Source organism: Equus przewalskii, chromosome 19 (assembly GCF_037783145.1).
Source record: "Equus przewalskii isolate Varuska chromosome 19, EquPr2, whole genome shotgun sequence".
Classification (NCBI taxonomy): Eukaryota; Metazoa; Chordata; class Mammalia; order Perissodactyla; family Equidae; genus Equus; species Equus przewalskii.
This window is the reverse complement of record NC_091849.1, coordinates 41840869-41971100: the sequence shown is the minus strand read 5'-3', so window position 1 is coordinate 41971100 and position 130232 is coordinate 41840869. Positions and strand designations below refer to the sequence as shown.

At 44.3% G+C, this 130232-nt stretch overlaps 3 long non-coding RNA genes and 1 pseudogene across 3 annotated transcripts; 1 reads left to right on the top strand and 3 right to left on the bottom strand.

Moving 5' to 3' along the window:
• Positions 1-24067: 24067 nt before the first annotated feature.
• LOC103559452 (small ribosomal subunit protein uS3-like) lies at positions 24068-25007 on the bottom strand (annotated as a pseudogene).
• Positions 25008-33181: 8174 nt separating this feature from the next.
• On the bottom strand, positions 33182-33916 carry LOC139077507 (uncharacterized). Its single transcript, XR_011530092.1, has 2 exons — positions 33772-33916; positions 33182-33304 (listed from the first exon to the last, which is right to left on the bottom strand). It is a non-coding gene; the product is annotated as an uncharacterized lncRNA (long non-coding RNA).
• A 3546-nt stretch (positions 33917-37462) lies between these two features.
• On the bottom strand, positions 37463-40771 carry LOC139077506 (uncharacterized). Its single transcript, XR_011530091.1, has 2 exons — positions 40701-40771; positions 37463-38517 (listed from the first exon to the last, which is right to left on the bottom strand). It is a non-coding gene; the product is annotated as an uncharacterized lncRNA (long non-coding RNA).
• Positions 40772-42435: 1664 nt separating this feature from the next.
• On the top strand, positions 42436-101459 carry LOC139077504 (uncharacterized). The gene is made up of 3 exons (XR_011530088.1): positions 42436-42827; positions 43253-43337; positions 101350-101459. It is a non-coding gene; the product is annotated as an uncharacterized lncRNA (long non-coding RNA).
• The last annotated feature ends 28773 nt before the right edge of the window (positions 101460-130232 follow it).

Below are 130232 nucleotides of genomic sequence, written 5' to 3'. Positions count from 1 at the left end.
GTGAGCATGTGTCGAATGAGTGTGCACAGCGCGGAGACTGTGAACCAGTCTCTCAACCCTTACCACACTCAACACAACACCGTGGGCACTAACACCTAAGAACCCTATCTGACGGTTGCAAATTATCTTTATTCCTTACTGCATCATTCAGTCTCCACTCATAATGGATTATGGGCTAACATCAGAAAGAATAAAGAATACTGTTAATAAAACATAATAAATTAATGAGAAGCATTAAAATTATAATTCTGTACTGATACATACTACAACATGGATGAACTTTGAAAACACGATATTAATGACAGAGGCCAGGCACAAAAGGCCACATATTGGATGATTCCATTGATATGAGATATTCAGAATAAGCAGAGGCATAGAGACAGAAAGCAGGTTAGGGCTTTCCCCCTGGGAGAGGGGGGAACAGAAAGTGACTGATTCATGGTTATGGGTTTCCTTTGGGGTGCGGGAAATGTTCTGGAACTAGACAGTGGGGATGGTTGCACAACATTGTGAATGCATCAGATTTCATTAATGGTAAATATATGTTATGCGTATTTTACCACAATCAAAAATTATAATTTTGAAATTTTTCCTTGAGAGAGTCTTTACCAGATATGTTAAGCTGTATTTATTTTATAATTTTAGTAACATGAATTCAAACATCAAAACATGTTTGATACTTTAAAATCTTTTTGAAAAGTGGGGAGGGAGAAGCAATTCATTTACTGGAAATAATGATTATCCGCACCCAAATTCCATTCCCAAATGTATTTGCAGAGAAGTATTTGCAAATGACAGTCTGAAATCTCTCTCATCTCTTCATTTGGAAACAAAATATAAAAATTGTGAAAATAAAACAGTTGATATTTTAAGTCAAAATGCAAATGTTCTAAACATTAGGCAATGAAAACAATTTTTGCCCATTTTAAGGCCGTAGCATATAATTTCTTTCAATCTATATTAAATATAGATTTTGTCCCTAAACTAAATGTAATAAACAATTCCACTTCAAAATGTATATCACAAGCCATGCTTTTTTATGTAATTATTTTAAAGTATGTGTCACATGTTACTAGGAAGCTAACTTTTGTCTTAATAACATGACTATTAATTAATTTTGTATTAAAATAATCTTTATTATACAATTTTAATACTATTTTATCAAAAATAAAATTTTACAAAAAATTTTAAAACATATGTCAATGAGCTAACATTTATAAATGCAATATTTTTAATATTTTTGTAGTGTTCAGAACGTCTGGCACAGACTAAGCATTATATGTGTTTGTTAAATAAACATAATGCAAAAGTTACAAAATGATTTTTTAAAATACTATGAATTTTATGAGATTATATATAAATTGACAAAGGAGACTTGCACAGTAAAAAAAAAAACTACATCTATATATACATATATAGGGAAAGGCAGATTTATGTAACGACTCCCCCATGGTTGGCTATTTGGGTTACTGTGAATGTCTTGCTTTTATAAGGATTACTATGATGAACATTTTTCAACCATAAAGATGGTTCTGTAGTTTGTTATTTTCTTGAGGTATAGTCACAGACTTAGGGTTATTGGTCCAAATGTTAGGATGACATGTACTATGTTTGTGTCATCATTGCTAATCTTATCTGTGTGGCGCTTAGCATAAGGAAAAATATAATGTTCCAACTCACACAGGTTCTTGTAGGAATCTTGTCTTTTTTGATCTTCATGACAACTCTGTAGAGTGGGAGGTATTATCATTCCTATTTTCTAGATGAATAAACTGAGACTTGAAGAGGTGAATCATTGTGACCTGATATCTAGGAGGGCACACTGAGTTTCAACTGCAGGGGCACCAAGCAAGAAAGACTGTCTTGTGTGGTAAATTTCCTTCTCTTGGCAGAAGGGGTGGGGATGGGGGCGGCGAGGAGGAGTCAACTTATTGTTGTATCTACAAGGAAGCTGGAGAGGGCTTATATCATGGCTTATTATATTATAACTGACAATCTTCCAGCTAAAGATTGGAAAAATGGAAAATGGGTTGGAGAGGGGATCAAGGGAGATGGGTAGGGTTACACGGTACATTAGTTTCCTACCGATGTTGTAGCAAATTATCACAAACTGGGTGGCTTGAAACAACAGAAATTTATTCTCTCACTGTTTTGGAGGCTGGAAGTCTGAAATCAAGATGTCGGCAGGGCCATGCTCCCTCTAAAGGCTCTGGGGGAGGAATCCTTCCTTGCCTCTTCCAGTTTCTGGTGGTGGCTGGCCATCTTTGGTATTCCTTGGCTTGTAGATACATCACTCTAATATTGGCCTCTGTTTTCACATGGGTTTCTCTTTATGTCTGTGTCTTCATATGCAAATTTCTCTCTTTTTATAAGGACACCAGTCATATTAGATTTTGGGCCCACTTTAATTCAGTATGGCCTTATCTTATCTTGACTACATCTGCAAAGACCATATTTCCAGATAAGGTCATATTCATAGGTTTGGGTGAACGTGAATTTGGGGGGGACACTATGCAATCCCGTGTACTTGGTGAGAGGAGGCTGGTAGTTCTGCTCCTCGCCACTTTGTCACTTTAACCATGCAATGGTTAGCAGAGAAATCTGCCCCCAAACAGTGAGGGGAGACCCTTGGACACAAGAGGCAAGGCAGCATCTTGGGAGGCTACCGATACCCGGAAGCAGAGAGCCTCCCACACTCAGAAGGCCAGATACAGGCCCATCCCCATCTTCCTCCCCAACAGCTGCTGGAAGCAGGCTTCAATAAACACCTCCCACAGTCAGCACAACAGAGAATCTCAAAGGAAAAGATGTACACAGAGCCAAGAATTACTAATGCATCATAAATAGAAGCACACAATGCAACACATGACTAATAGCCAAGACCCAGTTAATAGAACTCACAGAAGTCGATTTTAAGAGAGATATAATTAAAATCTTCACAGGGATAAGAGAGAGAACTGATCCATGAGACAAAAAGGAAGTTATGAAAAAGAACCAGGTAGACCTCTTGGAAAAGAAAAGCATTCAGAAGAAAGAGAAATGGTAGAATGAATACAGAAGAAGAGCTATATAGTGAGCTGGAAACAATAGCTGGGGGATTATCCCAGAATGTAGTACGTGAGGACAGAAAAAGTATGAAAGAAATGTTTAGAAACACAGAGAATAGAACCAGAGGCTCCCAAACCTATTTAAATATGTTCCAGAAGAAAATAAAAACCAGAAAAGATGAAAGGGAAAAAAATCTCAAAATATAATAAAAGAAAAATGTCCAGAGTTGAATAAAGACACACATCTTCAGGTTGTGAACTGAGTAGGATGGATAGCAAATGACTACACCTAAAAAGGAAGAAAGGAAGGAAAGAAGGAAGGAAGGGAAGAAGGGATGGAGGGAGGAAGGGAGAGAGGAAGGAAGAAATGACTACACCTAGATACACAGAGTGAAATTTCAGAACAATGGATATAAGGAGAATTCCTAAAAGCATGCAAAGATTTTTTTAAACATTCCTACAAAGACTGATATCAGAATTCTTAATGGAAATATGTTGGATCCAAGAAGACAACAGAATTATATCTTCAACTTTTGAGAGAAAAATGGTTACAAATCTAGAATTCATGGTGTAACAGAGCTATTACTCAAGTGTGAATGCAAAACAGATACATTTAGAGATATTTAAGGATTTAGAAAATTTACCGCCTACAAAGAATTAATAGAGGATGTACTTACCTAGAAAAATGAAAAAGAAAGTAATCCCAGAGAGATACATGAAGTGTCTTATTAAAGAAATCAGTGAAACATAGTAAAATCCATGTAAATTAGGGTAAACTCTAGGAGAAATAGCAGATACAAATTCCAAATTTTAAGAAGGATAAAATAGGACAAAGTTCAATCAATCTTAGACAAAAGGAAACAACAAAAACCCAGGATAAGTAGAAAAGGCAAAATAAGATGGGTGTTCAGATGTATCAATGTCACATTGAATGTGATTGGGTTAAGTTCATGGATGAAAAGAAAATCTCATATTAGATTTTTAAAAATCTAGCTATCATAAGAGACACATGTAAAATAAAATCACCTATGAAGGTTGAAAATAAAGTGATGGAAAAAGATATTCCAAGAAAAGATGAATAAAAGGAAATTATATGTGATTATACTTGAAAGCAAATAAAATAGAATTCAAGGAAGGCCTAGAAAATGGATCTACCTGGCAGTAGTGACACACCTGGTACCTAAATAGTGATGTGTAAACATCATTTCCCACTAAAAGGAATCAGGGTTCACTTGACAAAGAGCTGGTTCCAGGTCCGGGGCAGGAAATGTACCAGATGAGCCTGGAACAAGTTGTCAAATCATAGGCAAGAAAGCAAGACCACAGAGAGTGTCAAACCACTTAGGAACCGGCTCGAAGAGGCGCCTCCTGGCTGAACACGTGACACGTTTGCATTAACAAAAATTATAACTGCACTGGATTAAAACACTTCAAACATATTGAAGTTTATGAGTATGAGATAATTTTTTAAAATCCTTATTGGCTACTTTTTACAAGAAATGGGGGACAGAAAAACACGTTAAACAACACCGTAGGGCTATAATCGGTAAAATCCAGTCTAGGAAATTCTATAGGACAAACGGTTCAGTTCCTTCAATAAATAAATTCCAGGGAAAAAAGAAAGGGGGTGTGTGAGTGGGACCTATAGATTAAAAGAGACCTAAAAAACATACCATCCAATTGCATGTTTGGACCTTAATTGGAACTTGATACAAACACACTGTTAAAATATTTATGAGACGTGCAGGGAAATTTGAGCACTGACTGGATATTTAATGATATTACTGTGGTAATGTTTAAAAAAGAGTTCTTATACTTCAGAGATAGATGCAGAAATATTTATAGATGAAATACGACGTCAGGGATGTGCTTCGAAGTGATGATTGCTATGAGTTGGTCATTTTTGGCTATGAGTTAGTAATTGGGAGCTCATAATATTATTTTCTGTATTTTCATAAATTTTTAAAAAGTTAGGGAAAAAAGACACTAGGCCTAAGAAATTTTATGGGTGAGTACTACTAAACTTTCTAAACAGAGGTAATTTCTACGTTATATACATTATTCTAGTGTTGGAAAGACATCCAACTTGTTTCGTAAGACCAATAAAGCATCGATGCCGAAACTGAATAAGATCAACTTCACTTGGAACATAGATGAAAAATCCTATTTAAATTTCAGTAAGTCAAATACAACAGTATATCAAGGGAATCATCATGACAAAGGGAGGGTAATTACAGAAGTCTAAGAATCTAATTTTAACTTAGGAAGTTTATATAATTCACTATGTTTACAGATTAGAGCATCTGATTCTATCAATAAATGTTGAAAAATAATTGATAACATTTAACATCCATTAATGATTAAAAAAAACTCTAGGCAGCTGGCTACAGAAGGCAAAGGTCTTCTCTAGCCGTAGAAGGGAAAGGACCTACAGAAAACCTTCAACTATCATGATACTTAGAGGCAATTTTAGAGGTAATGCTATTAAATCAAGAACAAGACAAGGATGCCTGCTTTCACGCTACAATACAGCGTTAAACTGGGAGATGTAGTCAATGCCATAAAACGAGAAAAATGAATAAGAAATCTATAAATGAGGATGTTTTCATCTACAAATAACAGAAAATCTAATTTGAAATAGCTTATACAATAAATAAATTTTATCTCATATAATAAGAAATCCTGAGGTAGGAAGTCTCCAGAGTTGGTTAGTTCAGCGGTTCATTGACATCATTAAGGACCCAGGTTCTTTCTACTTTTAACTCTACCACACCTAGGTGGTCAGATTTGCAAGTCTCTCAAGCTTGCCCCTCTCCAGGCAACAAGATGGCTCCCATCCTACCAAGCATCCTACGTAAACCTGTGATGCAGAAGTGATGTTTGTCCCTGTTTGTCTCTTCAAAAGTGAGGAAATGTGGGGGCCGGCCCTGTGGCCAAGTGGTTGAGTTCCCACGCTCCTCTTCAGTGGCCCAGGGTTTTGCCAGTTGGGATCCTGGGTGCGGACATGGCACCGTTCATCAGGCCATGCTGGGGCGGCATCCCACATGGCACAACCAGAGGCACTCACAGCTAGAATATACAACTATGTACGGGGGGCTCTGAGGAGAAGAAGAAGGAGAAAAAAAGAGTGAGTAAATGTTTCCCAGAACCACTCCAGGATATTTCGTCACATCTCATTGGTCAGAACTAGGTCATATGTCCACCCCAGGTCTGTAGAACAGAGCTCCCAGTCTGCCCAGGATGGACATGTAGTAGGAAAAAGAAAGAAAACCTTAGTGGTTAGACCACTGAGATTGTGGTGTGTTTGTTACTGCCATATAAGCAAGCCTATCCTGCTTCAAGCAACAGAACCTAAAATTAATCCACATCTTTATCCTCCTGAACAATGAATCCAGTCTCTCCCCCTCCTACAGCAACGCTACCACACTCCTGCTTTCTCTCTGTAGTCAAAGTTTTATTAGTTTCTTATGAACACTTGCAATATTTCTTTACGCAGATACAAGCAAATAAGAATATATATATTTTACCCTCTTTTTTGCATAAAATGCAGAAAATTATATATTGCTATTCTGTACCTTCCTTTTGTTACTTAAAATAGATTCTGAAGATCTTGCCATATCAGTACATTAAAAGCTTCCTAATTTTTTTTACAGCTGTATTGTGTTCCATTGTGTGCATAAAGCAGAGTTTATTTAACCATTTCCTTGTTAATGGGCACTTGATTGGTTCTGATCTTTTTCTAGATAGTAGGTAATGATGCAATGATGAATTACCCTATACGTACATCATTTTGTCAGTGTGCAGAGAACATATAAAATCTCCAGAAGTGGAAATGTCAGGTCAAAGGGTAAATGCATTGTAAATTTGGAAACTCTTGCCAGTTGCCTTCTACTAGAGTTGTGTTTTTTTCACTCTCACAGGCAATGTATGAGATTACCTGATTCCCCATAGTCTTGCTGGCAGAAACCACTGTTCAAGTTTTGGGTTTTTCCTAATTTAATAGTTATCTCAGTTAAGTTTCAATTTGCATTTTTCTTGTTATGAGTTAAAGGAAGTTTACTTTCTTTTTATATGCATAAGGGTTATTTGTGTATCTTTTTCTGTGAACTTCGTGGTCATGTACTTTGCTCAGTTTCTTTAAAAGTAGCAATCTTTATTGTACTTTTAGTGTCGATTTATTGTAATTCTTTATGTATTTGGATAATTAGTGCTTTGTCTGTGATGTAAGTTGCAAATGTATTTTCCCAGTTTGTCATTTGTCTTTCAACACTGCTTATGGCATATTTTTCCATACACTTAAACATTTTTTTATATAGTCAAAATTACTAGTCTTTGGGTGTCTTCTGTATTTGAGTCATAAAGAAATTCACACATGTTTTCTTCTGTAGTTTTATAGTTTCATTTGTTAATATCAAGATTTTAAAGATATTTGCCTTTTTCCTGGTACCTGATGAGAGGTATCAATTCAATTTTATTTTTTCCAGTTGACTACCCAGTTGTCTCAATAATGTTTATTTAAAATTCCTCCTTGCCATTCTGATTTGACCCGCCACCTTTCCATACACTAAATTTTTGGATGTATTTGGCTCTATTTCTGTACTTTGTATTCTCCTCCTCTAGCCTGTCTGGTCAAGCGCCACTATCACACTGTTTTAACTAGGGAGTCATTTTAGTATCTATTGGGGATAACTCCACCACGTTGCTCTTCATTCTCAAAGTTCTTCTGGTTACTCTTACTTAATTACTTTTTTGAAGGAATTTAGAAACAGCTTATCTATTTCCTGGGAAAATCTATCAGTAATTTTATTAAGATCAGGTTGAATTTGTAAATTGACACAGAGAGGTCACACTTTTTGGCATGTTGAATTTTTCTACCAAAAAGCATGGTATGTATTTTCATTGTTCAATTCTTCTTTTGTGTCTCACAGAAGTGTTTTGAAATTTTCCTCATAAAGATGTATATTTCTTGTTTATTCCTAAGTATTTTATCTATTTGTTGTTGTTTTTGCTATTGCAGATGTGGTCTTCTTATCCATTGTATATTTAACTCGTATTTTTTTATATGAGAAAGTTATTTATATTATTAATTTTATACTCTGCAATTTACTGAATTCCTCTTAGTATTCATAGTAACTTTTCAGTCGATTCTCTTAAATATAAATCATATCATTTAAAAATAGTGACAATTTTACCATCTCTTTTACAATTCTTATACTTTCTCTTGCCTAATTGAATTTGTTACTATCTTCCGGACAATATTAAATAGCAGTGGTGAGAGGGCATCTTTGTCTTGTTTCTTACTCTAACATGAGTTCTTCCAGTGTTCTCCACTGACTTTGAGTCTAGTTTCTGGACTAATAAATCATGTCAGGGAAGTCAGAATCTATTTACATTTTGTGGGGTGTTTTTAAAATCAAGAATGGAGTTTTACTTTTTTCCAAATCCTTATTAGTATCAGTTGAGATGACCATGTAATTTTTCTCCTCAGAAATATTAATATAGATAGAATCCTAATATTGAATTGTCTTTTCACTCATGGAATAAACATCACTTGATTATTATTTTTAATGTACCCCTTGATTCTGCCTGGTAATATTTTATTGATGTTTTTACATTGATACTTACATGTGAGATTGGTCTGTAGTTTTCTTTCTTTGTGCAATCTTTGTCAGGTTTTAGTATTAATGTTATGTTTGCCCTGGAACCATTTAAAAATAAGTGATCTGAAATTGAGGTTTCTCAGAAAACGTGGGCCATGTAAATTTAGGCCACACAGCAGTGTGAAGGCTAGCTGTGGTTCTGTATTTTCAGAGGATATTTTTATTTTCCCACCCACCCCACCAAGATTGAAGCAGGTAAGTTTTCTTACTGTGCTTTTCTAGTGGGCTGAAATTTTCTAGCTTGTTTTTTGGTATTTCAGTTCTGTGCATGGGTCTCTTATCCATCTCTCCCACTTTGGAAGGACTTCCACGCTCTAGACCTTGTGAGGGCGTCAAAATGGAAACTCAAGGTCATAAAAGATGACTATTAGGCACCTGGCATTCTACCTGGATTTCTCCTTTCACTCATTTGGCCTAGGGAACTTTTTGTAACTTCCTTGCTAACTTATTTTTCAAAATTGAAACCAGATCTATTTGTCTAGCATTTTTACTTGTCTTGCAGTGAGAAGCTGTTCAGAGATCTGGTCTATTGTACTGCCGGAAGGAAGTAGACCTTAGGACTTGCCATATCAAACATCAAAATATTTTATAATACTACAGCAATTAAAATTGTGCAGTTTTGGCATAGAAACAGATAAATATATTAATGGGGCAGAATGGAGACTATAGAAATAAATCTGTCCATATATGAAAACTTAGTGTATAATATGTGTCATTTCAAATTCAAGAGAGTTGGAATAATTGGAGAGAAAAACAAAGCTACACTCCTACCATATACCATTCTCAAAATTAAATTCCAGATAGACTAAAGGGCTAAACTTTAAAAAAAAAAAAAAAACCCAAAGCTACGAAAGTATTAGATGAAAATACAGACAAATATATATAACTACTGAGAAAGAAAGATCCTCCAAATCAAACACACATAGATGCGTGCATGCACACACACACAATCATACAGGAAAATACAGGCAAATATTTATAACCCATGGAGTATGGAAAATTCTCTAAAGCAAGACATGCTCACACCCCAACACACAAAAGGCTTTACAGGTAAGATGGATAAATTTGATTACCTCAAAATAAAAACTTTATTCTTATAAAACACACCAAAACCAAAGTGAAAGAATAAACAAGAGGCTAGAAGACAAGATTTGTATTATATATAAGTAACAAAAAGTTAATATGGAAAAATGTTAGACAGCTAACAAGAGAAAAAAATCAATTCAGTAGAAAAATTGTCAAAGGCTATAAAGAGGCAAAACAAGGGGCCAATAAAGATATTAAAAACGATCTCCCTCTTACAATTAATCAGGACATGCAAATCTTAACAGCAATGAAATACTATGTCTTAACTGTGAGGTAGACAAGAATTTTATATTGATTATATCAAGTTCAGGCAAATATGTAGGAAAATAGATCTTATATACTCAGTTGTTGGGAATTTATATTGATATAATATTTTTGGAAGATAATCTAGTGATACCAAAATTTTAAAAATTCAAAACTGAATTGCCTTTTATGTAAGATGCTGCTTATACAGCATACGCTAGAAGAACATTTGCATATATGATCAAGAGGTCTCTAATAAGCAAAATTTTAAAACTAACTGTTCATCAATGGTGAAATGGTTAAATAATATATGGATTATACATGTACACAAGGAGACATGTACAATAATGTTTATCGCATCACTGTTTGTAATAGCAAATAGCCAAAAACAACCTAAATGAGAAGCATGGGAGAGTGGATAGATAAGATGTGGTCTAGGCATATGCTAGAGTACTCCGCAGCAGTTAAAAGGAATAAACAAACATAGTTATCAATGTGGATAAATCTCAAACATAATTTACACAATAAAAGCAAGTTGTAGAGACATACAACATGACACCATTTTTGTAAAAAAATTTTAAGCTTACAAAATAATGAGATATGTTATGTAAGAAAAATATGGCAGGTGAATTGGAAAGATACACATTAGCTATATAGGAGTAGATGCCTATAGTGAAGGAGGAAGAGGAGGTATAAATGCATAAAACCCCAAAATGGCCATAACTGAGGGGTATGAAAATCAAATTATGTCAGTCCATTTGTGCAACTGAGGTCAAACACAATTAGAAAAACAAAAAGCAAAAAAAATAAACAAAACTGTGCTGCAACCAGACCAGTACTTAGGTGAGAGTTAAAAGGGGGCAGAAAATAATTAAGTTGAGCTATATATATATATATATATATTTTTTTTTTTTTTGAGGAAGATTAGTCCTGAGCTAACTGCTGCCAATCCTCCTCTTTTTGCTGAGGAAGACTGGTCGTGAGCTAACATCCATGCCCATCTTCCTCTAGTTTATATGTGGGACGCCTACCACAGCATGGCTTGCCAAGCGGTGCCATGTCTGCACCCGGGATCTGAACCGGCGAACCCCAGGCCGCCGAAGTGGACCATGCGCACTTAACCATTGCGCCACCCGGCCGGCCACTGAGCTATATTTTTTTGACATGGAAAGATCTCTAAGACACATTGTTAAGTGAAAAAAAGCAAGTCAAGGAATCGTACATACAATGCTATGACATTTATGTAAAATAAAACCACAGAATAAAACTCTACTTACATCACACACACACGTATGCAAATGCATAGAGAAGGTTTTGGAAAAGATAACTATGAAAAAATACAGTGATGTGAGAAAATTTCCTACATTATGCACAAAAAGTTATAAATAGTACAGAATAAAAATAAAGGAGTATAGAAACTCCAAAAAAAAAACCAAAGAGCAGTAAGAAAGGGAATGTAACTCTAATGATCATTGCTTCTGCAATGAACAATATTTTCACAGTCACAAAAATGTAGAGTTTTCACTGATTTTTAGTTGTTCATAACCAACCTATAGATAAAGTGTAGAAGACGGTTATAACATAAATGTTACTAACTTTGATAATACAAAAGTCAAGTATGGATGACGGAAGGTGCAAAGTGAGGCGTAGAAGGGCTGAGTGGTCTGGTTGGGGAGCTAATATCTTAATTTTATAAACAGCATTAAAAGACGGTTGAGAAAATAAAAAATAAAGGTGCTAAAATGTTATTTATTGTTATAAAGGTAACCAATAGAAGAGCTGAAAGGGAAGGTGGAGGAGGTGTTGAAAAATGAGTTGATGTTTTCATCTATCATATGACAGATTAAATAGATAAAGTTTAATATTGATAAACCAAGAAATGGCAATGGAAGCATATCTTGGAATATGGAAGTATATCAGTTAGGATGTCTTTCTTCCAATAACAAAAATAAGGCTAATTCAATCTGGCTTGGATTATAAGGAAATGTGTTGGCTCTCATCACTAAACTGCCGGAGGTAGGGCAAGTTTAAAATGGATCCAATCCACTATCTCCAGCTATTTCCCTGTGCTTCTCTTGGCCTGGAACTTATTTATAGGTTGGTTTCATTCTCAGGTTGGTATCAAGATGGTTGGCATTCTAGGTCTTTCCACATTTCCAAGTCCTAGAAAAACTGATCTCCAGTCCCCAGAGGGAAAATAAAATTTGCCCTTTCCTTTTCTCATCTATGGGCCTTCTTACCTTTTTATATTCTGGCTGAAAATGAACCTATTTTCAGGAAGATTGATGGTGGGAACATCCATTCTTCATAGTAAGGAGAGATTTAGACCACTTCCATGGTAGAAAGTGAGCTGCTTGGAGGCAGGCCAGGAGAAGGGCCAGGCACTCGCCTGAGTTTGGGAAGTAGTTTCAAGTCGTTCTTGAGTGGTGAACCCTGTCAATTACCCCCAACCTCCAGTAGGTGTTATTGTCTCATTGCTCCTGGGGGAAATTGGGGAAGAGCTGGTGCACAGGCATGGGGCAAAGAGTTAGAAGGAAAAGTGAAACCTCTAATCCCAGGGCAGAGATGGTTAGCAATATCAGTCAGTGGAAGAGAATTGTGTATTAATGGTGAGCCACGAGGTGCGGACAGAAGAGGAGCTTCTCAAATACACTGAGGGATGTATGTGGTGATTTATAGCAAGTAGTCTGCTAGGGGCTTAAGTATAATTATTTTGGTATAAAAAGGATGAATGATCTAATTTAAATATGGGTTTCAAATAGATTGGATCTCAATCCAATTTCTCGATGCTCCTCTCTTTTCGGGAATATTTTCCCAGGAAAAATGTTCCTTTGTTCTACAGAAAAGTCATTTCCCTCTATGAATGAGTTTCCAGGACAGAATCTCTGACCTGGCCAGTGGAGGGAAGGCTCTCTATTTAAGACACGAATACATCCTTGTCCATTTAGCTATTGATTTTTTTTTTTTTTTTGAGGAAGATTAGCCCTGAGCTAACATCTGCTGCCAATCCTCCTCTTTTTGCTAGGAAGACTGGCCCTGAGCTAACATCCATGCCCATCTTCCTCTACTTTATATGTGGGACGCCTACAACAGCATGACGTGCCAAGCGGTGCCATGTCCACACCAGGGATCCTGACTGGCAAACCCCAGGCCGCCAAAGTGGAACGTGTGAACTTAACTGCTGCGTCACTGGGCCAGCCCCTGATTTGTTGCTGTTGTTGTTTTTTTTTTAAAAACTCTACCATTTGTGTGTCCTGTGTGTAGGTGTGCCTGTTCACGTTCAATTAAAAATGATAGCCAGTCAGAGATTGAACCTGTGGAATTCTTCCACGAGGTCTGCCATTTCACGATGCGTTATTGGGCTTCTAATATACGATTCCAGATATTGTCAATGTTCTTCTAGGGGAACTATCTTTCTAGGGCAGTTGTGGGGCTGTAAATGTGGATATTCTGGTCAAATATGAAAGGGAATTTTAAAATGCTGTGCAAGAATGTCTGGGAATGCAATGGATTTCCTGATTCCTGAAGACCTGTGTGAATGGAATGGACTAAAACTTGTCCTTGGTGGTTTAGCTGTTCATCTACTTGAAAGAAGAGCGCAGAATGAGATACTGTTCCAAGGTCCTTTTCTAGTTCTGAGTTTTCACGTATTTCAAATTTAAGAGCACAAATAAATTTTCAGCTTCCCATTTCATTTTTCCCCTAAGGTTCATAAGTTTGACATAGAGCATAGAAATGGTAAATGGAAAGAAAAAATATAAACTTGAATTTAAATTTGTTTTTCCTTAAAATGACAAAGCCTATGATTTGCCACATATTCTACACAACACAATGGAGGAACAGAATTCTTCCTCCATTTATTCCTAATAACTATTATATTTAGGAGAAAGGCACAGAGAAGACCGTTTCTTTCTAAATAAGATTTTATTCAAAGTTGGCAGACATTGATGGTCTAGGAAATAATAATGGGGCAATAATCATTTGTTCTCCATTGTGGTTTCCATGGAAGGACCTTGAAAAACATTTAGAAATGGTGACCTCAATAATCCTGGCCACATTTGTGTGGGAGAACTGGCACACATGTGTGACAATGTTATAGACAACCAAAGGGCTGCAAAGGAAAGTTAAATAGTTCGCCAAAGGTCAATTTACAGAGCCCAAGGAATAGTTAGATGATCATTTTCTTATATGTTATTCAGAGACAGTGGCTTAATATGTTTCTCTTCCAAGAGTATGGGAACTGTGTCTTAAGACTTTGGAACAAGCATTTTCTTTAAACTGTGATTTATTTTACTTTCTCAGATTATGAAAGTAGTACATGATCATTGTGGAAAATTTGGAAAATATAAGAGAGTAGGAAGATGGAAAAAAGTCACCATAACCCCATACTCTAAAAACAATATCCTTTCTTTCTTGAAACATCTGAATCACTTCTGATTCCTTGACTAAACTGTGACTGATAAATTGGATCACATGGTTCAAAATCAGCTGTACACTTCTTCCTGCTGGATGACTGGGGACCGCATCATAGGTCACAGATGCGGATTAAGGAAGGTCCGTATTAGAAGGTCAAGTAAGTGAAAGATGCTGTTACAGAGAATTATACAGGTATACAAAACGCCTTGTTTCTCTTTGCCTGAAAGGGAGCAAAATTAACCAGATGAAATTAAACCCACCCAAGACACCTTTCATACGGGCTCCTCTGGGTCATAGGGTAAACTTTCCTCATTCAACCTGTGACCTAATTAACAGCCTTCTTGTTTTTTCCATGATATTTCTTCCATTTCTTAAATAATGACTTCATCTGTAAGGATAAAAACTTTATGTAGTAGAAACAATATCAACTTTTGAAATTGGAACATACGATCAATGGGCATGATTTTAAAAAGCGCAATTCTATTATTAATGAAGATGAGAACTATTAGGGGTCTGAAGGAAAATATTTTCAAAGTTTAGCAAATAGCCATTTAGAATTTATCATGTACTGAATCAGGCACTGCTGGCAATACAATGATTAAAAAACTGATCTGCACTTAAGAAGCTGGACTTCTTATGAAGTGAACTTGACTGTATGAAACAACAATGGCTTAAACATAAAAGGGTTTATTCTTTTCCAGAAAAGAAGTCTAGAGGAAATGATCCAGGGATGAAATAGTGGTTCCACAAAGCCATTGGACACTGGGCTCCTTCTAGCTTTCTACTCCATTATCCCTGGCTGGTGGCTTCCATCCTGAAGGTCACCTCATGGTTCGAGATGGCTTTCTTAGCTCTAGCCATCCCCTCTTCATCTCAAGCAGTAGGAAGGTGAAAGGAGGAAAGGACAAAGGTTCGGCCTTTCACCTGGATCTATTCTCCTTAAGCAGTCTTCTTGTAAGTTCCACAAAACATTTCTCTTTATATCTCATTGATCAGAATTTAGTTACATGACCATACTTGGCCAAGGAGGCTGGAGAGGTTAATTTTGATGTGAGTTTATTGCCACCCGGAATAATTGAGCCTCTGTTACTAAAAAGCAGGGGAGAATGGATGTTGGGTGGCAAGTTACAAATGTCTACCTTAAGAAATCAACATCTACCTGGGAAAATAACAACCTGTAGGCTTGAAAAGACATTTAATGGTATATTGGGAGGGCCAAGCAATAGTAGTTGATATCTGGAGGAGGAAAAGAAGGTGTCAGGGCAGTCTAGGAAAGCGTGTTGGAAGGACTAGGATTTGAAGTCTCCTTTGAGGACAAGAAGGATTCAATAGGCACAAAAGACTGGGGAGGGCATCCCGGCAGGAGGCGCTGGCCTGAGCAGAAGCCTAGAAGCTGGACGATGCGGATCAGCCTTGGGCAGGAGCAACAGTGACCAGATGTTAAGCTAGGATATAATGGAGTCCTTGGCTGGAAGGGAAGGAATACTGACTGATTTTAAAAAATTACCCAAGGCTAAAGTTACAAGACCACTTTGCCAGGATAAAATGTGAATACTGAATTTGTTTCCCTATTACTGGAATTGACACTCCTATATTCTCTACACGGTTCGCAGCAGCAGAAATGATCACATTATTTACTCCAATGAGTTCTCCTAATTTTGGATTGTCCAAAATAGTGCAAAGAGTGTAACCAGTGAATATATGACAACAGTAATCAAAATAAATACGTGAGAAGCTCAAGACCAGAGTCCAAGGCTATTATTCATCAGATGGGGAGGGTGGTGGAGGGGAGAAAAAGCCTACAAATGGAAGGTTCTGGGCCCCTTTCCTAAATATTAATTGTTTATTTCACAATTCTTCTGCACTCTAAACAGACCTTAAACTGCCCCTTCTTAATATGTTCCCATAAAGGATTATAAACTAGAGAGGAGGTTGGTTTAAACAAAGTAATCAGAAAGTAAGCAATCTTCTTCTCTTTCTCTCTGGCTCGAAGCTTGTTTTGTCTGTTGGGGAACTTTTCTCTTCAGTGCACAGACCTCAAGGTCAAACAGAGGTCACTCTTCTGCTTTTTGAGGTATGGGTGCTTTCATCTTATTTGCTCATTTTTATTGCTGAGAAAAACCATCCATTTGCCCACATAACTGGGGCCTCCCCAACACAAAGACTTGAGGGTGGGCACTGGCAGGGGGGTTAATTCCATTCAATACAAAACATACAAGTTCAAATCTCATTAAATGTTGGACACTGCAGCAAGAATACAAACATTTCCAATTTAGAAAAGGAAGATAGAAATGTGACACAGAAGCATCCTAATCATTTAGTAGAATAAATCGTACCAACATGATACTAAAACTGTCAACTTGGTGGAAAAAAGGATAAAACTCCATTAATAATACAACAGCAATGCTTACTTTCTCACATGAGGAAAATTCCATTACAACCAATAGCCTGGGGCCTTCAAATTGCCTCTGTTCTAGACCAGTGGGATATTGTTATAAAGAACATATTGCTAGCAAGGATAGTTTGGATCTGAAGATGAAACTTAGAGGATGTCTTAGACAGAACCAGCGGAGATGGCATTGGTTGCATCCGGGGCCTCGTGTGAATAACCTCCTATTGTGCACATTTTAAAAGGTAGACCCTTCACATGGGCACACAGCTCGGTGAGCAGAATGCAGGTGGGAATTCAACTCCGCTGGCCCCCTCAGCCAGGGCACAACTGTACAACCTTTTGCAGAGGCCCTGGTCGCACAAGATTGTTCTTTTAAGGCCTATTTATAAGTTGACTCTGAAATATTTTTCCTTGAGTCTACCCTGGGAAAGGCCTTACTATATGCAGCCTTTTTAGTTATCAGGTCCTCTAGGATAGATTTTCCCATTTAAGGATTTGGATGAACGCTTTTCCCCCCCTTGTTTTGGATGCCCTTTTGATCCATCCCACAAGGGTCTTGGGAGCCCTGCCTTCCCAACAATGCCATGCTCGTGGTGCATCTGGCAAGGTGTGGTGGGCCAAGGTCTGCAGAGGCCTTGCCTCTATAGCCAGGATTCTCAAATGACATGTGATCTCCAAGGGGGCTGTCTTAACTTGAGTTCCCCTAAAAGTAGACCTTAAGACGAACATTGGGATATAAATAGCTGCTTTCAGAGGTGGGTTGGGGAATTGAGACAAGGTAAGTGGAAATCCCATCAATGAAGGGCACATCAAGGAGCAGGCTTCTGCTGGAGGCAGCTGGGGCCCAACCCCACCGGGGACCCTCTGAAAGACTGTAAAACACACCTCAGAATTGTTCTACCAAGGGTGAGGAAGCTGAGGTATTTATTCACCAATTCTGGACCTCACTGATGGCGATTGCTCCTGGGAGTGTGGGCTGACGTGGTCCTGGGGCCAGAGGAGGCTCAGAGGCAGCAGAATTTTTTTAGGATATGAAGCGGTTGGTGTGCAGAGGAATTTCCACCAAAGCTGGAGGTGGTCTGCCAGAGGGGCTGAGGGGTTGTCGATGGGACATCAACAACGTCTCCCTCAGAAGCCGTTACTCACACATCAGATCCTGATACCGTCCTGGTGGTTTGTGCCCGCTTTACCACCTTAGATGTGTTGGAGCAGGAAAAGCTTGAGAGCCATTTGTGCACTGAGTGTCCCTTAGACCCCACTCATGTTCTTAGAATATGGTTCTTTCTCCCCTTTTACTCTCTAAACCAGTGCCTTCTGATCTTCTGCAAGTAACTGAACACAGAGAAAGGATCCTCTTTGTACAGCATATTGATTTTCTCAGGGTTTGCTTTTAGGGGAATAGAAATTAAGAGGCCGCTCCTAGATGGAGATGCCAGTAAGAGTGAAGAGGTTCTGGCAACGTTCAGGTCAAAGGGAGTTTCTATCCCAGCTCTCAGCCTGTACCTGCAATCAGCGTTGGGTTGAAAAGTTCTGTGCCTGCATCCTCCTGCTCACTAAGTCCTGCTGATACTCCTTTATCCACTGGTTCTAACTTTTCCATGGTCAGGGACCTTTTTGAGAATCAAATGAGAACCATGGACTTGTTCCTTAGAATAATGTGCAAACACACACACAGAGATACATAATTTGCGTACAGTTTCAAGGGATCCACATAAGCCCTGAAGTTCATCTGGGGACATTCTAACACTTGAGCAATGTTACTGCTTGGGTGTGTCCATTTCCCTCCATTTCTACAGCCCAAATGCCTCAATTGGGTTTGCCCAGCTTTCTGATCCTGTCTTTGTCATAATACAGTGAAGTGATGAAGAGCCAGATAGCCAGGGATCATCCTAGCTATGCTACACAATGGCTGTGTGCCTTTAGGCAGATCTCTTAACCCCTCTGTGCATTGGTTTTCTCATCTGTACAATGAGGATCATAATAGTATCTACCTTAGAGCATTGTTGTCAGGGTCAGAGAGTAAATGTAAAACACTAGGAATCATGTCTGACACACAGCAAGTCCCGTGTGAGTGTAAGCTGTTGTTATGGTTGTCATTTGGATGGAGACCATTGCTTTGGAAGGTCCAGTGACTTAATCCAAAGAGTCTCAAGTTAATGTCAGTCAGCAAGGGCGGAAACCTTTCCCCTCTCAATTACCAACTGTGTCATCTTGGGGTAAGTGAGGTTTTTTCTTTTCACTCTCTTAGCCTAAATTTCCTTATCAAGAAATTATTAGTTCACTGGTTCTCAGTAAACATCCTGTAATGTCCTCATTTTAAATCAAAAATGAAATTCATAGGTAATATGATCATTCTACAGACAAAATTAAAAAATAATTGTGGTACCCAAATATAAAGGAGAAACAAAAGAAGAGCAGTTTGTCCTAGAACTATATCAAATGCATGGGCCTGACGATAACAGAAAAGAGAGTGAAGTCGTCAGATGCTTGCACGTATATATAGTGCATGTTGATGGTGACGCTGACGGTGGCAACTTCAACTGCAGACTGATACCAGCGTGTGGCTTGTATTGGTGACCTAAATACCATGATCGGTATTGCCGAGTGACAGATTTTTTTTTTTAAATCTGGCAAAGGGTGACTCAACCTTGGTAAAGTTTTGAACAAAACGAAGTTAGAATCTTCTCTCAGTTTAAGTAGTAGTTGATGTTCTTGGAAAAAATCAGTGTAAACCCACGACAAAACACTTTGATCATACGGAAAACAGAGTTCAAAGCCAGGCTGGATCATTAAGAACAGGCTTTTCACCCATATAAACGGCCAGCAGGACTTTGAAACGTTGTGTGGAGCAGTTGGAAATTCTTTCTTGAGTAAGACTGTCCCATATGTTGAAGGGCATAGAGCACCTCTGACCCCAGCCCACTGATGCCAGTAATGCAAATCCCCTAATCGCTGTGAGCCTGAAAAATCCCCCCAAATTTCCAAAACACACCCTGGGAGGGATGTACATCTCTCATTGACAATCACTGGGTTAACTAGTCTTTAATGAAAAAAGCCTGAAAAACTCAGGACCAGAAAAGTTTACTACAACCTCCCCTGTACCTCAGCCTCTCGCAGGGCTTAGGACTCCAGCTCTGGGGGAAGGGGACAGAGCTGATGTGGCAGTTGTCCAGGGCCAGCCCTGGAAAGGACCTTGTGGAAGGCAATGATCTCTCTACCTCCTCCCGTCTCTGCAAGGCTCTCCCACCTTCTCCTCCCTCTCAGGCCTTCTCCCTATCCAAACTCTCTTTCAGGAGCGGAAACAATATGAGATTTATATCTTGTGAATACGTGTTAATTTTATGTCTCTCAAATCCAAATGGCCTATGAGCATATAAGAAGATGCTCAACCTCGGGGCTGGCCCAGTTGCATGGTGGTTAAATTTGCATGCTCTGCTTCAGCAGCCTGGGGTTTGTGGGTTCGGACTCCAGCCGTGGACCTACATACCACTCATCAAGCCATGCTGTAGCGGCATCCCACACACAAAATAGAGGAAGATTGGCACAGATATTAGCTCAGCAACAATCTTCCTCAAGCAAAAAGAGGAAGATTGGCAACAGATGTTAGCTCAGGTCCAATCTTCCTCACCAAAAAGAAAAAAAAAGAAGAAGATGCTCAATCTCATTAGAAATTAAGGCAGTGAAAAATTTGTAACAAAGATGAGATACTATTTCATACTCAGCAAATTGGCAAAAATCTAAAAGTCCAATAACACCAAATGTTGGGAAAAAGGTGGAGAAAGTGGTACAACCACTCTGGGAGCAACTTGATTTTATCTATTAAGATTGGAAATGCTCATATTCCTACATCCCAGGAAATCTACTCTTAGATCTTTACCTTAGAGAAACACTATTTGGTTGCACCAGAAGATATGTATATTTGTGGTGGCATTACTTTTAATAGCGAAAAATTAAATTCACTGGAAACATTTAAATGTCATTAATAGAAGATCAGATTCATATGTCATCGAATATTCCTACAAGGGAATATTATGCAGCAATGACAGTGATGAAGCACAGCTTTGTGTCTGCACAATGATAAATCTTAAAACCAATACAGAAAAGCTAATTGCAGGGTATGTAGAGTGTGACACCATTTAAATAATTTAAAACCCTGCAAAACAGTGCCAGATATTGTTTATAGATACAAGAATATGTAGCAAAAGCATTAAACATGCACAAGAATGATGAACGCCAGCTTCCTGATCTCAGGTATTTCTGGAAAAGGAGAAAGGAGAATGAGCTCAGGAAGAGGATGCACAGAAAGTTCTCAGTTGTATCTGCAATGTTTTTGTTCTCTTAAAAAAATATCTGAAGGAAACGTGGCAAACTATAGAGAGGGCTGGATATACTAGGGGTTCATTTATCTTTTACATATTTCTATGAGCAATATACCATAATAAAAATAATTTAAAAAATCGATGCATCTCTCAGGGGTATTTGTATTCTTTGTGTGTGTGTGAGGAAGATTCACCTTGAGCTAACATCTGTGGCCAATCTTCCTCTTTTTCCCTGAGGAAGATTAGCCCTGAGCCAACATCTGTGCCGGTCTTCCTCTATTTTGTATGTGGGTCACCGCCATAGCATGGCTGACGAGTGGTGTAGGTCCATGCCCGGGATGTGAACATGTGAACCCAGGCCACTGAAACAGACTGCACCAAATTCAACCACTAGGCCATGGGACTGGCCCTGGTGCTTGTCTTCTTGATTTAACAAATTCTTCTAGGCAGCAGGTGCTGAGACAGAGAACTCAACAATGAACAAGATACAATCCCAGTTTTTAGACAGTGCTTCTCAGACTTTATTGTGCATCAGCATCGCTTGGACGGCTTCTTAAAACAGCCTGTTGGGCCACCCCCAGTGTTTCTGATTCAGTGGATCTAGGATGGGACCTGAGAAGATGCAGTTCTGAAAAGTTCCCAGGTGACACTGATGTTGCTGGTTTGGGAACCACACTTCTGCCTGTCATTCAATGCTGCTGTGGAAGGACAGTCTTTATTCCTGTGATAATGACGCCAAGAGCTGATGGGAGAACTATTTTCTGGATGGCCCGCTTCGCCAAGTCTCTACAAGCACACTTATGCTGCCTGCCCTGGGCCACAAGAAACCACATCATCTTCCTGGCTTCTCAAGAAACCTAACTCCATCATCTCACCCCTTCTTGTTTGTGGTTGTGTATATTTCAATTCATTCCATTAAAATTTTAGCTTCCTTGGGGTAAATATATATCCTGTTTGGTGTATACCCCATGCACGATGTTAACAATACTTATTCTTGAACGGTAGAACTTTGGGCAACTTAAAAGTCTTCTTTTTGCTTGTCTAGATTATCTAAATTTACATAATGAACATTTTCATTATGAACAAGTGTAATTATATAATAAAGACAAATTATGCTTTAAAGTAAAATAAACACATATCAAATCGTGTTAGGCTCTGTGATTGGGATGGCGATGCTAAGAAGTAAGATGCTAAGAAGTAATATGAATATGTATTCACCTTTAAGAGGTTTATGATTTCATGTGTAAGAGAGAATATACACTGGAAAAATATTTAGTAATAAGACAGGTATTCAGGAAACATTTACAAAGAACTAAATGTACAGTTGGAAAGAAATTTGGAAGGAAAAAATTCCTGGGCTGAGTGGCCCTAGAAGGGACACATGGGCCCAGCCTTGGGTGATAAACCAGCTTGGCATCTGCCAGAGCTCAGCCAGAGGGCCAGGGAGGATGCAAGTGTCTCTGCACATCCCCCGAGTACCTCCGTTACAGAGCACAGCAGGTGTGCAGTGAACACTGTTGACGAAGCGAAGTGAAGAACTGAACAATTATTGAATTCATATAGAAACTTCACTCAGGCACAAGTACACATTCAGCATAAGAGTGGTTCATATCGTCGCAGGCTGCAGCCACAAGACACATAAATAGAAACCAAAATTAATTTCACTGTGGGTTTACGACAAGTCAAGTATGGGAGAAAAGTCTGTCAGTTTCTTCTTCTACATGATTTCTGCACTGATGACCACATCCCCAAAGTGCATCTATGAGTTTGCAAAGAAAGACTCCTCTGGACTGGACACACCTCCACGTGGGTTCTCCACTTTTGTCCTTAAGATGGGACAGTTCTCTGTGGATTATCTGTCTTCTAGTTTCTCTGTTCAAAACCATACTTGCCCTGAAGGAGCATCTCTTCACTTCTTTATGTTTGATCATTAATATTTTTCTCTGTGTTAAAAATGCCTGGAGGCATCTACTCCTGGACAAGATAAAACAAGGACCAAATTCAGCCTTTTCCCTTAAAGAACCAAAACAGCAGATTAAAATGTATGAAAAAATGGGGACAGAGATTGGGAGGAGCACAGGGAGGGGCTCCACAGAGGAATTACTAAGCGGCACGTGGAAACTTCTGAGGGTGATGGATATATTCATTATCTCGATTGTGGTGATGCTCCCACAGATATATACATCTTGCAAGATTTCTCAGATTGTACACATTAAATATGAACAGTTTATTGTATGTCAATGACATCTCAATAAAACTGCTTTAAAAGTACTGGGGAGGGGGGGCTGGCCCCATGGCCGAGCGGTTAAGTTCGCGCGCTCCGCTGCAGGCGGTCCAGTGTTTCGTTGGTTCGAATCCTGGGCGCGGACATGACACTGCTCATTAAACCACGCTGAGGCAGCGTCCCACATGCCACAACTAGAAGGACCCACAACGAAGAATATACAACTATGTACCAGGGGGCTTTGGGGAGAAAAAGGAAAAAATAAAATCTTTAAAAAAAAATTAAAATAAAAAAAATAAAAGTACTGGGGAGGGGAAAAAAAAAACCAGCCTGGAAGCACATGAACCATTCAAAAAAATATTCCAATGCTATTAATCGAATAATTTCCCTTTTAGCAGATTTTTTAAATTACTGTTAAGCAGAGGTGAACATACAGTGAAAAGTACTTCTGTGTTATTTAACTGAATAATTTCCCCTCCTTTTATCAGATTTGTTATTGCTATTAAGTACAGGTAGATATTTTGTAAAGCTAATGAAGTTAAAGCTTCTGGATCCTCACTTACAGAGTTCTTTCCTAAATCTTGTACCTAATTTTCTATTTGTAATTAGATTTTCTTTTTTTTAAAGAGGCACCAAATTGTATAAAATTTGGGCTCCATGAAACCTGAATATGACTCTACTTTTTTTTTCTTTTTAAAAATTTTATTAAAAGACTTTATAGAGCAACATCCAGACTCCATATCCAGCTGCCCAGGAGACTCTGTTATGCTGTGGGTACCAGCTGGGGCATGGTGGGCAGCTCTAGCTTCCCACCCCTCGGTTCCATGATGGGGGTGGTGGGTAGCATCTTATCTTTGGGTCCACAATGCTCATGTGGTCAGGCAGGGGCTTCTTAGGGCCAATCTTACCACTTGGGGCCCAGGGCAGCATGATCTCCATTTTGATGCCCAACACACCCTGTCTGAGCAGCATATGGCACATGGTAGAGTCGACACAGTGATTAACAGGGTCTCCACTGTGGGTCATCAGGCCATCCACAAACTTCTTGGATTGAACTGTCTGTCTTCAGAGTTTTCCAGACACATGACTTGGCAGCCCTTGGCCCCGTTCTCCGTGATGAGTCTCAGCGCACCATAGCAGGCCTTCCGCACAGCAAGCTCCCCTGGGAGACTGTAACACAGAGACTCTGCAACACAGAGACTCTGCCTGGGCAATGGCACACAGAGCCCTTGTGGCCACCTGTTCAGCATAAAGCTCTACACTGCCCTCAGGGAAGTCAAATTTCTTCTGAACCACAGTGATCAATTCACAGACCCACGGCCCTTACCACCAAGAAAATTCTATGTCCTGGTGGCCAAGATAATGAGTTCTGTCCTGGTTGGTGTAAGCTGGACCTCACCTCCAGAGTAGCCATCTTTAGCCAGCTCCTGAGTGAGAAACATTCAGTTCACCTTTGAAAATGCCATCAGCAACAAGCTTTCCCTTCTTGGGAATTTGCACCGCCATCTTGCCACCTCGTGCCTCCAAAGGAAAGGCACAACGTTTCTGTTAAATGAGGTGAAAGAGTGTTATGTGAGCAAATGGTTCCCACTGCTATTGCAGACAGGGGAACACAGATACCCGAAGAACTTTAGGACTATGGTTGCCATGCTTCGACTTAGAGCATTATTCTCTCCTTGGATAAGCCTTTATGGACTTGGTAGAAGCAGCCGAGGAGCTGCGAATAATATTGAAGACTTCCTCTCTTTCTCATCAACTGCTCTATCTGGAGGGACCCAAGGGTGAAGGAGAAAAATGGCCCAATGAGTACAATTCATCTTTGGCAGCTTATGAAGGTTTGTTTCCTGCCTCCTTCAACGACAATCCAGAATTGAGCAAGCAATGTAAGAGAGGGGAGCTTTGCCTCAGGTGCTCTCTGTGAGTGAATGTCGGGAAATTTCAGTTCCAATGCCTCCAGAGAAGGAGTCTTGCAATGATCACGGGAATAGGATATTTTGCTACATTTGGGCCACCTTTCACACTGCTCCTGAGTAAAATATCCTTGTTCTTCCTCTCTGCCTACCAGATCCCACCAGTCCCTCAGTACAAGCTCGGTGCCTTCCTCCTGCAATTGCCTTCCCAGATCTATCCAGTCCAGAGTAAAATCTCCCTCCCTGAAACCCAGCACTGAAGATACGTACTGTTCTTGAAGCTATTAGGAGTTTGGACTCCGATGCCTATAACCATGCGATCCTGGGTAAGTGATAACCTTTCTGAGTCTAGAGTTCCCCAACAGTAATTCATTTTCCACACTAATATGTACTAATTTTATCATTTAAATGTGTTCTGATGGCCATAATAATTCCTACTTATGTCATGGAGTTGGTATGAGGCTTAACTAAGACAATAAATGTTAACATATTTTGTGAACTATAAAATGTTGTGCAAATATAAGGTGCCGGCAGAGGCAATATTCTAAATACTTAGTGACTGGTAGGCACTGGCCTTGACCTACCAGAGAGTCTTCAACCACAGAGCAGGAGCTGGGTCCATCCAGTAGTCGCCCTGAGGGGCCAGACATTAACTCTTTAGTTGCTAGACTAAAGGAAAGTTTGGGGTTTCCTGAAAGTGAAGCTGAGGTAATGGGGGCCTAGTGAAAAGTGACTCAGGAGGGTAGGGCCACAGCTATCAAAAATATTTTAATATTTTAACAAGTAATTTTTGTGTGTGTATATGAGGAAGATTGGTCCTGAGCTAACATCTGTTGCCAATCTCCCTCTTTTTGCTTGAGGAAGATTGTCACTGAGCTAACACCTGTGCCAATCTTCCTCTATTTTATGTGGGATGCTGCCACAGCACGGCTTGAGAAGTGGTGCTAGGTCCACGCCTGGGATCCAAATCTCCAAAGCCTGGGTCGCTGAAGCAGGCATGTAAACCTAACCACTATGCCACTGGGCCAGCCCCAATATTTTAACAAGTATTTTAACCTGCATATCAGTCCAATATATTATTGCTTTGAAAAGAGCAATACTCTTATTCATTTGCTAAAAAGCAATAGAGTTCAACATGAACCTTTATGTACATATGCAGTGTACGTTTTTTCAAAAAGTATGCCCAATCCTCTTTTATATTCCACTGGTTTGTAATGATATCACAAAAGTCAATTAAATCTGAAAAGTCTACTAACAAATCCCAGTTTTTGAGCCTTCCTGTTTTTACTCTTAGAAATGTCCAGGATACAATCCAAAATTAATCAGCATACAAAGAACCAGGAAAATCTTAACCTACAAGAGAAACGACAGTCAACAGACACCAACCCTGAGAAGACACAAATGTTGTAACTAGGAGACAAAGACTTTTAAACAGCTATTAGAACCATGCTCAAAGAAGTAAAGATGAGCATTCTTGAAACAAATGGAAAGACTGAAAGTCTCAGTAAAGAGATAGAAGATATAAAGAAGAACCAAATGGAAATTATAAAAATGAAAAATAGAATAAAATTAAAAATTCACTAGATGAACTCAGAAGCAGAATGGAGATGACAGAGGAAAGAGTCTATGAACTTGAAGATAGATCCATAGAAATGATTCAATCTTAACAATAGGGATAAAAAAAGAAAAAAATGAACAGAGCCTCAGGGATCTATGAAAGCATATCTAAAGGTCTAAGACTCATACAATCACATATTCAAATAATCCAAAAGAAATCAGGAAAGGGGAGAAAGAGGAAGGAAAACCAGAAAACAAATAGTAAAATGGTAAAAATAAGTCCAAATATACCAAAAATTGCATGAAAGGCAAACAGTCTAAACACATCAATTAAAAGATAGGGATTGTCAGAATTGTTTTTTTAAAAAAAGACCCCAAAATATGCTGTCTACAAGAGACTAAGTTTAGATATAATATCATAAGTAATTTATAAACAAAAGAATGTAAAAAGATAGACCATGCAAACACCAAGTAAAAGAAAGCTGGAATGGCTGTATTAATAGTAGGCAAAGTAGACTTTAAAGCAAGAAAAGTCAACAGGAATAAAGAGAAACAGTAATGATAAGTGAGTCAATTAATCAAGAAGACATAATAATCCTAAATGTATATGCGCCAAATCACTGACATTCAAGATAAGTGAAGCCAAACCTTACAGATAAATACACAATTATAGTTGGAGATATGAATATTCCTCTCTCATTAATAAATGAAACAACTAGACAGAAAAAGCAAGGATATAGAAGAGCTGAACAACACTATCGAATAACTGGATCTAATAGACATTTGTAAAGTATTCCACCCAATAACAGCAGAGTACATCTTCTTTTCAAATATGTATAGAACCTGCACCAAGACAGACCACACGCTGGGCAAACGTCAACAAATTTGAAAGAACTGAAATCATATAAAGTATGTTCTCTGACTATAGTGGAATTGAATCAGAAATCAGTAACAGAAAGATAACTGGTAAATCTTCATATCCTTGGAAATTAAACAACACATATCTAAATAATCTATGGGTGAAAGAGAAAGTCCCAAAGGATATTAGAAAATATATATTTTTTTTCTTAAAGATTGGCACCTGAGCTAACAACTGTTGCCAATCTTTTTTTTTTCTTTCTGCTTTTTCTCCCCAAATCCCCCAAGTACATAGCTGCATATTTTAGTTGTGGGTCCTTCTAGTTGTGGCACGTGGGATGTGCCTCAACGTGGCCTGATGAGTGGTGCTATGTCCGCGCCCAGGATCCGAACCAGTGAAATCCTGGGCCGCCGGAGAGGAGCGCGCGAACTTAACCACTCGGCCACAGGGCCGGGCCCTAGAAAATAGTTTTGACTGAACAAAAATGAAACACAACACAAAAACTGTGGGATGAGCAGTTCTTAAGGGGGAATTTATAGCATTACAAATTAGCTTATATTATAAAAGAAGCAAGTCCTCAAATCAACAGACTAAGCTTCCATATTAAGAAACTAAGAAGAGCAAAATAAACCCCATACAAGCAGAAGGAAGAAATAATAAAGAGCAGAAATCAATGACATTGAAAACAGAAAAACAATAGAGAAAATCAATGAAATCAAAAGCTAGTTCTCTGAGGGCCAGCCCGGTGGCATAGGGATTGGGTTTGAGCACTCTGCTTTGGCAGCCTGGGGTTCATGGGTTTGGATCTCAGGCACAGACCTACACAGAGCTCACCAAGTCATGCTGTGGCAGCATCCCACGTACGAAATAGAGGAAGACTGTTAGCTCAGGGACAACCTTCCTCAAGCAAAAATCAAAAGACTGGGACCAGGCCCGTGGCCGAGAGGTTTAGTTTGCGTGCTCTACTTCAGCGGCCCAGGGTTTCACCAGTTCGGATCCTGGGCATGGACATGGCACCACTCATCAAGCCATGCTGAGGCAGTGTCCCACATAGCACAACCAGAAGGACCTACAACTAGAATATACAACTATGTACTCGGGAGCTTTGGGGAGAAGAAGAAAAAGATTGACAACAGACGTTAGCTCAGGTGGCAATCTTTAAAAAAAAAAAGCGGGAGACTGGCAGCAGATGTTAGCTCAGAGTCAATCTTCCTCACAAAAGAAAAATAAGCAAGCTAGTTCTTTGAAAAGATCAACAAAATCAATAAACTCTAGCCATACTTTTTTCACAAGTATAAAAAGAGAAAAGACACAAATTACTAATATCAGCAACAGATGAGGGGTTATCATTATAGACCTTGCAGATATTAAAAGCATATACTCAGAACAACTCTATGCACATAAATTCAATAATTTAGATGAAATAGACCAATTCCTCAAAAGCCACAAACTTCCAAAACCGACCCAAGAGGAAATACGTAGCATTTATATTAAAGAGATTGAATCCATAGGTAAAAACCTTAAAAAAAAAAACCCAAAATACTCCAGGCCCAGAGATGATTTCATTGGTAAATTCTATCAAACTTTTAAAGAACAATATCACCAATTCTACACAATCTCTTCCAGAAAATATAAGAGAACACTTCCCAACTTATTTTATTAGGCTAGAAGTACTCTGACACCAAAACTACACAAAGAGAAGAAAATTACAGACCAATATCAGTCATGAACAGTACACAAAAATCCTCAATAAAAAAGAGTAATACTGCATGACCAAGTGGAGTTTATCCTAGAAATGCAAGGCTAGTTCCAAATTAAAAAAATCAATCTATGCAATCCACCATACTAAAAAACTAAAGAGGAAAAATGACCAGAACATATCAAATGATGCAGAAAAAGCATTTGAAAACATCCAGTATCCATTCATGATAAAAAAAAAAAAAACCCTCTGAGCAATCTAGAAATAGAAGGGAATTTCCTTAATTTAATAAAAGGCCTCCATAAGATACTGACAGCTAATATCATGCTTAATGGTGAAAGACTGAATGCTTTCCCCTAAGACTGAGAACAAAGCAAGGATGTCCCCTCTCATCACTCCTGTTCAATATAGCACTGGAAGTGCCAGTCAATGGAGTAAGGCAGAGAAAGAAAGCAAAAGGCATACAGATCAGAAACAAAGAAGATTGTGCCTATTTTCAGGTGATATGATTTTCTATATAGAAAGTCCCAAGGAATCTACAAAAAAGTCCTAAATTAATAAATGATTTTAGCACAACCACAGGATATAAGGTCAACTCACAAAAAATGCGTCCTGTTTCTATATACTTACAATAAACAATTTGGAAACCAAAATTAAAAAAAAAACAGTATCATTTACAATTTTCAAAAGAGAAATACTTAGGTATAAATCTAGGAAAACTTGTGCAGGATCTGTATGCTGATAAGTACAAACACTGAGGAAAGAAATCAAAGGACGTAAATAAATAGACATCCTGTGTTCAGGGGTTGGAAGATTCAATTTAGCTGAACATGTCAGTTTTCTCCAAATAAATCTACTGATTTAATGCAACTCCAATAGGATTTATGCAGATATACACAAGTTGATTCTAAAATTTATTTGGAAAGGCAAAGGGACTAGAATAGCCAAAAAAGGATAAAGTGGAAGGAATCAGTCTACTCCATTTCAAGTCTTATTATAAAGTGACAGTCATCAAGACAGGGTGGTATTGGTGGAGGGAGAGAGGCACAGATCGATGGATCAGAACAAAATGTCCAGCAATTGACTCACAAAATCTGGATTGTGGAGAAAGACACACAGGCAATTCAATGGAAAAAGGGTAGTCTTTGCAACATATGGTGTTGGGACAACAGAACATATACAAAAGTATCCCATGGGGCCAGCCCTGTGGCCGAGTGGTTAAGTTTGCACGCTCTGTTCTGGCGGCCCAGGGTTTCACTGGTTCAGATCCTGCGAGCGGACATGGCACCGCTCATCAGGCCACGCTGAGGTGGCGTCCCACATGCCACAACTAGAAGGACCCACAACTAAAATACACAACTAGGTACTGGGGGGACTTGGAGAGAAAAAGCAGGGGAAAAAAAAAAGAAGATTGACAACAGTTGTTAGTTCAGGTGCCAATCTTTAAAAAAAAAAAAGTATCCCATAAAAAAACTAAAAACAAAAAACCCCGACCTCAATCTATCACTTTAAATAGAAATTAACTAAAAAATGGATCAAAGATGTACAAGTTAAATTTAAAACTATAAAACTTTTAGAAGAAAATATAGTAGAAAAGTCCATGACTTGGGATTAGCGAAAGTTTCCTTAGACTTGACACCAAAAGCACATCCATAAAAGAAAAAACGAAAAATTTTTGCTTTGTGGAAGACACTAGAAGAATGAAGAGCTATAGACTGAGGGAAAATATTTCAATCCACATATCCAAAAAAGGACTTGTATCTAGAAAAATTCTCAAAACTCAATTGTAGGAAAACAAACAACCCAATAAAAAATGAGAAAAACATCTTGTTATAGTTTAATTCTTACAGTCCTTAAAACAAAAGTACCTAACATGATAGGAAAACAATGACCAATGCCTTTTGTTTGTTTGTTTCCAATGCCTTTTAAAAATATACTGCTTCCTGGATAATTTACATTATTGTAAATGGGAACAAAAGTAATTGGGCCTTAAAATTTAATTCTCTTTAATATTATGGGGAAAGTATAAGCTAAGCATTTTATTGACTTCAGTATAATTGAGGTGATCAGCTCTTCCAGCAAGCTCTCCTTGACCCTTAAGTCTGACTTCAGTTTTCCTCCACTCTGCTTTGCCAGGTTCCTGTGTGTATCTTTATCACAGCACATTCCTTATCTCACAGTATTAACCTGTCTCTCTTAAGGGTAGCTTTCACTTTATTCCTAAACCCTAGCATAGTAACTGTCACATAGTACCCATTCAGTGTGTTTGTTGAACAATTAAAGACCTGTAACAATAAATAAAAATCACTGATAAAATAATTAAATGACAACAAAAACCAATAAATCTGATGCTTTTAGAATGGTGCCTAACACACTAAGTACTCAATAAATGTTAGTTCATTCATTCAACAAATAGTGAGATATCTACTATGTGTGAGGCACTGTCATAGGTGATAGGACACTGTAAATTACAAGCATTTTAGGTTATAGCTGGTAGGGCAATGAATAGCACGGATCAAAATCCTTGCCCTCGTGGAAATTACATTTTAATAGGGGAAACAGATGGTAAAATCAATAGGTGAAATAATGTAGTTTGTTAGATGGTTAAAAAAAATTGAAAAGGTGAGGAGCAAAAGACATAATTGTCTGGACACTTCACCAAACTGGATATATAGGTGGAAAATAAGCACATAAAACGATGCTCAATGTCATTAGCCATTAGGAAAATGCAAATCAAAAACACAACGAGATACCACTCCGTACCTATCAGAATGGAGGAAAACAATAACAACAAAAGCCTGACAGTACCTCCTGATGGCGAGTTTGTGGATCAACTGGAACTCTCCTTCATTACTGATGGAATGTAAAGCGGCACTCAGGAAAGCAACGTGCATGCTTCTTATAAAGTTAAACACATACTTACCATATGACCCAGTGACCGCCCCCCCCAAGTATTTACCTTAGAGAAAGGGATCTTATGTTCACCTAAAAACTGCACGTGAATGTTTCTATCGGCTTTATTCGTAATCATTGCCAAACACTGAAGACAACTCAAATGTCCTTCAATGGGTGAACAGATAAACTGGGTACATTCGCACTATTTAGCATTAAAATACTATTTAGCAATACTCTTGCTAGCATAATATGAATACTATTTAGCAAGAAAAAGGAATAAACTATTACTACATGCGGCAACATGAATGTGTCTCAAAGGCATTATGTGGAGTGAAAGAAGCCAGTTTCAAAAGATTATATACTGTATGATTACATTTATATGACGTTCGGGAAAAAGGCAAAGTAAAAGAGTGATGGAGAACAGACCAGTGGTTGCCAGGGGTTAGGGAATGGGGGAAAGTGGGACTCTAACGGGACAGCACAGGGATTTTGGGGTGGGTAACAGAACTGTCTGCATCCGAGTGTGATGATGTTTACACATAGAACTAGACACACACACACACGTCAATTTTACTATATGTTAATTAAATAAAAAGAAAGAAAAGAAAACCTGCACCTGGGAGGGGCTCTGAATCCATCTGGAAGACACAGTTTGGCAAAACTCTGTGTTTCCCACTCAATTCCAAAGGAGAAAACAAATATTCTTAAGTCAAATAAATAAACAATAACAGCAAGAAAAAATAAACCAAAACACACCTTCTATACGCAGGCTCAGTCACACAATGTCAGAGTTGATCTACCAAGTAAATATTTTCCTACACAACTGTACAATCATGCTTCAAATTATTAGAGCAACAGGCTGAATTGAAAAAAATGAGGTAGGGGTGCTTTCTGACATGAAATTGTTACCATCCAGAGGTTTACTGTGTGGTTTTTTCTTCATTGACTTCGTTCCATTTTCTATTTCGGGCTGGATCTATCCGTAAGCACTCTGAGGCTATTTTTGTAAAAAAAAAAAAAAGTATGTATGTAAGAGTTTACCGTGGGTTACAAGTGATCTGTATTTTCTTTTTGCATCTTAGTGTTTTAAAAGAATTTCTCTAATGATCATGTATCATTTTTACAAACTAATAACTTAAATAAATTATAAAGACTGAAGTCAATTGCTAACGAGAATAACTTCCACATAGAAAGTTTTTTGGACTGTGTTTTATTTTGTAGGCAAGAATGGGCTGAATTACTCTAGGTATGAGATCAAATGATTCTAAATGAGTTTCTAAAAGGATTTCAAACAGTGGGTTCCCTTAAAAAGATCAAGTGTAAACAATTTGGCAGCTCCTCAAAAAGTTAAACAGAATTACCACATGACCCAGCAATTCCACTCCTACGTGTATACACTGAAGAACTGAAAACAGGTATTCAAACAAGTGCATGCACTCTCATGTTCATAGCAGCAGTACTCACAACAGCCAAAAGGTGGAAGCAACCCAAATGTCCACCAACTGATGAACGGAAAATGTCATACATCCATACAATGGAATATTATCCAGCCATAAAAAGGAATGAGGTCCTGACACATGCTACAGCATGGATGAACCTTGAAAACATGCTAAGAGAAAGAAGCCAGACAGAAAAGGTTACATATTGTATGACTCCACTTATATGAAATATCCAAAATAGGTAAATCTGAAGACAGAAGGCAGATCGGCGGTTGCCAGGGGCTAGGGGGAGGCAAGAGTGGAAAGTGACTGGTTAACGGGTATGGGGTTTCCCTTTGGGGTGATAAACCTGTTTTGGAACTAGATAGACGTGATGGTTATATGACATCGTGGATGTATTAAATGCCACGGAATTATGCACTTTAAAAAGATTAATTTTGTGTTCTGTGACTTTCACCTCAGTTTTTAAAAATGATGAAGTGTGTCCCTGCAATCTTCTTCACATTTGTAGCAAAATCTTTGTTTTTCAAGGAAAGTATAAAGGATAAGTTTAGTTTAGCTCATATGTGGATAGTTAGGAACTCTGAGTGGAACGCAAATTAATCAGCGATATGTACTTTTTTGAAAGAGATCTGAATAGTCTACAAATGTGCAGAGGAACTGGGTAGTCAGAATGGTTACAAATCAGCACAATGAACTCTTTGTAGGAGCTTTTCAATGCTCTTCATGTGTAAAAGGTATCTACAAATATTTAATTATGCCAAATTCCTCTGTCGGAATATATTCTATTCGGCTGCTATTGCTGGTGGCCCCTGCAATTCTTGGGCTGTTGTGCCTGTCAAAGGCATTTTTTGTTGTGACGTTGGCCTAAGGGTGAGCGGAGAAGTAAGGGTGAAGGAGGGTGGGGTGTTGTCTGCAAAATTTGATTTTGGTGCCTGGAATGTTTCTAAAAATCTTGAAATCTCAGGTTTCTCTCTTTGCTAATGATGACTCTTTCAAATGCCCAAGGCTCTTTTCTTGAGAAGTCTTAGATCGTCTTGTTTTTCCTTTGAAAGTATGTAAAGACCTGCACACGATGCATGCCAAATGACCATCTTTCAAAGATCATCACCAAGTCCCTTCCTAAAATTCACTGTGATATTTCCATCTTGTTTACTCTTACACGATCTTGAAAATTTCAGGTGAAAGTCCTCAGCTGGATATCCTCTGCCCTTTCCAGACTTACCTTTTACTAACTGTACCCTGTGCCCTGGCAGGCTGACCTCCATTGATTTCATCAACGGGCTCCCAGACCCTCTGGCTTCCTGTCGTGTCCAACCAACAGGAGGCACATACAGATCAGAGAGCAGGGGCAGAGAGAAGTGGGGGTATTTATCCACCTGCCGCCCTCTCTACAGGCTGTGGGTGGGCTGTGGCTGTGTTCTTCTACACAAGGCCACGGCATCTGTCCTGTGACCCTCCTACAGCTACAGCCACAGCCACAACTTCAGCGACAGCTCTCTCTCTGTTCCAGATATTTCTTTCTTGCCTTTCTGCCTTAGGGCTGGTAAAGGCTCCACAGTGTTTTCAGTCCTTTGGTACTGTGCTGTCCCTTGCTGGGCTTGCTTAACCCTGCACTCATGACTGGCTACATAATTTGTGGGGCCCAGTGCCAAATGAAAATGCAGGACCCTTTGTTCAAAAATTACTAAGAATTTAAAGATGGCCACCACAGCGCACTAAACTCAGTGGGGGACCCTTCAAAGTTCAGGGTTCTGTGCGACCATAGAGGTTGCACATCCATGAAGCCTGCCCTCCCCGCTCATCACTGTAAATAGTACTTATCTTAAATGCTCCTCAGTTACCTGTTGAGTGTGCCACCTGTTCCCTGACAGGTTTCTTTCTAATACAAGGTCTCATAGGTTCTCTCTCCCACTTAAAAAAAAGTGTGGCTTCATTAGGGGTTCTGGAAAAGTAGCCCTTTTCTGTACTTACATTTAAACACTGTGCAGTTGAAAGCTTTTAAATAGATTTGCATCCGCAGTGGGAAATTCACTTAATGTCTCTCTTCCTCGCCCTCACAGCTAATAAGGCCACTCATTTGGGAACCACCACGGGCCACCACAGCCCTTGAGCACCACCCGTCATGTACTAAGACCACAGCCGAAATGTGTGACTCGCAAGCAGGCCTTCTGGGCAGGTGCAGGAATTTTTAGCAGTTATTTCAAACGGTTAGTCCCTTTTTGTTTTTTGTACTGGATACAGACTCTACTAAATATCCTAGCTTTTCTTCTTTTTTGGAAGTATGACTTAAACTGAGAACCTTCTCATAACCTAGAACCCATTTTCTCTCTCTGGCTGGAAACTCGCCTGCGATAGCAATCTCTTAGTATTACTAAACAAACACCAGTTAGGCCTCCTGTCTTGAGTAAGGCCCTCTCTCTCAACACCATCCTTAACAGACGTGGGGGTTGAGGTGACAATCAACAAGTTATGCTGTCTTACTGGTTTTCATGTGGGAGTCCCATAAGCCCTTCTGAGCCATGATTTTTTGCTATCATTGCTTCGGTTGTTATAGGTTCAAGGAAGGCAAAGAAATAAGGGTTTGAGAAACACCCTACGACAACATTGTTTGATTGCGTTAACTTCCCATGGTCTCGTTTGCCCTTGACCACTGAGCCTTCTTCAACAACTGCATTTGTTACATCCACCACTCATTTCTAAAGGACACACTCTACTTGTTCTGTCTCATGGTCCCTTGATTTGGGCGGGTTGTCTCTCAGACTCTTCCCCCTGCAGCCGTGGATATAGCAGGAAGCAGAGGTCTTTTCTTTCCATGCTCCTCTCCTCCCATTTCTTAACGCCTCCAGTTTTTTCAGTTTTCAAGAAGCTCTCCTGAAGAGCCACCTCTAATATAAAGGGAAGTATTACATAGAAGGGTTCAATTCTTTGAAGAGTTACCAAATATATTGTCTCATCTTTCTGAAATGCAAATTTTCTCTCAAAGAGGACCAACTTTCATTTCAAAATGAGGTCATCCGGAAAAAGAATTCTCGCTGTTTGAATCCAGAGCACAGAAAAATTACTCCTAGAACAATACCCAAATGCTCACTGGGCCTACAAGATTTCATTTGGATATGAACTGGCTCCACGTCCATTTCCATTCAGCTACGTTCTGTTCGTGAGATAGGCAAACAACCAGTGACCCCAGAAACGATCCTTCTCATGAAAGCCACTATTAGACTTCCAGTCTAATTCCTTAGATTTCCAGTCTCTGGAAGGGGCCAGAGAGGTCTAACACCCTAACGACAAATGAGAAAGTGCAGAGCCATAGTTCTGGACTGGGTGACAGAATTGCTAAGCACATACATGAGAATTTCGCCCAGTGCATCTTCCTAATTCATGCAGCTTTGAAGTGGGTCTGCAGAGACACACATTTTCAGGGGGAATCGGCCCCCAATTTTAATTTGTCTCTGTCCCCCAGTCCTCCTGCCATTTACCTCCCTGTACATTGTCCTCTGTGTGGCTGAATGGGTCCTTAACAATTACCTGTCCACCTTGCTCTCTGAAGTGTTCATGTCTTCCTGGGCCCTTCCTGGCTTACCTGCCAGACACAGGTGTTGCCCTGGATGTCTCACAGTAACAAAATTGCCATTTTTGCATACTTACTATACGCCAGTACTGTATTTCAATAGTTAAAAAAAATTCATAATTATTGATAATTCATTGTAATTGAATAAGCCTGATAATTTTAAACTTTAATGCTTTAAAATATAATTATTTTACTTCTAAATTTATTTCAGACTTATTTGAAACATTTCAAACATTTAACAGAAGTAGGGAGAATAGTATAATGGACAGCTTCAACAAATATCCCTGCTTCACTAAGGTTGTTTTACTTATCTCCTGGTTTTTTGGGGTGGAGGGGCTGGAGTATTTGAAAATAAATCCTAGACATGCTTTCACTCAAAATTCTTCATTATGCATCTCTAATAGACAAGAACTTAAGAAAAAAAAACCCATAACCACAATGCCATCATCACATCTAACAAAACAAAATTAATAATTTCTTAACATTTATATCAAGTCCACATTTTCTTTCCTTGTCTCAGCAATGTCTTTTTAACAATTGGTTTATTCAGACCAGAGCCACACAAGATCTAAATATCGCATCTGGTTTAGTGGGCATTTTATTTATTTATTTATTTTTGAGGAAGATTAGCCCTGAGCTAACATCTGCTGCCAATACTCCTCTTTTTTTTTTTTTGCTAAGGAAGACCAGCCCTGAGCTAACATCTGTGCCCATCTTCCTCTACTTTATATGTGGGATGCCTCCCACAGCATGGCTTGCCAAGTGGTGCCATGTCTGCACCCAGGATCCGAACCAAAGAACCCCAGGCCACCGAAGCGGAACGTGCACACAACTGCTGCGCCACTGGGCTGGCCCCTACTGGGCATTTTAAAAGCTATTATTTACATGCATTTGACCTGCAGATTAAACCAATGAAGAATGTGTGGTCCTAGTTCACAGGTGGGTGAACAGGGGCTCAGAGAGTTTAAGAAACCTCCTTGAGGTCTCATTGCTGCTGGGGTCCAGACCCGGAATTTGAGTCAAGGTCCGCCTAAGTCCAAAGACTCCATTCTACTTCTCCATCAGGTCACCAGAATTTTTCCTGTGTTGCAGGGAGGCAAGAAGGCTAGTGGTTAAGAGAGAGGGTTTGGGCTCAGGTTGGCCTGGATGCAAATTGGAGCAAGTTATGTCATCTCTCTCATCCTCCACTTTTGTCTGCATCTGTAAAATAAGGATAATGATGATGGTTTGGGGCTGAATAGGATAGTGCATGTCTAGTCCTTGGCACAGTGCTTGGTCCATAGAAAGCACTCAATAAACCTTAGTGATTATTATCAGCGTGGAGGAGGAGAAATGACCACAAAGGATTTGTTTGCTGTTGACAGTAGCTCAGGAAACAGTGGTCCATCATCGTTAACACAATCTGTTTAGGATTGAGGCCGAAGCAGTGGGGAGGGTGGGGGTCGGGTTAGGAGTAAGGTGGTGCTTCTGCCTGGGTTGGAGAAGGGGGCCCTGGACATAAAGATTTAAACAGGCATCCAAGGGGTCCTCCCCAGGCCTCAGCTGGAAAACCAGTGGGTGGCAGACAGGCTTGGGGGGAGACTTCTCATTGTTTATTTGAATTTGGAACCACGCGGATGCATTAAACTTATTCCAAAATAATAAATTGCATTAAAAAACCTGTTTTGCGATGTGGGGTCCATGCTGAGAACGAGAAGACTGGGCTCTAAGGATAATAATAATCCCTTTGTATTTTTTTTCCAGTCCTGGGAGGGCTTCGGTCAGGCAAGGCGGGTTGCACACCAGGATTGGGACTATTTCAGCTGGACTCTGATTTCACAGATCCAAGGGAACATTTTAACCTCAGCTATCCTCCCTCTGACACTCGTTCTAAGAGACCAGAACCAGCCCTCACAGATCTGGGATTCTTCACCCTGGGGATTGTCTTTAAGCATATGCATTGTTGAGGGTGGAATCTATTGGCTAAATAAGGTCTTCCTATGTATCAGTGCTTTCCCAGTTTTTTATGCCATCTTGATAATTTTTGACACTTAAATCACTTAAGACTCTGGGGCTCTGATTTTCCAGAGTCCTTGGGAAAGGAGAAGGCACATAACCCCACTCACGAATAATCAAGAACTTGCCTAGACACTGTCCCAAGGACTTTACATATGCTAACTCATTTAAACCTCACAATAACACTACACTCCAGATACCCTGATTCAGACTTTACAGGCAAAGAAACTGAACCAAATGAGCTTAAGAAATTTGCCCAAGGTCAGAACCTGCAGACTAACCATTAGGCAACACTACCTCTCTCTTGGCAGAGTGCCAAGCGTGTGTGTGTGTGTGGGGGCTCTGAATGTGACACAAGCATCCTTGGCTGTGTAGCAGCCATACCTCGGGTCCCAAACCCCAAATCTTTCCTTTTCTGCAGCTTCTGGTTGAGGAGCAGGAAAGACCTGGGTGTGAATTTCCGCATTGACCTGGGCAATTTACTTTCTCCCTCTCAACCTCAGGTTCCTTATCTGCCCCAGGGAGGAGCTATGAAAGACCTCTCCTGGCACTACCTGTGTGGGTGTGCGCTGGGGTGGGAGGTGGAGAGGCTGAGGTTTCTGGGCGGTGGGCTGCTTTTCTCAGGTCTCTTGAGGAAACAGGGTTTTTGAGGTGCTGGCCCAGCCAACTCCATCCCAGGGGTTCAGGGCTCGAGTTGGCTATTCCTTCTCTGCCTGGAAAAGGGCCGCCACCGTGGCCAGCTCTGGCCGGCCACAGCCCGGCTGCCCAGAGGTCTAGGGTGGGTCTTTTTCCCCTGAGGGAGTTAGAGATGAGATGGTATCTCTAGGAAGGCTTCTTGGTGGTAGTGACAGTCGAGTCCTGAAGGCCTAGCAGGAGTTAGTAAGAAGAAGTGGAGGGGGGAGGATTAGCCCCCCCACGCCCCCGCTCCAGAACAAAGAAGCACCACCCGGCTTACAGCATAGGAGCAGCTGTGAGAGTGGAGAGGTCTGTAGAGGAGAACACGCGGGGGCTTCAGAGCTTGGCTTTATTCTAAGAGCAATTGGGAGGGGTTGTAAGGAGTGCAGTGAGGAGTTTTAGAAAGACTCCTCTAGCCGCTTGGGAAGAATGGGTCCGAGCTGGGCAGCAGCCTATCACGGAAGGCAGTCGGGTTGGAAGATGACCAGGGACTGAGGAAAGGGGGGGAGGACGGACCGAGCATCTGAGCCTTTCTCAGCCCCCGCGACACTGTGCGCTGTCCCTCGACTTTCTTTGCTTATGTGGAAGGCCTTGTAAAGGGCTCGGCACCGGCCAAACGCTCATTGAGCGAAATAGCTCAGAGTCCCCTCCTCTTTCGGGGGCTTTCTGGTCCAGGTGCCCCAGAATTGGGAGGGTTATGCGGGAGAACTTACCGCTGCTGAAGATGGAGAACCGTTACCCCTCAAAATACACAAAAACCTCGGCCGCTTTGGCAGCAGCCTCCTCCGCCCATGACCTCATGCCTTAAGCTCCCATATAGCCTTCCTCCGCCCTGTCCACACCCAGCGCCCGAGTGGGGGTGGGGTAGGGGACAGTGGCGGAGGTCTGGATAGCGAGAGCACCTTATTTATCCCCCGCGAGATTTGGAGGAAGGGGCGCAACCATTTCCCTGCACTGAAAAAAAGCATGGTTTAACTTTCCCTTGAGCAAAAAATACTCGCTGTCTTTTGCCTCGAAGCCGACTGGAGGTGGTCTATTTAGCCGAACCATCTTTGGTTCACGTTTCCTCGGACCAGGAAAGAAGCCAGGGCTCCCGGGCTGGACAGACGGGCGGCCGCGCCTTCGCAGGACCTGGGGCTGTCCTGCTCTCGACCCCTGGCGCCGCCGAGGTTTGAACCTTTGGCTCGCCTTTCAGCCCGCGCCCTGCCCCCTGCTCGCAGCTGCTCTCGGTTTGGGTGCAGCGGTTTCCCCCGCAGAGGAGGAGGAGGAGACAGCGCGAGGAGCGACTCCCGGCTCGGGTTTCCGCACCAATGCCGAGCAGCCCCGGGCGGCCCCCGGCGGCCGTCCCTCCTCCCCGGCACCACGTTCCACAGTCATGGCGCGCGAGGAGGGGCGAGCGAGCGCGCGCCGCGGCGGCACCCGCACCCGCGCCCCCTCCCCTCCCCTCCGCCGCCCGGCCCCGGCCCCTCTCCTAGGCAACCTCCCTCCCCGGCCTGCAGCGCCGCGGAGCTGGAGACCCCTCCCCAGAGAGCTGCATTTCCAGCGCCGTATGCAGTACCCCCTCCCCGCCCCCATCGGGGCGGAGGGATGGAGCGGCGCGCTTCGCGAACCTCCAGCTCCTTCCCCGGAGCCTCAGCCCCTCTTCCAGCCCCACCGAGGCCGGGGTGCAGTGAGGGGTAGGGGCAGACCGTCTCCCCACAGTCCATCTAAGCCTTTGGCATCTTTGCAATCCCTTAAAAAAAAAAAAAACAACCCAAACCCCAGTCGTTAGATTGCAAAGCGCCTTACAATAACCGGGACGGCTACGCAGGAAGCAATCCTGCACTGGTGCGGGTCTAAGGCGGCAGCTTCCCGGCCACGCCGCTTCTCCCGGGTCTCGATTTTCCGGCCCCGCCGGAGAATCTGCCACACCCCAGGGCTGACAGGTCCCGCGCGGGGCTGCAGCTGGGTCCGCGCCCCCCGGCCCATCCTTGTCCAGAGTCTCGCCAGCCTACAAAAGGTGCAACCTCACGCACATGCAGAAAACACAAATAAGGTCGGCAGCGCATCGCGGGGAAGACTGCGAACAATGCGCCGGGCTGCCTGCACCGCCAGAGCGCGGCGCCCGGGGTAACACGGGGCGCGGGCGGGGGCCGCGGCGGAGGACCGGCCGGCCGCGGCGCTGGACACCTTACTTCCTGCTTCCCCGCCAGACCCAGCTCTGCGGAGGGATATCTCTCCCCTCCTCTGTCCCTCTCTCTCCCTTCCCCCGCCCTCCCCCTCTTTTTGCTTCTGCTCCCCCCCACCACCCCGCCTTTCTCCTTTTGCAAGAAAATAATTTGACAGTCGATTTGCTGACAGGGGAGGAATTTGCATCCTGGATTAAAAAAAAAAAAGGCCGAGAGGAGCTTGGGAACGGTTGCTAGGGGTGGGTAATGGGTGAAAAAAGGGGGGCGCCGGGGAGCGGATAAGGAGGGCTAAGGGAGGGGGCGAGGGTGGGGAGCAATGCAAAAGGTAAGGCCAGGTTACCGCGGCTCGGCCCCGAGTGGGCTGCGGCCGGGGGAGGGGCGAGAGATACATATGTATTTCTGTCTCCCTAGCACACCCCCTTCCCTCTAAGCGATGGCTGAGAGGCGGTGCATGCAGATGGGGAGTAAGTTTCCTGAAGGGGAGGGTGGATGCACGCGCGCGGCCCCGCGCTGCAAATTTCCACCGGGGAGGGAGAGTGGCTGGATGCGGAGAGTTTGGAGTTGCTTGCGGCGGAGGGCAGGAAGGGGAGCAGGGCCGGGAAAGGGGGCTGGCGGGCGCTATATCTGGGAGTAAGTTTCCAGGATCAGGAGAGCCTGCACGCTTGCTCGCTAGTAAGTTTCTGGCCGGGGAGGGCGTGAGGGGAGGAGGAGAGGGAGGGGTGCATGTATATAGAAGGGGGGGAGGGGGGAGCAGATTTCCTGCGGGGAGGTTGAATGCATATGGAGAGTAGATTTCCTGGAGGGAGGGTGGAGGCGTAGACGGACCGAGTAAGTTTCTTGCTAGGGTGGTGGCGGAGGCGGTGGGTTGGTGCTTTGGAAACCCGGAGCTTCCTACCCGGCGTAGGGGAGCACGCTGTTGGGTGGAGGGGGCGGGGGGGCAAAGGGCCAGGTTCCCTGCTGGGGAGAGGGGCTAGCATCTGGGGAGTATGTTTCCTGGCGGAGCGATATTTGTTTACAGGCTGAGGGCAGTACTGTAAGTGAGTAGCGCTTCGAGAAGGCGGCTCTGACATAAATTAATATTGAAATTACTCCATCAGCTCTGCTCGCCCCCCATCTCACCCCCCAAGCGGAGACTGGTCTTCTTGTCGGATTGCCCATGCACTTGTTGCAGAAACAGCCAAGGTAGGCAAGAAGCTTATTAAGTTTCATTTTTAAAAAATTAGTTGGGGGATGCTCCGTGAGAAGACGGGGGAGGGGGAGGGAAAAAGTGGGGGAACAGAGAAGGAAAAGTCTCCCCCCACTTCTTGACTTTCAGTATGTTAGCAGGGCCTTCTCTCTGCTTCCCTTCCTTCTTCCCTCTCTGGGCTGCACAGCATCCCAGCAAAGGGGGAGGGGTGAGGTGGGCGCTATAATTGGCAGCGCCGGCTTGAAGGGTGGTGGTGGTGGGGCTTGCAATTGAAGGTTGTGATGTTATAAAGCCCTCATTCTTCCAGCCAAGAAACCGCAGGACCCCAGGGATGTGCCTTGTGGGGTTTTTGACATGATGCATATGTGTGTATATATGCGCCTGTGGGCTCTTTGGGGGTTGGGTAGTCCCCAGAAGTTAAAGTGGCCACCCAGATGGGAGAAATGTGTAAGGGGGTAAACCTGCCCCTTCATTCCCCAACTTCAGTTTGTGAGACTGGGGGGTTGCTGCTGGTGGTCTGAAGAAAGAGATATTTAAAAACAACACAAAACCACCCATTCACTGGCGGAGGCCTAGAACACCTGGCCAGCGCTGGGCTGGAGCATGTGCGCCTGCCATCCTTAGGTTAAAAGAAAATGATTTCTGGTTCCTCCGTGTGTCGTCGACTGGCCTGTTAGAGCCAGCTTCGTGGAAACTTCCCCATACTAGAGGCAGCTTTGGCAGGTGAACGTGTTGTAGCGGGTTGCAAACAGCATGGCCTGGGCTGTCTTGTGAAGTGCATGGAAGTGATGCTTAGGAATGACAGATCCGGGGATGGCTGAAGAGTCCCTTAAAAAATGTCTCCTGAAAGCCGGCTGGGTGCACTTTTGAGCAGGCCGTGGAGCAGAGCTTTAAGAAAGGAGTTTTAGTTGTCCCGGTTGGTACCCGCCTTCTGCATCATTTACTGTTTCAAGTCTGCATCATTTACTGTTTCAAGAAAGCACATGGAAAATGTGGTTTCGATGCCCCCTGGAAGGAGAAGAAGCATAAGTACTCAGTACTTAACTAGTTAACCAGCAGTCTTTGCTTCTCCTCGCCTCTTTCCCTGGTCCTCAGCCTACTGCTGGTTTCTGCAGATGAGTTGTAGGTCTTGGCTGTCAGGTATCTTGATTATGCTGGGAGCTTTAACTTTGCCAGGATAATTTTAGCATCAGGGATTCAAACCTAGACATGTTTAGTAGGGTCAGGGAGTAAACACTAGGTGTGTGGTTAACTAAAGTTGGTTAAGCTTTCTGCAATTCCGTAGACAGGCTCAATTCTAGCAGGGGAGAAAGAGGGTTTTAAAAAAAAAGATCTCACTACATGTGACTGATGGACAGTGCTTGTTTTCTTTCCTTCCTGTCATCAGATTTCCAGATTGAGAATTTGATATTTGGCAGCTTGAGAGTTGTTAGTTGGGAATTAAGTCTTATTGCCACTTATCAAATGTTCCTAAGTAGGCATTCGTTAAAAAATTAGCTATTTTTCTCCTGCTGAAAATCTGGGTCTGGTGGGTGTATATGCTGGGAGGGTAAACAAAATCTTTATGTGTGTTTATCCCAGGATAGTAGAATTATTTACAGGGCTACCCTTGAAGCCAGGAGGAGTCATTCAGGTTTTCTTCTTTTATTTATGAGATTTATTTTATTGTCTTGCTTTGGCCATTAATCAAGTCACAGTAGCTTTTTTTTCCCTCCTCTGCTGAGAATGTTCTTGTGGTAATAAAGGTTTGAAGGCCCATGAATCATAATTCATTCTTTTTAAAATATTGTGGTGATTGTCAGGATTTGATTGATAGGAATTGATACTGGGAGTGACACACCTCTTTGAGCCCCGCCCTTTTAGGCATGTCCATTTTCGCCAAAGGATTGTTTAGAAGCCAGCTTGATATCTCAAAAAAGTGCATTTCCCTTCTGCTTTATGGACATTAGAAGATTAATTTTGCAGGTTCTGTAGTAAACATGGGTCTTTTCACAGCTTGGTAAACAGGCTTCCACATAGCAGGCATGTGTTAATATCACATAGCATTTATGTGAGCTTACTGTGAAAACGGTTGTTGTATGAACTGTGTGGAAAATACTCAGTTTAGCCTCCTTTAACCGGCTTGGGCCTGTGGTTTTGTTAAAGTAGGAGTTTTAATTGTAAAAGAGAGACTGTTGTGTTTTTTGCTGCTTATATAATAAAATGTGTGGTCACAAAAACAAAGCTTATTTATAATGTTTTCTCTTCCATTGATGTGTGGGTTGGACATAATATCAAAAGCATCAGTTTTTTTGAAAGGATAAGGATTATCCAGGAAGTTGATTAATCAAAGTGTTAAAATTGTCTTGTGTTCAGTAGTTGGCTCAGTTTACAGCATTTGTAAAGTGAGAAAGAACTTTTAAGGTAGTTTGATTCTCAAGGCAGGGGGGAAAGTCACTGAAAAGAAAAGTGGAAAGAGTACCAGTTTCTAGCCATTTTGAGGCTTTTAAGTTTGAGTAGTTAAGTTTTTCTCTTAAAAACGCATGGTTTGATCCATGAGTTCTGTCTGTCTCTGAAATTCTGTGACTTGGTCTTGTGGAGAGAGGTCTCGAGAGAGGTCTCAAGAGATCTCGACAGTCTCTTCCTGGGCCAACGGCCAAATTGCTTCATGGACTTGGGCGAGTTGATTAACTTCTGTTTTTGTCTTCTCATGGAGAGGGTGGATTTGTACCTTGACATTCCAAAAATGACTCTTGAGTGGCTCAGTAATCCTGACCATCCAATGCAAGGAAATACTTATGAAAGTCTGCCACCATCTTGGAAAAAAAAAAAAATGCGGGACTGATTCTCAGTTATATGTGCTCATAGAGACTGAGGCATATAATTCCAGCCTCCAAAAAGAATTTCAGTTCATCTTGGAAGTTTCCCCTCCAGCCAGCTGGTTCACCTGTCTGATTATGCTTGGTCAAATCTAAGGTTAATTGAGCTGTTGTTCCCAGGCAGCCGGAGGAGGTCATCTTGGGGAGGAGTGGGATTCGAGAAAGCCCTGCGTGGCTTTACCCACTTTCTGTGGAGGATTCGCATGTGGGTAATTGGGATTTGGTGGTATATTTGTGATAGGGTTCATAATAATGCTGTTGTATTACTCTCACTTCCGGGCTGTCGTCTATTTCACCATGGGCATTTTTTGGGGAAAAGCTCTTGATGTTTTTATGGACCTTGAACATTGACACGAAGAGTAGGGATCCAGACAGGTGGCTCCAACCCCAGGCAGTACAAATGGGTGCTGATTGTCCTGCTCTAGGGCACTTGAATTCAGCTCTTTTATTTCTGACCTCATAAAACTGTGTGATTAGGGAGGATTAGAATCAGCTGGGATCTTGTGGATTAATAATATTTCTGAATTTACACGATGGAGGGGAACCAATGAAATAAAGGGGAAACTAAAACCTAGTGGATTGCTTTTGAAAGGAGAGAGAGATAAGAGCAGTTGGATTCCAGTTATCGGCGTGCATTTCGACAAGGGTACTGTGGCATTTTAAGGAATTATATAGACATGGTAACATGATTTTGATCCTGTGGTTCTCTTAATGAGTCTTTTCTCCTGGGTTAAAGAAAATACGCAACAAAAATCCCTGTGACATTTTCTAAGAATTTTTAAGTTCTCAGGGCAGCTGCTTGTAGGGTCTTGTGCTTAATTTGGGTTTGTTGAGACAACGGGTGATTTTTGCTTTTTCCTCATGGAAGACAACAAACTGGGGATGGGTGGGATATACTGAGCTGTTGGGCTCTTGTTTCAGCAACTGTAGAATATTTTTTTGATAGAGAGGAAGGGGACAAAGAACCTGTGTGCCTGAATGGCCGGGATAACTCTGGGCTCATAGAAGGTAACAGTTCTCTTCATACTGTACCTGGATCTGGTTTATTCATTCGTATATTCGGCAGTTACTTATTGAGCACCTACTGTTTGCTAGGCACTGTGTTAAGGCTCTGGGAATATGTTGATCATTAAAAGAGATATAATCATCTCCGTCTACCCCCTCCCCCCACCCCCGTAGCCTGCAGTCCAGAGAAGAGGCAGATGTGCAAAGAAATAAATATTGCAAAATGTCGTAAATGCTCTGATGAAACCGTGGGGAGTAGTGACCTAGACTTACTTAGAGAAAGTAGCCCAGAAAAGCGTCTCTGGGGATTGGGGATGGGGGAAACAGAGAGCACCAGGCAGAGGGGAGCCTCTGCGGAAGGACTGTGGCTTTGAGGAGAACTAAAAAGAGGTACAGTTGGACGCAGGGGAGGGGGCAAGGGCAGCATGAGGTGATCCTACAGGGCTCTGGGGCCTTCACAAGGTTTGAGTTTCGTCTGAAGTGTAGTGGGAAGCCAATGAAGGTTTGCAGTAGGAAGTGACGCTCCCTAACTCATGTTTAAAGGGGATTGCATTGGTGGAGAGGGGCACAAGTGGAATTGGGGAGCATAGTAAAGAGGCAGTTGGAGCAGGCCGGGGAGGGGGTCACAGGAGGTAAATGGAGGGGAGCAGGTGGGTGTGAGATGCGCATTAGAGGTAGAATGGGCAGGACTTGCTGATGGATTGGATTGGGTGGGGGGTGGGGAGGAGGAATCTAGGATTTCTGGCGTGAGTAGTTAGGTGGATGGGTGGTGCTATTTGCTGAGATGGTCAAGAAGGAGGGGAGCAGAATCAAGCTCTTTTAGTTTGGGCACCGCTGAGTTTGAGATACCTGTTAGACTCAGGGTGGAGACGTAAGCAGGCATTCTGGTGTAGCATCCAGCACCAGGGGAGTGGCCAGGCAAGAGAGAAAAAATGTGGGACCCATCAGCCGTGGGATGGTATTTAAATCCAGGAGACTGGATGAGATGCCTCAAGGAGCCTGTAGAGAGAGAAGAACAGGCAGTGTGTATGTGTTGGGGCGTGTGTATGTTAAATGTTTCATGAGGTTGATAAGGCCAGAAAAGTCACCGTTGGATTTGACAAAATGGAAGCCACTGGCGACGTTGCAAAGAAGAGTTTCAGTGGGGCAATGGATTGGGTAGGAGCAAGATTGGAGGAGGTTGGGAGGAGACTCGGAGGTGAGGAACTGGTAATATCATGTGTAGACAACTTTTTGGCAACATTTGACCATGAAAAGGGGTAGAGAAACAGAGTGGGAGCTGGAAGGACATGTGCGTGAGGGGAACGGTCTTCTGAGGGGTGTGGGTGGTACACGTGTGTGCTGATGGGGAAGACCAGCGGAGAGGGAATCAGTGATCAGGCCCAACGGATTGGTCAGCTGAGCAAAAGCCCTTGAGGAGGTCTGCGGGGAAGATCTGGCCTTGGCTGGGGCGGGGATACTTCCTCCATCACCAGTTAAGGTACAGGTGAGGAATCTGTGGCTGGGTGCTCTGTCTCTTCAGGCTGAGGCCACACTGTCCTCGGGAAGGGTTTTGGGCACAGGACTTGCCACCAACTAAAGACTGCAAGGGTTAAGACTGCATCAGAAAATTGTACTGCGTTTTTCTGAACATTTGACTGCATTAGAGAGCGGTACAGAGGAAAGAATGGATTCTTTTGCTTGGGGAGGAGAGTCTTCAGTTGAAGTAATTTGGGTCTCGCATTAGATTTATTTGAAAACTATGATTGGAAAAAGACGTGTGATTTGCAGCCCTGTTCAAAACTTGGTGGGCACTGCGTTCTATGTTTTGAGCAAGAAGCTACAAACAAACAAACAAAAAGGCAAAAGGCTGCCTCTCCTTTAGGCTACCTTTCACAAAAATATGCCATGGACTGCCAGCCTTGGTGGCTCCCAACCATGGAGTCTGTAGGGGTGGTCAGTGGGTGAGGAGACAGTAGAAGCCCTGGGTTGGGGTGCAGCTGTGTTGAATGGCCCTGGACCAGTCAGCCTCTGAGTCTGTCTTGGCATCTGTAAAAAGAGGATCATACCATCTGTTGCCTCTCCTCTTAGAGTTGTGAGGACGGGATCAGATAATGGACGGAAGGTGCTATGTGACTGTGAGAGGCATCGTGCACAGGCAGCAGCCAGGTGAATGGATCTTCAGCCGGATCTCCTTTTCAGATATAAAACCTGACAACCGATGAAACACTTCCCTTAATTTCCCAAAGCTTCTACTATAAAAACTCCATTCACCCTGTCCACTCCCACTCTTCTCCCTCCTTGTCGCCACTTTCTATTTGGGGTTTTCAAGTCCTCTGTGATCCCTTTAGTGAAACTGCTCTTAATATCGAAACTGCTCTTACTGTCGGGACGCTGGTGTCAGAAATGCCGCCTGTGAAATGCCAATCAATACAGGTTCAAACTCTGACTCCATATATAGAATCTGAGATCTGCCCACCCCAAAGGGCCAGACGAACTTGGTTTGTGAAGCTGGTGCAGGGCAACCTTGAACCTACCCAAGAAACCCGACTGTGGTTGATGGTGATAGCAGTGTTCATTTGCATTCAGCGTTTGTTTTGCAAATGAGGACTATTCTATAAAGCTGAGTCTACCAAAAACCAGTCCTTAGCCCTTAGTCTTACCATGTATGCTGGCAAGTCATTTCCACTTAAAAAAAAAATCTGGTGCTTTTCACTAGTTGGATCCCTGGCCTCTGCCTAAGAGGGTGAGGCTTTATTTATTTATTTGCAAATTCGTTTTTATGATGAAAAAACTTTAAACATACACAAAAGTAGACAGACTAGTATTAAGAACAGCCTTGTACCCGTCGGGTATCTTTAGCAGTTAGAAGATTTTGCACACGTGTGGAAAATGGGACTTGGACTTCTTGTATTTGTATAATAAATATGTGTTGTCAGTTTTGAGAGATCTGTGGAACTGGTATGGATTTGGTTTCATAGAGAGGGGAAACTAATCAACGAAGAATCAGAGAGAGGAAATGGAGACCATCATTGAAATAACCAGAGTTTACTTGGCATTTTATAGGTCTGAAGCCTCTTTTGTGTGTCTTAGTTATCTGTGTCTTGTCACAGCCTTAGGAGGTAGATGTTATTTTCAGCGTACAGCTGAGGAAAGTGAGTCTCAAGAATTAAAATTGAAAAAATATAAATAAGTGATTAACCCAGAATCACATGTCCAGCCAGCATCCAAAACCCTGGTTTAATGCCTGAATTTGAATGGTCTCCAAATTTTGTGTGCTCTCAAATAGATAATGCTGTACAGTGTTAAATAAGAATGTGGTATAGAATACATGCAAAGAATCATGGAAACAAAGAAGATCCTTTGGGACTTTTGGACTTAGAACTCCAATGACCTTAGTTGGAAATACTTAGATGATTTAAGCATGTTTTGGGCATTACATTTTTTAAAAACTTGAATCATTTGGCTCATTCTGGAGTATACAGCTTTCAGGCTGCCTTATAATTAAAGCCAAAACTTGATTTTAACCAGTTGAGTGGCTCTTCTCCATCAGCCTCCTACTCTCGGCCCTGTCCCTTCTGCGGGGCCCCCCAGTGGAGGAACCTGGACAACCCGTGGTCGTTTCTAGATAGTGTGGCCTTTGGTCTCTGGGCTCCTGCTTTGGACACACTGGGCCCTGAGCAGTTTGCTCCCCAGGAAAGCTTCCTGAGGGCCCCTAGGAGTCTTTGTCATACGGAGAGGCTGCCCTGAGGACCTCTCCTTGTCTTTGGGAAATTGCCTCCAATCTAACTTCTTTGAAAGATTTTTTAAAAAGGAAAAGAAAGATGGAGTTAATGTCCAAGGAGTTTTAATAGGAATGTCCTTTGAGTTCCCTCTGTTGTCATCACAAGGGGAGATACCAAAATCCCTTAAAATTCCACTCAAGGATACCAGTAATGAGGCTGATTCTCAAGTATTGGGGCTCGTTCACTTTTCTTTTTCAGTTGCGTGAACACACGTGAGCCGACGGGTTTTCATGGGGAGCCACAGTAGGTAAGGACTTGTAGAGACCTCTTTCCTTTTGAAGAGTTTGAATTTCTTTAGAAACGGGTATGGAATTCAAACAGTTTCACCGTGCAGACGCTCAGTCCTAAAGTCTTTCCTGAGGGCTCTGTGTGCCTGGTCGTGGGCTGTAGGGGGGCTGTGGGGTGGGCTGTAGAGGGGGGCACGTGGGCTCCTGCAGCCCTTGGCTCATAGGGTGCTGCTGTCATTCTTACCACTGGGGGTGTCTTTCCCTCCTTGTAGACTGCCCTGGGGAGGGCAGAACTGGGTCCTCACTCATTTTTGTACCCCCAGTGCCTAGCAAGAGGCCGGCACTAGTTGTGCAGTATGAGTGCTTACTTCTTGAAGAATCAGCTGCTTTTTTGTTTTTGTCTTGCCTCTGGTTTTCTCCCCATTGGTTCTTGTTGGAGGGAGCAATCCAGGCCTCTCTGGCACCAGGGTCAGTTCTTACAGCCGCTGAAGGAGACCAGACTAGAGAAATGTTTCCTTTCCCCTCGTCTGGTAGCCTTTAGCTGGGGTGGTTTAACTGAGCTCTCAAATGCAAATGTGGCCCCATCCCCCATCCCTTTTAATAAGTGACATTCTGTTAAATCAGTTCTTCAAGGCCTTATCTGTATTTCTGTCTGTGCTGGCTTAGTCAAAATAGGAAGGAGAGTGAATATTGGATTTCTTCCCCGCCCCCTCCTCCCTCCCCTTTGAGCAACTCTACGTAAGATTTCTGATAGGGGAGGGGTGGTGTGTCCTTGAAGAAGTAAATGCTGCGTGCAGAAAAAAATGTGGAGGGCTTTGACTTGTAGCGAATGCTGTTTTTCAGCAGCTGTGATTTTTCCATTTTTCTTTTTCTTTCTGTTTTGATTAGTGGCACTCATTGTGCTCCAGGGTTGGGATTGTGCTGGGGGAGGGCGCGAAGGGAGCAGCGTTAACTGGGAGAGCTGGAGTTGGGGAGGAGGAAGGAGAGAAGGGATTTATTGAAAATATATGTCTACTTCTGCTATGATAAAGCGGCAGGCGTGTAAAAATGCAAGGGGGAAATCATTATTGTGGTAATGTAGGCAGAACTCCGCATTCTCATTAACAGAGCTTAGGCCACGTGGAGGAGGGGGCGGCCGGGCTACTTTGCGAGTTGGGGTATTCAATAATAGCAGAAACCCAGGGGATTGTCTCCAGCCCCCCTTCTCGCCCCCTCCAGCTGCCTTCTCCTTTCTTTCTCTGATCAGTTTGTAACGTTTCAAAAGCTGCTTGTTGGATTCCATGGCCTCCATCCTCACCCCAAAATGCTGTAAGAACTGTTTCAGTTTTAAAGTTAGAGAGAATTAAAATAAATTTTCTCTCAGGGACTTGAGGAGATTTTCGGCAACACATGATGAGTCAGAGATTGGGTTATATCACTTGCGTCCCAGAGAGCGCCAAGAAGAGCTTGCTCTGGGCCTCGGGAATTTGCATATGCTGTGGGGTATCCTAATGAGGGTTCCAAATCACTTGGTAGTAGTAGCTGCTGTTTATGGAGAGCTTACTGTGTGCCTGGCCTCGTGCACGTGTTAGTCATTTCATCCTCACAGCAAATACATGAGGGAGGTGTGAGGCCCACTTGACACTCGAGGACACTGAGGCTGGGGGCATTTCAGCCCCTTGCTTAAGGACACACGGGTGCTAAGTTGCCAACCTGGTCTGCAGACCCAGGACTGACTCCAAAGACTGGCTCCTGATCATTAGGCTGTGCGGCCTTTAAAAACTGTCTAGTCACTTTCCCTGTACAGACCTCCAGATTCTAGGAACCTGGGCAAAATAGAACCACCGCAAGGCCTGCCGTTGACAGTGATGGGTAGACTGCTCAGGACGGTCATGAGAACCTTTCCTGAACCCCTGGACAGAGCTGTCATTCTAAGGAAGAGCAAGTTTAGGGGCTGGCATCTCTGTTAGAAGAGGTGAGTGTGCGCTCCCCATCCCCGCCAGGCTCTAGTGACTTTGCCGACAGCTTGTTCATCCAGCATTTACTGAGTGCCTCCCGTGTGCTAGGACTGTACCAGTGGCTGGAAGTGCCAGGACAAATAAGAGAGGGAGCTCAGAGTCTAATGGAGGACTGTTAGGAGGACGTGTAATATGATACATGGAGATACCTGCCTGCGAAAAGACATTTCAGAACATTTCAGAAGTAGTAAGGGGAGGGCAGCCAGGAGAGTCTTCAGAGAGAGGTGGCACATGGCTGGGGTTGTGCGGGTTTGGCAGGGGCTTACCAGGTAGACAAGCATGACATAGCATGGTGAGTATGGGAAGCCACGTAGAGTCTGGCCTTACAGAAACATCGCTTCAAGCCTCACCCGTCTAACTTCATTTTCCATCACCTTCAGTTCAGTGCTCTAGGACTGTGCTGTGCAATATGGTAGCCATTTACCACACATGGCTATTTCAATGTAAGTTAATTAAAAACTAAGTAAAATTAAAAATTCAGTTCCCCAGTTGTACTAGCCACATGTCAAGTGCTCAATAGCCACGTGTGGCTAGCGGCTGCCATACTGGAGAGCGTAGATACAGAATGTTTCCATTAGTGCAGAAAGTTCTGTTAGATAGCGCTGCTCACGAACTTTGCCCTGAGGTTTCTTCTGCGTGGGATGTTTCCTCCTCTGTCTCTCACCTGGCTCACTCCTACTTTCTCCAGAGGTTTTCCCCAAATACCCCAGGCTGGGCTTCCATCCCACTGTCTGTCTGGATTGCAACGATCCTTTTCTGTGTGTCTCCCCCACAGGACTTTCAGCTTCTTAAGGGCATGAGCTGGGTCTTGTTCATCCTTGTGCCATGTCTTGTTTATCATTGTGTCCCCAGCACCTAGCCGCGGTCTGGTACATAGGTGGTTCCGTTCTCAGTGACAGTTGCAGGTGATGAGGCTGGAGAGGTAAGCAGGCATTGGGCCAGGAGAACCTGGTGCCATCTCGTGAAGCTTGGCCTTGACCCTGTAGGCGGTGGGGAGTCACTGAAGGGTTTGGAATGAGGAAGGCTGTGTGGGAGAATCAGCCAAATCAGATTTATGTATTAGAAAGATCCCTCTGAGAGGTGTGGAGGACAGGCTGGATCAGGCCAAGAGATCAGATAGGAAAGAGTTGGAAACATCGGGGCAGGAGAGCTGAGGATCTGGACTCTTAGGCTGTGGCGGTGATGTTGAAAGAGTAGCATCACCAGCTTTCCAAGTCAGGGCCTCCTACCATTTCTCTGTCCATTTTGGAGACTCTTTTCAGATTCTTTCTTTTTTTTTTTTTTAAAGATTGGCACCTGAGCTAACAACTGTTACCAGTCTTCTTTTTTTTCCTTTTCTGCTTTTTCTCCCCAAATCCCCCAGTACATAGTTGTATATTTTTTAGTTGTGGGTCCTCCAGTTGTGGCATGTGGGACGCCGCCTCAACACAGCCTGACAAGCGGTGCCATGTCCGCACCCAGGATCCAAACCAGCGAAACCCCAGGCTGGTGACGCAGAGCGCGCGAACTTAACCACTCTGCCACCGGGCTGGCCCCTCTTTTCAGTTTCTAAGGAAAACTGAGGAAGAATTCCCTTTCACTTCAACCCCTTTCCTGGCTGAGGCCCCAGGCCACGCACTCTGTAACTCTCCTTTTCCCATCTCTACTTTGTTGGTGGCTGCCCTCTTTCCCCCTCCCCTCCCACCCTGTGCTCACCTGTTCGTTTCCCTTCAGCATACATCTTTGTCTATGTCATCCCATGTCTAAACCCTTATGGTCGAATCAGAAGCTCAGAACACGGGGGCTGGGCTTTCAGCCTTCTGTCTTCGTCAGCCTGTGCCAGATTCTTCTCTGAGGACACTTTTGGGGGCCTAAGTTTAAGAAGCTTGTAGAGAGTTTTGAAAAGGAGTTTGGGAAATAACTGAGCTCAATCTAGTCTCTGGGGTAGTTAGGAGAAGCCAGGAGAGTGGAATCTAGAGACGCTTAAGAGGAGTATTTTCTTTAGGAAGTTGAGGCACTGTGCTCTGGCCGTGGTGACCTCACACGGTGCACATGGGGCGATAGGATACATTTCAGAATATAACAGCTACCTACTAGGTGCAGACGCATGCCATCGCTTTACAATATATTTCCTCATTTCATCCTCAAACCCACCGTGTGGGGAAGGCATTATTATCTCGGTCTTACAGGTGAGGAAATGGAGGCACAGAGGGATGAAGAGGCTTGCTCAAGGTCTCAGGGCTGGTCAGTTGCAGAGCAGGGATTCAAACCCAGGACCCCAGACCTGGGGGACTAAAGGCAGCTGCTTTTCCCGCTTCCTTATCCTTTAGCCTCACCAGTCAGCGTGACCTGTGTTTTATTCAGAAATACGATTATAGTAAATGGTGGAAGGGGCATTACCCCGACCCTCTGGGGGTTTTCTTGGACAGCAGTCCAACTCACAGAGTCTCATTTTCTTTATTCTCACCACCTTTGCTTTACTGGCTGAAAAGGTTTATTTTGAGAGTCAAAAGAGATAAAAGATGCGGAAGTGGTTTGAGAAACATAAAGCCATAGTCTCTTTACTCTTGGACATAATTGTTTTCTGAAGGGTCGAAGCTGTATGAGGGTCGGGTGCCAGTGCTGTGTGTGGACTGTGGGCATGATGTGTGTGGGGGTCACACAGATCTCCATTGTTAACTTTCAGAAGTGCTTGGGCCTGAGCGTGCTCTTAGATCCACCCCGATTGGTCAACATGATTTGGGGGAACATTTGGTGTCTGGGCTGACCTTTAACTACAGCTGGCATGCCCTGCATGACCTTGGGAAAGTCAGTTCACCTTCCTAAACCTCCATTTCCTGGGATGGCCACATCTACTTGCGTGAGTCATTGGAAAGATTAATGGCAGAATATATGTAAAAATCAGCACCTTGTAAGCTAGATGGTGGCATGTATTTGTGGAATGGAAGTCGTGGACTCCGTAGTCTGTTGAGCGGACTCTTGGCCCGTCCCCTTTCATGGCCAGAATGTCATGGCTCAGATTTACACAGTGTTCTCCTGCTTTTAAGACCTGGAGAAGAGATGATTCAAAACTTCATTAGAGCTAAGACTTTTTCACTGAAATTGTATAAATGGCAAGTGAAAATTCATAAATCTTTCTTTTTGGGGAGGGAGACTACAAATAGTATGTGGTGACTACGGAAAATTTGAAAAATATTGATAGGTATAAGGGAGGAAATTAAAACTGCCTTTAATTTCTTCCTGTTAGCATTTAAATAATTTCCTTCCAGTATTTTTTCCAGGCAGTATCGTGTGGTGATTAAGGTTATAAACTCTGGAGTCGGACTGCCTGGGTTTGAAGCCAGGATCCTTCACTCACTAGAAATAACAACAGTGACCTGTGGTGCGGGGTGAGATGAAATGAGATAATTCACGTAAAACCTTTGGGGCTGTGCCTGGCAGATAGTAAATTCTCAATAAACATTAGCTATGATACTCTGCTTTACAATAGTGTTGGGGTTGTTTTGAATGTGCTGGAATATCTTGCTCATTAAATATTCTTTGGAAACTTTTTTTTAAGTAGTTGTTCAGTATCCTCTCCTATGGATTCTCTGTTCAGCAAATATTTGTGGAGTACCTACTGTATACAGGCACTGGGGCCCATCATTTATTTATCTGGTCCCTATTATTAGAAATTTATCTTCTTTATCATTTTTGACTATTACAAGTAATGCTTTGATGAACATCCTTGTACATAAATCTTTGATCACGGCTCAAATTATTTCCTTCGGATAACTTCCTGGAAAGGAGACTTGCTCTGTTAGAGAAGGCAGGTGCTTTTAAGGTTTTCAATACTACTTCCTAAATCTTCTTGACAAAAGTTTAAAGTTCATTTTCATTCTCACTACCAGCATCTGAGAGTACCCGCCTCACTTCATCAGCTCTAATATTATTGTTTTTCAAAAAATGTTTATTCTTTTGTAGCGTGGATTATCCTCTAAACAATATACATTACTTCTCTGGAGCTCAATTTCTCCTTGCTTCAAGGTAAAGTATAGATGTCTCTTGCATGATGACCGTTATTTGTTAATTCACTGAGCTCTTTGGATTTCTATTGTGGAAAGACTATGCAGATGACCTGAATTACCATCAAAAGTGATTATTTCTGCCGAGCTGCATTTCCTCATGCTATCTAGAGAAGACTTTGTGAGTGCTTCTCTCCCACCCAACACAAAGTGAGTGAGCAGTCATTCCATGCCCAGGGCACAGGATGTGTCAGATGTCTGGTCTGTATCGGCGGAGAAACAGCATCCTTCACTCATACGAGTAAATGTTGCTAATAATTGATGGCAGAACTTTAGGGTCTCTGTGTAGTTTTCTAGGAATTTGTTCTTTTGGAAGCTTTATAAGAAAAGGAAGGCTACTTTCACCTCTCAGAAGTATAAGAAAATACTATACTAGTTTTTTTTTTTTTTTTTTTTAAAGATTTTATTTTTTCCTTTTTCTCCCCAAAGCCCCCCGGTACATAGTTGTGTATTCTTCGTTGTGGCATGTGGGACGCTGCCTCAGCGCGGTCTGATGAGCAGTGCCATGTCCGCGCCCAGGATTTGAACCAACGAAACACTGGGCCGCCTGCAGCGGAGCGCGCGAACTTAACCACTCGGCCACGGGGCCAGCCCCAATACTATACTAGTTTTATGTGAAACTAAATGTTGAGAAAAAAGTTGTTCTACCAAAAATGCTGAGAAATAGAAAGAAAATGAAAACCAGTCATTGTTCCATCATCTAGATAGAACCTCTGTTTTAAAAAATGATGTGGTTCTTTCTAGTATTTTTTTTTTTTTTTGAGGAAGATTAGCCCTGAGCTAACATCTGCTGCCAATCCTCCTCTTTTTGCTGAGGAAGACTGGCCCTGAGCTAACGTCCGTGCCCATCTTCCTCTACTTTGTATGTGGGATGCCTACCACAGCATGGCTTGCCACACCGTGCCATGTCCACACCCGGGATCCGAACCAGCAAACCTCAGGCTGCTGAAGCGGAACGTGCGAACTTAACCACTGTGCCACCGGGCTGGCCCCTCTAGTATTTTTAAAATATCTATATCTTCGTGTAGTTGGACGCTTTCTGTGTGTGATTTTGTATTTTTTTTAGAGCTGACCCTAAATTAATACTTTAACCATTTCCTGGATGGTGGAAGCTACTTACAACACTTGGCTTCCTTTTCCCTCCTTTATGCTTTTTAGGGTCTTATTGTGATTTTTTTTTTCACTGAGAAAGATTTGCCCTGAGCTAACATGTGTTGCCAATCTTCCTCTCTTTATTTTATTTTTTTCCCCTCTCCAAAGCCCCAGTACATAGTCGTATCTTCTAGTTGTAAGTCCTTCTGGTTCTTCTCTGTGAGCTGCCACCACAGCCTGGCTGCTGACAGATGCGGTGTCTGTCGTGCTGTGGTTCCATGCCCGGGAACTGAACTCGGGCTCCTGAAGTGGAGCATAGCAAACGTTAACCAGAGGCCATCAGGGCCAGCTTGATTGTTGTGATTTTAATTGTCTCTCAATATATTAAAACTGATTTTAAATCTCTCTCAGTATATTAAATCCCATAAGACATTGTTCTAAAAAGTCAATAATAATTTAGATTAATCCACATATTTACTCGTTTTGGTGTTCTTCATTTCTTCTTGTATAGCCATGCTCATGTTCCTCTCTCAGATTAATTTCCTTCTGTCTGAAGAATCACCTTAGTTTGTGCGTGCGTGTGTGTGTGTGTGTGTGTGTCTGTGTGTAGTGGAGGGTGTCTGCTGATGTCACAATTCACTCAGATTTTTTTGTCTGAAAATGTCTTTTCACCTTCATATTTGGAGGATATTTTCACTGGGTATAGAATTCTAGCTTGTCTTTTTTTTTTTCTTATAGGGATACCATCTCATTGTCTTCTGGCTTCCTTTATTTCTGTTAAAAAGTCAACTGTCAGTTTTTTGTGCTTCTTTTGAAAGTAGCATATTGGCACAGATGTTAGCTCAGGTCAACCTTCCTCAAGCAAAAAAAAAAAAAAATGAGGAAGCTTGGCAACAGACGTCAGCTCAGCTCAGGGCCAATATTCCTCACTGAAAAAAAACATTCTTGAGCAATTCTCTTCAATACTGCGTTTGCCCCATTTTTCTCTCCTTTCCTTAGATTCCTGCACATATGTTAGACCCTTTCATGGTATCCTACATGCCCTGAAGCTCGTTTTTGTATTTTCTGGGCTTTAATATGAATATTTTTTCTACTGGCCTGTCTTCCAGTTTGCCAAACATCTCTTCTCCTGTTTCTTGTTTGCTGTCAGACACATCTAGTCAATTCTTAATTTGTTTCTATTGTTTGTAAACTTTTATTTATATGTTTCTATTATATATAAATAATATGCAGTAATATTTATATAATTAAAATATGAAAAATCTATATATTTATATATTTTTATTTTTAATAAATTTGTTTGTGTGTATGAGGGAGATTGGCCCTGAGCTAACATTCATTGCCAATCTTCCTCTTTTTGCTTGAAGAAGGTTGACCCTGAGCTAACCTCTGTGCCAATCCTCCTCTATTTTGTGTGTGAGATGCTGCCACAGCGTGGCTTGATGAGTGGTGCATAGGTCCACACCTGGGATCTGAACCTGTGAACCCTGGGCAGCTGAAGTGGAGTACACGAACTTAACCACTATGCCCTGGGGCCAGCCCCTGGATTGTTTTTAATGACGGTATTTTTTTCTTGATCTGGTCCTCTTTCCTGACATGCTTGGTCATTTTTGTTTGGATGCTGGGCATTTTAAATGGAAAATAGAGAGGCTCTGGATGTTGTTCACCTTGATCCAGGTAAGACTGGTCTATTTCTGATTTACCCTTACTTGTAGGATGGGTGTTTATGAGGATCCCTCCTCCTTGATAGAACCTGATCTCCAAGTTCGGTTTCCTGGCTGCTGTGAACCCAAAATCTCTGCTTAACTTTTTAGTCTTTTCACAGCTTCTTTCTGCTGGGATCCCCAGGGGTTAGCCCTGTCCACACGTGGCTTATGTCTCAGCAAATGCCTCAAGGGGAAATGGCTGTCGAACATTGGCCTCACTTATGTGTGGTTCATTTTCTCTGCAATTCTGGCCTTTCAGCTCCTGGAAATCTTCACAGCCCTGAATTCCAGTTTTTGTCTTCTCAGCTCAGGGAGAAAGCCTCTGCAAGCCTTAATTTGCTGCTTTCTGCTTTACCTCAATGCTCCTTTTACCAAATCAGTGAGTGTCCTGAGGGGAGACATTAGCTACTGATGTACACACCTCCCTGAGCTTCCCTTTCCTCTAGGAGCTTGGTCCCTCGAGTCCTAGCTGCCCTGTTGTTCTCCCATATCTGCAAACAGTTATTATTTATTTACCTACCTTTTATGGTTGTTGTATATAGGAAGTTTAGTTTAATAGCAGTTATGTCGTACCAGCTGGAAGTGAAGTCTAACTTTGTATCTAAATTTTAAGTATTTTCCATGTCTTTAAAATCCTCATTAGGTAATTTTTAATATCTGCACAAAACCCCTTCTTACGGCTTTTATAATCTACCCAGTCATTCTTCTGTTATCAGATACTTAGGTCATTTCCCATAATTTACTTTTATAAATAATGCTGCACTAAAATATCTTTGTGCCAAAGCATCTTATTACTATTTTAAAAGTGTGGAATAGGAATGATCAGAGTTGAAAATATCAACCACTAGTGATTGTTTTCATGCATATGCCATGTACAAAAATAAAACTATATTCCTTTTTTCTCTCAGATGGTTCATAAAGAAGCTTTCTTTTTAAAATAGTCTTTATCTTTCTTTAAAATTATTCATATAATGCTTACCATGTGCCGGAAAATTTTTTTCGTGCTTTATGATACAAATTTTAGTTCTCCTAAGAGCCCTAGGACTAATAGTGATCCTGGTTTTAAAGATGAGGAATCTGAGGCATGAGAGGGTAGATATCCTGCCCAAGGTCATACAGGTAACCTGGTCAAGGTCATGCACTCATCAGTGGCAGAGCTCAGCCATGCGTTCTGGCTCTAGAGCCCATGTTATTACCTACCACATTATACCACCTTGAGCGAATTTTAGCTTCTTCGAGGGCTTCCCCGGCCTTTTCTTAATTGGGCATGATTTGTTTCCTCTGCAGTGTGGTTGCTGGGGGATGAGTGTGAATGTGGGGACAGTTTGGGAAAGGAGGTGCCATGGACAGAAATTCCTGTTGGGGCTGGGCTATGTGATGGCGGCCCACTTCGTAGATTGACCAGGGAAGGTGGCCTGGTGGCTTGTAGTGAATCTGTTGGGATCCCTGGTGTGGAATTTCTGCTTCCATCTCAGGTGTGACTGGTGAGTGTTAGCTGGGCCACTGCCTTTGCAGTGTAAAAGGGTAAGCTTTCTCTCCCCTCTTCCTCCAGTTCCATTTAACATCAGGATGAAGAGTAGTTAGAGAGGTGTGAAGAGAGGACTCGCCCATTGCCCGTTGACTGGAGTCTCAGGCCAGCCCCGGGGCAGCAGGGATTGAAAAGATTAAGGGCTGGTGCTTTGGACCCAATAAACCACAGGGAGTGGAGGAAGAGTCAGGAACCTGCTGACCTTTGTCTGCCCCTCCTTGGAGCTTTCTGTACTTTTCGTTGGATATCTCCCTGTCCCTCTCTGTTTGTGGTCGTATTTTCCTGGTACCCCTTTTTCCCCCTCTTTCATCTTCCTACCCACCTTCCCTTTTGGGCCTGATACTGGTTTGCGGGAGAGGTAAGTGATTTTCTTAGGGTTGTTTGAGTTTATCGCTTGCAATGATTAGGGAGAGAGGGCGTTGCAGGAGAGAGGCTGTTGAGCCATATTTATTAAATGGTATCAAAGGAGGTCGCCAGGAAGAATGATGAGGTGGCAGAGAATTGGAGGGGAACCTGTCCACCCCCGCTCACAACCCTTTAGTGGTCCCCACCTCAGTCAGTGAATGCCGAAGTCCTTGCAGTGGTCTGGTGACACTGTGCCCCCTCCCCCACCTTGGGGGACTTTTGTGGCTCTCTTCTACTCACTCCGCTCTAGTCACACTGGCCTCCTGGCTATTCCCTGGACACACCTGGCATGTTCTTGCTCAGTGCCTTTGCACAGGCCGTGCTCTCTGCTTGGGTTGCTGTTCCAGAATCTAGATACCCATCTACGTTGCTCCCTGTCTCCTCCTCGAGTCTTTCCTCAGATGTCTCTTCCTCACTGAGGATTTCCTCACCTGTATTTAACACGACACCCTGCCTTCTACCTGAATTTCCCATCCCCTTTATCTGCTCTACTTTTTCTTTTTTTCTGAAACTCTTTAACCTTTTCACATTCCATATAGTTTACTTGTTCGTTATCTTTATTGCCTGCCTCCTCCCTCCTGGAATGGGAGCCCCAGGAAGCTGGGGATCTGTGCGTGTTTGTTCACGGCAGCATCGTAAGCACCAGGATCTTGCCAGGCCCATAGTAGGCACCCAGTAAATGTGTGTTGAATGCTGGGTTCTTGGGGACTCTGTAGGGCCCCCAGCTCAAGAGACTTTCATCACGTCTTAGGATCTGGAAAATCTCTGCCTGTAGGAATTTTTTTTAATTAAGATTTTTATCATTGTCATCCCCTTCCAGTTCGTTTAAGACTGTTATGAAACAAAACTCATTATGCTTCGAAATCTGACAGAGCTAAGGCCCTAGGGAAGGTGAGAGGAGGTGGCAACGGGTGCTTTCTTCCATCCCCCTCCTTGATGTTGTCATGTTGTTGATTCGCTTAGGACAGCCTGAAGCCTGTGGGTCGAGGTGAGCAGGGTTCCCAGACTCCCAGGGTCCATCTGAGCAGAGTCTGTTGTCAGCCAGAGAGGAGAACGCTCCCTTCCTGCAGTGAAGGGTTCCTCTAGCCCTCAGGACTCAGGATGGAAGGAAAAAGGAGCCCAGCTGGAGAGAGGAGAGGAGAGACAAGAGAGGAGAGAGAAGTGAGGTGTGTTTGGTATGGTTCAGCTGGGGGGATAATGTCGCAACGGAAATTAAGAGTGTGGTCCTCCATGGGAGTGACTTCTGGTTTTCACTTAAAATAATGAATGAATTTCATTCATTTGCCCAACAGTAGTTATGGAGTGCCCAGCGTGGTACAGACAAGCTTGAAGGGTCTGTGGGCCTGGACTGGAGTCAGATCTCCAGTCACTGCTCATTCTGCTGCAGGAAGGACACTACCAGGGGACCTTGGGTGTAACTCAGTGGCTCAGAGCCAGCGTGTTGAACTTCTCCTGGATCTGTGGGTTCCTGGGAAGTGGTAAGGCCTGCTGGGAATAATTAATGTGTGTGGAAAGGAGGGAGGAGGAGGCAGGGGTGGATGAGGAAGTGGCTTCGACTCCTCCCAGCATTCTTTTCAAAACATTTCTCTAAATGAATCCATACTCAGGCTTTTCAGAGTCAGACCAGACCTGTCCTCAGACTTCAGCGGGCCACGGGTTTGTTCCAGGCCCCAGAGCTTCAGCTCTGAATCTCCTTTTGACTTTTGGTTTTTCCATATACACAAAGGAAGAGAGCTTCGAGAGTAATATTCTCAGATCGTTCCAGGGACAGGCCAGTATAACAAAATTACTGATAGGCTGTTGACGGGCAGTGGTATGAGATGTGGGGACCTGATAAATGATGCCTGAGGAGAGCCTTGGCTCTCAGGACCTGGGGTTTCACCCCTTACCACTCCCTCCACCCCAATCTTGGCGTCTCATCTGCTAATAAAGTAGCAACACCAACTGATTTGAGTCTCACCTCCTTTCATTTCCTCTCTTCTGTCGTCTGGTACTGGGGCCATAATGAGCTTCAAAAAGCCACCAGCCAAATGATCAGCCTCTGAATAATCAAGTCTGCAGAACTAAAAATACGCAGTTGCGTTATAATGCAGATGTACTGATAAATTAAGGGGAAAATAATTGAGCCTACAGTTGTTTACTGAGGCATTGTCCGGACCAGAAGTTACATGAGAAATAAATGAAATGGTTTCACCGGAGTGGTTCTGGGCCTGTGGCTTAGTTGTTTAGAATATAAGGCCAGGGAGGCCAAAATCCTGCTTTGAGCCCCTCTTGGGGATTGTTACAGCCTCTTGACCTGTTACCCAGACTTGACTCCTACTTCTGGCCTCAGATGGCCTGCCAAGCCCTTACCTTCTCCCTCACGGCAGCTCCACTGTGTGCATGACTTGGTGGAATCTGTCTCCACTGTGGAAGAAGCTGCTCGAGGCACTTCCTGCTGAGGATGTCACGAGTCCCTTTTTTCAAAATATAAAGGAGAGCGTATTTCCCATTTGCTAGGCATCTGTTAGTATGTGTCCTGGATAAATTAGGTCTTTGTTCTTACATATTAGCTCAATTTGGGCTTATTTGAAATAATTAATTCAATAAATAGTGCATCCTTACTATATGCAGCTGCCAGGCTAAGCATTAGATGAGGGATTGGCAAACTTTCTCTGAAAGGCCAGAGAGTAAATATTTTCAGCTTCGTGGGCCATGTCTCTGTCCTAAGGACTCAGCTTTGCCACTGTAGCATAAAAGCAGTCCTTGACAGCTCGTAAATGGATGAGTGGCTGTGTTCCGATCAAACCTTATTTACAAAACCAGGCGGTGGGAGTTAGCAGCAGGCCACAGTTGCTGACCCCTGGTCTGACCCTTACAACCCCTTCATTAGAGATACAGTCATGAACAAAACAGACGTGATCATGACCCTCAGGGAGCTTTCATTCCTGCTGGGAATAATTCTTTGCTGCGGTTAGGAGTATTGCTTTGAAACCGTACGTGTTATAAATAGTTGACAAGTAGCTTTTGGGGGGCATTAGAAACCTAAGTAACTTTACTGAAGAAAGGTTCTGGTGGACACTGAGTTCTATTTATATTATTCACTGGTCTCTGGGCGTACTATGTGTACTTTATTTGGCACACAGACGCTATTTTTGAGTTTCTTTTTTTCACTTAACATAATCTCGCATGCATATTTCCATGCATTAGCCTGGGTTGTATAATTTTAGTGGCTACATAGTATTTCTTGCTGAGTTAAGGCATGTCATGTGCCAGTGGTGTGTTAGGTATTTGTGAGGTATTTGTTTCCAGTTGCAGTAAAAACCCTTTCAAAGTTGAAAAGGAGCTGGTTTCTGCAGAACCTCCACTGGTGGGAACTGTTGACTTGGCAGAACTCTGGGAGAGCCAGGCATGGGTGATGTCCTTGTGCCAACCTGCTGGATGACACCTAGCACCTTGCAGCCAGTGACCTACTAGATGAGTGTGTTGTCATGCACATGTTTAAATGACAGACAGCAGGGTGACCTCTTACTTGAGCACTGCTCCCCAAGTGCAGTGAAAGCTTTTGAGAGCTGTGGAGCAAAACTTGTCCGAGGAGCTTTGTAGGGGCAGGTGGGGAGGAAAAGCAGCTCCATGCAGAGAAGAGAGGACACTCAGGGGGCAGGGTTGGCTGCAGGTGTCTGGAAAGGGCACGGGTTCTGGGGCCAGACTGTCTTTGGTTTGATTCTGACTCTGGGTTTTCCCCTTCTGTGCTGTGACTGGGCACTTCCTTAGACTCTCTGAGCCTCAGTTTTCTTTGCTATAAAACGGGGCTGTCGTATCCATTCCACAGAGATGTTATGAGAATCCGGTGAATAATCCAGTAAGCATCTAACACAGGGCTTGGCCTATAATAAGCACGCTATGTAAATAATAGCTGTTACTGTTTGGTGTGAAGTGTGTGGCCCATGTTAGGCCCACAATTCACAACAGTAGTTGTCGTTTTACATTACTGTTAATGAGGAGGCACCACGAATTGCCCTGGACTGAGAGTGGACTTGGCTCTGTCCTCTGTGGACCCTTCCCTCCCTTCAGTACAAGTTTGGAGGTCCCTCACTGCTACACAACCAGCCTTGATAACTCGGTTCGGGAAGTCAGACCCTAGCTCGTGAGCCCAGGCTTTTAATAAAATCAGATCAGCGCCCGAAGACTGACTGCATAGTTCTCCTTTAATCCGCTGTTCGTGCACTCGTTCATTCAGTGCGCACACAGAGGCCCTACTTTGTGCCTGTGTAGAGTGTGCCGTGGTGAAGAAAACAGGCCTGGCCATGAGCTTTAATCAAATAATCCCACAAGTGTTTCATTACAGACCGTGATAAGAGCCGTGAAAGAAAAGTCCAGGGCGTTAGGTTGGAAGAAGATCTTTCTCTCTTTTTATGAGACAGTTTCATTAGTAATCAGGGAATGCAGATCACAATGAGATTCCATTTTATCCCCGTGTGATCATCAAACGTTAGGAAGCTGTGCAGCAGCAAGCGTTGGGGAGGACAGAGATCCCCGTGGCCTCTTATTCGCTGCTGGCAGGAGGATAAACTGATGTAGCCACTTTGGAAAACAGTGGTATTGTCTGTGCATATTGCGTGACCTGGCATTTCTACTCCTAGGTATGTAATAATCGTGAGAAACTCATTCACGTGGGCACCAGGAGATATGTCCTAAGAATGTTCCTAGTAGACTGTTGATAATAGCAAAAAAAACTGGAAACCCAAATGCTCGTCAGCTGGAGAATGGGTCAATGCACTGTGGTCACGGCAGCGACATGAATGAAGAGCTTCTGTATGCAACAGTATGAGTGAGTCTTAGTGGGTTGAATGGAAAGAAGCAAGACCCTCACTCTGCCATACAGCATGATACCTTTTGAATAAACTTTAAAGTCAACAAAAATTTTAAGTTTTTTAGGGATGCAAATATGTATAATAAGCATAATTGTTGGGTGATGGGTTCACGAAGTTTCCTTCTGTGAGAGAGACTCTCCTGAATGTGGTCTTGTGCTACGATCCCCAAGGGCAGTGAGAGAGATGGGAGCGAGCGGGAGCCAGCCTGCATTTTGAAGGCATAGTAGACCTTTCTTGGTTTTTGCTGTGGAAACATTTTTTTAAAACCCAGATTACAAAACGTTATCCATCAGAGGAAGGACAGTAGGTGCATGTGTGTGCATTTCATTTAATTTTTTTATTACCACGAACACCTTTTTTGATGACCACAAACGCAGATAGGACATGGGAAACTGTGGCTGAATCTGCTATCTGTCGCTTTCTGCGCACGCAAGATGGTACTGGGAGATCTCAGCTCTGAAGGGCCAGGTGTGAGATTCCTTGTCTCAGGGCTGCTTTCACCGTGAAGGGACAGATGTGGCTAGGCGATGAGGCTGTCTCGGTTTGGTTCCAGGTTTAGCAGGCAGATCTAGTTCAGAGATGAGTAAGAAAGGAGCGCTTTCTGGTTGTAGATTTAGGCTCAAATACGCATATTGAAACTCTTCCTCACTTTCACTCTTCTTGCTTGATGGGCCTTGAGGCATCCTACTCTCATTTGTGGAAGGACAGAGTAGGAGGTGGAGGGAATACCTTTGTATGAATGAACCATCTTCAGAAGGAGTTGGGGATGGACTGGAAGAAACCAAGATGAGTTCCTTTGGGGATGAATAGAGCATCTGGCAGGAAGGTTCCAAAAGATGCTCATGTCAGGCTGCAAGACCTGAGGCTGCATAGAGGCCACCAGGGGAGCAGAACAGCTGCTGGATGAGCATGGCCAGCCTGGGCAGCAGTGGTTGAAGGAGGAAAGCTTGCGGAGGAAGGAAGGATCCTTCTCTGGAGGAGGGGGATGCGGACGAAGGGGATTGGGAAGCGAGATCGCATACAGTGACGGCTTGAGAGAACGGGGAATGCTTCAAATGCTTGAAAATTTGGCATGTGGAAGGGGGAGCGGGGTTGTTCTGTGTGGTTCCAGAAGCTAGAATTGAAAGGGGAAGTTACGGGAGGTGATATTTGGTCTTAGTATAAGTCAGTGTTTTTCCAACTGCAGTTTGTAATCCATTAGTGGGTTGTATGGTCAATTTAGTGATCAAGACCAGCAGTTTAAAAAATGAAACACGATAGAAAGGAAAGAATAAAATAGGAAGAAAAATCTTAACTGGATCAGATGTATCAGCATTGTTTCTTGAAAATAACTTGTTCAGTTTTATATATTTAAATGGATATATAGCCATGGTGTAAAGTATAATTTCTTAGTAGGGATAAGGTGAAAAAAGTTTGAAAACCATTCTTACAAGCCACCCTTTAATAATAATATTTCCTGTTTATTGAGCGCTTACACTGTGCTAGACGCTTTGCTTAGTGCTTTCTGTATATTTTCTCATTTAAATCTCACGATGACCCTTTCAGGCAGGTATTATCATTCCCATCTTAGAAATGAGGAAATTCAAGTTCAAAGGGGCTAAGAGGTTTCCCAGGGTCATGGAGCATGTAAGAGGACGAGCCTGGAACTGGACCCAAGTACAGGCCTGTCACTCGCCTATGTGTATAATGGCTGCCCTCTCCTGCAGGAAGAACCATTGGTGGAGCTTCCCCCAAATGGCCAGGCTGCCCAGAAAAGGGCTGGAAAAGTGGGAATTGTTTGAGCAGAGACTGGGTGACCACCTGTCAGGGACAGTGGAGACAGGGGCATTGGGCTGGATCATAGTCATCCCCCTGACTTTAAATGGCATAGTCAGGACGCCACCTCTAAGGTCAATTCCAACCCTTGAGTTTCTTTGATTCTCAACTGGACTTAATTAAAAACTAGATATAGATTTGTTTACAGGTGGGATTTTCTTTTAACAAGTTTTCTGATTTTTCTGTAATGAGTGTACATTTTTTATGATTTAAAAAGTAATTAAAAATAAAATGTTTTCTGAGTTCTTGTAATGAACACAAATCAATTTTATAATTTAAAGAAGTCATTAAAAAGAAAAAACTGCATTGTAACACAAACTTGAATTAAGAATTTTTCCTGGCAAAGTTGGGAAGACAGCTGGCAGCTTGTCACCCCTCCTCTTGTGTGGGCTGGGGAAGCTCTGTGTGGACCATGGGAGGCAATTGGTGGACAGGTTCTTAATGGATGTGGCTTCTTATCAGTTGCCTGGACCAGCCCATCCTCCCTGCACAGAGCAGGGGCTGTGGGTTTGGCGAGCCCCTTTTCCTTCCTAACTGCAAAGTAAAGCTTTTATTGACTCTATTTAAAGCTAGAAGGGACCTTAGAAATCATCTCCACTAACCTCTTCATTTCAGAGAAGAGGACCCTAAGTCCTGAAGGGGGGATGTGACTTTGCTTGACTTTTGACCCATCTTAGGGAGAGCAGAACCGGACCAGCTCTCAGATGCTTATGTTGCTTCTTCAAGAGAAAGGGGGTTCCGAAGATTGGTCGGGGTTGTGGGGGGATAAAGAGCACAGAAGTGGGAAACTTTTTAATTCTAATTTCATAGGGGAATTCCAAAGTAGAGGGGAGGGGAATGTGATTTGGTTGAAAGAACCTCAGCCTGGGAGTTGCAGGGCCTGATTTCTGCCCCCAGCTCTAAAACTCACTGTGTAGTCTTGTGGGAGTCCCTTACCCACCGTTGGAGGACAGATTAATTCTTGTTCCTCGCGTATTGCTTAGTCAGCACTGTGACAGGAGTGTTCACTCCCAGCAGGGCAAGTCCTCAGGCTTATTTCCTTCCACAGCCAATGGCCTAATCTTCACGGAGGACTTGTCATTATCCATGTTTTATGGAACTTTAGGCCACAAATGTAGAAAATTCTCCAGATTGGTGGATGCCAGCCATCAGGGAACTTAAAATATTGTTGCTGCATGAGTGTGGGGTGCTATATCTCCTCTTTGACCAATGCCTCAAGTTCAGGGATTGTGTTTTCTCAATCCCCACAGTGTATAGTAGAGTGGGGAGGTTCTGCACACTTTAGACAGTTGATTGAATTGATGGCTTGTATGTGTGTAGTCTGTGGTCACATGGAGGTGGGGTCCAGGTCTACCTTTGAACAATCTCTGTGATCATTGCCCCGTTCGTTGGCCACCTGCCTCATTTCCAAGTGGTCCAGGCATGCAGCTTGAAACCCAGGCCATCTGATTTCAGAATTGAGCCTTTGCAAGCACCTCTGTGGTTTGTGATGGGGTTGATTTGAAGTGGGTCTCTCTGTGCCTAAGTAGGCGACCTGAGGGGAGGGGACTCAGCAGAAGTGATGGAGAGAAACAGAAGCTTCTTCCAGACTTCCAAGTTACCCAAGGGACAGTTAAGAAGTCGCTAGGATTGTGGCAGATTGGGATTGCTTTCTAGAATCTTCTCAGATGGATCATAAAAGAGCTCATAAATTTCTCTTGGGTTGCTCATCCTGGGTACAAAATTCTCACTGGTTAAATGTGTTTTCCTTTGGCCTGGGTTGGAAACGCACATGTTAGCCTGACGGATGGCCTCAGCTGGGAGGAAAGGCAAATGTAATTGTTATTGGGCTTTGTTTTATGCTCTGTTATCAAGGCTAATAATATGACGCTTTAAGGCTTTATGACTTGATTAGTGGCATCAGCGCTTGAAAGAGCTAGCTTAGGGCTGCTGTGAAAGGTTACTTGAGAGTAATTAGATGGCAGTTGTGAAATGCAGGGGTGGTTTCTATTTACTAATGGCTCGAGCCTGTTACTGAACTCCCATGGTGAATTTTTCGAATAGAAAATGAGTTGGTTAGTTTGGGTGCTCTGCTGTTGACCCCAGACAGCTCTCAGTCTTCTCTCTGCCTGTGATTAATGTCCATAATCTGCTGCCTGGGAGCCAGCCCTCAGTATCATCCAGTCCTTTGCTGCTCAAAGCATGGTCCCTGGATCAGTGGCATCCAGCGTCGCTTCGGAGCTTCGTGGATGTAAACGTAGAACCCACTGTTGCAGAATCAGGATGTGCATTTTTAACAGGATCCTCAGGTGATCCGAGTACACTTCAAGTTTGAGACGAGCTGGGCTAGCACGGATGCCCCCTGAGGTTAGAGATTTGTGGCAATGTGGTTTTTATTGTTTAGTGCAATAAACTATTTAAATCCTAGTGCCACAGTATGATTCCAGCTCCGTGTCTTTAATTAGAGCCTGGACTTTGTGTGTGTGTGTGTGTGTGTGTGTCCATTGTCACTTGTGGCATCAGCATAGGGTTGTGGTTTACAGTCCCCCACAGCTCACCGAGTTCTTGGCACAGCTAGTCATTTCTTTGAATGCAAGTCTGGCATCATAGAATGTGGGGGGTGTGACCAAAACACCGCTTTCTTCCTGTTACTCCCCTTCACAGGAGCCCACTGTGGCTCTCATTGCTTGCTGTGTCATGTCCAAACCTCTCAGTGGGGCTCCAGGGCCCCCGGGCCCCCGGGGCCCAGGCTTATCTGCCTCCTTCCCTGGCCAGGCTGTATCCCACCGTTCACCATTAGCACGCTGGGCCGATCCTCCTTCTGCCTGGCTTTGGGTCCCTTGCTTGAAGTGTCTTTCCCACTGCTTTCCTGATGATTCAGTGATTTCGATGTCTCTCTTGGTTTGCTCTGCTGCACTATTTAGTACCTGGTTGTTCGGGGCTGCTTACTGAGACCTTGTTGTTCCCTGTGGGCAGGTCTTAACCACTCACTCGGATAACATGCTTTTAGAGGGCAGGACCCTTGTACGCCCGGTACCCCAGGCATCTGGCAGGTGGCTGGTGAATGAACACCTGTGGATTCCTTGATGTTATCCAGCAGGAGGCCAAGGATTTGGTGTGAGTAGGGTGGGGCTGCTGGCTTCAGAGATGGATAGGGGCTGGTGAGGCTCTGAAAACAAGCCCAGAAGACACTGGAAGGGACCCCGCTGAGGGGAGGTGGAGGGAACTGAGCCATTTGTCTACGGTCCTGACAGTGCAGCCATCTGCTTCTGATGGTGCTGGAGGTGGGGAACGCCAGTGTGCTTCTGGTGTGTTGCAAACCCATTCATTCTCTTTCTATGTGAATCTGGTGGTGAGAAAAGAGGAGGCCTTAAGTGGGGCCAAGGAGGAGGGGTGCAGCAATTAGGAACCAGGCCGTTTGGGCGTTGTCCTGGTTTGGGGTGGAGGCTATATTTACTTCTTACAGTGATGCTGGTAGGATCTTTTTCTATGTTTAGAAATAGTTTATGTTATATGGGAGTATGTGTTCTTTAAAAATTAAAAAAACAAAAACAAAGTCAAACCAGAATAGAATAAAATTTAAACAAACCAATTGCTATAGAAGAAATTGAGAAAGTTATCAAAGAGCTGTTCCTTAAAATAGTTGTAGACCAGACGATTTCACAGGTAAATTTTTTCAAATATTGAAGGTACAGGTGATTCTAATGCTACTTAAACTCTTCTAGAGCAAAGAATGAAGGAAGCTAAAATTCTTTTTATGAAGCTAGTGTAACAAAATGTGACAAAAGAACAGTGTGCGCACGCCCAAAACCACGAAGTGATCTCAGTTTTGAATATTGATGCAAAATCCTAATAGCAAAATTAGCAAATAGAATCCAGCAGCCCGTTGAAAGAACTCCCTCGGCACGTGGGTTTCAGAGCAGGAATGCAAGGATAGGTTAATTTTAGGATTTCTATTAATAAAAATCACCATATTAAAGGATCTAAGGAGAAAATAAGGTGCTGAAAGCTTTATGAAAAATGAAGCATCTGTGTTTAATAAAACTCAGAATGTAGAAACAATTAAATGCCTCCTCATCTTGAGAAAGTACTTTTTTGTCAAGCCGGTAGCCAAATTTTGCTTAGTATTGAAGTGATGAATACTAGATGCTTTCCCATTAAAATCACGGGTTAAGCACCATAATTATATAACCTTGTTTTGGAGGGAGAAGCTGGTATAATTAGATAAGAGAAAGAAATAAGAAGTAGAAAAACTAAAAGGGAGGAGGCAAAACTAGAAAGAATAAGAATTAGTAAGGTAGTTGGGTGTGGAATTAATGCACAAAAATGAGTAGTTCTCTCATATAAACAATAGCTAACTAGAAAACATGATGGGAGAAAAAAAATTCCATTTATATAAGCAAGAAAAGAGATAAAATATCTAGTTATAAACTTAATAAAAATTATATTTCTGTGTAACTTCAGTGCTACAAAGGGGTGTAAAAGACTTAAACAGAAAGGTAATATAACCCTGGCTAAAAAGAGCCAATGTTATAAAAATATCACTTCAGTACATTTAAAACGTGATCACAGTCAGATGACCAGTAGGATTATTCTGGTAGTAGAAAAGCTGATTTTAAGTTCACATGGAAAAATTAACGTGCGTGAAAATATGAAAAAGAAAAAGAGAAGAGGGCCTAGCTCTGACAGATATTAGACATTTTTAGAAAGCTACAATAATTAAAATATTTCAGTACTGAATGAACTGAACGAGTGATGGGGCAGAATAGAAAGCCCTGACATAAACAGGTGTGTGTGTGTGTGTGTGTGTGTGCGCGCGCAATTTGTGATAAAGGCAGTATTTCAAATTTATGGGAAAAGATAGTATCGTCACAACTAGATTGCTATCTTGGTCGGGGGCGGAAGGCAGGGGCTCTACTTTGTGCCTTAGATCAAAATAAGTCTATCAAGATAGACCAAGATTTAAATAAAGGATGAAAATAGAAAAGTGCCAGAAGAATTTTTCTAGAGTCTTGGAGTAGAGAGACCATCCTAAGTTTGACACAGATCCCAAAAGACGTAAAAGATTGATAAATTTGACAGTAACAAATGAGAACTTCTGCAGGAGAAAAACACCATAAACAAAGTCAAAAGATATGTGATAATCTGAGAAAAAATATTTGCAACATGTATGATAAAAGGAGCTAATTTTCTCAATATATGAGGAGCTCTTGGAAATAGAGAAGGATCATTGACTTAATTGAAGAATGGGCAAAAGACAGGATCAGAAATTCACAGGAAAAGGAAGGTAAATGACTCTTAAAAAGAAAAGATGCACAAACTCTCATAATAAAGCATGCAAATCAGAAAATGGCATTTGTAACCTATCAGATTGGAAAGATCAAAACGTTTGATAATATAGTGAATCGATAAGGGTGTAAAGAACAGGTACTTTTGTGCATTGCTGGTGAGAGTAAATGGATGCAAGTGCTTGGCAAGGCGGTTTGTGATATTTATCTAAATTCTAATGCCCATATCTTAGGACCCAGTGGTTCCACTCTTCGTATATGCCCTAGAGAAACATTCACATGCATGCACAGTGTTCATTGAACATTGTTGTAATAGTGGAAAATTGGAGACAGCAGTGTAAATATCCATCAGTAGGATGGATGAATAAATATTTATTTATTTAGTAAAGGCTAAACAAAACTTGGACTGTTCAGACCATTCGTGGATCAATAAATCACTTAGTGGGTTGTGACACAGTGTGAAACAAAGAATAGAAAATAGAATGCGTCGCACATAGTGTGGGTAAATATTTGGTGAGATTGTTTATTTCAGTTTTGCATATTCACAAGTGTGAAGTGGGTCACAGTATGAAATATATTTCTTTCATATGTGAGACTCAGTCAGAAGAGTTGGAAAAACACTGCAAGAGTAGTTAAAAGGAATATGTTACATTTGATACCTTGTGATAGGAATAGATCTCAGAAATGTAATGTTGAGTGAAAAAGGCAGGTTGCAGAGTATGTACAATGTGAGGCTATTTTTGAAAAAGAAAACGATGTCATATTTTTGACAGTATCATATTTTTGGTAGAATCACGTATTCACACAAAACAGGCCTGAAAAACATGTGCCAGCTTATATCGGAGGTGCCCTCTCCGAGCTGGAGTGTTTCGGGAGGCCTCACCTTTAAATTGCGTGCTTTAATTTGTCAAAAGGAAAGTGTGAATGTTTTACTTGCATATTTAAGTGATCAAAAAATCTTTACACATTATAGAAAGACTTTCCAAGGAATCCATTGGTTGTTTTTGCCTTTTTCTAATTCATCTTCTGTTACTGCTCAGTTTAACTGTCTTTCCTTTTGCTTTAATTTGGGTATCTTATAAATTTCTAAGTATCATCTTGTTAACTTTGCTTTTCAGTTATTAGCTTAAGATTGCACATAAAATCCCTTGCCCAATGTATCAGTGGCTCATTTACTGGGTCTTTGTGTTTCTTTTCTAACTTTTCCAGTTCATTCTTTTGAAATTGGGATCATGGTTTAGCAATTTCATTATTTTTTATAAGAGCCAAAATGTCGTTCTCTTCCCGAACACTTTCTCACATTCTTATTTGTTAATTCTGTTTTCCCTTTTCTCCTTCATTTCTTTCTTCCATGAATTTGCACCGAAACAAGTACAGCAGTGCTTCTCAAACTTGAAGGTGCACACGCACCACCTGGGGTCTGGAGCCCTTGATAAATGCAAATTCTGGTCCAGCAGGCCAGCAGCGAGGCCCCAGATTCTGCGTTTCTCCCAGGCTCCAGGTGGGGCCGACCCATGAAGAGGGAGAAGGTAGAGGAAATGGCACCTGCTCCTCCTCTGACCTTAGGACGCTAAGTATCTAGCGAAGCCATCAACTGTATGAAGACGATGCTTCTACCTATTGCAAAAAAATTAGTGTTGTTCTCCTTTCAAGTGGTGGAGATGGGATGTCCTGACCCACCCAGGCCCTTTCTCTGACTTTCCAGATGGTCTGAGAGGGTAGAAGAGAGCTTGTGGCTACAGAATTTCTTTGGGCATATTTGGTTGGTTGAGCTGACTGCCTTGGCTCAGCACAGCTGTCTAGCCTCTACTAGTTTAGACGACTTTTTAGGTACATTTGGATCAGTTATTCTGAACCTCTTTTGTGGTCCGTGGACCTCTTTGGGAATGTTATGGAAGCCATGGACTTCTCCAGAAATACACTCACCCCCATTCGTGCACATCGAACCCCCCCAGTTTTTCGTTTGCTTTCCTGAAGCCTGTCTATAGACCATAGGACCCGTTATTTAGATGGTGTTGCTAAGGCGAAGAATCCCAAGTTGAGGAACCCAATCCACGGTACTGGCGGAGGCCACCTGGTCCAGCTCTGTTCACTGTAGAGAAGGAAAACCTAAGGTGTTTCTTCAAAGTCAGATTCTCCATGTTCCACAAGCTCGAATTCTAGATGCAGGTGATGCTGCCCCTGGCAGTGGAGGGCCTGCTTGGCTAGACGCTGGTTCCCCTTGTGGTCTGTGGAACTGAGAAGGGCATACCCACCCAGACCCAGCCTGCATCATCTCGGGTGAGGGCAGCCCTCCTGGTTGCTTCCTGTAGTTCAGCCCTGCCCTCCACTCTTAGAGTCACGTCTGGCCTGAGGAAGCGGAGACTCACATCCCTTCCGGCCGGGATTCTGGGCTCAGACACTGTTCTGGCTCTGACATGACAGGGCCTCCTGCCTTGTTCCTGTGTCCTATTTCCTTCTCTAAGTCTCGGTTCTTCTAAGAGGCTTCTGTGTTGGTTCCTGTTCTGCTAATGGGCCTGATATCCAAGCCCCGTGCTGGGGCCAAGACCCTGCCCCGGCCTTTTGCTAGAGATAGCAAAGTGTGGTGGGAAGACATCAGTCTGAATCCCAGCTCACCTACTTACTGGCCACGTGGCTCTAGGTAAATTACTTACATAACCTGACTGACCTCAGCCTGTGTATTTGATGGGAACTATAGAATGTTCCTCACAGAGTGATTGGAAAGATAGTTGTATAGGGTGTCTGGTGCATAGTATGTGTTGATAAGTGGTAACTAGTGATGACTGGTTCTACTCCCAGGGGTTGGGGTCTTGCCTCCTCCAGCCAGCTGGGGCCTTGGTAACCTTCATAGATGTCCCCATGCCTGTGTTGCAGAGGGTCACCTGTCCTGGCTCCCCCCATCACAAGGGCTTTGCCCATGTTGTTGGGATCATTAATAACTTCATCTTACCTGTCTTCTTTTCTGAAGTCGCTTTGAGGCCAACCTCTTGCTGGAGATTTCCAATATCTCCTTGGACAGGAGGCCTGCCCAATGGCCCACAGCTCCTCTGTGTGTGCATGGAATTGGGCCGGCTTGTCCATGCCCTGCTGATCCCAAGAAGGAAGTGACAGATCACTTTTGCTTAAAAGTACAGTTGCAGTCGTCATCAATGAAATAAATGAATAGGTGAATGACCTAACTACTTCGGGAAATATTTACTGGGTGACTCTCATCCACGGTCGTGGCTCTTAGCACTGGTGACACACTCAGGCTCTGTCCTCAGTGATGGAGTCCTGAAAGGGAAGCAGATACGTGGACATTTGACTGTGATGAATGTGGTAGTGGAGGGAGGGAGGATGGTGGGAGCCCAAGGGAGGAGCTGGGAATCGTGCTTCAGGAAAGTGAGGGTTAGGAAGGCTTCACAGAGTAGGTGGTGTTTGAACTGACTCTTGGAGGTTGATATCTCAATATTCTTGTCTCTTAATTTTTCCAGATAAATTTTATAGTCACTTAACAGGCTCTTGAAAAATGAGTCTTGAAAAATTACCAAGCAGGGCTCATCCTAGGAATATATGTGTGTTTCAATACAAAAAGACTAATATTAATAGAAATAAACCATAAAAATCAAAACACCTAGTATTCAGCACAGTGCCTGGAATATAATCGATGTTCAGAAAACATTTGATGAATAATTGAATTTGATCTCAACAGATGCAGAAAAATACTGGAAATAATTATATATGCATTATAAAGCATCATAAAACTAAAAATAGGTGTGTTGGGGAGTTTACCCCTAAATATGATGAAGAGCCTGCTTGCGTATAATCACGTACCAAGCCTTCCATGGGGGCTACGGATGCTGAGTGGAGAAATACTAGAAGCGTGCTCTGCAAAATAGGAACTAAACCAAAATGTCCCTTATCGCAACTCTTATTTAACATAGTTTAACAGATGCTTGTCATAACAATATAGGAACAAAAAGAAACGAGAGGGATTGCTATAGGGAAGGAAGAGATAAAAATATCGCTGTTTGCAAATGACACAATTTCTATTCACAGAAAATTACAAAATCCTGCATGGCTGCTTCTGATTAGAATTTTAAGTATGGAAGGGTCAATCTCCCAAGATTTTTGCCTAGATTTCATGCTCTGGCAGTTAAAATTCCAATGAAATACTTTATAAAGCATGAAAAATGGCAATAGTAATAATCAGGAAAAATTGGTGGGCAAGCATACTGAAATATATTTTGAAAATCTTTCATCAGCGGGCTTCTCTAAGCAAAGTAGGCAGGTAAGCACTAGTTATTAAAACTGTGCAGTATTAGAATAAAACAGAAAAATGGGAGATCAGTACAACAAATTAGATCTAGATAAACAGAAGACATTCGTATATGGCAAATTTGGAAAGGCAAACAACAGTGAAAGGAATTATTTTAAAGTGAATGGCTCTTGGGAAAAACTAGATAACAATATGGAGAAAATGAACTCAGATTTATGTCTCATCGTGTGTTATAAATTCTAGATGTATTAAAAACTTAGTTTTAAAAACTCTTTAAAACTCAGAGAAAGCAGATGGAATGTTTATCCTCGGCTGTGGAGAGCAAATGTGTGTTTGTGAAAATTCTGTAAAGATGATCATTGAAATGGGATGTGTAAATCTGTACATTCAAAATAATACCCATGGATGCAGCCATTTCTTCATGGAGTGTGTGGCCTGGGGTTCGGGGTGGGGCTTTCATGGTGGCATGTTTACAGCTGGGTGTAGCTCAGTAAAGTGGATTTAAAAACAATAATAAAAATTGTGCTACAGGGGAAGGTAATAGAAGAGGGAAACAGTTGTGATAAACTGATGGATAAGAGCTTGTTGTCAAAAGTATGCACGGAACTGATAAAGATCGTTAAGGCAAATATTCAGACTGTATTGGTCAAATAACCAAGGCATAGGAACAGATCATTTCGTTTGAAGCCCAGATAATAAGCTGAGATGTGGAGAAGCGTTCAGCTTCCTAAACACAAAAGATACTTAGGTTAAAACAGCTCAGAGGTAGTACTTCAGTTCGCCCGTAATATTAGTGACAAATGGACCAAATTTATTAAACCTGCTGTTGTGGTCTGTGGGTAAGAAAATAGGGTACCGCTAATGTTACTGAAAAGTGGAGCTGCTTTTCTGAAGAGCATGGCAACTTGGACGACAACAGCAGTGACACCAGTTTTTGACCAGTATTTTTACTTCTGGGAAGAAGTCCCACAGAAATAATCCCAAAGGGCCAAAAACCATGTCCAAAGATGGAAAAAAATTGGAAATAACCCAAATGCAGGTAATTGATTAAGTAAACTCTGTGACAAAGCACAGTGGAATACTTCCCCATGTATACATGGATATGGAATGAAGTTAAGTGGAACGAGAAGAATGTGGGATTGTGCTAATAGCAAGCAGGTAACAGTCTGGGCACACGTGTTGATAAGAATCTGGAAAAGCGCAGAGCTTATTTGATGTGTTTTTGATTAGTTTTTTTTTCCCTGTAAAATTGTTAATATGCAATGCAGGTTTTTAAAAGAAGAAAGAAGGGGGAAAATTCTGGTAGTAAAAAGAGGAACCGTGGGCAGCGTGTTGTGGTAGAGACGGCGCTGGGCAAGGCATCCACCAGGGCTGGATTTGAGTCACTACGTTGCCATCTGGTGTGGGGCAAGTCACATATCTTCTCCGGCTCCCTTGTCTCCACCCCAGAAGGAGGTAATGGTGGCATCCACAGATGAGATCCCAGGAGTTCTTGGCTTCTGGGCAAACACCCTTGACATTAACACCTTTGCAGAGTGCAGAGGGCCCTTGCCTGCTCTCCCTCGTTTTGTCCCCATCTCTGCAGTGTCTGTAGTTTGGGGGCAGATCCATCCCGAGTGTGGCAGCAGAGTGGGGGAGATAGACAAACGCACCCCAAAACAAAGCAGCCTACAGAGCTGAGGCAAATAACCGCGAGAAGAAACATTAAACGAAGGGATATGTGCCCCTTCTGTTTCAGAACGGGAGATGTGGCCCAAGGGGAAAAGACTTAAAGAGAGCATTCTGGTGAGCAGATTTGGTGAGCAGGCCCCCGAACTTCTGTAGAAGATGCACAAGGCGCGAAGGAAAGGAGGCCAGCCACTCCTCTGGTTTGGGATGCTTTGGGGCCTAACTGGTAAATTCCAGCCTCGAGCTCCTCTACTTGGGAACTAGGTCACCTTGAACTTCTTACCCCGAGCCCCAGTTTCCCCGTTGTGAATGAGGATAACCTCTCCACCCCCTCGTTGGTTGTGAGAACAACTTAGCGTATTATGGTTTAACGTTCTCTCTGCTTTCAGTTACTATTTGTCAAGGTTTCCCTGAATGCATGCCAAAAAAGGCCTGATGCTGGATCCCATAGGGAATACAGAGCTGCCTGAATTCTTGTCCCTGCCTCTGGGGAGCTCATACAGCCTGGAGGGGGCGGTTACACAAATCTCTACAAAGGTGAGTCATGAGATGGCAACAAGGTCAGACGTGGTGTTTTTAGGATGAGGAAAATTGGGGCCATTCAGGGCAAGGGGCTAGTGACTAGTCAAGTGGCAGAGGGTCAGGATGCCCAAGAGCGAGGTGGTATCTGATGGGGGAAGGTTCTAGAAGGTCTCAGATGGATTTGTGCAGCCCTATTGGGTGTACTGAGCACATCCATGTCTGTTACCTCATTTGAGCCTTCTGTCAACCTGTGAGGTGAGGGCGCTGAGCTTTGCAGGGCCTGCAAGGGATCTGAGCTCCTTCCTGGGCTGACTTGGGCCCAGGACAGAGTCCTCTCACCTCCTCTCCTCTGCTCCTTCATCTGTACCACCCGTCCTCTCAAGAAGGTGAGTCGTGGGGCCCACCCAGTGATGCAGCAGTTAAGTTCGCACGTTCCACTTCTGTGGCCTGATCACCGATTCAGATCCTGGTGCAGACCTGTGCACCACTTGTCAAGCCATGTTGTGGCAGGCATCCCACATGTAAAATAGAGGGCACAGATGTTAGCTCAGGGCCAGTCTTCCTCAGCAAAAAGAGGAGGACTGGCAGCAGATGTTAGCTCAGGGCTAATCCTCCTTAAAAAAAAAGTAGAAGGTGAGTCGTGGGCATTGGCAAGAGTGCGGCTTTCTCCTCTTGGGGTGAGGAGAGGGGCAGAAGAGAAGAGGTGGAAGGACAGCACATTCTGAGGTGGAGGAGAAGGAAGGTGAAGGTCATGAGGGGGGTCTGACTGATTTTCAGGAGGCAGTGATAGGATATAGGACCTGGAGTCGGTCCCCTGGGGGTCAGTCCCGGCTTTACGACTGCCAGCCTCTGTGACCGTGACCAAGTCAATCAACTTTTCTGAGCCTCAGTTCCTCCCTCTGTAAAATGGGGATAACCAACTCATCTCCTAGGGGTGTTGGAGGACTAACTCCTTTGGAGTTATGTGTGGTGCTCAGGAAGTCCTCCGTACAAGGTAGCTGCCGTTATTCTTACTTTTGCTGTTAGGGAGGATTGGTGCCCCTCCGAACCGGTGGCTTCTGTGTTGTGGGCTTGGCTGCCTAGTGGGTCAGTAATACTTTTTATTCCACATGGGCACACAGATGCTTCTCTCTCTCTGCCTGCCTCTCTCTGTCTCACTCTTTCTCCGAACTTCTCTGTTTTCAATTTAAAGCAGTGAATCTTTTTTCAGCACCTTGTATGCGTCAGGCCTTTTGTTCTGTAATTTTGCGTACATTATCTCATTTCAGTCCTCCCAAGAACTCTTCGAGGTGGGGTCAGTTATTTTTGTTTTTCAGATAAGGAAACGAGGCTTAGAGAGCCCCACAGGAGGGGCTTCAAACTCTGTCTCAATCCCCAAGCAAACACACAGGAGGCGCTGTGTGCTGGGCGTGGTATCTCAGGGCTCCAGCGAGCCAATTCCTGCCCCTTCCTCTTCTGTGAACCAGGTCACACCTGGGGTGGGAGAGTTCCTTTATCACTGCCCTTTCCCTTCCTGATTGTAAGACTTTGAGTCAAGGTGCTAACCCCTCAGTGCCTCACTCTTCTGTCTTGTAAAGTGGCGGTGATAACAGCGTTTAACTGGTCGTGTTATTGTGGGGATTAAATAGGATGATACCCAGCGCTCTGGAGCACAGCTGTAAGTGGTGGGTGGCCTCCATTTACCCATCCGCAGCCTCAGGTACTGTCCAGCCCCCTGGGAAAGGGACCTCTCTGCTGGCTTTAGCCTCGGGAATGGATATATTAACCTTAATTAAATATGTAAACACTTTAGTGACCCTGCAAACCCCTTCCCCACTGTTTGCCCTCAGGTACGAGGAGTTCCCTGAGCTGCAGGTGTGAATTTAGCTCAGCTTTGGATGAATACAAAGAAGATCAATGAGGGAGTTTCCTAGTAAGCAAAAGCAGGCAGTCCTAAGGTGTTGACTTCTTGGGGCCTCAGATTCTGCGGTTGCTTAGCTAGGACGGGAGGGAGGAATTAGCGGAGAGAACAGTTGGAGGGTAGGATCAGGAGGAGGGAGGAGAATATCTTTCGGGGCATGGAGGATAGGGAAATGATGTTGGGTGGGGCTCCTGACCAAGTAAAGGTCCGTGACTCAGCCAGAGGCCTCCAGGCTGGGTGCGGTGGGGCCCGGAGTCAGGTTTTCTGAGAGCTGTGCTTCTCCGGGTTAGCTTGGCTGTGGTATTCAGGATGGCTGGATTGGGGTGGAGGGCGGAGAGGAAAGGGGGAGTCCTCCTAGGGGAATGAAAACCCATGATGCGGCCACAGAGGAATTCGAGAGGGAGAGGAGGTAGAATTGTGCCCCAGTCATAGGAGTGAGAAGTGGGAGTGGGATGGACAGGCAGTTGGTGACTTCCTGGATGTGGAGGTGAGCAGGAGAGTCTGGGGTGAGCCTCAGTTTTAGGGTGATGACTGGGTACCACCAACAAAGATAGGGAGGAACCCAACAGAAACAAGGTGGAGGGGAAGGATGTGGAGCTGAGCTTGCCTTGGGACATGCTGAGTTTGAGAAACCTGTGGGAAGGGCAGGTGGAGACATCTGGACAGAAGAATGTCCTGGCACCATCTGCAAACAGCGTCTGGTGCTTGCAGCCATAGGTGTGGACGAGACCAACAATCAGAGTGTGGGCGGGTGAAAGCAGAGGGACGGTGGAGCCTGGAGGACTAACAGGTATAGGAATGAAGTCCTCAGATTTGAAGGGCATAAGCCCCAGATTGATTTTTATAAAACACTCCTCCCCAACCTATCCCCACGCTCTGCGTAAAGTCTGCCCCGCAGCCTGCAGGCTGGAGTCCAAAGTCCTTAACCCAATGAGGGAGGCCTGTCCGGAGCTGACCTGTGTTAGCCTCCTGGGACCAACGTAACACAGTACCGCAAGCTGGGTGACTTCTAACAACAGAAATGTATTCTCTCACAGTTTGGGAGACTAGAAGTTCGAAATCAAGGTGTTGGCGGGGTTGGCTCTCTCCAGAGGCTCTGACCGAGAGTCTGTTCCGTGGCTTTCTCCTCGCTTCTGGTGCTACCAGCAATCCTTGGCTTTCCTTGGCTTGTGGATGCATCACTGCAATTTCCGCCTCTGTTGTCATGTGGCCTTATTCCTGTGTGTGTGTCTGTGTTTCTTTTTTCTCTGCCTTAAGGGCATCGGTCATTGGATTAGGGTAGGCTGAAGATGAGTATGACCTTGTCTTAACTAATGATATCTGCAAAGACCCCATTTCCTAATAAATCATATTCTGAGGTTCCTGGTGGTCGTGAATTTTGAGGTGGCACAGCTCAACCCAGTAGAAGCCTTGCCCGTGCGTGCTCTTTTGGCCTTATTCCCACCTCCCCCCACCACGGCCTCCTTTTGGAAGGATGTGCAGAATCTCCTCCAGCTCAGGTTCGTTGTCTCTGTCTCGTGGGCTTCTCTCTCTTGGAGCCCCCTTGATTGTGCATGTCCTCCGCTAGGCTTGAGCTCCTCGAGACAGGGACCAGACCTTGCTCGTCTCTCCTCACTGCCGGGTGACTTGGCGTTTGGTTGCCCAGCTCCAGAGTGCTGTAGAAGGGGGTTTGAGTCCTGGCTCCCCAGTTAATTACCCATGGGATCCTGCTGTGACCTCCCAGCCTCAGTTTCTCCATCTGTAGGATGGAGCTATTAAATGAGAATTTAGTAAGTCAAATGATAAAAAGTACGTAAAGCAGCTAGGGCAGGACTGAGGACCTCCACGAGGGTGGTCGCCATGTTTGTTTCATTCCCCTTTGTGTATCTGGCACATGGCCCAGCGTCTGACATAGCAGGTGCTTCATGAATATGTGTTGAATGAACGATCACATGAGGAGATTTAGCTTGATGAGAAGTGACACTTCTGTGTTTATGGCTATGACCCTCCCTCAGAAACCCCCGTTCCTTCTGCCCTTGGTCCCCAAGATCTGGGTAATTAGAGTGTGCGTTTCAGCTAAATGCTGACGAGTGGCGGTGAACGGGGGTCACAGTTTGAGTCAGGCTCACAGCCCTGCACCCAGCGTTTCTCTTTCATGTGGATGGAACAAACTTTGGCTTATTACATTAGCGGTACTAATGGTGGCTGCAGTGCATGAGTCACCGTTTACTGTAAAGCTTTCGGGTGCCCGGCAGACACATGCCAGTCGGGAGCGACAGGGTCTTCTGCAGTCAGGCAACCCAGCCATGAGTGTCTAAAGAGAGAGAGAAGAAAATGTTTCCTGTGGCCCTAAGTAGTAAGAAGGTCTTGGATGAGAGTCCATAGCCTTCTTAGCTTCCTCCTTCCCAAATTTCCCACTGGAGTTTTATTTAGCTCTATAGAACAGTGCTAGGCATATTTTGAAGTCAATTAAATAAGTGTATGCAAATTTGTGTTAGCTTACTTTTAAATTAGCAGTTTATGCTTGGGTCTGGTTTTAGTTTTGCATGGAATATTAATTTTTTTTAAGGGGCCTACTCTTATTTCTTGATTATTGGCCACTGAGAGTAATGCTTCAAAGCCTGACAGCTTTCTTCCTTTTCATTAGAAATGTCTTTGGCTCCTTTCTCCTGCAGGTGATGGCTTTCTTTTCCTTTCAAGAGATGAACCTATGAAATTTCATTTGGTCCCCAATGTAGACATGGCTTGGGGCCTTTCAGTCTTTGAGGATGAGCTTGGTTGTGAAGAACTGAAGAGACTTGCAGGCGTGGCGTGTTCCCTCTGCAAGTGGGGCTGGGTGGGGCAGGGTGTGGGGGGCTGTGAGTGGCTGGAGAGGCCGTCACAGAGTGCCCTGTTCGTGCCTGGCACCATTCTAGGAACCAGGTTCTCTGCAAGCGGACTCTGTGGCAGGGCCTGGGGCTCTCATGGAATTTAAAATCTGATTGTACAGGTGTAACGTTTTTGTGCATGTCTGTGTGCATATCTGCCCTGGGGCCTTGGGTCAGTTATGTAAGCTCCTAGCCTCAGTTTCCTATCTGTAAAATGAGCATACTGACACTTTCCTCAATTGGGTGGTTTTAAAGATTTGATGAGATATTTAAGGCGCCTAGTAAAGCCTGGTGCATAGTGGGGCTCAAAAAGTGGTAGTTGTAATAGGAGAAGTGCTGTGAATCTTGCATTTGGAGAGCATGGATGGTGGAGGGGCCCCTTTGGGAAGGAGAGGGGAGTTAGGTAATGAGTGATGAACTCCCTGGTTTTTGATGGTAATTAATTCACTTATCTTAAGTTGGCCTCTGTGTTCACTTGGCTAGTTTCTGCCTCTCCTCCTTGGATTTTCTATTGGCCCCTGTGGAACACCCCGTTTCCCATCCCCTGGGCCCGTCCCCTTCTCTTGGGCTTCTCCCGTGATTGGCCAGACCGTGCTGTTCTGCTGTCTGTAGAGGATGGCCACGAGGCCCTGCAGTGGAGTTCACACCTCCCTCCATGTTCTGGCCCATCAGGCAGAGGAGGTGGTCGCAAGGCCCCAGACAGGCCCTGGGTCTCCCAGAGATTTTTGTGCCTGCCCTGGGAGCAAGAGGCTGTCAGGACTTCTATTTGGGACTCTGAAATTTGGGGCTCTGTGGGACACAGCCAAGGTTTATGGGGCCAGTGGTGATCGACTCCATGAAACCGGGACCTTGGGACGTTCAGGATAATGGTGGCCACAGCTGGATGTTGTCTCTGGTGAGGACCCTGGGATAAAGGGGATCCATTGCTTCTGCCTCTTCCCTCTCGTTAGTGTCTCCCTGAGTCCCTGTCTTCTCCCATCCCCAGCTTTGGGCGGCGGAGGTTGTTTACCTGGAGCAGAGGTGCTTGAATTTGCCAGTCTCACTGTGACATCCTGGCCTCTTCCAACCCCCTGTTTGCTGCCCTCCCAGAGGTTACGGACCTCGGTGGGGGGGCTCTGTGACTTGTTTGCAGTGGCTTCCCCTCAATAAGCCAGTATTGAGAGACGGAGTGAATGAATGAAGTGCTAAATGAAAGCCCCTCACCATTAGGAAAATTCAGACAGGGTGAAGTTGCTGCCCCCACCCCTGCAGGAAGAGGGTAATTATAATTTGCTATTCTTTCTTCTTTGTGATGTGTTTGTGTGCTGGGTTGTGTAGCTGTCGTTTGAGTTGTACCACACTGAGCCATACAGATCCCTCTGCTTGGTTCTCGCTGGTGTAGTAACGGCTGGGGTGAGGGAGACAGTAGGTGACTGGGACCAGGAGTATTTTTCTCTGCACAAAAGATGTGAGTCCTGTGACCCCTGTTTCGTGATAACTGGATCCGACGGGAGGAAGAAAGCCTGCTAACGTTGGATGGGCTGGAGAGGTTGCATGGCCCCTTGTATGCAGATAATCAGGATTCTAATGCAGTTCTGACTCCAAAGCTGGTGTTCCTTCCGCAGCATCCGCACTGACTCCTGGGACACTGGAATGCTGTAATACTGGAATTCCAATCCACGCTGGGTCCTGTGGGACCTGCTTGGAGGGCAGGAAGAGTGTGAATAAGCGGTGGTCACCAAAAGCGACTGTCTCTATTCACTGCCACGCTACAGAGGATCTGCCCTTGAGGGATGGGAATCAGAAATTAGGACAGAGAAGGGGCCAGCTTGGTGGCGTAGTGGTTAAGTTCACACCCTCTGCTTTGGTGGCCTGGGGTTTGTGGGTTCAGGTCCCGGGCGTGGACCTACAAACTGCTCATCAAACCATGCTGTAGCAGCCTCCAACATATAAAATAGAGGAAGATTGGCATACATGTTGGCTCAGAGTGACTCTTCCTCAAGCAAAAAGAGGAAGATTGACAACAGATGTTAGCTCAGGGCTGATCTTCCTCACCAAAAAAAAAAAAAAGAAAGAAAGAAAGCAATTAGGACAGAGAAGCTGGCCTCTGTTCCCGGAGCCCTCAGTCACTAGAGAGCGTGTTTGGAAAGCCTCAGTTCCGGGCTTAGTGACCTCTGGAGTGCTTGTCCTCTCCCCACTCCCCCTCCGACCCATTGTCAATTTCTGGTTACTTCAGATCAGCGTTGGGCCTGGCACTGTCTATAGCAATGCACAGTCCTTTTCTAAAGCCTTCAGTCTGGAAGAACTCTCTTGTCCCAGTGTTTTTAGGATAATGTTACATCAGGATTGCATCTGCCAGGCCCCCCCAGCACTGGGGCCACTCAGAAGGCGTGGGTTCTTTTGATTAAGTGTTGGCACTTGGGGCCTGGCTTCCTTTCAGCAGCGCCTCTCCCTTCTTTTCGTGCAGGCAGGGCTGAGGAGCGCAGGGCCCCCAGGTGGTAATTGGGAAAGATAAGACCTCACTGTCGGCGGCTCTGGGGGCGGGATCTTGTTGCAGTGGGGTCTGTACTTTCTCTTTGATGGTTTTAAGTTTACTATGCTCTCATCTGTAATGGAAACCATAACACAAGCCGATTACTAAAATTTGACTATTGGTTTAATGAGAAACCTGTGAGATGGACCCACTTCCTCTTGATTTTTGTTTTATTTTTAAAAATTCTGTACATTCTGTTTCATTTCTCTTCCTCTGGACTTTTCTTTTAGAAAAGTCACAAACAACGTACTACAAAAACCAAAACCACTTAGAAAATAAAACGGGACCCTGGGGAATACACAGCACTTTCCCTCCAAGGCACCTTCCTTCCCTGCATCTGATTGAGTCTCTCCATGTGTCTAATGCGGTAGCAGGTAGTAACTGACATGGAGAAACTGAGGCCCCTGGAGGAGATGGGAGTCCACTGAAGTCCACGTTAGAGCAGGGCTCGAGTCAGCTCTGTCCGGCTCGGGTTCCAGGCTAGTACTTCTGCTTCTCCCCAGTTCTGGTGTTCTCTGTAGGATGGTCCCCCTGTCCGTGTATACGCTTAGCCCTTCCTCCTTGTAGTTTCATTGGCTTATGTAACACGAGCTCTTCCTAAATGCATGATAATGCATCTTATGTGGTATCAGGACTGTCCTGAATGGATTCCTTCCCCATCCACCCATCCACTCATCTGAAATATTTGTTGACCTGCTCTGCACAAGGCAGTGTGCCAGGCCCAGAAGGTTTAAGGGATGAGACAGACAAAATCCCACTTAGGAAGATTCTTTTCTTTGGAGTTGAAGCACTGACCGTAACACACCTGTGACACCAAGCAGAACCAAGGAAGTACTGTAATAAGCATATGAGCCAAATGGTGTAGTGGAAGAGGGTTAATTTTTGAGAGATACAAAGATGGCGTTGGAGCTGAGTTTTGAAGGATGACTAGAACTTTGGTGTTGGGCAGAGTATGGAAAGGCACTTGGGGAAATAAAGACCCACGGCATGCCATGGCCGCACTATCAGTTCCCTAATGCCACACTGTACAAACACAGGCGTGATCTCATCCTGGATTTAAGTGGTACTTGCCCAGTGCTTGGTGCTTTGCAGAATGCTTGGAGCTGCTTCACTTTGGGTTAGGGTTGGAGGTGGGAGGTTAGCGTTAGGAAAGGGCTAGTATTTATTGAGTGTTTTACTTACATTTATCCAGTTGACATACATCATTTAGTCAAGCGCACGCAGCTAGCAAGTGCTGGAGCTGGGGTTTGAACTCAGAACTCTCTGACTCTGAGGCCCCTGCTCTTCCCACACTGCTGCCGTGTCACCTTCTCCTGGGGAGTCGCTGATGCTGAACAGATATTCCCCGCAGTAGGGTTCAGGTTGCAAAGTAGAGCTGGACTGGTGGGAATGCTTGTAAAAATATTTTGCTGTCTTAACTCACGTCATTCAAACTTTATATGGTTAGTAGAAGGAATATTCCCATTTTGGTCGTGCTTTCTGAAGGACCCTCTGTGAGGTCCCTCTTTTGTAATGCTGCCATTTGGCTGGTTTATCATATGATTGCCATGTGTATTATTTCCTGATGAGCAGGTGTCTTCTGGCAGGTGGCCTGCCCAAACTGGCAAGTCACATTCTGTGCTTGATTGGGTTGTGAATGCATTCCTAAAGGGGGCAAGCTTTTGAGCTGGCAGAATTGGCCTGATATGCTTCTGTTTGGTGGGGTGAAGCTTTTATTGGACAAACTAATGCTGTCCCATGAAATCTAAAAGGAGAAACAATGAGAGTGAGTGGAGTGAGGAGCAGTGAGGCAGCCAACTGGGCATTGGGAATTTTGGGCTCATTTTCCCAGGGGATGTCTTGAGACATGAGGGGTGTGTCAGCTACGTAATCATCATTCAGGGAGTAGGTTGGGTGTTTGAATCTTAATACATATTTGGCAATAATGAAATAATAGTATAATTTCTAGAATATATCTCAGTGGTGCCTCTGTCTTGTCATTTTGACCCCTCTCACAAGGGGTTTTGTGTAGTGATTACTGTCTGAGGAAGGTGTCTGAGGCTGTCAGTTTTATCACACGAGTGAGGTGCTGTCCTCGTGAGGTCCCAGTCCTGTTCCACAGCTAATTTCTTGTTGCCACTCTCCTCTGCCTCCTCCCTCTGGCTCCTCCCTCCCCTTCTTTCCCCCCTTTTCCATTATGGTGCAGTTTTAGTTTGCAAGATTCTTCCAGGCTGCAGATCAGTTAATCTTAGAATCTGCTTCTCTAGGAGCATCTTGCCTTTTATCTCTTTCCTCTATATTGGGGTCTGGGATTCTGCTGCTAAAAACAGTTTGAAACTAGAAGCTAGAGCATTTCTGCAGAGTTCATTGTCTGCAAGGGCAGCCTGGGGCGGGGGGGGGGGGGGGGGGGGGGGGGGCGCTGTTTGTGAGTGAGGGCCATACCTCCTGCTGCAGGGTGTGTGTGTTAGGGGGAGGGGACCAATGGGCCTGTAGTGTTGCTCTTACTCTGCTTCTGGAGTCTGGATCCTTCTAGTCCTTGGGGGACTCATAATTCTCCCCCTTTCATCTTAACCTGCTGAGGAAAACAACTTGTGGGTTAATGAATAATTCCCAAGGGGGGTGTGTGTGTGTGTGTGTGTGTGTGTATGTGTGTATATATATATATATATATTTACTCTCTCCTATAACACTAATTTCACAGATTAGGAAGCTCAGAGGGGTTGAGTGACTTGCCTGAGGTCACACAGCTTGTAAGCAAAAGGGCCTAGATTTGAATCCAGATCTGATTCTAGAGTTCCTGCGTTTCAATACTATATGCATCAGCCGTTCTTTTACCTACAATCAAAAATATTTATTCTTCTCGGTCATCTCCCCCTCTGGGGAAGGGTGGCTGGGTAAGTTCAGCACTGTGTAAAGTAGTGTAATATGCATATCTCATTTTTATTCGCCTCGAAAGTACTGCTTTTGGATGGTCTGGCGTTCTGGGTTTTGATGACTGGCCAGGGTGAGAAGGTTGGGGGCTGAGGCTTGGGGTCGTTGGTTCAGTGAAAGTCAGGTGAGGGGGGAGGTCTCGGGGGTTTACCCAGCTTCTGGAGCTGGATAATAAAGTCACGCATCTGAGAGCCTCAGAGCACTGAGGCCACTGGTTGCCCTCTTCTTTCTCTAGATCTTTCTCTGACTTTCTTGTCTTCTCCTGGGTTTCTGATGGCGTCCTTAGAGCTTGGTTCATCAGATGAGGAAGTGGGAACGACCTACTTGGAAGGCTCCAGGTGTGAGGGGGCAGGGCCTGAGGAGGCCTGGAATTGAGTGTGTGTGAGACCGTTATCAGATCCAGATTGCCCGTCCGTTGGTGGCAGAGATTGGAGTCTCAGGTTGGTTAGACAGTGTGGTCAGTCTGTGGGTCTCAGCGAGCACAGAGTGGTTTAATGGTGTCTCCCGTATGGAGCTGTGAGTTTTGCTTTTGTTAAGGCTAGGCTTCTCTTTGAGTTGTGACTATTAATGTTATTCCCCTTTCCCAGGGTGCCCCAGACCTCTGCTTGAGGAAGTGGGTACAGACCTTCTGTAAGGGCTCAGATGCACTCATGTAACACTGGAAGGACACCTTGAAAGGAAATCCGTGGACTAGGTTGCTGGAAGAAAAATCCAGTTAGCTTGTGGGCCCCCAGAGCCTCAGATTCATCCAGAAAACCAGAGAGAGTTTTTCGTTAGCTCGTAACTCCCCTTTCCCCAGCCAGATCCCATTTAAAAAATCAAGTGTGGGGAGAAAGGATCAGGGACTCCGGATCCCTTGAGTCCCTGCGGGCAACATCCCTTCTGGTGTTGCCTGGATGGGACCAGAGAGCGGTCAGCTGCAGAGCCTTCCCTGCTGAAGCCTTCCTGGCAACTCAACCCTCTCTCTCCCTCCTGTTGCCGAACATTTAGTGAGAACTGAGTATTCCAAAGCCCCGAGCTTGAGAACTGTGGCAGCTCCCAGCCTGACCAACTCTTTCAGCCTCCGTCACCTGCATCTTGGGTTGCCATTCATTCATTCTCTGGGTGTAGGGCGGTGGGGTGTCCGGGCCTCGCCCTGTGGGCTGCCCTCTGCACGCCAGGGTCCTAGGAACCGTAGAGCTGTACATTGAGATGGGCCTTCGAGATCCCTGTTGTCAGTCCACCCCAACTTTGTAGAGGGGTGACTGAGACCCAGAGAGGGGGAGTTGGCCGCTGCAAGGTGACACACCAACAGGCGGAGGGCTAGGTCACAGAACCCACTCTTTGTAAAGGGGTCTTCCGAGGCACACCCCCAGAGTCCCCCCGGGATGCCAACCCTGCCCTGTTTTCCTTGCAACAAGTGTGGTGTTACAGATGAGGACTTCATGACTTCATTTCAGATAATGCAGTTGGGTACAGTTTGCCTGGTGGTTGCCTAAATTTAAACGGAGTGGGCTGGGGTGGGTGGCAGTGAAGAAGATTGGCTTGGTGCTTTCATTAAAGCACAATGTGTTGGGGGAAGGTTCCATTTTTATTTTTACTTCCCTGAATGAGGGATGAGCACAGAGCTGAGGGTTCCCCCCCCTTTCCTTTTCTTTCTTTCTTTTTTTAAATTATTAAATATCTAAGTATTCTCAAATCAGGACCAGTGGTGCATTTCACTTTCAGCCTCAGAGTAAATTGAAGTAGGTTGAACTGGAATATTATTATTTTGCATTTCATGATGGTCAAGTGTAGTTGTTCGGCAAGCTTCTTAAACATCGGTGGGCCAGTTCTGGTTAGACTTGGGTTTCATTTTCAATTCTGGGCACTCAGGGCCTGTATGACCCTGGATATCGTTTCTGAACTTCACTTTCCTCCTTTGTAAAATGTTGATATTGATACCTACGTTTTGGAATTGCCGTACATCTGAATTCACACGTATGAAGCCCCTGGCATGCTGCGTGGCACGTGGAGGGTTCTCATGAATTGCTATTGTCCACCCTCCACTGAGACTTCCGTGCCTTGTCCCTGCCATGTTGTGAATGGATGGGGATGAGGTTGAGAGGATGGCCCCCTGAGGAAGGGGTTGAGGGAATGGTATAGAAGCATGTGCTGGGGTGTGTGTGTGTGTGTGTGTGTGTAGGAGAGTTAGACTTTGGGGGGAACCTGACATGTGCTGGTGTGTGTGTGTAGGGGAGTTAGACTTTGGGGGTAACCTGGCATGTGCTGGGGGGTGTGTATGTGTGTGTGTAGGGGAGTTAGACTTTGGGGGGAACCTGGCTTTCTCCTTGGGGGATATGAGGAAAGTGTTAGAGCCGTGAGCACCTGGATCTTTGCCCCAGAGGAATGTCTTCCTGGGCGTTTACTCACTGATTCTTCGTAATTAGTCCTCTCAGCCTTCGAAAATCCAGATTTTAAAAGAGGGTCTATTTATTGCTTCTCTGGTTATAAAAACATGTTATGGAAAAGTTGGAGCATACAGAAGGTCATCGAGAAGAAACAATAAATTATCCATAATCTCACCCTTCTGGAAGAAACCAGTGTGAGGATTTTGAAATCTTTGCAATTTTTTCTATGCATATATACATAGGACGTGTTTGCCTACTGTTAATTTTTACAAAACTGGAATCATACTGCACATATTATTATGTAACGTGCTTTTAAAACAATATTCTGTGAGCGTTCCCTAGTTGTAAACTGGTCTTTAAAACATGACTTTGGGTGGTAGCCCAGCATTCTGTTCTGTGGGTATTTCATAACTTGCTTAGCCAGCCTCCCTGTTGTTCGTTGTTTAAATTGCTTTGCGTTTCTTTTGCCCCTTCACCTCATGCTGCAGTGGATCTGGGAATGCAGATTTTAATAACCGAATCACTGTTTTCGGGAGGCAGTTCTCTGGTGTGAAGCATGCTGAACCAATGGTTTCCTGAGCTTCAAGTTTTTTCGTGCCTTCCGTGCTGTCTAGATCTTTGGGTCTGTGAGTGAGTTCCTCGTCTGGCTGAGCACTGTACCCCTCCTTCATTCCCGCCCTACACTCCACGTACTGCTCACCCTTCAACCGCTTCTCCCGTAGGAAGCCCTTGTTATCAGAGCAATGGGTACAGTGAGGGATCCCGGTGTCCCAGAAGGTCCTGCTTCAAGCCCTGTCAATATCATTCACTAGCAGAATGACTCTGAAAAAGTTTTGGTATTTTTTTGACACTCTGTTTCCATATCTGAAAAACAGGGCAATAATACCTTTCTGACCAGATGTTGAGGGTGAAATATAATCATAGCCTCTGATGTGCTTTGTAACCTCAAGTGCCATGAAGATGTGAGTAGTTAGCATTGAGCACGTGACCCATGGCCCTTGACCTTGAGGAACAGTTATAGGACCTAGTCCAGTGGTGGCTTGAAATTGGCCATAGTGAGAGTATTTACACCCTGGAAATTGACAAATGATACAATCAAGGCTTTTTTTTTTTTTTTTTGAGAGCTGGTTGTTAAACATTGATCAGCACTGCACAGTCCTAGTTTCCAGTGCATTTATTTGACATTTTGTGTACATTGTTTTCAGCTTGAGTTTATAGTTCTCCTTCCATATATTAATGTCTCGTTTTTCCCAGCTGGACTTTAGGCTCTTGAGGACAGGAGTTAGATATTTTAAGACTTTAATTGCTTGGATGATGGCTATGGTAGGGACCCATAAAGAAGCGTTTACACAAATGAGCTCATGACTTCAGACCACGTGAAAACATTTTACACTAAAACCTCAGCTCTGCGGGATCCGCAGTAGCTATGCAGGCCCATGGACCAGGCCCTCTTAATGATCCTTCGTAGATGGATCTTACATACACAGGATTTTAGTTATTTAGCCTAAAAACTGCCCAGGGTATAATAAAGAGGCTTTATTTCCCTGTGTTTCCATCAGTGACTGTAATAATAATGGCTAACAAGTAATAGCTAACATTTATTGATTGTTTGCTGTGTGCCAGGTACATCCTAAATGATTTTATGATCATTTTCTTGTTTAATTCTCATTCCCGTCGCGTAAAGAATACGTTAATATTATCCTTGTTTTATAAGTGAGGAAAAAGTGAAACTTAGAGACATTAAGTAACTTGGTCATGACTGAGGAAGACCCAGGATTGGCTGCTCACTCATTCGTTCAGCAAACATCTAACCCTTGCATGTGCTAAGTGCTGCCCTGTGTGCTAGGATGAACAAAACCAGTTCCTGCCCTCGTGCAGCCTTGCTTCTAGTGAGCTAGACAGATAGCAAATAAATATGTAAACGTATACTGTGATGTCGGATGTATCTATCAGCCGGGGGAAGGAGATCAAGGCTCAGGGGGCAGGTCTGGGGTTTGGCTGTTTCTATTCCAACCCTGAGTGTCTGTCTCACTGCCCTTGAAACACGGACACCCTCTAGCCAGGCGGGCACCCTGTGCACAGTAGTCCCTCATTGTGTTTTTATTGGTTGAGTAATTGGGAGCAAAGCCTTATTCCATGGGGATGATTCAGGAAGGCACATTGAGAGCCCACGGGGAAGCTCAAATTAGGGACAAAAACAAACGGGACCCTCCAGTGTACGGATCTCTGATCTGAGGGCTCACAGATGTGCTGGGCAGGTGGAGCGAGCAGGAAGGCTGAGCTGTGAAGCAGGGGGAGGAGAATGAGTGCTGTGGTGGTCAGGGGGTGGGAGAGGATGCGCAAGTTTAGAATCAGAGATGCACAGGGCTGGCGGCTTCTTGGAGGTCAGTGTTCTCATGGTGCACACACACACAGGAAGGCACGGAGGAGGGCAGGGTGACTCCCCCTGAGGCCGCCCTTGTGTTCACCAAGATGGAGGCCAGTTTTCCACTCCCAGTCCTGTGCCTTGTGCAGAACCACCGTCTCCCAGATTTTATTTTATTTTTTTATCCTTGGCTGGGGAATAATGGCAGGTGGGTTCAGTGAGCTAGTTTAGGGACCCACTGAAGAGCAGCCCCTAACTCCAGGATTCAGGAGCCAGAGTAGATCATGAGGACAGGCTACCCTTCTCCCTAAACATATGTCTAGAAGGTGAGACCTTCTGGTGTCTGCAGACAAAAAGTATTTTAGCCTCCCCACTCCCTGTGAGTTCTGAACCAGCCAGTGTCCAGTATGGCTGAGCCAATATTTCCTGAGCATCTGCTCCATGTTCCTTTGATAAGCTGTTGAGAAGCCCTGCCCTGGGAGGTTGAGAACTGGCATCCAGTATCTGCTCTCCTATTGATAAATTAGCTTTGTGATGCAGGGTTGGTCTCTGTTTCCTCCTCTGTAACAGGAGGCAGCTGGCCAATGGGTTTTCATGTCCGTTTTTGCTCTGACCTTTATTGTAAGCCATAGCTTGGCCAAGGTCCCACTCACACAACATTAAGTCTTTCAGTTTCTTCTCCAAGTGGCGACTGCTCCCTGGAGTGCAGGGTTTGGGGTAGGATTTAGGGGCTGGAATGGAATTAGGGTATTTCTTGGTCTGTGGGGTGCCGAGTATTTCTCCCTTGGTTCCTAGTTCTAAGCCACCTGGTATATGCTAGTGGTTAGGTGGCCATTGCCCACACAGGACGTTCCCCACAAAGTCAAGCTCGCCCACAAGCGTTTTCCTAGCACACCCACTGTTGACGGGAGGGGGTGAAATTTTGGGTGTACTTTCCTGATGGTCGGGCGGTTGTGATTTCGTGCCTCAGAATGGTATGGTCCTCATCCTGGTCCCACCGACGGCCTCCCACTGAAACCTTACAGTGATACCAGAGCAAACACATATGCTTCAAAACTGAAATGTGACGAGGTGAGGAAGCAACAGGAAGTGGGGAAGTGAGCAGAACAAAGCTCGTGAAGTGTACTCAGAACACTGTTGACCTTTTTTTTTTCCCCTTTTTAAAATCATACAGTTCTCTTAAATTGTTGAGTTAGAAGTTCTCCTTTGTTTTAAATGGTTCAGCCTCTTATGAGACGGGCGGCGCACGGAGGGAGCGTGTGGTGGGTGTAAGACAAGTTTAGGGAAGATGCAAACCGCCCTCCCCCTGTGCTTGGCTAAAGGTATGCAAATTCATGTCCCTCGGTGTTCTCAGGGGCTGTTCGATCCTTTCATTCCGCTTTTCTTTACTAAGGGCTGGGGAAAGTTATTTAAATTGCTCCTCTTTTAGACCTTACTTTGTTGGACTGGATTTCACTCTTCTTGTACTTGACTGAAGACCTCCGGGAAAGTAGAATTCTGCCCCCACACTTTTTCTTTCTCTGCCGCTACCTCAGTTTCTCATTTTCTACCAACGACTTAAAAAGGAGAGAGAGCGCAAACTCAATAATTAGTTTCTGGTATTGTGAGGGCCCACGTATGTTGACTTTGACAAGACCCCGCCAAGCCTTGCGAGAAATGTCACTCCCTAAGATGCCTCCCACTGGGGAGGACACACTTCACACGTCCAGAGACACACTTCACACGTAGGGGACAATCCCTGGCTGGCCAGATGGAGAGAGGGAGAGTGTTAGTTTAGACAAGTAGCTTTTCACTTGAAGAGCAAATACGGTCCTGAGGATTGAAGCTACTGATGGTGGCCCCTCTGGATAGTGGAGCCCCGTGAGATCAGGTTGAATTAGCTGTGATGGGGCTTTGAGTGGGGTTTGAGCCAACAGTAATAACGGCGCTAGTGATTAGAGCTGTGTGTTTGTAGAAGCTTTACCTGCCTTTCTGCAATTTACCCTGCCAAGCTTATGAAGTTGGAAGGGAAGATTTCATAGGTGCTCAATCAGTGATGGCTGAATAATATTAATAACGAATAATGAAAACAGGAAAGGTAAGCCAGCACTTACTGGGCATGTTCTTTGGATCCAAAGGCCTGGTGCTAGGTCACAGGTATGATCCTAGTTAATGCTGAGGGAACTCTATTGTGCAGACGGACACTGGAGGCCTGGAACAATAAGGTCAGTGACCTGAAATGACGGAGCAGGTGTCCTGCCCCTTAGTTCACTTGTGTCACTTCATGTGTCCCCCTTGTCGCCTTCTGTATGCACTGGCATCAGTTTCTGAGATGGCTGGGTTTAGAGTGTGGTCTGTGGGCTGGCAAGAGTGTCTCTCTGGGGGAAGCTTGCTGGTCCAGAGGATGTCCCGACCCTGACTCCTTTAGCTTTGCTGATGGATAGGCAGCCTTGCCACTGATGCACAGGCCCACCTCGCTACCTGCCACAGCCTTGCAGATTTATGTGTCAACCGTATTCCATGGGATTGCCCCTGGGCGCAGGCCGTTTTGAGGAAAAGTTAAGGGTTTCTTTTTCCCCTTTTAAGCCCGCTCTTTCCCCACTTGTATTTGAAGTCTGCAACATTTTGGCTTTGCCCTGATCAGATTGTGTTTAAGTCCTGCCGAGTTTTCAAGTTCAAGCCTTGGTGGCGGGGTTGTGTGGCAGAGGCACTGTTCACCTGTGAGTCTCGGCCCATGTGACTTGGGCACCTTCCAGCCCTCCTGTGGCTTCATTTCTGTTTTGTTTGTTTTTTAAAATCTTGTTGGAGTTCGGGTATGGAGGGCAGAGGCAAGCCGGACAGTCAGCTAATTTAGTGAATTTATTCACAATGAAAGGGACGAATAGGGCATGGGACTGAAAGAATTTTTTAAAAACCTGAGCGGGACCACCTCTGGCGGAAATTTGGCATTCATGGGCTAATTTAGGGGGTTCTAAACAACTTGCTAGCAGAGGCTCCACCTTCTGAAGAGCCCAAGCATTAGGCGTCTCTTACTCCGGCGATGCCACCACACTGTATAGAGGCTTGCTCGGCGGTGGTGGTGACAGCTGGCATATCTCAAGTGGATGAGACTTGGGGAAGGAAGGTAGAGCTTTAAGGCAAATCTCACACAGTCTGGTTTTCAGGTTTTTATGAATCAAACATGCAGAGAGGTTGGTTTGCATGATGGGGTGCCGTATCACTCGACTGTGGTCGGTCGCCACTGCACCCTGATGTGAGGCCACCCAGCCCCGAGCCTGAGGCTGCGTAGGTGGGCCCAGCTCACGGCTCTCCGTTCTTCTGCCTTTGGGGGTCGGGCACCACCTCACTGCTTGATAGACAAGTATAAACGGATGAAAAATCATTCTAAACCTCTGGTCCAACTTCGTTTTAGTATTTCCCATTCTGTTCTAATACCACCCTAATAAAGGGAAGTTGTTTTTTTTTTTTAACTCCACCATGAAACCAAAGCTGAATCTTTTAGCAACGTTTATGTGATTTCATCCCAGATTCTCTTTTCTCACAGTTGGTTTTCATGCCCTGAGATCTAGACAGCAGGTTCCGTGTAGCATCTTGGTCTGTTGATTGTAAAATTCTTGTGGGGAATGTGGCCTGGAATGTGGAACATAAGAACATGGCTTTTTTTTTTTTTTTTTAATTAAAAATTGATTCTCTACGTTTGTTTGGTTATTTGTTGAAGTTCTGTAAGGAGTTCAGTGCCCGCTCGCCCAGGAACAGGGAGAGAGAATTTGAACAGTTTAAAATTAATAGTGTTTGTGGCTTAGAAACCCACCTTGTCATTAACCACCAGTGAATGCCAGCCTGAGGCATGTTCTTGTGCCAGGGTGAACCGCAAGGCTGTGGAAAAACGTAAAGGAAATGGGGGCTAAGTGAGGAGTAGAAGGTGACGGCTGGTGGGTGGGGGGTATGTGGGAGGGGACTGCAGAATTGAGAGAGGAGAAAGGGCACCAAAGTCTAGCTCAGTACTCTAAATATTGATGTTCTAATTTCTGCATTTTCTTAGATTTGTAGTTTGAAACTTCAGAGAAAGAGCGGCATAAAGGAAGCGTGTTACATTTGTTGGAGTGGAATGGATTCATCTCCAACAGCCTGCCTTCGTCACGTTAGACTTCACTTCATCTAGGACAGTGGTTCTCACTGGGGACACTTTTGCCCCCAGGGGACATTCAGCAATGTCTGGAGGCATTTTTGGTTGTCACAACTGGTTAGGGGTGTTACTAGCAACTAATAGGTAGAGGCCTGGGATGCTGCTAGATACCCTGCAATGCACAGGACAGCCCCCGCAACAAAGAATGATCAGCACACGATGTCAGTAGTGCGAGGATTGAGACACCTTGATCTGACGGCCTGGTTGCTGTCCATTCATCCTTAAAGAGACATGGCACCACTTAGCAAGCCATGCTGTGGCAGGCGTCCCACATATAAAGTAGAGGAAGATGGGCACAGATGTTAGCTCAGGGCTAATCTTCCTCAAAAAAAAAAAAGAGCAATGTCTTAGTGCTGGGCTGTGGGAAGTACATTCTTCTACTGAAGTGGATCCGCCAGGTCTGGAAAGCTTATTCTTCCAAAGATCTGAAAGGGTCCCAGGAATGGGTGCCTTGGCCCAGCTGGAATAATTTTGCAGCTTAGAGGCATTTTTCAACCTTTTCTTGTAACAGTTCTCCATATTGTCTTGTTGCTCCATGGACCTGTCCCCCAACATTAATTCTCTCACTTAGTGAATTTTGCCCCGACTCCAGACAAAATCCTACAATTTAAATTTTCCTTGCTTTTCTCTGTGTACCACCCATCTTAAGGCTGTATTGGAGGAGTCCTTGGTCCTCTGGGGAATCTGCTTTTCTCTACCCCAAAACAGGTTAATGAATCCCCGAATTGCTGTTCTGTATAGGAGATGTCCCCTGTGTTATTCCCCACACCATAGAGAGAATTTAAAATTATGAACTATTTAATAAACTGTAGACTCACGGCCAGTCAACTATAAAACCCATGCCTCTTTCAGGCCTCTTTTTGACAAGTTTCAGGTAAGAATGATAGCATATTAAATTATTAGGCAGTGTTATGACTATACAGGGAAGATTTATCCTTTGATGAATAAATATTGCTGTAGCCCAATTTAGAACTTGACCAACGCTGATTTATGGCTTAAAATATAAGGGTTATTTTATGAAGAAGTGGCAGTAGTAGTGGGGTAGGTTTAAAAGGGATGGCTGTGGCACCTTTGAGTAAGATGCCAGTGAAACATTGCCATAGACAGAGCTGCGGGAGGATTCTTGGTGGCTGCTGGGGGTTCCTACCACTTCCAATAGGCAGTGGGGGGTCCAGGTCACTTTGTGATGTGCAGTTCCAGCTGATGCTTTGAGGTACTGTTAAATGGGTGGGTGCCCCTGGGTCTCAAGCAGGTGGTCCTGCAGAGCACCTTCTAAAAGATTCCGCTTGTCTGCATGTGGAATTGCAGGGTGGCAGCGGGCCCAGTGTCACCGACTATACATTTTTCTGATAAAGAAGGTGGTTTTGAGGATGAATGCTTTTAAAACCTGGTTGAGGAGGGAAGCTGGTGAGTTTCGTGTGTGCTCTGGATGTGGTGGTCATCCTACTTTTGAATCAAAAAGAAAAAAAAAGAAAAAACCTGGGGTGTTTGAAGTGCTGAGTATGGGTACTTATAGGAATAGAGAATTTAAAATGGAAACCGACTGTAATGTCTGTTGGATGCACACATGAACACTGACGGTCGAGCTAGACCAGTTTCGTACAGTCGTTTTCTCTTGTCTGTTTATTTATCGAGTAGCGTGCACGTGGTATAAAAGTCGGAAGTTACAGAGCCTAAAGGGGTATCCTCCCCTCCCTGCCTCCAGTCTCCCCCTTACCCTCTCTAGAAGTAACCACTGTTTTAGCTTTTGATTATCTTTTTCAAAGGTAATCGATGCCTATTAATCCAGATATGAACACATAGTATTTTTCAGCAACTGCTGGCGTCCTATTCATGTGATTCTGTGCCTTACTTGGCTTACCTAACCGTAGACATGGAAAATGGTTCCATGTCATGACATCGAGAATGCCCTCGTTGTTTTTTTTTTTTACAGCTGCATGGCGTTCCATTTTGTGGATGACCCGTAATTTATTAAAGCAGTCCCCTGACAATGGATGTGGGGGCTGTTTCCAGTCTTCTGTCATTACAAAGCAGACTGCAGTGAGAATCCTGTATACACACCAATCTGCATATGTGGGAGCATGTCTCAGAATCAGTTCTTAGAAGTGGAATTGCTGGTAGAGCTTGTAGACGTCTGTGATATTGGTAGACCTTGCGAGTATCCTTTCTAGGAGCTGGTAGCAATTTACACCAGCACCCTCAATGAATGAGACATCCTCGCCAACACAGTGAGTTATCAAACTTTTTGATCTTTGCCAATCTGATAGATGAAAATTGGTATCTCAGTTAGTTTTAATTTGCATTTCTTTTATGAATGCGGTTGAGCATTTTTTCACAAGTTTAAGATCCATGTGTATTTCCTTTTCTTTCGGTTCCTATTCTTTGCCGATTTTTTCTATCAGGTCGCTGGTCTTCTACAGTCTTTTAGATTCGGTATCTCTATGACCCATTTTGTATTTGGCATAGCTCACTTCTGGGGGCTGAGACAGGCCACGTATTCAAATGAGGCTTTGGAGAGTGGGATGGATCCACCCCACTGGTGATGAAAATGGATCTTTTTTCTTGGGTGTGGCCATTGTTGCCTGAGAAGCTGCTGGAGTCCCTGAGCCTGGTAGTTTCTGATCTCACCCCTGCAGGGTCCTTCAGCAGCAGTCTGACTCAGGCAGGGAGCAAGGGCCTCCTGGTGTGTTGAACACCTGAGGGTGGGTTGGTTTGGGGGGTGGACCTGAATGGGACTGGGGAAGCTGGGGTTGGGAGGAGGCGTGGGGCATGGGGATCGGGGCATGAAATGTTTGGATTCACAGGCAAGAAGCATGGCAGCCACACCAAAAATTGGCAAATACACGGTATCCAAGAAGTCAGGAAAAATAGGATGCACTTATTTTTAAGTAGCGTGTCAGTTACATCTTCAGTACTGTGCTCAATATGTTTTTTTCCCCAACCTTCAGACACCTTTTCAGTTGAAGTTTATCTAAACATAAAGCGCTGGTTTTCAACAGAGAGTGATCCACCCCCCCCCCCCACCCCTCACCAGGGGCGTTTGGTGATGTGTGGAGACATTTTTGGTTGTCACACTTGGAAAGGAAAGAGAATGCCACTGGCATCCAGTGGGTAGAGGCCAGAGATGCTGCTCAACATCCTACAGTGCACAGGACACCCCCACAACAAAGAATTGTCAGCCTGAAATGCCAATAGTGTCAATACATAGACAGCCATCGTATACAGAAATGGGGTCCAGTTGTTCATCTGAAAAACAGTACAATACATCCACCATTTCCTTCAGTTTTCAGACATTTTGGGTACTCTGTAGTGTCACAGTTGGACTCGCTGATTTATTACATTTAGCTGAACTTCACCTGAAAAGGTGTGGAGGTTGAAGAAAAACATATTGAGAATTTTATTTCAAAATGTGACTAGCACACAGTTTAAAAATAAGTCTATCCAGTGTTTCCTGAGTTTTCAGACAGGCTGTGGGCTTCCGGTGGGAGCTGGGACCTGTCACTGCCACCTGCTCCTCCTCCAGTTGTCGCTGTTTCTCCTATGGATACACTAGATAGAGAGAGGGCAGGACTTTGTTAACCCGAGACTCCCAAAAGGAGACGGCCCTCGACACTAGTAGGGCGGCATTTTCAGGGTATCCAAGCTCTGAGCTCAGTGGGAGATGGCACCGGGACCCTGCTGGGCTCTGTCTGACTCTACAGCACCTAGTCTCCCAGGCCCTCAAGACGCCTGTTGCTGGGTGGCCTTCAACCCCACAGGTTCAGAGGAACCAGCAGAAATACCCTAGGATTTTCCCCTTTGTGTTCAGAGAGGGAGGTGGCCAGGAGCGCCTGTTGGGGAGCGACCGCCCAGTTGAAATCTTTATTCCTCACCTTGGATGACTTGAGGTAGGCCTCGGTCCCCTGTCTGTAAAAGGGGAGTGGTATTAGCTTTGTTATGAAGATTAGCCAAGTTAGGGTATGGAAAGTACTTAGCACAGTGCCGTAAGTGTTAGCTATGATTATTTTTATTGGTTTTAACCCTTGGAAGTTCCAACTTTCTTGCCCATCCTCTGCAGTTCTGCAGAAACCCTTTGCCCAGAAGAACCAGCATGCTAGATTCCAGGGGAGCCTTGGGTGGCTTCCCCGAGTCCACGCCTACAACCCTCCCGTGTCTGGAGTGGCCTCTGCTTCTTCCAGGAGGCGCAGGAGCTTGTTCTGAGCCGGCCATGTGCTCTCGGTCCCCATCTCCGCACACCCACCCCTGACCTCCTCCCTGACCCTGAGGGAGGCATGAGCTTGCCTCTCTGAGTTGGGTCTCTTCCTCATTCCACTCTCCTGATTCCAATTCCCATAGCCAACTTCCCATTTCCCACCGCATCATTTGGTGTGACTGCCTTGGAGAAGCCCCCTTTGGAAGCTGAGAGGATGGTTGTGTCTGGGCGGTGAGCTGCCCCCCACATGGGACTGGGCTTTGGTCAGCCTGAGCTGGTGGGCTCCCTGCTCTTGGTTCTCAAGGTGCATTTTGGTCTGGCCTCAGCCACAGTCACCAGAAAGGGTTATTTATAAAATGGGGACAGGCTTTGGCCAGAACCTATAAACAGCCTATCAAAAAGTTGTTGAGTGAGGCCAACTTTTAATTTTGTTTTCTTTCTATTCAGCTTGGAGGTTTGTATTGAGATGGTTTTTGTGGATCATTTAATGGCTGGGGATCACAGGCTCTCGTGCCTGGGTGGGTGGTTCAGTCTGAGTGCATCAGTTGGCACCTTGTTTTAAGAAATCTCTAAATATACAGAAGCCTTATGGGATGCAGTGAGGCCATAGAGGGAAAGCGGCAGCTACGCCCTGTCCCCAGGGAGCTTCCAGTCCAATGGGGGTGGCACAGCCCCTGACGTCAGATGCCCCCAATCTGTTGGAGAAGATACAGCCGCAGCCCTCATGGAGCCCCCAGTCTCATGGAGGAGGCGTAGGATGAATTCACAGTCTGATGGGTGAGACAGTTCATATTTTCTGGGAGCCGCCGGTCTGATGGGGGAGAGACAAACCCTGCTTCTCCAGCCTGATGGAGGACACCTCAGCCTTGCTTTCTGAGCCAGTTTGATGATGTGAGACATGGAGAGAACCCTCAAGGAAGTGGACAGGATGGAGCAGTTGTAAACCCCAGAACTTTCATTCTCACTCCAGGACAGAAGTTGGGGAGACAGGGGAGGCTGGCAGGGGGGGCAGGAGCAGATTCAGCCATGCCCTCTGGTTCAGCTGTGGCAGCGGCTCTCAGAGGCCTCTGCGGGCCGAGCCCCACCCTGAAACGTGTGTGGAGGCTGCGCTATCTTTAGTGGTCACCCTTCGTAATCTTTAGAGGACGTTGCTGACGTGGCTGCTTCCTGGGCTGGACCTTTCTCCCTAGAGAGCTGTGCCTTTTGCAGGGTGAGAATTTGCTTTGGGGCACGGGAGGCGGTGGGGAATGGTTGGGGGCTTCTAAAACTTGGCTGCTGTCCCTTCCCTTCTCCCAGTCAGAGGGTGGGACTTTTAGATCCTTTGGGCAATCTGTCTTAGGGTCAGAAAATAAGAATATGGTAGAAAGGACGTTAGACATCATCTAGTCTTATCCTCCCATTTCACAGAGGAGAATGTGGAGGCCCAGAGAAGAGAGGAGTTTTTTGCACTGCTGCCTAGAGGCTGTGCTGGGCTTAGGGCCTGGTTCCTGAGTCTGGTCCTCTAGCCCAGGTGGCCTGATAACAGCAGCGGTCAGGCTGGTCCTGGTAAAGCCTGGTTGGGCCGGTTAGGTTATTCCTCTGCATGCTCCCATCCCATTTGGAGTAAAACCAAAGGCCTTACTGTGGCTTCAAGGTCAGCCTGACCTGGCTCCCACTTGCCTGCCTCTCTAACCAGCCACTTCCCTCCTCATTCATGCCACACTAGACTTCTGGGTGTTCCTTGAATGCACCAGGAAAATCCCACCTCAGGGCCTTTGCACCTGCAGATCCTTTTGTCTGAAATGTCTTCCCCCAGATGTCTGTATGGCTCGCTCCTTCACCTCCTTCAGAGAGCCCTAACCTGGCCGTCCTAGATAAATGCCCTTCTTCCCTGCCATTCTCTAGCCCTCTTGTCCTGCTTTATTTTTCTCCCCAACATTTGTCACCATCTGACAAGGTATATATTTATTTATTTAACTCTTCCTTGATCCCTCCTTTTAGAACATAAACCCCAGAACCTGGTCTATTTTGTTCACTGCTCTATCCCCAGCTGCCAGGATGTGCCTGGCACATCGTGAGTGCTCAGTGTCTGTTTGCTCAAGGAAGGAAAGAAGGAAAGGAAGGAGGGAGGAAAGGAAGAATAAAGGAGGAAAGGCAGGGGGAGGGAGGATAAAACACAAATTGAAACCAGAGGAATCCAGACACCTGGTTAAAGGTGGTTTGATTTGGTTAGGACCGAAAAAAAAAAAAGGACGAAAGTTTTTGGCATGGCAGAGATTCCATCACTTTCCCCTGGCCGTGTGGACCAGTGTCTTTGGTGTGGTGGGCTGGCAGCATTTCCTGTCTGCCCCTGAGCTCCATCCACCCTGCGTGAGCCTTGTACCTGTAACTGGAAGAAATTAGGTTAAGCTTCACTCTTCCCAGGAAAAGTGTGTTTTGTAAATGCCGTGGATATGGAAATGCTCTCAACCGTTCACTGGAGCTCTCTAGCCCTTCGCCGAATGACGCGATAGAGACTGCAGTGGTGGAAGGAAGCTGCGTCTTCTTCCTGAGGGCTTATAAATCTTACCTTTATCTGCACAACCGGACTCCCTTTTCCGAGGGACAGAGACAAGTACTAGAAGACTAGAGTTGAGGGTCCAGGAGAAGTTGGGGGTGAGGGGCACGCACACTCAGTGTCTGAATTTTGGTTGGACTCATGAAATTGAGAGGTTGGAAGGGGAAGCCGCAAGCTCCCGGGGTCTGGTCCTGCCCTTTTTTGTGGGTGGCTTTGGCCTGTTACTTCCCCTCTCACAGCCGCGCTTCCTCATCTACAAAATGAGAATTGGGCTAAACCTGAGGGGGGTCAAGTCTCCTGGGGAATCCACATGGATGGCTTGTTCCCAAGGTCCCTTCTGGTTCTGACGTCCGTGTAGACGGCTGCGTTTTAAATTCACTGCTCTCTTTGGATTGAATATCAGAACTTTGGTGAAACCATGACTTCCTTGATATGCTGGAAACAGAGGTGACAGTTAAAAAAAAGTCAATGTTTAAAAAGTTTTCTCAGTGCCAGTTACTTTAGTAAGTTTGGGGTTTTTTTTTTTTTTCTTTCTTCTTCTTGGTCTTAACCTGTAAGCGATTACGAGATCAAACGAGTTTCACTTTGAGTCCCTGCTGCTTACACTCGGAGCCTGTATTTCGTTGACTTGACACGCTTACTTTCAGCTAGTCTGGCTGTTCCGGGGCGGCCTTATCAGCCAACTGCTCAGCCCTCAGGGTGGGAAGACGTGGTCTCGGGCAGTTTGGAAGCTGGGTTTTCAGCATCGCCGTAGACCTGGCACCTCTCCCCCACTCGCCTGCAGTAACCCCTCCCCAGCACCCGAGCTGGACTCAGTGAGCTGTTGTCATGAAGCGTTCTCTTCAGGAAGATTGTCAAGTTCCAACCCCTTCCCAAACCCTTGTCTCTAGCCCAGGACCACCTCCATAATTTACTGGGCCCAGTGCAAAATGAAAATACAGGGCCCCTCATTTAAAAATTATTAAGACTTTCAAGATGGCCACAGCAAGGCATTAAACCAAGCGCCGGGCCCTGCGAGCGTGTGTAGGTCTCACGCCCATTAAGTGGGTTCTGCTCTTCCATCTTACGTTCCCGGGATCATGGAGATTTATAAAACACATTTTAAAGGTCATTACAAATTCCCCCAGAAGGAATTTGAGTTGTTTCTGTTATGGGGCTGTGTGATTCAGGGCTGCTGGCCTGAGCCACTGTGTTTAGAAAACCAAGCAGCCCAGTGGGGAGGGTTTGGACAGTGTCCATGGGTGCTGGTGGGAGGATCAGAGAAGGATGCTTTACAGATGCTTGCATTGTCCCAGCAATCCCGAGGATGCTGGAGGCTCCCTTCTGCAGGAGCATCATTTGTTTTGCCTTTAAAAAGTCTCTTGATGGCTAAACAAAATGTGGTATATCTATACAATGGAATATTATTTAGCCATAAAAGGGAATGAAGTTTGGAAGTTTGCTACAACATGGATGAACCTTGAAAACATTAAGTGAAAGAAGCAAGACACAAAAGGCTGCCTATTGTATGGTTCCATTGATAGGAAATATCCAGAATGAGCATCTTTCTAGAGATAGACAGTGGTTATCAGGGGAAGAGGGCAATAGGGAGTAACCGCTGATGGGTATGGGGTTTCTTTGGGGGTGATGAGAATATTCTGAAATTAGATAGCAGTGATTGTTGCGCAACCTTGTGAATAAGCTAAAAACCACTGAATTGTGCAGTTTAAAGGGTAAATTTAATGGTTTGTGAATTATATCTCAATTAAAAAAAAACTAGTGAGAAAAGGTCTGCTGAGGACTCAGCGTTTAACTCTACCACTGCGCCCTTGGTGGGTGTGGCTGGTTCAGTGCAGGAGAGTCCTTGTCGCCTTCCATGAACCCCATCCCTCTTCTTCCTGCCTCACCCTCAGTCACAGATAATCTCTTGAGCATCCCCCATGCAAAGCCTGTTTTCCAGGAAAGATCTTCGGAAAGCATTCATGCTAAGCAGACATGTGGCCGCTAAGACTTAGCCTCTCCCAAGGCATTTGCATATTAGTTTATAAAAGGAGAAAGCTCTTAGTTGAGAGGAATGAACGTTTAATTTTAGAATTCCAAGTAAGAGCAAGCGTGTGTGGAAGGTTTTTATTTTTCATGGGGTCGAGGTGCTCTCAGTGGTTCTGGAACTAGGGGGTACCTAGATCCCCTTTCCACACACCGATCTGGCTGACCCCAGGGCAGGGCCAGGTTGGTGGTGAGTGGCAGGCTGAGAAACAGCCCTTTAGGGAAAGCATCTTTGCCCCAGGCCTGGGGCACCTTTTGACTTTGGAGGCTGCTGGGAAGAACATCCTCTCCTTGGGTTTTTTCTGCTCTGTTAATGCGCTTGGTTCTTGAGTCAGGCGATCCCAATTTGAGACATAGCCCTTGCCCAGCAATTTTCTGCTCTCCTCCCTGTCAGTTCAGTCCTGCTGGTCCTTGCCCAGTGTTCCCCACCTCCCACTTCTGTCTTCACATCTCCTGCTGTCTTCCCACTCCTTCCCCATCGACACAGCCCCATCCTTCAAGATCCAGCGTAGTTCAAGCTTTCCCTCTTTGAGAATCCCTTTAGTCAGCATTAAGCCCACTGCTCTCATATTTTTTGTGGCTCTTGGATCCCAAGATCTTTATCTTAATCATCTTTGGATCTCCAGTGTCTGGCATGGTTCTTATACACAGTAAGCACTTAATAAACGCTTTTGAGTTACACTGAACCAAAGCTGTGCTTGGCCCTGAGAGGGAGTGAGGAGCAGTGAAATAAGCCAGAGAGATGCTGAGGAAATTATAAGCCTCAGGCGTTATTGATGAGACAAGGAAATAGCATTTGTGATCTGAAGGGCTGAAATGTGAAAGCCTGCTGGATCTAGATGGGGGCATCTCAGAGCTTCACATCATGTGGGAGGATGAGCAGAGGGCATCTCAGGAGCTGCCCATGGAGTAGCTGCTCCCATGGAATGTCTTTTCCTGAGAGATCTCTTAGATATCAGTCTTCCATCCTTAGCCAGAAGGACCTGTGTGAACAAATATTTATTGAAGCCTACTGTGTGCCAGGCATTGATCTAGATTCTGTCACTTTGTTGGAGCTCCAGAGGAGCTCCACTGTGATGGATTGGGAGGAGCACAGGGCCTTTGAATATGCCCTGCCTTGACTGGGAGAGATGCTTTTCCCTGAGCCTCTTGGATTTTATCTAGATTCCTAGGGATGTTAAATTCCCGTAGGATTGCTCACGGGTAAAACCCATTGGCGCTTGTATCTTAAACACTGCCATTTGCGTTCTGCCTCTGAGGGAAGGAAGGAAGACAGGGATGCACTTTCAGCCTCATGCATCTGCATGCATCCACCAGGTGGTGGATGGATGTAGGCCCTGGTTTACCAGTCAGGGTCCCAGCATGAGATGGTTGACACTTGCAAAGGGTTTAACTGGAGAGACTTTAATGAAGGGAAGTATTTGGAGAAGTGTGGTCAGGGTTAGGGAACCCAAAGGATAGTGAGGCACCCCAGGGCTGGCAACAGTGGGAAGCTGTTACCTCCCCCAGGCCAGGAGGAGGGAGCTCCAGAGTTGGGGAGGAGGGTCCCCAACAACAGCCGTGATGCTGAAGGGACACAACCATTGACAAACTGTGGTGAGGCAGGAGGAAGAGGGAAAGAAGTGCTTTCCCTTTGGTCAAATCCAGCTAGAAGCCCAGGGAGCCCAGTTGATGAAGTCAGTGGTCTAGTAAGAGCAGAGAACAGTGTGTGTGTGTGTGTGTGTGTGTGTGTGTGTGATTGAGAATACCCACCCCTGGCTGCCTGGGCATTGTAATGCTCAGCTGGCTCTTACACTTCTTAGGTTGTTCAGAATGTGACCAGTGAGCCAGTGTTTACTTCTTCCCAGCATCATGGCTGTTATAAAGAAGAAAGTACCCTCTCTGCATCAGCAGGATGGGCACTGGGTAATTTTGACTGTACCAAGAATAGCAGGTAACATTCATTGACGGCCGGCACTGAGCATCCTAAGCATTTTACCTGCATCCTCTCATTAAATCTTTACAGTAACCCCAGCAGGTAGGTACCATTATTATTCTCATCTTGATCACATTACTGATGAAGGATGCGGGACTGAGAGAATTAGTAAGCTACCCAGTCACACAGCTAAGAGGCAGAGTTGGGCTCAGAGCAATTCTTCCTGACTCCTGAACGCATACTCGTAACCTCTCACTACCTTGTGTCACATTCCTCCACGGTGAGGCCCTGCCCACCCTGTGGTCAGCGCCATGTGTGTGCTGGTCCCCCTGCCTGGGATGGTCTTCCCACTTCCTCTCCACTTGACCCAATTGAACTGGTTTTCAAGACCCAACTCAGATCTCACTTCCTCCATGAGGCCTTCTCCAACCATTCCTGCCCCCCACCCTCCTTGAGCAGTCAGTGGCAGGTAACTATCCACCAGACCCTTAGGGTGTTATCTGGCTGTCTTGAGTGTGTATATCTCCTCAGTCTCCAAGAAGACCCCAACTTTCTTCAGTGTAGATCTTAGGTCCTGAGTTTTCTTTGAACTCTTCCTTTACTCAAAAGGTTTAATGGAAGACTTTAGTATAGTAATTATTTATAGAGCTATAGGGTTGAGGGAACCAACAGCTATGGTCTGGTGCCCATGGGCCAACAACATGGAGGAGAAGCCCTTACCTCTCCAAATCCTGAAGGAACTTCTTCAGAGGGAGCTGTCGTGGAGCCCAGCGAGGGCTGTAGCCCTGGGAGAAAGACCACATGATGGGACCTAATGGATTTGAGGATTGGTTTTCTCCTTGGTTAGCAAATGCCCATGGAAAGCTAACAGGGAAGAACTTTGAAGAAGAAAGAGCAGAAGCTAGAGCTGAGCCCAGCAGGAGTTTACTCCCTAGTTGAATGTGTGAGGGAGAGAAGATGGGCACGTACCCCTCCCTGAAACAGCACAACCCTGTTACAGAGCAGCCCTTCTCCCTGGACGGTGTACGTCCCAGCAGCCCAGCAGTCAAGCCCAAGGGAGGTGGACACTTGAGGAGCCAAACTGAAGGCTTCATTCTTACAGGATAGAAGGTGATGTTGGCCCAGTGGCCTCCATGAGGATTTGCCAAAAGGCCTCACACAGGCCGCAGAGGCATCCGGGTGGAGCATACCCAGTCTGTGCTTCGGCAATTTTGCAGTTTCAAAGTTCTTTAAAAATGTCTCTTGAGGGTCCTAGAAGTCTGAATAATTCGCAAACGTCTTTCACCTTGGGTGACCTCAAGAAGAAGGTTAAGCACCAAGGCCCTCGCTCCCCTCAAGCATTGCCCAAGGCTACTTAGGACGAATTGCTGTTGCACTGGGAGGACCTCAGCCTGCCTCAGTGTGGTGTTGCTTAATCTCATTTCTTTTTTCTCTATTCCTATTTTTCCACCCACTCCTGTTGGCCTAGATCCAACTAGACACTTCTGAAAGGGTAGAGTGAACTGCGGGGAAGCAGTTGGAAGGAGCAGTAGTAGATGAAAGGCTGAGAATCCTTCGCTTGGGCCTCTCTCTGCTGGCCCTTGTAAATTTTGCTGTGAAGTTTCTTTGGATTTTTCTCTCTGGCTGGGCCTTGGACATGCTAGGGCGTGCTCCAGACATCCCAAATGCCTTTGCCTTCCCTGAACACGTCACTCACCCTCTCACCTCCAGGCCTTTGAGCTCTCACGGTGCTTGCTGCCTGGAAGACTCTGTCACTCTTCTTCATTGCCTTGTTAGACATTAGGGAGCGGTAGGGACTGTGGGGAATTCCAGAGTTTGCACTTCATCTAAAGAGTTTCTGGGCTGCTGATCTATAGATGGTGGGTTTGAACATTATTTGGAGTAGGTGTGGCTTCTTGACTGGGTGGAGACTCAGGAAGGAGACGAGTAGGGGTGGGCGACACAGCCTGGCTAGAAACCTAGAGGCAGGGACCAGAGGAGACATTCAGGAGAGGATAACCAATCCATGTGGCTGAAACTCGGGGAGGGGGGCGGTGGGTGGAGATGAAGCTCTGGCCAGGGCCAGATGGGTCCCGGAAGGGGCTCGACAGTTCTGCTAGGGCATCTCTTCTGCGTCTATTCTTGGGGACCGGCAGTGCCTGGGTGTGGCTCGGGGTCACTTGCAGTGGTAGACTCGGTCCTAGGCAGCGTGCAGAAGCCAGGGCCTCACTGGGGAGAAATCTTTCATTTTACAAAATGAGATGTTTCTACACACCAGGCTGCGACTGCCCTGGCGTCTTTGCTTCTCGATACTGTATAGGCTTCAGAGATCAGATAATACTTTGGTTCAGGTTTTAAACTTTCGTTATTCCTGTATTACATAAATAAAACATAATAAAGATAAGTAAAGAGGAAAGGGAAGTGAAATTAATGTCATCCATAATCCCGCCACCCAGATATCATTTACATTTAGAGCTGGGGTATGGAGACTTCCCAGACAATTTTCTGTATTTACAAACTGGAAGAAAATTGTAGATGTATTTTTTAACCTGCTTTGTTTTATTGTGTGCATATGTGTGTGTGATTTTTGTCCTATTTAAAAAAATACGTGCTTGCCCAAAATTCAAGCTCGGGGATATAAAGAGCAGCCCCCTTGCTCTCCTTCCCCCGACCCCTACACCCTAATTCTCCTCCTCAGAGGTAGCCCTCTTTATAAGTTTCCAGTATATCCTTGACTGGGGAGAAATTTAGAAGGGGTAATGTGTATGGAATGACGAACTGTAAATATTGGTTGCTGTAACTTGTACAAATATTAGCTGTCACTTGTCGGTCAGGAGGAAGGTGAAGGGTGGGTTTGGAGGGACTGACTGGGAGTAGTTTCTGGTTAGTAAAGGGGCTTTCAGAATTGAGATCTGTAGAGCTGGGGAAAGGAGGAGATGGAGAAGCTTCGAGGCCTGGGTTTCTTTTGTCACGTGGATGTCGGTGAGGAGCAGAGTGAGACTGTGGGCAGGGGCCAGATATTGTCACGTCTCACCTCCTGGACGGGGATTGGGGATAGGGCAAGGGTGGCAGGTATGCAAATGAGCAAGAGAGCCGTCAGGAAGTGGGGATAGTAATTGGTAGATATTTATAAAAATACCCTTGCTTGATGAAACAAAAGTCGGCAAGTCTAGGTTAGTCCCCCCAAATTGAATTAAAATGGTTTTTAACAAGTCCGTGAATACTGAAAATCTGAGCGAGACTGCAGGACTGGAGGAGGAGTTGTAAATGTTGATTTGGTTCTGGTTTTGTCTCTGGCTGTGCAATCTTGGACTGTATCTTAATTTCTTTAGATCTCAGTTTTCTTATCTGCAGTAGATCAGTGGTCTTAACTCTGGATGCACATTAAAATCACTGGGAAACTTAGAAAAAAATCCCCAATGCCAGAGCCCCGCTCGGTTCAGATGTATCAGAATCTCTGGGGGTGGGGCCTGAGGATTTTTTTTTTTTTTTTAACGCAACCAATATTGAGAATCCCTGGATTAGGATCTTCCTAATTGCTCATTTTAGCCCTAAAATTTATGATTCTTTGTATTGTATTGTATAATTTTGTTCTTTCAAATGCTGTACACAAATGTTGTAAACTTATATACAAAGAAGTCTTACTTTTTATGAAAAACTCCCCATAATTCTCATTAGGGCAATGTAATAATGTCAGCATCCTGCCTCCAGTAAGTCAGCATCATAAACATAGTAAAACATCAGATAATTAATTTTTGACCCAGGAGTTGAAAGCGTGGACTTTATAAGTGTTCATTCCCTCGGTTTGAAAAAGCTACTGACTGGAGGCCTGAGGCCACCTGCATTTGTAAAGAAGACCCTGAAAAGTTCAGAGAGAAGACATTACTGGAAATGTTTTTGCTAGAAAAATTGTGTATACTGTAAGTTCCAGGCGAGGAGCTCCAGCTTGGGGCGCTTTATCAGATCTAAATTCTACATGGAGTAGGAGGTGTTTAAAGAGCCTTGGTGCTGTTTTATCTTTACCATTGAAGTTTTTGGTTTTGTCTCTTCCTAAATGAGTCATTTTTTTTAAAAAGGAATCTAACTTGGGGAGGTGGGGAAACCACTGCCGGAGGTGCCGAGGAGGGGGCGGGCAGGGAGGCTGACGATCGGGGGACTGAGTTTACTATTGGGCTGCTCACCCAGGAGGGCTGGAGCCAGGGACCGTCTTTGCTGAGGGTGAATCAAGACGACACAGCCTGGTCGGGGGTAGAGTACTAGAAGTGGTGTGGATGCTGTATATTAGTTTATCAAGTATTTACTGGAGCACACCCACCAAGGATATTGCCTAGAATCAGGGCTGAGTCCACGGATGCTGGGAGATTGTCAGCAAAGGGGAAGGAGGCCTCCTGGTTTTCACTCCCTCCAGTTGGGGAGATGGGACACAAACCCAGGGAGTGAGGTGTGTCCCTATTTGCCTGCACTTACATGTAAATGAACTGGCGTTATAGCGCCCCACACTCGTGTGAACAGTACTAATGAAAATGTTCGAGCCAGGCAGGATTTCAAAGGAGAAAAAAAAGTGGCAGCCTGAGGACCCCGTTGTGGAGCGCTAGGGGGGCTGATGGAACATACACTGGTGGGGCAACCAGACGGAGATGGAGGCTGGGACCTCTCTTGGACCTCCGCACATCACTTCCTCTTTCTGTGCTAAGTTCTTCAGCTGAAAAATGATCCCACACACCTAAGTCTGTTAGTTGTTCAGGGCGCTCGCTGTCCTTGATGCCTGAGGATGCAGAAGAGGGACAGAGAGTAGGGAAGAGTTGACAGACCCTGGGTTTGGAAAACCAGAGCAGCCCACGTGATTTGGCCCAAGTGCTTGGGAGACGAGGCGCGCAGGGCGGGGTGCTCCCCAACACCTGGGAGGAGTCTGGTGGCCAGGCACGCTCCTTTTATTCCACCCTGACCTCCTCCCCGCACACCGCCCCCCCCCCCCCCCCCCCGCCACCCAGAGTGCTGGTTTTTATCTTTTCTGAGTGGTGTGTAACCCCCTGCATTTGTCCATGCGTGTTTTCTAAGTTTGTCACAAACTTCCTGTTTGGGTATGGTTCGGGGCTGGAAGCTTTGTGTGTTTTGAAACCTGGCGTTCACAGAGGCCCAGTGCTTCTCTCACCGGCCGTGGGGTGGCCCTTTTGTTCTCCTCCCTTTTGCTGACTTTTGCCATCCTCCTTTGCAAACCTTCTCGCTGGGAAATGCTCTGTAGCTTCTGTACTTGTTTCTGTTAGTGAGGTGGAGACCTGGAGATCTGAAGGCTCAAGAGGGAAGGGAACAACACTTATTGGGCCCCTTATGTAATGCCAGGATCTGTGCTAGATTTTTTTTTTTTTTTTTTGGTGAGGAAGATTGTCCCTGAGCTAACATCTGTGCCAGTCTTCCTATATTTTTTGTATATGGGACACTGGCACAGCATAGCTTGATGAGCGGTGTGTAGGTCTGCGCCTGGGATCCAAACCCGCAAACCCTGGGCCGCCAAAGCAGGGCACGTGAACTTACCCACTACCCGACTTGGCTGGCCCCGATGTTCTAGATGTTTTTGTCCATATCTTTTTTTATTTAGGCCTCATATTAACTCATGCAGAACCAGGCTCAGAGAGGTTAAGTGACCAGCCCAGGGTTGGACAGCCACTGGGTGACAGGTCAGGATTTGATCCTAGGCCTGACTCCAGAGCTACTGTTATTTCAGCTACGTCATGAGGACCACACTGTGCCTTTGGTTCCACTGGTTTGGAGAGATCTTGATTTCTTACTAAGCATCTTGGCAGACGGCATCACCTTGACCTCCAGAGTTTTCTCCCAGACGCCTGTTATCCAGGTGCTGCCCACTCTGTGTGGGGTGCGATTTGATGCCGTTAGGTGCTTTGCTGACTTTCACCTTTCCCAACCATCCTCGCACTGTGGCCCCGGGACTCCCAGAATTGTTGCGTGGTCGTGGCTGACGATTGGAGTGGGTTAGGGCCAACTCCCATTTCCCAGAAATGGAGTATCCTTTTTCCTACTTCTGGGCGCCCACCACTGACCATTCTGCTGGTCACCATGAGCTCCACTCAGCTGGATTGCTCACATTTCAAGCTCTTCCCTACAAGAGGGAAGAAGATAGGATATCTGTGTATGTCTATAAAAGCAGGTGAAGGGGTGGCTAAGGAAGGACACCAAGACCTTGAATATGTAGGAGCGGGAAGAGGAGAGGAGAGCTAAACCCAGCTACCCTGCTTTTTTTTTTTAGTAGAGCTGTTATAGGGTGCCAGACTCTGGGTGATCCTGGGAAGGAAGAATGGGTACTGTAGGCTTCCAGAAACTTCAAGAAGGCCATGTGTCCCTGCTCTGACCCATCCCAGTTCTCTTGTACTTTCTGCAAAACTTCTAGAAGTATATCATCTGAGCTTCATCAGAATTGTTCTGTAGATCAAGTAACATTGACCATGCTAGACCTTGTGTTGAGCAGTGGGCAATTCCAAGCATTTTTAACACATACATTAATTACCCTCAAGGGGTTTGCAGTCTACGTGGACAAATGGAACACTTGCCAAGAGAAGCTAAAGGCAGTGAGCTCAGAAGAGCCGGGGATTGCTCAGCAAGCCGGGGTGGTGCTGCTCACTGGACTGCAGGAGAGAGCAGGGCGGCCAGAGGGGTGGCGCTGAAGGGGAGGAATGTGCCTGGCACTGGGGCCCTGAGCGGGGCGTGGAAAGGGGAGGAGCATACGGGACGGGGTGGGAAATAAGACTGAAGAAGGAGGTGTGCATGCTTTATGAAGGATCCCAAGGTTCTGCCTGTGGAGTTTGGAATTTTCCAGTATTGAGGAGCCACGAGAGCCAACTGAGTAGGTTGAGGATTGGTAAAAACAGTGCTGGAAGAGGGCTCCTCTGGACGCGTGCCCTGGAAATGCGGACGCTGGGAGGTGAGTTAGGAGACGTTTGTCGCATCGAATTTTAGGAATGAAATGTTGAGGACTTGGACTAGGGTGGGGTGTTATCAATGTAGAAAAGAAGATAGAGAGATGGGAGGTTTCAAATCCCAGCTCTGCCCCTTGCTCCCTGTGTGTCCTTGAGCAGGTCACTTAAGCTCTTGGACCTCAGTTTCATCGTCTGTAAACAGAAGCTAAAAACACTTCACAGGACTGTAGCGTGAGAGTTCTAAGTTGTGTCACACTCAGCACATAGGAGCTCAACAAATAGGACCCCCCTCATGTTGTAGGAGGCACCATTTGTGATTGACTGGCAGGAATTAGGGGAGTTGAGAGTGAGGCCTCAAAGGGTTGGATCTGGAGCCTGGGAGCCTGCTGCAGCCTTGACAGAAATGGATGGAGGTGTTTGGGGTCCCCGAATTCAGTTTTAGGAAGACTCTCCTCCTACATCCAGGCTGCTGGGGGCCAATCCCAGAAACCCCACAGCGGTGCGGGGTGTGCCTCTACGAAAGCCTGGCCTCTGGTTTCACTTGGGCCCTCTGTGGTGCCGGCCAGTAGCTGGCTCTCTCTTCCATCAGGGTCGGCACTGGGTGAGGCGAGAGGGTCACGTGGAGCACCGAATTTAGGGGGGGTGCTCAGTTTCAGAGCCGACCCTGCACTTGCACGATTCTGCATGGTGGGATGTTCCACGCTATCCCCACCTCCATCAGGCCCCTGCTCCCTGTCTGCCCTTCTTCCCTTGGGAGACAAGCTGGCTTCATTAGTTCATTGACAAAGTCAAGTCACTCAGTGTGAGCCCACTCAGGCTCCTGCCTGCCCTCCCGGGCAGTTATCAATATCTGAGCACATTCCCAGCTGCTTTCCTTCCACTCAAGGAGGACACGTCCCTCCTGCTGGCCAGAGGGGACCTTCTTCCTGTACGTGGGTCCCGCATCTCCTTTTGCTCCTGGGTCCTCACCCCCTCCCGTCATTCAGCAGTAAAGTCTTTCCTGAAACCTTCATCCCACCCCCCTCACTCCCAGTCTCTTTTCTCCTCCCCTCACAGAAGCGTCTAGAAAGAATCTGCCCTCAGGTTTTGCTGCTTTACTGGCATAGCCCATTCACGCTGGCTTCTGCCCGTGAGAGGTGTGGCACAGGGGAGGGACCTGGTGGATTTTCCCCAGAGGACTCCTGTCTTCTCCAGGCACTGCCCTCTCCAAGGTCACCTTGGCCTCCATATTACCACACCAACGGACACTTCCCTCTTTATCTTTCTGGACTCTTGGCAGACTTTTGGCACTATGAACGACTTCCTCCTTGCAACTCTCTTTTCTCTTGGCTTCTTTCATTCCATAATAAATCTTTCAACAGTTATTTTTTGAGTACCTACTATGCACTGGGCTCTGGGATATACCAGAACATGATGTCCCTGCTCTCGGGGAGTTTATAGGGTAGTGTGAGAAAAGAGGGATAAAAATGTAAACAAATGCCAGGTGGTGATAAGGACTACAAGGAAGAAGACAATGCGAAGGGGATAAAAAGCTTGCTGGGTTGGGGTGGAGGGCCTCACTGGGAAAGTGACATTCTGGCAGAAAAATGAAGGAAGTAAAGGATGCCTGGGGGCAGAGTGTTGCAGGTACTGAGAAACTCTGCTCTTCTCTCTGGAAGAGCAAGTGCAAAGGCCCTGAGGCAGGAACCTGTTTGAGATGCTTGAGGAAGTTACTGCCACTGGAATGGGCAGAGTGGAGGAGAAGAGGTCAGGGAAGACGCTGGGCTAGGTTATGTGGGCCTTGTAGGTCATTTCCCTTTACTTTGAGATGTATGTCATTTCCCTTTACATGGTCTTTTCCCTTTACTTTGAGAAAGATGAAACACTATAGGAGTGTTTTGAGCAGAAGAGTGATTTTTCAGTGATCACATAGGCTGCTGTGGGGAGCAGGTGTGTTGGTTTGCTGGGTCTGCCATAACGAAGTTCCGCAAGCTGGGCAACAGGAGTTTATTCTCTCAGAGTTCTGGACGCTAGAAGTCCAAGATCGAGGTGTCAGCAGGGCCATGCTGCCTCTGAAGACACAGAGGAGGAGCTAGTCCAGACCTCTCTTCTGGCTTCTGGTAGTTCTTGGCTTGTGGCAGCGTAACTCCAGTCTTCCCGTGGTGCTCTCCTTATGTGCATGTCTGTGTCCAAATTTCTCCTTTTTATAATGACATCGGTCATCTTGGATTAGGGACCCACCCTACTCTAGTGGGCCCCATCTTAACAGCTAATTATATCGACAATGACCCCATTCCCAATTAAGGTTGTATTCTGAGGTACCGGGGGTTAGGACGTCAACAGAGAAATTTTGGGGGAGATACAATTCAACCCGTAACACAATTCAACCCATAATTCATGGATTATAGAAAAGCGAGGGTGGGAGCAGGGAGGCCGGTACGGAGGTTCTTGTGAGAACCTAGTGAGAGACGCTGCTGGCTTGGACCAAAGTGTCAGCAGTGGAGGGGGTGAGAAGTGGTGAGAGTTTGGATATGTTTTGAAGAAAGAGCTGCCATCATGGGCTGATGGATTGGCTGTAGAGTGTGAGGGAGAGAAGGGCATCACAGTGACTCCTGGGTTTGGGGCCTGCGTAACTAGAAGAACGGAGGTGGATGTCTTTCTCTCTGAAATCCTTTCCTTCCTCAGCAGCCTTCGTAGAGCCTTCCTCCTGGGGGGGTCCATCACCTGTGGGGTTCTTCACGGCTCCATCCTCGGCCGCTCCTCTAGTCCCTCTCTGGTTGACATGATCTGTTCTCATGTTGAAGCCAAATACCCTGAATGTGCTGTCTGGGTTGCTCCTACAGGCCCTGGCTCTGGAGGATGCTGAAGGAGGAAGACAGAAGCAGGACGACCCTGAAGGATTAAGCCTCTTAATCCTGAAACAGGTAGCTTCTCTGAAATTCTTGGTGCCTGAATGCTTTAATGACAAAGCAGTCATAAGAACATTTCTTTGACCTCCACGGCGTGGAAAATGCCCCCGAAAGGGAGGGCGGGCTGCTCTGGCCTGGACACCTGGGATTTCTGGGGAACTTTCTCCGGGAAATGATCAGTGATTGCAGATCCACATGTTGGAGTTCAGCGTCATCTGTAACAGGGCTGAGCGTGTCCTGTCTTGTCTCCCTGGACTTCTCAGAGTTGTTGTGAATAGTGAAGGATCCTAAGGATGTTCATGGATGGTAGCTCTCGAAGTGTGAAGAGAGAATTAGACACCTCTGGAGAATTGTGGTCCAGAAGGCCGCTCTGAGAAACTCCACGGGGCCTGTCAGAGGCAGATTCCTGGACCAAGGAGCCTTTGAGCTGGCCCTGATGTTTTTATCAGCTCTGGCCTTGTGATTTCTTCCAGGCTCAGTTTGTTCCTCTAAAAAATGGGCCCATAGCTATGACTCCTCTGCCAGGTCCCACAAGGAAGCTGTCAGAAGGGTCAATACATTTGTGTATAAATATAATTTTTTTTGAAGTTTAAACCCTGGTCTAGCAAGAGACGGCTGTTTCCCACAAATTCTCAATGACAGTGGGGAAGGAGGGTGGCGGTGTCTAATTTGATTCTTTCATTGTGTATGGTTTTTTTTCTTGGCATGTGCCATACTTTCCATCCCTCTTATGTGAGACTTACATTGCTTCCATTTCTTTTTTGTTATGCCTGATTTTGGTTTAATTTTTAAGCCGTTGTTTCTTGGGGTTCCGGTAGGAAACAGATGGCTCACTCAAATAGAGTAATCCAAGAGACTCTACCGAAGGAACTGTTTGGCGGAGGCGGGGCCAAGAGAAACCAGCACGGGATGGTGGAGCATCCCAGGGCCAGCACTGTCAGGGAGCTGTTCCCATGCCCGTGTCTGAAAGGAAGAGGGAGGGATTGGGAATCAGAACTGGAAAGAGACGCTGTATGGAAAGGGCATCTGTGGTAGAAGGATGCAGTCAACTTACAACAACACAGCTGGGCAAGAGCCAAGAGAATAAACATCCTCATTGAACTTCCCTGTCAGTTCTCCCATCTCCTGATGGTGCCTCCCATTAGGCCTACGAAGCCAGAAGCCAGAAGGCAGGGAACCATATTATGAGGTCCATAGAGATGGGAACCTCTAGGGCTGGGGGAGGGGAAGAGTAAGCAGAGCTCTGGGGGTTGTTGGGGGAGGAGTGAGATGGGTGCTTGGGAGGGCAGCAGTTGACATCCACCATACTATATCAGTTATAGAAGTCTTACTAATTTGGACTAATTGTTGTGGGTAATAGTGAGAAGAGACCTGCCCTTAACTAGTTAAAGACAGAATTTTAAAGTGTTTTCGCGCAGCATAGTTTCAGACAGAATCTGCCTAAACAGTTGCCATTAGCATCTGCTTTTCAGTGTGTCATTAAACAAAGGAACTTCTAGTAGGTTATATATGCCTTCCACAGTCCTGTTTAATTTCTAATATGCTTATTCAACATTTATATAGCCGGAGTAAACACTGAACTCAAATTCTGGGTTAGTGGAGATTAAATTACAGTAATGAGCTTCCTCATTTATAACCTCATCTATAAAATGGGAATAAGAATAGCGCCGACTTTATAGGTTTGCTGTAAGGATTAATTGAGGTGTTCCAGGTGAAATGTCCAGTGGCTGGCCCGGTAAATGTTACCTTTATTAGCTCATATGTCTCAGAATCTTGCACATTATGTGTTTATGTGCATGTTTAATCTAGGAAATTAATTCTCTTCACAACAAATGTATTATCTGTTGCTCATTAGCTCTGTTAGAGATGAGTTAAATAAAGGGATTAAAATATTTAGTGTTTACGGATTTTTTTCTACTGAACTGGCTTTTTTTAAGAATTCATTTTGAGGAAAACCTAAATAAAGAAAATTTTAGGAAGCATACACTTAAGTTAATGGTAGGTATAATCCTTAGAAAATATGGATTTTTAATTTTACCGGTAACGTCATGATGGATTCTTGGTTGAAAAATCTTTTAAATAGTTGAAGGCCTGTCATGACCTATCCCAGCTGATTTTCTTGCCTTCATTCTTGGTTTGGTGGCTCTGGAGAGGCAAGTGACCCTCCTTGGCCTTGGCTTCCCAAACCAGGCACACGGTCAGGCTTTTCTGGATGGGTTTTAGGATCCCCTGGCTTGGGTGAGATGCCGCAGTAGCGAGAAGCTAGTCTTCCATGTTTATTTCAGTGGAATTTCAGCTGACAAAATGCTGTAAATGGTTCTCTGGAGCCTTTGGTGCGTGAGGCTGACCTCGCAGAATCCCAGGACAGTGAAGTGTCCTGATTGGGGTTCCCAGATTAGTGATGGGGAGAGCACAGGTTGGCACAGCACCCCCAAGCTCTATCACCTCTGTTCCCAAACCAGGAGGAGATAGCTTTGCGGATGAGAGATGGATAGGGTGCAGCGAGGGGCCTGTGGATAGAGAACAAGTTCAGAGCACCCAGGAACTTATAGACCAAAATGTTTCCTCTTCCTCTCCCCTGAGTATTGAATGAAATTAGCCTGAAATTTTCTATAGATTGTTGCCCTGGAGGCTGGTCACCATTGTGATAACTAGGTAAGAACTAGTGATAACTAGATGATTGACCTTGAATTCCTTAGTTCAGAGGGTGCTGTAGACGAGTGGTTCTCAAATGTACATCTCCCAGACCAAGAAACTAAAAAAAAAAAAAAAAAAGAGAGAGATTTTGGGGGATTGGTTCAGGGGACCAATTTTTTATTTTACCAAGGAAGGATGTTTTAAAAAAATCTAATATCTGTCACCCCAGTTTCATAAAAGAAAGGACCATCTTGATGCTAAAATAGTAGGAAGGAGATAATCTAAGAAGAAGACATAAATCTTTACATTGAAAACATTCAGCTTTAGGAGTAATTTACTCCACTGTTGTTGCTTTTCTGACATCACTTGTGAAAACTACGTCACGGATGAGTGCTCCCCTGCGTCTGTCCATAACCGGTGTTGGGGAGATGTGCGCAACTGTAGGGGGAAAACAGCATCCTTTTTCCTCTCTGGGAACCTAGGAATTCTCTAAAGTCATATCTTTAATATAAAGAGATGGGAGAAATTCACTTGAACACAAGTCTTGATAAATCCAATTCATTTTATAAAGAAAAAAATTATTTACTCTCATGTCATTTACGTAGAGTTGTTAATTGTCCACGAGTAGGAAGAAAATCTTGCGATACCTAAACAGTTCAAATTAAAAGGTATGTCAACAGTTTTTTCTTTTCCACAATTTAACCCTGAAAATGGTAAATCCACTCAGTTTGATTTGGTTTTTGGTTATGTAGTGTGCTTTTGTGCACGCGTGCGCACACAAACAGAAAATTTAGTTTGGTCTGAAAAGTCGCAGAAAGGAAAGGATGCTTTTGAGAAAAGCAGCATGTGCATCAGAGTTGCTGGTAAGTGTTAGTACTTGTAGCAACAGTTGCATCTTGGAGCTGCCAAAAGAGTAGGACTTTTTAAGATGCTTTTTGGAGTCATTAAAGAACCCCAAACATACACTCAACCACCTCTGGCATTCAAAACAGTAATAAAATATTCTTCATTCTGCTTCGCTTCACATGCCTGCTTGGGGTTGCCACAAACGTGTTTTGCCTTCCAGCTAGGGATTAAGCTTCTATGTGAGGCCATGACTGGTGTGAAAGCAGCTCCTCTGTCCTTGTTGAGGGGGAGGAAGACTGCTCGTGTGCCCCAGTGAAATCCTGAATGGGATCGTGGAACCCTAGCTCCAAAGAGTGTTTTGAGGTCCCTGCCTTCCTGTCAGGCTCTCCTAGCGCTCATCACCTTGACTGACAAAAGGTGGTCTAATCCTAACAGCCCATTGATCTCTAAGGTTTCATGGATCCTCTGTGAACAAGGACGTGAAACAAGATGTGTCTTTCTCAAGAAAAAGCAGACCGTTCTGTGGCACACTCATATCTGTGGTTGTTGCTCTGTTCACAGCCTCATTCTTGGGCATGGTGTCACTGTTTGCGTCTTGTTTGTATTCTCACATTTGCTCATAAGGCACAGTCATTGCATTTTCTAGGAGACACTCAATCTTAATTTGTTGACTCCTTACCACTTGTTTCTCCTAAGGCGCATCTCACTCTGCAGCAGGCTGCGCGATCTGCATAGCTCTAGCTTGCTGTTCTTTTGGGCAGACGTTATCACAACCCGCTTGTCTTAGCTCGGGCTGCCATAAAAAAATACCATAGACTGGGTGGCTTGAACAATAGCAGTTTATTTCTCACAGTTCTGGAGCCTGGAAAGTCCAAGATCGTGCACTGTGCTGGCAAGGTAGGTTTCATTTTGAGACCTCTTCACTTGGTTCGTAGGCGGCCACTCTCTTGCTGTGTGCCTTTGAGCACTCTGGAGAGTGGAAGCTCTGGTGGCTCTCCCTCTTGTCTTAAGGACACTAATCCCATCATGGGGCTCCACCCTCATGACTCATCTTAACCTGATTAGTTCCCAGAGGCACCACCTTCTCACAGGATCAGATTGGAGGCTGGGGCTTCAGCGTAGGAATTTGTGGGGGACATTAGCATTCAGTCCGTAACAATTCTGGATCTTTATTTGTGGCCTCCTCGAAGTGCTCACAGGGTCATTGGTCCAGGAGTCCAGAGGTAAGTAGAGAAAGCCTTAGAGTTATAAGCTTTCCTTGCTGTGGAATAGGTGCCGTGTCTTGGAGAAGATGGCTTGGTGGACTAGAAAGTCGGAAGATCTTCACCACAGAAGTAGAAGTGAGCCGGGGTAGACTGGGGAGCTTGTCTTTTCAGATCTTATGTTCCTTAGTTCCCTATTTCAGGGGTAAAGTTGTGGTTGCCAAACTTGGTACGCCTCAATGAAATTTGGATGGTTCAGCGTTCGATGTTCCCTGACCACCTTCTATAATCTCCTTTATGGGCCTCTTAAAATGAGGCTCTTGGAACCAAAGCCTGGGAAAATGTTTTTTTTCTCAGCACTTCATCATCTTGGGCATTTACTCCCTTTACATGGGGGAAAGAAAGGCAGTAAATTATAATAAAACTGTTCCCTGTTCCATTAGAGATCAGTATCTAGAGTGTCACTTTAAATGTACAGAAACATGGTAATGTCCATGTGGACGCAGGCTCACACGCACACACACACACACACAAACGCACGCTCGAAAATCTGTGCCAGGTGGAATATTTTAAAATATAAAAAGGCCTTTGAAAATCTTTTTAAACTTTCAAGGAATACATAATTCCTGTGTTATATAAACTGTTCCAGGATTTAGAAAAAAGGATGGAACACTTCCAGATTCTTCTTTCAAGCAAACACGACCCTGATAACAAATCTGGCAAGCCCCCAAAGGGAGGCTCTATACCAGTCTTGCTTAGGAATGTAAAAATTTTAGATAAAATTCTAGTGGGCAGATTTCGACAATAGAGTATGTGAATGTTCCAGCATACCCAAGTAGGTTATATTCCTGAAAGGCAGAATATCTTGATATGCATGTATTTTCCTATGGTTCACATAAATTATTTAAGTAAAAATATGTAATAATCTCATTAATTCCAAAAGTACAATCAATTCAACTTCTAATTTTTACACAGTTCTTAAAAAAGAATGTATAAAATGACCATTCCTTAATATAAGGAAGATTGAGTTCATACTGGCCACTGGCATTATACTTACTGAGGTCCCAGTAAAGCCATCTTTGCATATGATTGAGATCAAAACAAAAATCCAGTGCAGAAAGTTATAAAATAGTAACTTGGAGAATAAATCTTATAAAGAAAAGGATAAAATTACTATTAACTACAGATTGCTTAGTCGTAGACCAACAGAACTTAAAGACATTAACTAAAAACCCTATTTCTAGATAGTGAAATTATAATGAAAGATTTGGATATTTCTGAATTTAGTTCATGAGTCTAATGCCACTCCTCTCAAAGTCCATCAAGATCTTTAAAATTTCACCAGATGGTTCTGAGTCTATTTGGAAAAAGAAGTGGCTGAGAACCTCAAGGGGAATTCTGGAAGAGGTTTTGGGGAAGGGAGTTAGCTCTGTTGGATCTTAAACGATATAGCACTACCAGATATTAAGATCATCATGAAGCTTTTGTAATTAAAATACTGTGGTGCTAGCATAAGAGGAGGAAGTCGATAAGTGAACCAGGATAGTTAAAAAATAGACCTCGCGTAAATAATTTAATGAATCATAAAGGACTCATCGCAAATCAACGGGGAAGGGAAAGTCATTCAATAAATAATTTTGATGCCTAGTTAGCAATTTGGAAAAAATCATTTTGACTTCACCGAAATGAATTACAGATGGATTAAACAATTAAGTGCAAAATGTAGAGGCATAGGAAATCTATAGAATTGAATATTGCTTAGAAACAAAAGAAAAACATTCAAAAAGGGAAAGAACAGTCAATCAAGCCACAGGAGAATCAAAGATTTCTTCATGTAGAAAAACCAACAGGGAAACAATAGACTGGGAAAACGTTTGCAGTAACATGACAGAATTAATAACTTTATTATGTTAAATGCTCAAACAAATTAAAAAGAAAGGCACTAAACCCTTGGTGGAACCCTTGAGTAGATGTCTAACTACAACACTAAACAAACAGATGGAAAATGTTCCATTTTGTAATAAGGGATATGCAGATTAAAACAGTAGTTAAGTGATATTTTAACGTAGAAGCCAAAAAGTACATTTTTAATGATAATCCCCAATTCTGGCAATATTGCAATATTGTAAAGCAATTTACAATGTATTAAAGAGCCACATTATTCTTTCATATGTCTTGACCCAGTAATACCATTTTTGTGGACCATCTTCCCACATCCCTCCATGAAGAAAATAATACAAAATATTTAATAAGCTCTTTAGACAAAGATGCTCTCTGATGCATTATTTATAAAGCAAACCCATGCATGCGCATGCACACACACATACACACACACTTAACGTCCAACAGTTGGGTAACTATAAGATAAAATGATTCTTCTCTCAGCCTAATACTCTACTATAATTAATAATTATTTTGAAGATATGTAGCAATGTGACAAGATATTTACAGTATAATTTTATGTGCAGAAATTGCAAAATAAATTGTGGTATAGTTTCACTGTGGATACAGCAATATAGCTGTGCTGCTAAAATAAATGAACCACAGCTGCATATGACAACATGGAAGAATCTCAGGAATATACCTTTAAGTAAAAAAGCAAGTTGCAGAATAGCTACAGTGTGATTCCAATTACATAACGTTTGGATGCATGCAAAACTAATGATAGAATGTTTAGACATCCATATGCATGTGACAAGATCTATGAGACCAAGTGAGCGTAGACAAAAATTCAGCATAGTGGTGGGAGGAGAGGAGAGGATGAGAGAGGAATGCATGGGGGCTCTCTCGGGGATTGGTAAAGTTCTCTTCCTCAAGCTGGGCTATGGACACACGTATATATGTTATTACTATTTTTTGTATACCCTTAACATAAGCTACAAATATTTTTTAATGTATTTAATGTTAACTAAAGGAGTATTAAAACCTATATTCACTAATTACAATTATGCACAAAATGTGTATCCCTAATAAAGATGGTAAGGAAGTATAGAGGTAAAAGTGATTGTGTTAGAGGGGTGAAATTGTGAGTGCTTTGTTCTTTCATTTTGTCTCATTTCTAAATGTTCAATTATGTGAGTACATTACCTTTTTTTTTTTTGCTGAGGAAGATTAGCCCTGAGCTAACATCTGTTGTCAATCATCCTCTTTCTTTTGCTTGAGGAAGATTCACTCAGAGCTAACATCCATGCCAATCTTCCTCTATTTTGTATTTGGGTCACTGCCACAGCATGGCTAACGAGTGGTGTAGGTCCGTGCCTGGGATCCAAACCCATAAACCTGAGCCACTGAAGTGGAGCATGCCAAACTTAACCACTACACCATGGGGCCAGCCCCTTACATTACATTTTTTAAAAAAGAAAGAAAGTAAAGGAAAATTGAAGACGACTGCAGTTAAATGATGACATAAGCTTCCAGTGGAGGGAGTACCATTGCTCAGAGGGTGATAGACTTCACCACTGAGGTACGTAGGGAGATGGATTTAAAATGTAAAAGGAATGTGTTTGGAAAAATAAATCAGTCCATGAATAGTTAGTGAGCATTTTTCTTATGTAAGAAAGCATTGATCTAGCCTGTATTCTTTTTGTATGTGTGTGTTTTTCTTTTTATTCAAACTTCAACAATGCCCATAACTTGATAGATTTGCTTATTCTCCCTTTGTGATCTGCATTCCTCGAAAGATGTCCAACACTTTATGAAAGCAGTACATCCAAGCCTTACCGAGGGAGAGGATCCTGATGGTGGAGGAATGTGATGGATACTAAATACATTTAATAGGTGGATCACTTAACAAGAGTATTCTCTAGTACTCAAAAAACAGAAAGCATCGCTAATTTTTTTCCCATTTTTTATTTTTATTTTTTTATCTCAGTAACATTGGATTATAACATTATATAGCTTTCAGATGTACATTGTAATATATTTCAAATTCTCTGTAGATTACATCATGTTCACCACCCAAAAACTAATTATAGTCCATCATCACACATGTGCCTAATCACCCCTTTTGCCCTCCCCCCTCCCCCCTTCTCCTATGGTAACCACCAATCCAATCTCTGTTGCTATGTGTTTGTTTGTCATTGTTTTTCTCTTCTACTTATGAGTGAGATCATATGGTATTTGACTTTCTCCCTCTGACTTATTTCACTTAGCATAATACCCTCATAGCCTGTATTCTGAAAAAACTTTTGGCCGCCGAGTTTTAATGAATTGCTGAGAAGGATGAATTAGAAAGGGTGGCATTTTTTTGGTTCCTTTTAAAAATTTTTTTGGCTTTATTGTTTTGTCTGGTTATAAGAATAGTACAGGGGCCGGCCCCGTGGCCGAGTGGTTAAGTTCGCGTGCTCCACTGTGGCGGCCCAGGGTTTCGCTGGTTCGGATCCTGGGCGCGGACATGGCACCGCTCATCGGGCCACGTTGAGGCGGCGTCCCACATGCCAAAACTAGTAGGACCTGCAACTAAGATATACAACTATGTATGGGGGGATTTGGGGAGATAAAGCAGAAAAAAAAAAAGTACAATTGATTTGAATATTCCTACAAAAAAATAGAACTGAAGTTGATTGCACACTAGAACTAACTCTCAGTTGAAAGGAAATACAGGGGATAGAGGAGCCTGTTAAAAGACGCCACGGGGATGCAATCAGGAACTTCTTGGGACATATGACCCATGTATTTCTCAATAAATAAAATGGCATGCAAAAGGAGGGGGTTACTATGTAATAAATTTTAAAAGACTGTAGAGACATGTCAGTCAAATGCAAATGTAAATCTTGTTTGGATTCTGATTTAAACAAACCACCTGTAAAAAAGGGATGTATAAGATAGTTGGGGAAATCGGGACATTGACTGGATATTTGATATTAAGAAACTGTTGTTAATTTTTAGGTGTGATATTATTATTATGGTTATGTTTTAAAGATACATGCTAAAGTATTGATGGACAAGTGAAATATCAGATATTTACTTTAAAAGAATCCAGTAGAGAGTTTGAGTATGTTAAATATAAAAAGTCCTTATATTTTCTGTATATATGGATGAATGATATATCCAGGATTTATGTTAAAATAATCCAGGGATGGGGGGCATAGAGAAGGATAGGTGAAACAAGGTCAGCCATGTATGATAATTGAAGCTGGGCAGAGGGTACGTATATTCTTGCTACTTTTGTGTGTGTTTGGAATTTTTTTTAATAAAACATAAAAAATAAAAGTAATACATGTTCATAGTTGAAAATGTATGAAATACAGGAAAGAATAAAGGAGGAAATGAAAGTCACCCATAATCCCCCTCCCTGGAGATAAGTACTCAACATTTTGATAAAAATCCTTCTGTACTTTTTCCGTATGCTTTTACAGCATATGTTCTTATACATATACACTTTTAAACAATAAAGAAATTATACTACCTGTATTGTTTTGTATCCTGCTTTTTACATTGTGGGCATTATTGTGGTTTAGTGTGTTTAGATCTTCATCATAATTTAAAATTATGGCTGTATATTATTCTAATATGTGAATACACACACGTATGCCATAATTTATTTATCTAACCCATCCCTTACAGATGGGTATCTAAATTGTTTTATTTTTTTTTTCCTAGTCATCCAATTCTTCTGCATACTTGTTTATTTCTTTTGACAAATATCCAGGTCAAAGGGTTTTTAAG